The sequence below is a fragment of the Kogia breviceps genome, chromosome 5, assembly GCF_026419965.1.
Source record: "Kogia breviceps isolate mKogBre1 chromosome 5, mKogBre1 haplotype 1, whole genome shotgun sequence".
In the NCBI taxonomy this organism is placed as follows: Eukaryota; Metazoa; Chordata; class Mammalia; order Artiodactyla; family Physeteridae; genus Kogia; species Kogia breviceps.
Genome location: NC_081314.1, coordinates 64,038,327 through 64,182,505, shown reverse-complemented (window position 1 = coordinate 64,182,505; position 144,179 = coordinate 64,038,327). Strand labels below are relative to the sequence as shown.

The 144,179-nt window shown below is 36.4% G+C and overlaps 2 protein-coding genes across 12 annotated transcripts; one reads left to right on the top strand and one right to left on the bottom strand.

Moving 5' to 3' along the window:
• Positions 1 to 42,128: 42,128 nt before the first annotated feature.
• Positions 42,129 to 47,310, top strand: DNAJC19 (DnaJ heat shock protein family (Hsp40) member C19). 2 transcript variants are annotated; one of them, XM_067034090.1, is made up of 6 exons: positions 42,129 to 42,283; positions 43,053 to 43,104; positions 43,180 to 43,253; positions 44,287 to 44,366; positions 45,326 to 45,396; positions 46,667 to 47,310. In XM_067034090.1, the coding sequence occupies exons 1-6, from the start codon at positions 42,281 to 42,283 to the stop codon at positions 46,735 to 46,737; spliced, it is 351 nt and encodes a 116-aa protein (XP_066890191.1). In that variant the 5' UTR covers positions 42,129 to 42,280; the 3' UTR covers positions 46,738 to 47,310. The 2 variants fall into 2 exon arrangements, with proteins under 2 accessions (XP_066890191.1, XP_058919873.1); XM_059063890.2 differs by having other exon boundaries at positions 42,137 to 42,487.
• Positions 47,311 to 54,343: 7,033 nt separating this feature from the next.
• On the bottom strand, positions 54,344 to 112,239 carry FXR1 (FMR1 autosomal homolog 1). Of its 10 annotated transcripts, XM_067034086.1 has the most exons (19): positions 112,169 to 112,235; positions 111,927 to 112,016; positions 94,370 to 94,422; positions 92,828 to 92,921; positions 82,641 to 82,712; positions 81,841 to 81,989; positions 81,518 to 81,611; positions 80,948 to 81,064; positions 79,473 to 79,643; positions 78,037 to 78,115; positions 74,303 to 74,412; positions 69,593 to 69,679; positions 68,346 to 68,403; positions 68,196 to 68,258; positions 62,401 to 62,604; positions 60,752 to 60,952; positions 59,971 to 60,051; positions 56,152 to 56,243; positions 54,344 to 55,409 (listed from the first exon to the last, which is right to left on the bottom strand). In XM_067034086.1, the coding sequence occupies exons 2-19, from the start codon at positions 111,975 to 111,977 to the stop codon at positions 55,239 to 55,241; spliced, it is 1,947 nt and encodes a 648-aa protein (XP_066890187.1). In that variant the 5' UTR covers positions 111,978 to 112,016; positions 112,169 to 112,235; the 3' UTR covers positions 54,344 to 55,238. The 10 variants fall into 10 exon arrangements, with proteins under 10 accessions (XP_066890187.1, XP_058919864.1, XP_066890188.1 ...); XM_059063881.2 differs by having other exon boundaries at positions 68,196 to 68,403; positions 112,169 to 112,234; XM_067034087.1 differs by lacking the exon at positions 59,971 to 60,051 and having other exon boundaries at positions 112,169 to 112,231.
• Positions 112,240 to 144,179: the final 31,940 nt, after the last annotated feature.

Sequence of the window (144,179 nt, the reverse complement as noted above, 5' to 3'; positions counted from 1 at the left end):
CTAGGACTCATTTAGTCTCAATATTAAGGCATGACACTCTTGAGGCCTCTACTCAATGCCATGTGTATTGAGTCCTCTCCACTGAAACTGGTGAGACCATGAACTATTCTTAGCTTTTTGTGAACTCCAGGAACTGTTTGGCCTATTGCTTTCTGATTCTTCTTTCAGCGGCCTCAGTGAGTTTCCCTTGTGTGTATACTGACTATTACTCAGCCAAAGATTTGAGGGGACGTCTCTGTAGATCTCTGGAGCTCTCTCTCAGTGCAGTGGAGTCTCCCTCCTTCTCGCCAATACCCTCCCACAAATCCTAGGTGCCTAGATTTTCTTAAACTGATCTATCACTTCAATGAGGTAAGATCACTAGGCTTAGCTTTGGTTTTCCCTCTCTGTACTGTAATCTGGAAACTGCCTCCAGGAAGAAAATTGATAAAATCACAAGCCTTACCTCATTTGTTTACCTTCTGTGAGGGTTTACAGTCCTGGACTATCTGTTGTCTGATATCTGAAAATAGTTGTTCCACAGATTTTGTTTTATTTTCTAGTTATTTATGATGGGAAGGCAATTCTTGTAGTAGTTCATCTTGTGGGACAAAGTGGAGGTCTTAACACATTTTAATAACAAGCCAGCTTTCACATTTTGTGGTCTGCACTCATTTGTAAAGAAATCTGGTTTTCACAGCCAAAGGTGGTGATATGAAGATACTTGACCCCTTCTTCAGAGCCAAGTCTATGTGTAATGCAAGCATCCAGAAGCTCTGAACTAATTTGGTGCACTTAGTTTTTTCCTCCCACCTGCAAAAACAACCCCTCAACTCAGATTTTCTACCAGCTCAACTCCTTCCTGGCCAATATTCTAAACTTTCCTGACTCTATCTTAATGTCTCCAATTTCTGTCCTGTGCGACATTCCTATTCTCCACTTCTCAGATCAACTCATTCAATCTGATGCACCATTTGACTTATCTTCTAGCTTAAGCTCTTTCCTTACCCCTTGCATCAAGTGGCATGCATTACAAGTGACATAAAATCCAACTTAAATTAGCTTTCTTAAAACAGAGTTTACTGACTCTGTTTATTGACTAGAAGTCTGGTAGTAGGTCAGGATTCTCAGTTACTTGATTTAGTGACTAAAAGATGTCCTCACTCTTTTCCTGCCAGCTTTATTGAGGTATAATTGATAAATAAAAATTGTATATATTTAAGGTGTACAGCGATGGTTTGATATACGTATACATTGTGAAATGACTACCACAGTCAAGTTAATTAACACATCTATCACCTCACATAGTTACTTTTTGGTTTTGTTATTGTTTGTTGGTGTGGTGAGAACACTTAAGATCTACTTTCTTTCTTTGCTTTCTCTTGCATATCAGCTTTATCCTAAGGCCAATTTCACTCATAGTAGCAATACAGCTGCAGCATTCTAGGCTTCTTATTTGAACAAAACATCTTGGAAGTTGAGAAAGATGAAATTTTTTTCTTAGATGTTGCCAGAAATATCTTTTCCACTTTCTTTAATCCAAATCAGCTCATATGTCACCTCTGAACCAAAATCTTGGCCAGGTGATAGGATTATGTTGCTGCATATGCAACCCCTTCCCTAGAGACAGGAGTGATGTCAAGTTCCCACAAACACATGCACTGAGTCAAAGGAGTAGATACTCAAATGAAAATCAAGTGACCAAAAAAAGAAAAGAAAAGAAAAGAAAATCAGGTGACCAAGAGAACGGGGAATGAGGAAGCAACCACAATGGCCACTTTACCCTGAACTTTACTTTTCAGAGCTCCCTTGGCTCCACGTTCTGAAATCCATATTCAAGCCTCTCCCATACAACTTCAGAGTCTGACCTCAGACCCGAGGGGGGCTTTAGAATAAATAATATCTTGGAAATAAATTTATTTCATGACCTTATTTCTCTATAGGGAGCTACATATATCTGTAATGTACTATATATATCATCATTGAGGTGAAATAACTTCAAATACTTAATTCAGTACTCAAATAATTTATCTTCTCTGTGTCTCATTTTCCTCATTTGTAAAATGGGAATAATAATTGTACTCACTTATGGAATTTCAGAAGAAAATAAGCTTAATGTATTAATACACATAAAACACTGAAACATGCCTGAATGTAGAAAACATTCAATAAATGTTCACTACTTATTTGTTATTTTTATATTATTATTTTTTAGTAGCAGTATTACTGTTAGCATTGATATTTGAATATGTGACAATATATAGGTCCATTCATGATGTGACTCAATTAGAGACAATTATTCTTCCTATATTTATCCCTTAGGCATGTCATCCTTTTATTATATCAAAGCATATACATACATAATACTATCCCAAAGCAAATATAGCCATGCCAACTTTGTTTCCCTAGAAATTTATAAATTAAAATAAATTATGTTGACATGGACAATACCTAAAAGGGCCTTTTTGGTTAAACAAAATTGTGAAAACATTTAACAAAGGTTTGATCATACAAATGACCTATAATTGTTACTGAAAGTTAATTTTAATGTTATATAAAATAAATAATAAAATATATAAGTGGCACATTACAAACAAGCCATGATAATGGGAAATCCCCAACTCATTTCTAGTATTTGAAAAGGTAAGGATTCCTAAGAAGGTGGGTTTCAAAAAACCTGAGACGATGTTAAGGAGGCAGCTTGTTAATTAAAGAGGCAATCAGATGAGCCAAATTTGGACAAAGATGGTAAGCCCAGGGTAAAAAAAAATTTAATTTTTTAAAAGGAAGGGAAAAATGTAGAAAGGGAGAGAAGGGAAAAGGGAAGGAAGGCAATAGAAAACATCTAGGGGAAAAAGATCTGGATTTGTTTCCTGAATCTGCCACCTACCAGCTAGGTACTCTTGGGCAAATAACTTAACCTTTCTGATTCAATTTATGCACTCTTAAAATAAAAATAATATTACCTACATAATATTGTGTTGTATCAGTTCTAACATTTTAACATCTCTGAAATGAGAAAAAGCATGTCTTATAATCTATGGAATCTTAGATTCAATGAAATGTGGTAGTACTATGATGAGCATTGACTAAGATACTGTATGTAAAACACTTAGCACAGTGTCAGGGCAATCTTCTTATTTAACTTCTCTGCCTACACTTGTAATTTCTTAAATTAGAAAACCAAAGTTATTTCTCTTAAATTAAGCAGCTTGCCCAGGGTACAAAACAAAATTTGGAAGAAAGAATATCAAAATGTCTACTAATCATTAATGAAATTAAATCAACAAGAATTAGGAAAGCAAGCCCTAAAACTGACTGCAAAGATAAATAAGAATATAACTCCATTTGAAATAAATAATATGACCTCAAAAAAAAAAAAGAAAAGAAAAAGAATGCAAGGAACTGGGACTAAATGTCTTCAGTCTAAAGAAAAATGTATTAAAAAAGAAAAAAAAAATCTAGGTAACTTTATTTTATTATTATTATTTTTTTCGGTACGGGGCCTCACACTGTCGTGGTCTCTCCCGCTGTGGAGCACAGGCTCCAGACGCGCAGGCTCAGCGGCCATGACTCACGGGCCCAGCCGCTCCGCGGCATGTGGGATCTTCCCAGACCGGGGCACGAACCCATGTCCCCTGCATCCGCAAGCGGATTCTCAACCACTGCTCCACCAGGGAAGCCAAGCCCTAGGTAACTTTAGAATCCAAGTACATATGGCTCACTGACCAAATCCAGATCACTGCCTGCTTTTTGCACATAAAGTTTTATTGGAACACATCCAAGGTTTTTTTGTTACATATTGTCTATGGCTGATTTCTGTAATGGCAGAGTTGAGTAGTAGCGGCAGAGGTAATGTGGTCCACAATGCCTAAAATAATTATCTGGCCCTTTAAAGAAAAAGTTTGTTGACCCCTGCTTTAGAACATAATTGTGATAGCTAATTTTTTATGTCAAGTTGACTGACCACAACATTGTCAACTTGAGGTACCCAGACATTATTTCTGAGTGTGTCTGAGAGTGTTTCAGAATGATATTAGCATTTGAATCAATGGACTCAGTAAACTACCCTCCTCTATGTGGTGGGCATCATCCAATCCCTTGAGGGCCTTAATAGAACAAAAGGCAGAGGAAGGAAGAATTAGTAGTCCCTTTTTTCTTGTTTCACTGTTTAGATAGGGTCATCTCATCTTATCTTCCCTGGCCCTTGTAGTGGAACAATTTAAGCAAAAAAAAATAATAATAATGTAGTATTGAATTATAACCCAAAGAATACAATAAATATGAATGAGTCAATACCGATATAAACAAATGACTTAATAAATAAATAAATGGGAACAAATTAAAGGAACAAATATACCTTAGAGAAGATAAAATATTTCAAATAATATATGTAGATATTCCCTCCTTCAAGAAGTGGAGCTTAATTTAAATCCACTTGAGTGGGCTTCCCTGGTGGCGCAGTGGTTGAGAGTCCGCCTGCCGATGCAGGGGACACGGGTTCATGCCCCGGTCCGGGAAGATCCTACATGCCGCGGAGTGGCTGGGCCTGTGAGCCATGGCTGCTGGGCCTGCGCGTCCGGAGCCTGTGCTCCGCAACGGCAGTGGTCACAACAGTGAGAGGCCCGCGTACCGCTAAAAAAAAAAAAAAAAAAAAAAAAAAAAAAAAAAAATCCACTTGAGTGTGGGCTTCTTTCCAAAGAAGAATGTCTAGCTTCCAAAGAATAGAGAAAGGAAAGGGGAAAATAGAAGACTTCAGTAGAGAAATCTAGCAAACACTGCCTTAAGCAAGTGATCAAAGTTAATGGTATCAGTGATGAATCAGGTTAATATCATGCACCACCTAAATATAAGGCAATGAAAAAAGCACCTTACCCCTGTGGTATCCTTCCCCCAAACCAATAACCCCAGTCTAATAATAAGAAAATATCAGACAAATCCAAAGTGAAGGACTATCTGCAAAATACCAGACCAGTAATCTTCAAAACTGTCAAGGTCATGAAAACAAGGAAAGACTGAGAAACCACTATAGATCAGAGGAAACTAAGGAACTATATTGTCTAAATGAATTGTGGTATCCTGTATTGGATCCTAGAAAAACTTGTGAAAAGCAAATAATGTCTCTAATTTAGTTAACAACAATGTTCCAACGTTAGTGTCTTAGTTCTGACAATTATATTAACGTAAAATGCTAACATTAGGGGAAACTGGGTGAGGAGTATACAGGAACTCTCTCTCTACTATCTTTGCAATTTTTCTGTATATCTAAATTATTCCAAAATTAAAAGTTTATTTTAACAAAGACTGACAATAACAAAGAACTATAATACATTTAAGGAAACAGGAATGCAAGAGTACATACTGATAGTAAACATAAATGAATGAATGAGTGAATGAATAAGAAAGAAGGAAAAGCTCATTCTAACTGCAGAATATCAATTGATAAATATAAAAGGAATGATAGAGTTAGAAAATTCCATTTTACAACCATCACAGAAATAATTCAAGCAATAATCAAAAAAAGATGTTATAACTATTGGGTGATACTTTAAGGAGAAAAGGATACACAGTGTCAGAGAATCTTCCCACATATTACTAATTTCCAAGGGAAAATGGTTAATGTCACCAATAATGGGACAATTGACATCACATACCCTCTAATATGATGCACTGAGAGGGACACACATCACTTATATGATTTTCCTATCAAAAATTCCTAGCCTGGATTTACTCATAAGGAAACAGGCAAACCCAACTGAGAGACATTCTGTAAAACAACTGGCAGATATTTTCCAAAAGTATCTATGGCATGAAAGAAAAAAAAGATCAAAGAACTACTACAAGTTAAAGGAGACTACAGAAGCATAACTGCTAAGTGCAATGCATAATCGTGGATTGAATACTGGTTTGGAAAGAAAAAATATTATATTACCATTGGTTCACTCTAATAAAGCATTCAATCTACATCCATTTGTAACTGAATGAGTTCTGCCATACATGATGCAGAAAACAGAGCCAGACAATCATGTTCAAGAATTCTAGGAATTAACACTGAATAAATAATTAAAGATACTCCAAAGAGTTAACAGTGCGAGGATATTCATTGTAACTATTTATAATAGCCAAAATTTCGAAAGTAACCTAAATGCCTATATTTAGGGTTCTTTAGGTTGCAAGTGACCAAGAGCTCAATTTATAAGGGTTTAAACAAAAAGAAAATGTGTTGGTTCTTGTAACTAAAAAAAAAAAAAAAAAAAAAAAAGACAAAAAAACAAAATCAAGAGAGGCAGGCTTTAAGGCTGTATTCAGGTTCCAACAATGTCACCGGAATGAATCTTTTGAGTCTGCTTATTCTGAGGATCAGCTTCATCTTCTAACTGGTCCACTTAATGGTCATCATTTGAACACCACCAAATTCAGAGCATGAAAATCTTCTTTTTCCCAGAAGTTCTGTCAAATATGTTCTTGCATCATGCTAGCTCTAACTTGGTTACATACCCACCCTGATCCTGATCATACAGGTTTGCTAAAGCAATCTCACCCAAAACATATGGCTAAAATTTGGGTAGTAGGAATTTACAAAAGAAGTGTGGGATACAATTACCACTAACAGGGAGAATTGACACTACGCAAAAGACAGGGATTTACTATGATGTCTCGTGATAACCCAATGCTTAAATATATTACAATACATCCATTAAAATTATGTTGAAGAAGAATATTTTTCCATTGAAACATTGCCATAATGTATTAAGACAGACAACAAGCACTAACTAAAAGAATAGAAAACATTTACAACAAAATATTAATCGTGGTTATCTCTGAGTAGTGGGAGTTCATAAATCCTCTGAAATCATAAGCAAAATTTTGTGTGTAAAAGCCATTTAGTATGGATAGGCTTCATAGGATTCATCTGGTTCTCAAAGAGTTATATAGTTCCCCAAAAAAGGATAAGAATAAATGATTAGGGCACCCTTGCAATTTTGAAGTTGAGAAAACTGGGGTTCAGAGAGATTAAATGCCCTCCTCAAGGTCACAACAGTCTGCTAAATGATGGACCAAGGTAAGAGTCCCAGTCTTCAAAACCCTGAACAGATGCTCTTTCCATTTTGCCATGATGCCTTAACTTAGCTCACTCGGCAATATGGTCCAGGTTGCAACTACTTGCAAATTAAAATTCTACTGAAAGTTGTGAACTAGATAAACTATTCTATTTTTAAATGTATTGCAAAAATTAGGTAGTTCATAATGCAAAAGAAAGAAACTAAAGAGAGCAAGCTTTCTCATATTTGGATCCATGGATCTCTTAGAATGTGCCATGGACTTATTCCCAAGTGTCAACAAGTTCCTTATAGGAATATTTTTATTTCTATTTTCATTTTATAATAATCTAAAATTAATATTCTAAATCATCTGATGATTCCTAGTAGAATATAAGCTCTGTAAGGGCAGAGCCTGTTTCATTTTTAATCACTGCTGTATCCACAGTGCCTAGAACAGGACCTGGCACATAGAAGTATCTGGTCTATGAATTACTAATGAACAAATAAATAACTAATTTCTGCCACATAACTTCAGTGCTCATGTCTGTGTTACATTTACACTGGCACTAAATTGTATGCTTTAATTATTAAAAGAAAAGATTAAGTAAGTAAATGATATGGCTGCACTTAGTCGAGGCCAGATAACATCCCAGTTTACTGTGCAAATAAATAAAGGAAACTGCTTAAACGGTTGAGTCATGACATGGCACTATTAATTAAGTGTGCCAAATTCAAAGAAACCCATCGCATAAGACAGGATCAAGTAGTAGATGATTTGGTTTCAGTAAAACAACATCTTCCAGCTTATTAAGTTAAATTAAATTTTTAGGTCTTTTATGTTTAATTTATTGATGTCCTTTTATTTTGTAGAAGCTACAAGCATAAGACGTGTATGTTTAATTTTATGTTCTTAAATATTTACATAATTCACAATAAATAATTTGACCACATCAGGCATCTAAAATATCTTTTCCTCTAAAAGTTGTCTTTGTATTATTCAAGCTTTTTTAAAAAAAACATTTATTTATTTATTTATTTATTTATTTATTTATTTATTTATTTATTTTGACTGCACCGGGTCTTAGTTGTGGCACACGGGATCTTCACTGGGACATGCAGGATCTTAGCTGCAGCATGCAGACACTTAGTTGCAGCATGTATGCGGGATCTAGTTCCCCAGCCAGGGATTGAAGCCAGGCCCCCAGCATTGGGAGCATGGAGTCTTACTCACTGGACCACCAGGGAAGTCCCTGTATTATTCAAGTTTTAAAACTAATAAAGTAGTGTTAGCATGAATCAAGAATTAGGAATTCAAATTAGTTTTGTAACACTTACTGTATAACCCAGAGTTTCAATACCACTGTGATTCCATTTTTATTCATAAAAATGGGATTAACTTGAAAAGTATTTAGCAAAGTACTTTTATTAATCATAAAGTTAAGAATCTGAAATAACCTGGAAAAACATCGAATCCAACCCATCATTTTACAAATGCGGAAGCTCAGAGGCATTAGGTTGAGTTGCCCAAGGTCACCTAATAAGCCATGGTAGGAGTGGGCTGAGAACATAGATCTAATCATTGCATCCACTGAAAAATGCCAAGCATTGTAAAAATACCTCTTAATGATAATGATACTTTAACTCAACAGCCTATTGTTCTTAAATTGATTCCTGGGCACTGTTCTTGTTACATTCTTTAAGTACAAAGAAAAGCAGCGTACTGTTCTGGATTTACACAATCAGATTTGAGAGCTGACATTATTGTAATTGCTTGGTCCTTGAGTCAACTGGCAATGCATCAACGATTAAAATCAAAAGCATGTAAGGAAGCAGGAAGATCTTGGCAATGCATAAATGCACTTAGGAAGAAAAGTCAAATTTGAACCTATCAACCTTGGCAGTTTTCCTTTAAGAGAACACAGAAAAGCCACGGTGGCCAAAGAAATTAAAACCGTGTTCTAAATGAATGAGAGATGCTGCAAAAATGAGGAGCTGAGGAAAGAATAATAAGCAGCTGAAGCCTCTATATACCAATCAGGGTTTTTAAGATACATTTGGGATTCCATGTAATAGATGAAGCATTGGAGTGAATAATAAGACCAAACTATAAGAATAGTTCTCTTCTCCTTATCTTAGACCAATCAGTGTGATAGTGCACAATTTATATTTAAATTTAAATTTCAAAACTAATTATGATTTCCAAATAGCAGATGGTAATTCAGTTAGAAACACAGTCAAAAGAAAAAAATTCATTTAGTTTGCTTAAAATGTTTTAGCAAACAGGTTGAAAAACAAAGTTCATACTGGTCATGGGTTTCAAAAAGTACACTGGAAGCTGTGGAGTTCCTATGGATATTCTAACCAATTCAATTTAATTAAGGTCCCAATTGAACAAGCATCTTCTGGTTTCTTGCTGAAGTTACTCTGAAGACTTATAGAATACCCATGTCAACCCATTCCCATAGGAGTTCCTCTCCAGAAACTGTTCGGCCAGTAGAGGATACAATGGTTTTCTTTGCCAGGCATCTTAGGCCTGTCTTTATAGGTACCGTACACTATATCGTATAACCTAGATGTGCTGGAATGGTCTCAATCTCAGTTTTTCTATCTCATTATCAGAATCATGAGTCCCAATATTTTGACTAGGGAAACATGATCTCTACGACATGGCACAAAAGTGAACCAACAAGGCCCCCTTAGGGGGCTCCCAAATATTTGAAGCAGGCCTAGAATTTGGCATTAAAGATGAGTTCCTGGTTAAAATCATGTAGAAGCCAGTTTCATAGAAAGAGGACCAATGGGCAGTGAGGTAGCATGTTACTACTAATTTAGCAACCAGCAACTGGTGAGTCATGAGTACACTCCCATTCTGAAGACATTGCACTTAGCTAGCTTTACCATAACTATATGTACCTGCTACCAATGTCTGCAATATTTGTGTTCAAAGAACATTCTCTAACTGAGGCACTATGTGCATCCAGCAACACCATCTAAAATGAAACTATGATATTTATAGAACAATTTCATTTCTCCCTGTAAAATAACTCTGGCATTTTGGATTTCTCATTGCTAACAGCACCTATATTTAGGGAGAGAGAAAATATATCTATAAACTTTAACTTTTGTTATCACTTCTTTGCTTTTAAAGGGAACTAACAATTAGTTGGAAATATTCAGCTGATTGCTTACATATGACAAATTTTGTTTTCACTAACAGAAAAGCAAAACCAAAGGACAGCTCTGGTATATAACTGTCACTCAGCCAGCTAGGGACGGCCTTCACACTCATAATTCAGGTATTTTCTTTGGGAAGCTGATTTTGAATTTTTCTTTCTTTTTTATTTTTAAATTTTACATCCTTGACTAGGAGGAATAAGCACAGCTCTCCTAGATCTCAGTTATGTCATGAGACTAAAAAGATGCTGCTCTGGGCTGAATTGTGTCCCCCCAAATTCATATGTTATAGCCCTAACCCCCAAAGTGACTGCATTTGGAGACAGGGCCTTTAAAGAGGTAAGTAAGGATAAATGAGGTCATAAGCGTGGGGTCCTAATCCAATATGACTGGTGTCCTTATAAGAAGAGGAAGAAACACCAGGGGTCTGCTATGCATGAACAGAGAAAAGGCCATGTGAGGATATAGCAAGAAGGTGTCCATTTGCAATCCAAGGAGCAAGGCCTCAGGAGAAGTCAAACATGCCAATATCCTGCTCTTGGACTTCCAGACTTCAGAACTGTGAGAGATAAATTTCTGTTGTTTAAGCCACCCATTCTGTGGTATTTTGTTATGGCAGATCTAGAAGATTTATATAGATGCCAAATACTCAACACCAACTAGATGATGCCTGAAACCTCTCTTTAAGTACTCCTCTTAAATTTTTTTAAAAAGCAAATAACTGAGGCCCAAGTACATGACATTTGGGACATTAAAAACTAGATCGAAGCACACAGTCTTGATGGCTTGATGTGTTAAGTAAAGGCTCCAGGTTAACCACACATCTAGAAAGAAAAGACATCCCAGAAAAAAGAGAACCAGAAGTGAGTGTCCAAAATTCTGTGTATAAACTCTGCCCAAATCTCTGGCCAACTCTTGAACAATGTTTGCACAGGACAAATTCCAATCAGTCTAGATAAGGCTAGAAGAACTGAACTTAAATTTCAGCTATTGCTCTCTACAGAAAAGACTAAATTTTCAGTCTGAGCTGAGCCAAACTGATAAAACAAAAGACATAAATATATTCAAAAAATAAATAACAGGAGTGATATTACCAAAAATGGCAGAGTAGAGAACTCCAAAACGCCACCCCACCATTAAAGCAATGATTAAGCTTTAAAAAATGTCAGAATCAACTTTTTCAAAACTCTGGAATCTAATCAAAACCTCGCAACATCCAAGAGAACACTTATGAGGAAGGAAACTACTGAATTCTGTTAAGAGAGGGTTGTGGCATTTTTTCACCTAAAATCTCCCACCTGCTAGCTCAGGTGGCAACCATGAAGATGGTGGTCCAGACTCTTGACAGTGCCAGAGGGAACAATATGGACATTGTTCTCAAAGGATTGTGGTTGTGTGTTTTGACCTATCCGGTGGCTCCTGGAGAGATCAGCTCAGGGGTTTATCTACTCCCTCTCTACCCCTGTATATTTTGGAGCTTTCTCAGTGCTAAAGAGTGGTGGGAATATAAAATTGTGCATCTCCTTTGGAAAACAGTTTGGGAGTTGCTCGAAAAATTAAATAAAGAATTAACACGTAACAAAACAATTGTACTCCTAGGTATATATCCCCCCCAAACTGAAAACAGTTATTCAAACAAATACTTACATATGAATGTCTCTAGCACCACTATTCATAGTACCCAAAGGTAGAAACAATCCAAACATCCACCAACTAATGAAGGGATAAACAAAATGTGGCATATCGATATAGTGGAATATTATTCAGACACAAAAAGGAATGAAATACTCATACATGCTACAACATGGATTAACCTTAAAAACATAATGCTACATGAAAGAAAGCAGACACAAAAGGCCACATATTGTATTATTCATATATTTATATAAAACATCCATGGAGAAAGAATGCAGATTAGTGATTTCCAGGGGATGAAGGCAGGGAGGAATGGGAAGTGAGTGATCAACTAGTGCTGGTTATCTTTTTGGGCAGTGAAAATGTTCTGGAACAAGATAATGGTGATAGGGACTTCCCTGGCAGTCCAGTGGTTGACACTCCCTGCTTCCACTGTAGGGTGTGTGGGTTCGATCTCTGGTCAGGGGAACTAGGATCCTGCATGTCACGTGGTGGGGCCAAAAAAAAAAAAAATAGTGGTGATATTTACACAATATTGTGAATGTACTAAATGCCAATGAATTGTATACTTTAAAATGCTTAAAATGGTGAATTTTATGTTTTATGAATTTTACCACAATTTGTTTATTAGAACTAATAAATGAATTAAGTAATGTTGCAGGATATAAAATCAATACACAAAAATCTGTTGTGTTTCTATACACTAATAACAAACTATCAGAAAGAGAACTTTTTAAAAATCCCACTTACAATTGCATCAAAAAGAATAAATACCTAGAAATAAATTTAACCAAGGAACTGAAAGATCTATACACTGAAAACTAGTAGACATTAAGGAAAGAAATTGAGGAAGACACAAATAAAATTTAAAATATCCCATGTTCATGGATCAGAAGAATTAATATCGTTAAAATTTCCACACTACTCAAAGCAACCCACAAATTCAATACAACACCTATTAAAATTCAAATGGCATTTTTAACAGGAATAGAACAAACAATCTTAAAATTTGTATGAAATCACAAAAGATCATGAATGGCCCAAAGCAATCTTGAGAAGAACAAAGTTGGAAGCATCACATTCACTGATGTGATTTCAAGCTATATTACAAAGCTATAATAATTAAAATAGTATACTATTGGCATAAAAACAGACATAGATCAATGGAACAGAATAGAGAGCCCAGAAATAAACCTACACATGTGTGGTCAATTAATTTACAACAAAGGAGCCAAGAATATACAATGAGTAAAGAACAGTCTATTCAATAAGTGGTGTTAGGAAACCTGGACAACCACTTGCAAAAGAATGAAATTGTAGCACTATCTTACACCATACACAAAAACTAATTTGAAATGTATTAAGAATTTGAACTTAAGGCCTGAAACCATAAAAATCCCTAGAAGAAAACATAGGCAGTAAACTCCTTTACACAGTTCTTGGCAATGATTTTTTTAATCTGACACTGAAAGTAAAAGGAACAAAAACAAAAACAAACAAGTGGGACGACATAACACTAAAAAGCTTCTGCACAGTAAAGGAAACCATCAACAAAATGAAAAAACAACCCACCAAGTGGAAGAAGATATTATATTTGCAAACGGTATATCCAGTAAATGTTTCATATCCAAAATATACAAAGAACTCATACAACTCAATAGAAAATAATAATAATCTGATTTTAAAATGGGTACTTCTACACATTTTTTAATTATTTAATAATTTCTGAACTGATTATTTTGCCAAAGAAGACATACAGATAGCCAACAGGCTCATGAAAAGATGCTCACCATCGCTAATTATTAGAGAAATGCAAATCAAAACTACAATGAGGTATCACCTCACACCAGTCAGAATGGTCATCATCAAAAAGTCTACAAATAGGGAATTCCCTGGAGGTCCAGTGGTTAGGACTCAGTGCTTTCACTGCCGGGGCCCAGGTTCAATCCCTGGTTGGGGAACTAATATCCCACAATCCGTGCAGTGTGCCAAAAAAAAAAAAAAAAGAAGTCTACAAATAATAAATGTTGGAGTGGGTATGGAGAAAAGGGAACCCTGTTACACTGTTGGTGGGAATGTAAATTGGTACAGTCACTATGGAAAACAGTATGAAGGTTCCTCAAAAAACTAAAAATAGAGTTGCCATACGATCCAGCAGTCCCACTCATGGGCATATATCCAGACAAAACTATAATTTGAAAAGACACATGCACCCCTATGTTCATAGCAGCACTATTTACAATAGGCAAGACATGGAAACAACATAAAGGTCCATCGACAGATGAATGGATGAAGAAGATGTGATGTGTGTGTGTGTGTGTATACATGTGTATATTTATATATATATACATACACACACAATGAAATATTACTCAGCCATAAAAAAGAATGAAATAATGCCACCTGCAGCAACATGGATGGACCTAGAGATTACCATACTAAGCGAAGTAAGTCAGAAAGAGAAAGACAAATACCACATGATATCATTTATATGTGGAATCTAAAATATGACACAAATGAATATATCTATGAAACAGAAACAGACTCACAGATATAGAGAACAGACTGTGGTTGCCAAGGGGGAGGGGATGGGGGAGGGAAAGATTGGGAGTTTGGGATTAGCAGATGCAAACTATTATATAGAGGATTGATAAACAACAAGGTCCTACTGTATAGCACAGGGAACTATATCCAGTATCTTGTGATAAACCATAATGGAAAAGACTATGAAAAAGAATATATGTGTGTATATATATATATATATATATATATATAAATGAATCACTTTGCTGTACACCAGAAACTAACACAACATTATAAATCAACTATACTTCAATTTAAAAAAATTTTTAATAAAATAAAACCCTGGCCTAGAGCAACACATGTTCCTCACACCCACATACCACTAGAGAGATGTAACTCACAGCCAATTTACACACGTGAAGTCAAAAAATATAGTACCAGGCTTCCCTGGTGATGCAGTGGTTAAGAATCCACCTGTCAATGCAGGGGACATGGGTTCAAGCCCTGGTCCAGGAAGATCCCACATGCCACGGAGCAGCTGAGCCCGTGTGCCACAAGTATTGGGCCTGCACTCTAGATCCTGCGTGCCACAACTACTGAGCCTGTGTGCCACAACTACCGAAGCCCGTGTGCCTAGAACCTGTGCTCTGCAACAAAGAAAAGCCACCGCAATGAGAAGCCCGTGCACTGCAAGGAAGAGTAGCCCCCACTCACCACAACTAGAGAAAGCCTGCGCACAGCAACAAAGACCCAACACAGCCAAAAATAAATAAAATAAAATTATATATATATATATATATAGTCCCTGGTGGAACAACTGCCTTCCAACAACTCCACATTATAAAAGGGAAAATACTCCTTTCTGGTAGACTCTGCCATTCCTTCATTCCCCACTTATGCCTAAACTCCCAAGGAAGAATGGAATTTATCATCCATTCCAGGAACTGTATTATATTTTTCTCATACGTTCTCTCACTTAATCTTTCCAAAAGCTCGTGAATTATTATCCTGACTTATCAGAAAAAGAAGTTGAGACTCCAAGGTAAGAAATGAGTAGCCCAATGTGATGTAGTTCATAAATGATAGAACATGAATTTAAATCTAGTAGTCTGACTCCAAAGCACATTCTCTGTCCACTGAACCAAGGGAGGATTCATATTACCAAGGATTTGCCTATTTCTTCAAAAGAATCTTAGTTTCAGCTGCACTGATGCTTTATATTATTGTATTGGACTAATCTTTTAAATATATTGAACAGTTTTTTCCTCTTGATTAGTGGGTGAGAGTGTAGGTAAGATATGTGAATTACTTATGGACAAAATAAGTTAAATGAGTTAATCTTTTGCTGTCTCCCTCCCTTTGTTCCTGTCTCTCTCTTTCTTTTCTATGTGTCAGCTTTAGGCACTTCTACTAAAGAATGGCTTCCTCATATGATTCCATTTCTATAAAATGTCTAGAATGGGCTAAATCATAGAGATAGAAAGAGTGGTATACAGGGGCTGGAGGAAATGGAAGGGACTGCTAATGAGTACAAGATTTCATTTTGGGGTGATAGAAATATTCTACAATTAGTGGTAATGGGTGTATAACTCTGAATATACTAAAAATCACTGAATTGTAGACTTTAAAATTGTGAAATTTATGGTATGTGAATTATATCTCAATAAAGCTGTTATTAGAAAACAAGCAAAAAAAAGAAAGAAATCTTGCAATTTGTGACAACATGGATGGAGCTCAAGTGCATTATGCTAAATGAAATAGACAGAGAAAGGCAAATACTGTATGATCTCTCTTATACATGGAATCCATAAATTAATTAATTAATTCAAGCTCATAGATACTGAGAACAGATTGGTGGTTACCAGAGGCAGGAGTTTGGGGGTGAGAGAAATGAGTGAAGGAGTCAAAAGGTAAAAAATATTTTTAAAACATAATGGAATCCAGAGTCATGACAACATATTTTTCACAATGTCTAGGATATAATCCAAAGTTAGTTAACATATAAAGAAAGAGAAATCTGTTTTCTCAAAAGACAGTAAATGAAGTGTGACTTCAGGATGACCCAGATGTTGGAATTAGTTGACAATGATTTTAAAGGAGTTATAAAACTATACTTAAGGATATAAAGGAAAATATGTTTGTAATAAATGCAAATATATATCACAGTACAGAAATAAAAACTACACAAAAGAAACAAATGGAAAACATTGAGCTGAAAAATAAAATATCTGGATAGATATTACATGTTCACAAATAGGAAAATTCAATATGAATAAGGTGTTAACTCTTCCAAATTTGATCTATAACTCCAATGCTATCACAATCAAACTGCCAGAAAATTATTTTGTGGATATTGACAAACTGATATGAAAGTTCACATGGAAACACAAAAGACCAAGAATACCCTTACACAATACTGAAATAGAAAAGCAAAGTCAGAGAACTGACACTACCTGACTTCAAGACTTACTATGAAGTTACAGTAGTTAAGACTGTGTTGTATTGGTGAGAGAATAGACAAGTAGATTAAAGAAACAGATTAAAGAGCCCATAAATAGATACACCCTTATACAGTCAATTGATATTTAACAAAGGAGCAAAGGCCATTTAATGGAGAAAGGATAGTCTTTTCAACAAATGGTGTTAGAATAATTATACACCATATGCAAATAAAAAATTAGACACAGATCTTACACCTTTCAAAAAATTAATTCAAAATGGATCATAGACAAAAATGTAAAACACAAAGCTATATATAAAATACAATATAGGAGAATATATTATAGGTTAAGTTTAGGTGACCATGGGTTTGACTGAGTTTTTAGATATGAAACCAAAAGGACAATTCATGAAAGAAAAAAATGATGTCATTAAAGTTTAAAACTTCTGCTCTGTGAAAGACACTGTTAAGAGAGTGAAAAGACAAGCCCCAGACTCAGAGAAAATATGAGCAAAACACATATCTAAGTCTTTTATCCAATGTATACAAAGAACTCTTAAAACTCAACAATAAGAAAACAAACATCTGATTAAAAATGGGCAAACTATCTGAACACTTTACCAAAGAAGATATACAGATGTCAACTAAGCATATGAAAAGATGGTTTACATAATAAGTCATCAGGGAAATGCAAATTAAAACAACAATGAGATCCCACTACACACCTATTAGAATGGCCAAAATCCAGAATGCTGACAAGACCAAATACTGGCCAGGATGTGGAGCAACAGGAACTCACTAATTGCTGATGGAAATGTAAGAGACACTTTGGAAGACAATTTGGAAGCCAGTTTGGCAGTTTCTTACAAAACTAAACATACTCTTATCAAATGATCCAACACGCATGCTTCTTGGTATTTACCCAGATGAATAAAAAACTTCTGTCCACACAAAACCCTGCACACAGATGTTTATAGCAACTTTTTTATAGCTGCCAAAACTTGGAAGCAACCAAGATGTCCTTCAGTGAGTGAATGGATTGGTAAACATCCAAACAATGGAATATTATTCAGTCCTTAAAAGAAAGGGACTATCAAGACATGAAAAGAGGGCTTCCCTGGTGGCGCAGTGGTTGAGAGTCTGCCTGCCAATGCAGGGGATACGGGTTCGTGTCCTGGTCCAGGAGGATCCCACATGCCGCAGAGCAGCTGGGCCCGTGAGCCATGGCCGCTGAGCCTGCGCGTCCGGAGCCTGTGCTCCGCAACGGGAGAGGCCACAACAGTGAGAGGCCCGCGTACAGCAAAAAAAAGAAAAAAAAAAAAAAAAAAAAAAAGACATGAAAAGACATTGAGGAACCTTAAATGCATTTTACTAAGTGAAAGAATTCAATATGAAAAGGCTACACACTGTGCCATTCCAATATTTGACATTCTGGAGAAGGAAAACTATGGAGACAGTAAAAAGAGCAGTGGTTGCCAGAGGTCAGTGGGGTTGGCAGAGTGGAATTAATACATGGAGTGCAGAGAATTTTTTAGATCAGTAAAAAATACTCTGCATGATACCATAATGATGGACACATATCACTAAACATTTGACCAAACCCATACAATGTATTAACACCAAGAGTGAGCCATTATATAAATTATGGACTTTGAGTGATTATGATGTGTCATTTGTAGGCTCAGCAATTGTAACAAATGTACCACTCTGGTAGGGGATGTTAATAATAAGGGAGGCTATGCATGTGTGGGGACACAGGGTATATGGAAAATCTCTTGGCTATTGTAAATAATGCTATAATAAACATGGGCATTCAGATACCTATTCAAGATCTTGATTTCATTTCCTTTGGATGTATACCCAGAGTGGAATTACTGGATCACATGATAGTTCAATTTTTAATTTTTTGAGGAACTTCCACACTGTTTTTCATAATGCTTATACCAATTTACATTCCCACCAACATGGTACAGGGGTTCCCTTTTCTCCACATTCTCACCAACATTTGTTGTCTCTTTTCTTTTTAATAATAGATATCCTAACAGGTGTGAAGTGATATCTCATTGTGATTTTGATTTGCTTTTCCCTGATGATTAGTGATGTTAAGCACTTTTCCATATACCTGTTGGACATCTGTATCTCTTCTTCAGAAAAATGTCTTTTCATATTCTTTGCATTTTTTTAAAAAGTTTTATTTAATTAATTAATTTTTTTGGCCACACTGCATGACATGTGGGATATTAGTTCCCCAAATAGGAATCAAACCTGCACCCCCTGCATTGGAAGCACAGAGTCTTAACCACTGGACCACCAGGGAAGTCCCCTTTAAATAGGATTATTTGTTCCTTGTTTTTGTTTTTGCTACTGAGTTGTATGTGTTCTTTATATATTTTAGATATTAATCCCTTATCAGATATACAGATTAAAAATATTTTCTCCCACAGGTTGCCTTTTCATTTCTTGACTCTTTCCTTTGCTGTGCAGAAGCTTTTTATGGTTTCAGGTCTTACATTGAAGTTTTTAATCCATTTCAAGTTAATTTTGTAAGTGGTGTAAGATAGGGGTCCAATTTCATTCCAATTTTCCCAACACCATTTATTGAAGAGACTCTCCTCATTGTGTGTTCTTGGCACCTTTGTCAAAGATTAGTTGGCAGTATACATGCAGCTTTATTTCTGGGCTCTCTATTTTTTTCCAGTGATATATGTGTCTGTTTTTAATGTCGGTGCCATTCTGTTTTGATTACTATAGCCTTGTAATACAACTTGAAATCAGCTTGTCCTTCTTCCTCAAGATTGCCTTAGCTATCTGGGGTCTTTTGTGGTTCCATATGAATTTTAGGATTGTTTTTTCTGTTTCTGTGAAAAATAACATTGGAATTTTGATAAAGATTGTGCTGAATTGGTAGATTGCTTTGGATAATATGGACATTTTAACAATATTATTTCTTCTGATCCATGAACACAAGATATCTTTTCATTTATTTGTGTCTTCTTCAATTTCTTTTATCAATATCTTACAGTTTTCAGTGTACAGATCTTTCATCTCTTTGGTTAAATTTTCTTTTCTTAAAGTGTCCTTGTCTGGCTTTGGTATGTTAACCTCATAATGAGTTTGGGAGTGTTCCCACCTCTTCAATTTTCTATAAGAGTTTCAGAAGAATTGGCATTAATTCTTCTTTAAATGTTTGGAAGAATTTATTAGTGAAGCCATCTGGTACTGGGCATTTCTTTGCTGGGAGATTTGTGATTCTTGATTCAATCTCCTTCCTAGTTATACATCTATTCAGATATTTTGTTTCTTCATGATTCAGTCTTGGTACACTGTATGTTTCTAGGAATTCTCTATTTTTTCTAGGTTATCCAATTGGTTGGCATATAATTGTTTATAGTAATCTCCAATGATCTTTTGAATTTCTGTGCTATCAGTTGTAATATCTCATCTTTCATTTCTGATTTTATTTGTCTTCTCTCTTTTTTTCATTGCCTAGCTAAAGTTTTGTCAATTTTGCTTAGTTTTTAAAAAAATAGTTCTTAATTTTATTGATGTTTCTATTGTTTTTCTAGTCTCTATTTCATTTATCTCTGCTCTGATCTTTATTATTTCCTTCCTTCTACTAACTTTGGACTTAGTTTGTTCTTCTTTTTCTAGTTCCTTGAGGTGTAAAGCAAGGTTTTTTTACTTGAGATCTTTCATTTTTCCTAATGTAAGTGTTTATTACCAAGAATTTCCCCCTTAGAACTGCGTTTGCTGCATCCCATAAGTTTTGGCATATTTCCATTTTCATTTGTCTCAAGATTTTTTTTTTTTTTTGCGGTACGCGGGCCTCACACTGCTGTGGCCTTTCCCGTGGCGGGGCACAGGCTCCAGACGCGCAGGCTCAGTGGCCATGGCTCACGGGCCCAGCCGCTCCGATCCTCCTGGACCGGGGCACGAACCGGCGTCCCCCGCATCAGCAGGCAGACTCTCAACCACTGCGCCACCAGGGAAGCCCAAGATTTTTTTTTTTTTTTTTTTTTTTATGACTGTGTTGGGTCTTCATTGCTGCATGTGGCCTTTCTCTAGTTGCGGCAAGTGGGGCTACTTTTCGTTTCAGTGCATGGGCTTCTCATTGTAGTGGCTTCTTTTGTTGCAGAGCCTGGGCTCTAGGCATGGGCTTCAGTAGTTGTGGCACACGGGATAAGTTGCTCCATGGCACGTGGGATCTTCCTGGACCAGGGCTTGAACCCATGTCCCCTGCATTGGTAGGTGAATTCTTCTTTTGTGTGTGTGTGTGGTACACGGGCCTCTCACTGTTGTGGCCTCTCCCATTGCAGAGCACAGGCTCCAGATGCGCAGGCTCAGCGGCCATGGCTCACGGGCTTAGCAGCTCCGCGGCATGTGTGATCTTCCCAGACCGGGGCATGAACCCATGTCCCCTGCATCAGCAGGCAGACTCTCAACCACTGCACCACCAGGGAAGCTGGGCAGGAGGATTCTTAACCACTGTGCAACCAGGGAAGTCCCTCTCAAGATATTTTTAAATTTCCTTTTTGATTTCTTCTTTGACTCATTAATTGTGCAGGAGGGTGTTGTTTAATTTTCACATATTTGTGAATTTTCCAGCTTTCCTCCTGTTATTGATTTCTAGTTGCATATCCTTATGGTTTGGAATGATACTTGATATGATTTCAATCTTCTTAAATTTCTTGAGACTTGTGACCAAAAATATACCAATCCTGGAGAATGTTATGTGTACATTTGAGAAAAATGTATATTCTCACAAATTTCTACTGTTGGATGGATGTTCTGTATATGTCTGTTATGTCTATTGAGTCTAAAGTATAGTTCAAATCCAATCTTTCCCTATTGATTTTCTATCTGGATGATCTATCCATTGTTGAAAGTGGATTACTGAAGTCCCTTAGTATTATTTCATTGTTACCTATTTCTGCCTTCAGATCTGGTAATATTTGCTTAATATATTTAGGTGCTCTGATATTGGGTGTATATATATTTATAATTGTTTTATCCTCTTGATTAATTGACTCTTATCATTATATAATGACATTTTGTCTCTTGTTACAGATTTTTACTAAATGTCTGTTTTGTCTGTTATGCACATAGCTATCCTTGGTCTCTTTTGGGTTCCATTTTCACAGACTATCTTTTTCCATCCCTTCACTTTCAACCTATGTATATGCCTTTAAAACTGAAGTGAGGCTCTTGCAGGCAGCACATAGACACATCTTGATTTTTGTCCATTCAGCCACTCTATGTCTTTTCAATGGAGAATTTAATCCATGTACACTTAAAGTAATTATTGATAGGTATGGACTTACTATTAGCATTTTTTAATTGTTTTCTGGCTGTTTTGTAGTTCCTTTGTTCCTTTCTTCCTCTTTTGCTGTCTTTTTTTGTGATTTGATGATTTTCCATATTGATAGTCTTTGATTCCTTTCTCTTTATGTTTTCTGTATCTACTATATGCTTTTGCTTTGTGGTTACCATGAGGCTTACAAAAAAAAATACTTATAACAGCCTATTTTAAGCTGATAACAACTTAACTTTAGTCACATACAAAAACTCTACCCTTTTACTCCCCTGTTTATGATTTTGATATCACACTTTACATTTTTTAAAATTATGTATCCATTAAAAATTATTTTAGCTATATTTTTCATTTTTTGACCTTTGTACTAGAGTTAAATGATTTACACACCATCAATATAATATTAAAGTATTGTGAATTTGACAGTATACTTACCTTTACCAATGTGTTTTATACTTTAATATATTTTCACGTTACTAATTAGTGTCCTTTCATTTCAACTTGAAGAACTCCCTAAAGGAATATTTCTTTTAAGTCAAAACAGTCTGCTGATTCAGGAAGTGTGAGGTGGGGCCCGGGAACCTGTATGTTTTCTTCCCAGGTGCTAATGATCAGCCAGTTATAGGAAATACAATGGTGTACAATGGTGAAACTCTCAGAGCCTTCTGAGCAATAAAGAACTGTATTTATTCTACATCTTAGGCTTAGACAGTTTGCACATCTCTGATTATGAGCCATAGTGAATCTATAACCATTTTTAAGAGATCCAGAGTAATTCCAAATTATTCACTAAAGAAGAACCCGTAAGTCACCAGCCTGTGCATACCATCAGAAATGACTTTGTTATTACTCAAGTTATTATTATATGATCTCCACTGGCCTACTACCTGGAAGTTAAAAGTGTTTCTCTTGGTCCTGTCACCCCCAGAATAATTTCTGGGAGTTCCTTAGTGAGTTGCCACAAGCATGCTCCCGAATAATTTCCTCTTTATCTTCTGCTCTGCCCTCTCATCTCATTACTATAGTACACGGTCTCTTCCAGGACTGCTCCTTTGGAGACTGCTGCTCTGCTGAGGATAATTTCACTAGAAAGCCTGTGGATGTCCCCACCCTAGCCTTGGAAAGGAAAAGATGCTTCCCCTAAATTCCACAGTAGAGTAACACTTTTTAAAGACTTTATGGAAGACCTGAAGATAGGAAGTTCAACACAGAACATGGCTTATACTAGAATAGCTCTTAGAGGTCTTAAGGTACCATCTGACTTTGAATCCATGCTTGGCTCCTGCAAGAACAGCTTGTGAAGCAAAAGCCATTCAACTCACATCAGTGGAATCTCCATGTAATCCTGTACCTCTGACTTTGTGTTTAATACCCCTTTACTCCTAATAAAAGGAGAAAAGGAAAATAGGAAAAAAAATTGTCCTTTCTCCCCTTCAAGTGGAAAAAGTCTATTTCCTTCAGGAAAATTCCACTTACTCCACCATATCATTTCCATAGGTCACGTACTTCTTAATTTAGTACCCAGGTCTCCTACTTCCATCCCAATACTCTTTCCACTGCTGTGTTGAATGTGTATCATTCAAACACTAGCCCAGAGAATTGTGATTTTTTTTTCAAACACAGTACACACAAACACACAGATTGGCCTAAGTGACCAATTAGGAAGCTACCCTAATAACCCACCCAAGAGGTGATGAGAGTCTAAATTAAGGCAGGACCAGCAAAGAAGAAAAAAAGGGAAGAGAATTCAAAAGTACAGTTAGCAAAATGTAGTGACCAATTCAATGTGAGAACTGAGGGCAAAAATAACAAAACAGAGAAGACCAGGAGCTGACTAGCACTGAGACCCTGTTTAGACCAGAGAGACTGGGTATCAAAAAATTAACACCATAGGGGCTTCCCTGGTGGTGCAGTTGTTGAGAGTCCACCTGCCGATGCAGGGGACACGGGTTCGTGCCCCGATCCAGGAAGATCCCACGTGCCACGGAGCAGCTAGGCCCGTAAGCCATGGCCGCTGAGCCTGCGCGTCCGGAGCCTGTGCTCTGCAGTGGGAGAGGCCACAACAGTGAGAGGCCCACATACCGGAAAAAAAAAAAAAAAAAAAAAAAAAAAAAAAAAAAAAAAAAAAAAAAAAAAAAAAATTAACACCATAAAGTCAAAATAGGGATGAGGTAAAAGTACCATGTGTTCAAATGAGAATATGAAGTTCAAAACTCATGGTAGGTAGATAGGAGGGGGCACAGTTCTCATTAAACCACCTACTCATAGATGTGTTCTTCTGGCAGAGCTGACAATAGAAGCTCTTAGAAAAAAGAAGACGAACCTAGATAAATCAGGAGACTATGGAATAAAGCAGAGGTGGATGCCAGGATAGCCCCTAAAGAACAGTGTCTTCCAGTGACAGATATATATCTAAATGACATACTAAGGAAAAGAACCCAACTCAAAGTAAGGGCTACATGAAACAATGCCCAATGCTAGACAATGCAACATAAGGGAACTTAGCAAGGAGGTCAAGGTCCCAGCAGAGCTATCCTGAGCAAACTCTGGGCAAGGACATCGTGATGTTTTAATTCTATGGGCCTGTAGCTATTAGGGGTGTTCTGAGGTGAGCAGAGATGGGGGAAAAGAAAGAAACAAGGAGATTTAAATTTCAGTGCCTCAGATGTCCTTAACCCTGTTTGTACCAGAGACTCTTTTGCCTGTCTGTTGAATCATATGGACTCCTTCTCAGAATAAAGTTTTTAAATATGTCAAATAAAATACATAGGATTACAAAGGAAACAAATTACATTGAAATAAAGCTACTGAAATGAGTTTTTAAATTTGTGGTATGTAATAATAAGGATGCTTCTTATTAACACATTAAGAAGAGTTATTTCAAAATACTCTAATTTGAAGTACAGTAAATATAAATGATATCTTAAGATTTATTATAAATTGAATGTGCTATAAAAATATCTGATTTCTATTGATGACAAAGTTACAGGTACTACTAATATCATGATGTTTTGTTGCCTACATTCATAATTGAAGGAAATGATAAATTTCAATTAGAAGTTAGTGAAAATTAAAATGTAAGTTTTAATTCCCTTTTCTCCACATCCTCACCAACACTTGTTATTTCTTGTCCTTTAGATAATACCATTCTGACAGGTGTGAGGTGGTACCTCATTGTAGTTTTGATTTTCATTTCCATAATAATAAGTGATGTTGAACATCTTTTCATGTGCTTACTGGCCATCCATATGTCTTTTTTGGAAGAATGTCAATTCAGCTCCTCTGCTCATTTTTAAATCGCATTGTTTGGTTTCTTGTGGTTGAGTTGTATGAGTTCTTTATATATTTTGGATATTAACCCCTTATCAGATGTATTATTTTCAAATTTCTTCTTCCATTTGTTAGGTTGTCTTTTCGTATTGTTTCGATGGTTTCCTTTACTGTGCAGAAGCTTTTTAATTTGATGTAGTCCCATTTGTTTATCTTTACTTTTGTTTCCCTCGCCTCAGGAGACATATCTATAAAATATTGTTAAGAACAATGTCAAAGAGCATGTTGCCTATGTTTTCTTCTAGGAGTTTTATGGTTTCAGGTTTTACATGCATGTCTTTAATCCATTTAAGTTGATTTTTGGGTTTGGTATCATATAGTGGTGATCCATTTTTTTTCTTTTCTTTTTTTCTTTTTTTGCTTGTGGCTCTCCAGTTTTCCCAATATCATTTATTGAAGAGACTATCCTTTCTCCACTGTATGTTCTTTACTCCTCTGTCATTTATTAACTGTCCATATATGGGTTAGTTAATTTCTGGGCTCTCAATTCTATTTCATTGATCCATGTATCTGTTTTTCTGCCAATACCATGCTGTTTCTATTACTATGGCTCTGCAGAATGCTTTGAAATCAGGAAGTGTTATACCTCCAGCTTTGTATTTTTTTTCTCTTAGATCTTGCTAGGGTATTTTGGGGGGTTTTTTTTTGGGGGGGTGCTATAAAGAAGAGAGAGACTTTGGATTTCAGTCATCATTGATTAAGTAATTCAGATCATCCTACCAACAAAGGATGGATAACACATATAAAACATTGACCTGAATGGGTTGGAGAGCTAACAAGTTTAAAGAATAACTTGTCTAAGATACTGGAGAAGTCAGAAATCCAGAAAGGTTAGCCGAACATTGGTCTCTCTGCCCTAATGGCATTTGTCAATTTTGGGTGAAGTGACTGAGATACTAAAGAACACTTTTTTGACAGGCTTAACAAACCTGAGTCCAGACCTCCTAATGATAAGAGCTCTAGTAAGCCCTCCATTTTTGCATTGGCACTCCCAAAGGGCTGTACCTTATGAGTTGAGAGATCCAGAATGAAATCTCAGCTTCAAGTCATCTGAACGGTCCAGAAAATATCAGTCTCTAAGTTGGATTAATGTGATGCCAAAGGTTAGTGCTTGCAGACACCTGAAGGAAGAGAAAAAAATCCACTCTGGAAGAAGGTAATGACTTGCAAGTTCCCAAATAATTTCTACAAATAGGTTTTCAAATAAAATATTCACAGAAAATCAAGTAGAAGACAAAAGAGAAGGCAAGGCAATAGAAAGCAGAATAAGTATAAACAACAGGAGGAACAGAGCCATAAAAACTCCAGATATTAAACTGATCAGATATGAACTTAAAATAGCTATGCTTCTTTTTTTCATTGAAAAGATTGAAATTTTCATCAGCTAGAAACTATATACAGTGACTGGAAAATTTATAAAGAGCCAAACAGAAATTCTAGAATTGGAAAAGTTAAGAGCCAAAATTAAGAACTCAATCAATGTGTTTAATAACATTAAACTCAGATTAAAAAGACAATCTATAAACTGAAAGGAAGGAAAAAATATTTTAAGAATAAAGTACAAAAATAGAAAAGGATGGACAAAACAGAATTCAAAATGTGGTTGTTTTAAAATATATCCAAAAATTATCTAACACTTGTGCTTTCAAAAGGTAGAACCTAATTACTCTCCCGTTGAGTGAGCTGGACTTACTAACTCACTTCGAGCAAACAGAATATGGCAGAAGTAACAGTGTATGACTAACAAGACTAGGTCACAGAAGGCAATGCAGTCTCTTCCTTGCATTCTCTCTCATTTCACTTAATCTGGGGAAAGCCAGATGTCATATCATGAGACACTCAAGCAGCCTTTTTGAGCAATCCATGTGGTGAGGAAATAAGGCCTCCTTTCAACAGCATGTGAGTGAACCGTCTTGAAAGAGTTCACTTCAGTCCCTTCAAACCTTTAGATGACTACAGCTCTGGCCAACATCTCTAATGCAACCTCATGAGAGAGTTTAAGGCAGAATGATGGTTGCTCCTTAATTCCTGATCTAGAGAAACTGTGAGGTAACTAATGTTTGTTTTATGCCATAAATTTTGGGGTAATTTGTTACTCAGTCACAGTCAACTAATTCACAGAGTAAAATAAAGCAGAAACAGTAAGAAGTTTTCACATGCATCTAATTGAGGTTTCAGAAAGAGAGAAAAGAGAAAATGGGGTAAAAATAATACTGAGAATTTGTCAAAATGAAAAAAATCCATAGGTTTTTGAAGAAAAACAGTCCTCAAGAAGTGTAAATTTTTAAAAATCCACATGTAGGTACCTTATATTAAAATTACTGAAAAATAAAGATAAAGATTAAAAAACTTAAAATCACCCAAAGAAAAATGATAAAGGTTAAAAATTAGACTGAGATCTTACTTCTCACCAGAATACAATGGGAGCCAGAGACAATGAAATGATCTATCTAATGTGGTGAAAGAAATTAGCTATTAATCTACAATTGCATATATAGTGAATATATCCTTTAATAAACAAAATAAAATAAAGATATTTCCAAGCAAACAAAAACTGCAGGTCACTAATAGACCCACAATTAAGGAAATACTAAAAGTATTTCTTCAGGTGGAAGGAATATGATCACAGACAGAGGCATGGAAATGAAGAAAAGAAAAAAGAAGAATAAATAGCAACAGAAAGGTAAATATCTGAGTAAATCTCAACGAATACTGACTGTATAAAATAAAAATAAAGTTTCTGGTATTTAAAATACATGTATAACTGAAATGCATAACAACAAAAATGCAAAAGGCAGAAAAGGGAAGTCTTTTAGGAAATAGCAAAAGTATTAATTTATATTAGATTTAATAAGTCGAAGATTCATGCTGTACTATCAGAGTTGACACTAGAAGAATTGTAAAAGAATGTGTAACCAACAAGTAATTGAGGAGCAGAAATGGAATTTTAAAAACAAAACACTTGATTAATATAAAAGAAGACAAGAAAAGAGGATGATAATATAGAATAGGAGGGTCAAGTAGAAAACAAATGATATACCATTAATTATATTAAATATAAATAGGCTAAATAGAAAAAGACTAAAATTATCAGATTGGAATTTTTTAAATCTTCAATTATATGCTGCTTACAAGACTACATTAAAGAAATAGGGATGACAGAAATAGGCGAGGGAGATTAAGAGGTATAAACTTCCAGTTAATGAGTTGTGGGTATGAAATGTACAGTGTGGGGAATTTAGTCAATAATAATGTAATATCTTTGTATGGTGACATGGTAAGTAGACCTATTGTGGTGATCATTTTGTAACGTACAGACATATAAAATCACTATGTTGTGCACCAGGAACTAACATAGTGTTGCATATCAATTATACTTCAATAACAAACAAACAAACAAATCAATAGAAAAAGAGATCAGATTTGAGATTCCTGAGGTGGAGTTGGGGAGATGGGGAATTGGATGAAGGCAGTCAAAAGGTATAAACTTCCAGTTATAAGATAAATAAGTACTAGGGATATGTTATACAACATGATAAATATAATGAACACTGCTGTACATTATATATGAAAGCTGTTAAGAGAGTAAATCCTAAGACTTCTCATCACAATGAAAAAAAAATTTTGCCTTTCTTTTATTTTTTTATCTATATGAGATGATGGATGCTCACTAAACTTATTGTGGTAATCATTTCATGATGTACGTAAATCAAATCATTACACTGTATACCTTAAACTTATACAGTGCTGTATGTCAATCATATCTCAATAAAACTGGAAGAAAGAAAAAATAGGGTTGCAAGTGAAATTATATGAAAAGATACAGCATGCAAAGGGTAACTAAAAGAAAATTGGTATAGCCACACTAAAATTAGAAAATAAAACTTTAAAGCAAGAAATATTACTAGAGATAAAAAATATATTTCACAAGGGTAAAAGGTCAATCCAACAGGAAGGTATAATAATTCTGAATTTCTATGCATGCTAACATAGCCTCCAAACACATAAAGCAAAAATCAAAAACACTAAAAGCTGAAATGGAAAAATCCCCAACTACAGTAGAATATTTTAATCTACCTCTTTCAGAATGTGCTAGAACAAACAGACAAATAATAAATAAGATATAGAATATTTGAACATTATTAGCTAACAAATTAATGATATATATTGAACAATGGCAGAATACATATCTCTTTCAAATACACATGAAATATTTATTAAAAGTGACCATATTCTGGTCCATAAAGCAAGTCTCAGGAAAATTCAAACAAATCAACAATACAGAATATTTTCTGACCCACTGCAATTAAGCAAGAAGTCAAATTTTTAAGTAACTTAAAGACCCCATAAGTTTGAAAATGAATAAATCCACTCTATACAACCAATGGATCAAAGAAGACAAAATCTCAATAGAAATTAGGAAAATTTGGAATTGAATGATAATAAAAATACTACATATCAAAATTTGTGGGATATAGCTAAAGCACTGCTTAGAGGGGAATTTATAGTCTTAAATGCATGCATTAGAAAAGAGGAAAGGCTGAAAAGTAATAATTTAAGCAAACATCACAAGAAGTTAGAATATGAAGAGAAAAATAAACTCAAATAAAAGAAAGGAAATACCAAAAATATGAGCAGAAATTAATAAAATCAAAACCAAAAATATTTTAATGAAGATAAAGCCAAATTTGGGTTTTCTACAAAACTATTTAAATTGATAAATGTCTAACAAGACTGATCAAGAAATAAGAAAGATGGCATAACTATCCCAAGAAGACATCATTATGGATAATTCAGATACTATAAGAGAATATTTAAAATAATATATGCCATACAATTTGGAAATTTAGATTAAAGGGGAAAATTCCTAAAAAATACATAACTTACCAAGGAGAAACAGAAAATGTCAACATTTCTGTAACTATAAAAGGAATTAAATCTATAATTAAAACCTTCCCCAAAAGAAAACCTCATTTCAGAAGTATTTACTGGTGACTTCTACCAAACATTTTAGGAAGAAATGATATCAATTTTCCACATTCTTATAGAGAATTTTAAAATATAATAAATAAAGAATACTGCATATATTAGTTTCCTATGGCTGCTGTAACAGATTACCACAAACTGGCCTGAAACAACAGAAATTTATTCTCTCACAGTTCTGGAGGTCAGAATTTTAACATCAGTTTCACTGGATCAAGGTGTCAGCAGGGCCACACTCCCTCTGGAGCTTCTAGGAGAGAATTCCTTCTTTGCCTATTCCAGCTTCTGGAGGCTGTTGATATTCCTTGGCTTGTCCAATCTCTGTCTCCATCTTACATTACCTTCTCCTCCTCTGTGTGTAATCACCCTCTGCCTCTGTCCTGTGGGGATAATCTCTTCACAAGATTCTTAACTTTATCATATCTGCAAAGACTCTTTTTCCAAATAAGGTATTAATAGATTCCAGGGACTAGATCATGAATGTCATTTGGGGGGGCATTTTTCTAGCCTACCACCCTCCCCAATTCATTTTATGAGGCCAGCTGAACTTTGACATCAATACGTGAAATGACATTACAAGAAAGGCAAATTATAGGCCAATATCTTGAGTAAATGTATATGCAAACCTTAAAAAAAATTATCAAACGCAATCCAGAAATACATAAAAAGAATAAATATACCATGATCCAGCTGAGGAATGCAAAACTGTCTTAACTTTGAGAAATCAATTTAATTCTCCACATGACACTGACCCAAAAAAAGGAAGAAAAAATAGGGAGTAACACAGCTCTTTACATGCTCATCCAGAAAGAGGAGTTGTTAGATGTCACTTTAATCTACAATTTTTTCCCTGAACAAACTGAATGAAAGGAGCCATAATGCCTTCACCAGTTCCACCAGCACCTCTCTCAAATAGGAGACAATTGGGTCTGTGGATGCTTGCAGGTATCCCCCCTACCAGCTACCTATAATTACCAAGAGAGCCATAACAACGTTCCTGGAAGCCCAGAACTGATTTGATGATTGAAGAATACCTTCTTTAGGTAGGGAGCAGGAGAAAGGCAGATTATATCTAGGTAATGTCTAGCACTTTGTTTTATCATGAAGACGGGGCATGTGAAAATTTTCTCACTGGTCTCTGACTTTGATAACTTTAAATTGCCAGCTCATTGAAATCAAATAAAGTCAATGTATGATCTAGTCCAGAGATGGGTAGCAGACCCAGTTTTAGCAGTCCCTAAAATATTACAGTGTAGTAGTCCTCAACCCAAAGCATATCCCAGCCACCAGGGGACTTTGACAAACTACACAAGCCTTAGCTCCACCCTTGGAGATTTACAGGTATAGGGAGCCACTATTGTGATGGAAAGGTATCACATTCTTCAGGTGTATTGTTTGTGTATTATAATGGGGAAAACAGAGTAGAACCATTGCAATGATGATGTAACAAACACAAAAATAGAAATGTATGAAACATAAATACACTCCTTTCCCTTTCCCCTGATATTTTGGGACTTTATCACACAAACCAAATTAATGTACATGTATTCATTTTCTATTGTTTATAATAAATTACCACAAATGTATTGGCTTACAATAACATTTATTATCTCACTAGGTCAGAACTCTAGGCACACTGTATCTAAATTCTCTGCTCAGGGTCTTACAAGGCTGAAATCAAGGTGTCAGCTAGGGCCACCATCTCATCTGAGGGTTGGGTCTTCCAAGCTCACTGAAATTGTTGGCAGAATTCAGTTCTTGCAGCCATAGCTGTTACTGCTAACAGCTCGTAGAGGTTGATCTCATCTCCTAGAGGCCACCTTCAGGTCCTAGCCATAAGACCTTTTAAAACATAATAGCTTACTTCCTCAAAGCAAGCAGGAGAATCTCACTCCAGTCTGCTACAATGGTCTTACATAAAGTGAAATTACAGAAGTGAACTATCACATCACCTTTGCCACTTTGGTGTAATCAATCAAAGGGGCCATGTTCCCACCATATTCACAGGTCCAGCCCACACCCAAGGGTACAGGATCATACAGGGGGTGTACACCAGTGACTGGGAATCCTGGCGGCTATCTTAGCTTCTGACCTACCACAGTGTGCACTGCAGAAAGGGAAAGAATATAAAAGAATGGGAAAACCTTGGATGGGCAGAGAGTAACTGGAGAAGAGAATCAGATTGATTGAGGAGTGGTGGCAAGAGGAGAAAGAGCTGGGCAAACAGCCTTGGGGGAGAATCGGGAGAGTTAAGAGTTTTGTCTGGCAATGGACTTTACGTGAGGCAGACAGAAAGATACAATAAGAAAGGAGGACTTTAAGGAAATTCTTCTGATTACTAAGAACTTACTCCCTTTTTTGATATTTTCTTTAGAGACTGCCATAAAATATCTTAATTTCTTTCAGCTAATTGTATGTGTAGTTGTTTTTCTTTCTTATTTTTATTTTTTGCTTCACTGTCATTCATTTCAGTGCAAATCTGTACTCAGAATGAAATTCAATGTGATCCAACAATATTTTGATTACATTGTAAAGATGAGGCTTAGGATTCAAACAGATCTTAAATCAAATCTCCACACCTTCATTTACTAAGTCCGTTATTTTTTTAAACCTCCACCAATTATTAAGCACAATATGCCTATTCTAAATGATGTTGCTTAATTTAGCTTGTGATCAAGATATTGCCTCCAGTTGACTGATTTATCCCCTGTTATCTCGTTAAGTGACAGCTGTGATCACCAGTTTATCCAGATTGACAACAAAATTAATAAATGCAGTGAATTACTTCATTAAATTCCTTAAGTGGTGGTACATATTAAAAAGAATATCTATAACTATCTAAGGTGTACAATAAATGTCAGCTTCTACTATTATAGTTTTAAATTTTCCTGCACCCTGGCAAACCAACTGGCAAAATGTATTATTATTATGTAAATGACATGAAAAACTAGGAAAGTGAAATTGAGATATATCAGGAGGGCTGATATTAAGCTTATGCTTCTCAGCCTAGACTGTAAAGCACCACAGCAGCAGAAGTTTCTGTCTAGCCATTGATGTTTTCTCAGAGACTTGCATGCAATAAGTGTTGAATGAATACAACATTTAATAAATGAAAACAATATTCTGTGTCTAATTACCAGTTCCATTTATGGTGCTCATAGCCTTATTAAGGGGTCCAGGATCAGGATAGAGGTGGAAGACCTACCTATCAGAAAATTAAGGGCTTGGAAGAGTTGGGAAATAAATTATGTTCTTGCTGGAAGATATTATAAGTAATTTATGCATTCATTTAAAAATATCCTTTAAGCACTTTCTGTGTTCAGATACCATAATAGATGTTGTAGGGGTTAAATAAAGTATACAAGATTTAATTTCTACTCTCAAGGATCTTCAGTCCAATAGAGAAAATACTTGTATACCAATAATTTATATACAAGGCTAGATGTGATAAGTGGTACATATAACACAAACAAAATTGTATAGGACTTCAGAGAAAGAAGAGATCCCCTTAGACCATGGATTGGCTAACTATGGTCCATGAGCCAAATTCATCGTGGCCTGTTTTTGAATGGGCCATGAGCTAAGGATAGTCTTTACATTTTGATAAAACAAAGAAGAATACAGAGGCTGCATGTGGCAAAGCCTAACATTTAACTGTTACTTTACATAAAAAGTTTTTGGACACCTGTTCCAGACAACTGAACAAAGAAGGCTTTATAGAAGGCACATTTGATCTAGGCCTTCAACTGATGGACAGAGCTGGGGTTGGGGAAGGGCACTTGGAATGAAGGGAATTACTTTTACTCAAGCCCAGGGGCAGTGGACTTCAGGACACATCTGAGAATAATGGTGACAAATCCCATTTGGCATGACTAGGAGTTTTATGAAGGGAGAAGTGGAGGAGTCTGGAAGGGTTGTCTGTGGTAGGTGGGCTAAGGAAATGGGCTATGCAGTAACTGAGGACATCACAGTTGCCAGAAAGAATTTCATGAAGTTTTTGCAATGGCCTCTCTTCAAGGATTCTAATGATGAGAATGAAGATGATTTTTCATAGTGGAGCACTATAGTAATGTAATTTTTATGACAATTAGCCAGAGATGAATCCCATGCTTCACTCCAGCCACCAAAAAACTCATGACAGCAATGCATATTCTCTTAATTTCAGCCTAGGTCAGACTGAAACTCCCAACTAGCTGCTTAAAGACACCTTGCTTTATTATTTCCCATCTCCTCCACTGGCTAGCTCCCTGAAAATATGATTTAAAATGGGATTTCAGACAGACTCTCCAGTGTAGCTTTGTTTCACATGACACTATGTTATTAATGCATGACACTATATTATTAATAATATTCACCAACAAGTCTCAGACCCACTATTTCACCCTCATTTAGTGGCAATCTTCAGCCATCAAATAATTGCACTTGTCTGTCTAGCCCAGGCACAAGACAACACTTACACAAACTGTTCTGTTGGTCAGTTCCATTTGCTGAAAGCTCAGCAGGGAGGGATCGATTTATTCAATGCATAAAGCTGCTTCATACAAGTGGAACTCAGGCTAGGGAAGGGGGGAAAAGACTGAGAAAGGCAATGGAAAAAGACGTGCTATGCGGAATGAAATGGCGGGTTGGTTGGGAAATCTCCATTTGGGAAAAAACACATCTAGTCCACCCCAATTTCCAACTTTCTGCTGAAATCCTGAACGCCTGTTTTCCTCCCTCACAGGCTGAGAAGATAGCAGAGACTGTATCCAGAAATACATGCCTTCTGGGTGCTGTGACTCTGATCATACACATTGCAATTCTCTGACTGGCCCTCCACTCACATGCTCTGGACTTTTATAAGGACAACAGTTCTTGTAATTAGAAAGGAAAGTAGGAAGTCAGACTAAAACAGATGCAGCAAGGAAAAAATTGAAGAAAAAGGAAAGAAAATCACAGGAGAAATAGTTATAAATTATTTTACAATAGCCACAAGGCAGGGTGGGATTACCTGACTTGGATGCAGATAAGGCCGACAGGAGGAAAGGGTGGCTGAACCTCAGCATTCCCTTCTGACTTTCCAGCATGGCCTCCACTTCCCCACTGCCCTAGGCCCTCATATTCCTACCCAGGCCTGTCCTCCATCCCATTTGCTCTAAATATCTCCTTTCTTCCTTCCATTCTGCACCAGAATTAGAGAATTCCTTTTACTAGCTATAATAGCAAAAGGATCTCTTAAAAGACTTCATGAAGGAGTCTGTTGATCATAGCTCAGTATGATAATTTACTAAGAATATTCACTTCCAAACAGGGATCAATAGGATGAATTCCCATTGGTAGATTGTCACATCATGGCAGGATCACTGAAGGTAAGGAGGAAAAGAAGAAGATAAAAAGGGGTGGAATGAAGGAGAAAGGAAAGGAACTAAATATGTAATGAGTGACATTTAGTTTTACATATAGCATTGTGTGAGCAGCTGCCTACAAGAGATTCTATGGGCTAAATGGCTGCTAGTCAGGAACTTAGACTCCATTGACCCAGATGTGAGCAAATTCCTTAAGGGTGGTGAGGAAATATAGAGAAAGGAAATTCTATGACCCTCTCATGACCCAAACATTATATACATCTAGAAAGTGGAAAATAAGGGTGAGCAATTACTGGACTCTGTCAGGGCCTTAGAAAAGTCAGTCAACCACTTTGAGGCTCAGTTTCCTCACTTATAAAACAAAGCTGTTGAGGGGGAAAGGGTTTCTACATTTCCTTCTCATTCTTAAATTATATAATTCAATGAATTTTGTCTAATTTTTCCCTCTCTAAGTTCATTCCTATAGCAGATAAACATGCTTTTATTTCTTCCATCTTAAAAAAAAAAAAAACTCTCCTTATACTGCTTCTCTGTTTCTCTAATTTCTTATTTCTCTAATTCCCTTTTCAGCAAAATTCCTTGAAAGAGATGTCTTATAATCCATATCTCCACTCTTTCTTTTCCCATCCTCTCTTGAATCCACTCCAATCAGACTTTTGTCCCCATTGTGTTGCAGAAACTTTTCTCATAAATATCACCAAAGATCTCTAGTAGCCAATTCTCAGTTGTTCTTTTATTTGACTATTAGCAGTTTTTATACAATTCCTCCATTGAACACTTTCTTCATTTGGCTTCCAGGACACTACATTCACCTGGTTTCTGGTCATGCTTTTTCAGTCTAATTTTCTGGCTTTTCATCATCTCCCCAAATTCCAAATATGAACGATACAAAAACACAGCCCTTATTCCTCTTCTTCTCTCTCCACTCATACAATGGATGATTTCATCTGTTCCATGGCCTTGAAGACTATCTATGGGCTGATGACTCTCAGACCTCTCTCCTGACACCGGACTTGAATATCCAAATGCATATTTGAAACTCCTTAGATATCTAGTTGCTATTTCAAACTTAACACAACAAAAGCTCCCACCACCAGCTTGCTCTTCCTGAAGTCTCTCCAGTCCCATTAAGTGGCAACTCCAGCCTTCCAGCTACTCAAGCCTACTGCTTGGGAGTCACTCTTGAATCCTTTCTCTCTCTCACACATACTACATCTCATCCATCAACAAATTCTCTCAGCTCTTCCTTCCAAAATATAAGCAGGAGTCCAGCCACTTTTTTCCACTTTCACTGCTACCATCATCCTCTACTTGATTGCAGTAGCCTCTTATAACAGTCACCACCCACGTTGGAAACAGATGGCATCCCCCAATAGAGTAACTGAAGAAATTTTAATTAAGGACCCTTTATGAAGGTGTGGACAGGATTAAGGGAAATTAGCAAATGATGGTCAAGTGCCCAGTGTCTAGCATGGCTTTGGAGGCCAATGGAGTCATTACTATCCTTAGACATACATGAAAAAAAAAAAAAAGGAGTGGGAGTAATTACCTGAAGACACACAACAGGAACTGCATTCTTCAGTGGAAAAACTCAGCCAGCCTTTGGCAACCATCAGAAAGGAAAATGGAGAAATGAAGACCATGAACTCACTGTCCTCCTGCCTTCTGATCTTCTGATCACAGACATAACTGAACCCCAAGCCAGAAGACAAGGGAGCCAATTGATGCAGTCCATTAAGGTCAGCCTCCTAGCCTCCTGTGCTCCTCTGGGACACAGAGCAGAATGAAAAACAGTAGAGAAGGGATCTGGAGGGGAAAACAAATGTATTTGGCAAAATATCCTCATCTGCAAAACAGAAATAAATATTACTGTCATGGAGTGAAGTGAAATAATCAACATAAAGCATTTAGCACAATGCCTGGCACACAGTTTTTAGGGGAAAAAAACAACTTTTATATGCCTGGCATCATGTTTCCAAAGGTGAATTTTTATGGAGTGATGTTTTCCAAACTTCAGATCATGACCAATTAGTGGGCTGTGAACTTAATGAGTTTCCCAGCATTTTTTTTAAGAAATAGAAAAGACCAGCATGCATCTCATGAAGCAAGTACAAGTACTGTCTCAAAAACATTAATTTCATTTAAATTCACATTAAATTCAATGTATGTGTGTGTGTATGTACATGCACATACGCATTCAACTGTGTATTTGTTTCCTAGTGTCAGAAGGTAAAATATACTGGTTTGGCCAAGAAGTTCCTTCAGGTTTTAAGTAAAAATAAAAGACACATTATTCATTTTCACCAAGAACTTTATTGAACAACGTATTTACCCTTTTGTTCCACTACCTTCTGCCAAAACTTTTTATCTTTTTGAGCAAAGGACTGTTCCAGGTGCCTTTTAGTCTTCCAGGGAATTGAAATTTTTTCCATTAGGAGAATTTTGTAAAGACCGAAATAAATGGAAATCCGAAGGTGCAATCTCTGATGAATACGGTGGATGAATCAGAACTTCCCAGCCAAGCTGTAACAGTTTTTGCCTGGTCATCAAAGAAACATGTGGTTTTGAGTTATCCTGATGGAAGATTGTGTTTTCTGTTGACTAATTCTGGACGCCTTTCATTGAGTGTTGCTTTCCGTTGGTCTAATTGGAGCAGTACTTGTTGGAATTAATCATTTGGTTTTCCAGAAGGAGCTCATAACAGAGGACTCCCTTCCAACCCCGCCATATATACAACATCACCTTCTTTGGATGAAGATCGGCCTTTGGTGTGGTTGGTGGTGGTTCATTTCGCTTGCCCCACAATCTCTTCTGTTCCACATTATTGTACAGTATCCACTTTTCATCACCCGTCACAATTTGTTTTAAAAACGGAACATTTTCGTTATGTTTAGGTAGAGAATCGCATGCGGAAATACAGCCAAGAAGGTCCCCCCCCCACCCCCGGCTTAACTATGTGGAACCCAAACATCAAAGCAATTAACATAACCAAGCTGGTGTAAATGATTTTCAACGCTTGATTTGGATATTTTGAGTATGTTGGCTATCTCCCCCATGGTATAACATTGATTGCTCTCAATTAATGTTTCGATTTGATCACTATCAACTTAAACTGGTCTACCCTAATGTGGAGCATCGTCCAGCGAGAAATCTCCAGCACAAAACATCGCAAACCACTTTTGACACATTCGATCAGTCACAGCACCTTCTCCATACACTGCACAAACCCTTTTTGGTGTTTCAGTTGTGTTTTTACCTTTATTGAAATAATAAAGCATAATATGACAAAAATGTTGCTTTTCTCTTCCATCTTCAATATTAAAATGGCTACACAAAAATTCACCAATTTTGATAAGTTTTTTTTTTTTACAATGCACGCTGATATGACAGCTGTCACAATACAATCTAAAAAAGTTGTTTCAAATGAAGCTAAAGACTACTAAGCAAGGCCTCCCTGGTGGAGCAGTGGTTATGAATCCATCTGCCAAAGCAGGAGACACGGGTTCGAGCCCTGGTCCAGGAAGATCCCACATGCTGCGGAGCAACTAAGCCTGTGCGCTACAACTCCTGAGCCTGTGCTCTAGAGCCCGCGAGCCACAACTTCTGAGTCTGCATGCCACAACTACTGAAGCCCACGCACCTAGAGCCCATGCTCCACAGCAAGAGAAGCCACCGTAAGGAGAAGCCCACACACCGCATTGAGGAGTAGCCCCCACTTGCCACTACTAGAGAAAGCCCAAGCGCAGCAACAAAGACCCAATGCAGCCAAAAATAAATAATTTTTTTTAAAAAAAAGAAAGACAACTAAGCACTACTAGAGCCATCTTACGGAAAAAAAAAATGAACGAACCTTTTGGCCAACCCAATATTTCTTACTAAGAATTATGGTCAGAAAGTGTTTGAAAGCCACAATTCAAGAGTACTTCTAGCTACTCCCTCTCATCTCTCACTTATTCCTCCCCAAGAAGTGATTTGCCTGATTGACAAATGTGGGAGGAGAAATTGGGCATATGTGCTTGAGTCTTTTCTCATTCTCCTGTCCCTGCTAGTCCCCTCTTCTGTCTTCTCTTATTCTCTATGGTAGACAAAATAATAGCCCCCAAAGATACCAAGTCCTAAAACCTGCAACCCATGAATATTACCTTATATGACAAAGTCTTTGCAGCTATGATTAAGTTAAGGATCTTGAAATGGGGATATTACACTGGATTATAGGAGTGGGCCCTAAATGCAATTATATGTATCCTTTAAGATGGAGGCAGTGGAGATTCTACACACAGAGGAGAAAGGCAACCTGAAAACAGAGTAGAAAGGGATTTCAAGACACTGGCCCTCCTTGAAGACTGAAGTTATGCTGTCACAAGTCAAGGTATGCTAGCAGACACCATAAGCTAGAAGAAACAAGGAGTGATTACTTATCCATTCATCAGTCAGTAGACATTTTTTTTTAAGATTTTAATTTTTTACTTATTTTTGGCTGCATTGGGTCTTCGTTGCTGTGTGCAGGCTTTTCCTAGTTGTGGCGAGCCGGGGCTACTCTTCGTTGAGGTGCACAGGCTTTTTCTTGCAGTGGCTTCCCCTTGCAGTGGCTTCTCTTGTTGTGGAGCACAGGCTCTAGGTGTGCGGGCTTCAGTAGTTGTGACACACAGGCTTAGTTGCTCTGTGGCATGTGGGATCTCCCCGGACCAGGGATCAAACCCATGTCCCCTGTATTGGCAGGTGTATTCTTATCCACTGTGCCACCAGGGAAGTCCCAGTCAATAGATATTTTTAAAAATTGCTTTTAAGGGTTCTTTCCATGCCCTTAGTGGGTAGGGAAGGGATTACCAGGCTTGCAACCATGAGTGAAGTGTCATGAGAATTGGGAAGGCCTTTGCACACCAATTTGCACTCTGACTTCCCTCATAATAATAACAGCTACATCGAGTGATAATTATGTATAGAACACACAATGTACATCTTTTTTTTGGTAAGGATTTACAAAAATTTAGCAAGGTAGCCATCATTACCCTTCTTTAACAAATGAGAAAGCTCAGAGTCAGGAATAGTTATTCCTTTTGGACAAGTTTGTCCAAAGTCACACAACTAGTAAGTGACAGAGACAGGTTGTGCATCTAGTTTGATTTGCTTCCAAAAACAGAGCCATCTCCACTTCAAGTGTCTCCCTGTGTTGTCCACCACTGGTTTCCCGAAGCTAGGTTTGTGTTCCTCAAGCAAGCTGCATATCATAGTTTGTATATATCAAAACTATACATAACAGGAAGTTTTGAACATAGCAGTCTAGTTTTTTCTGGCCATTTTTGTCCCAAGGTCTTATGCCCCACTTGATCATTTCTTTTGTAGTTGTTGGGTTAAAAACTAGATAAAAGGGGGCAAAAGAGGAAGATGTACACTTAACACTAGGGTCTTAGTGTTGGATCATTTGTTGACAATAAATTTCATTACAAAAATCTCATGGCTATCTTGGATATCCAAATGCAGAATCTTTTATAGATGAGGAAAAGAAAGCCAACAAATTCACATATTTGTCTAATAACCAACGACCTCATCAAAGTAGAATTTCATTGCAGTGTAAACAGACTCCCAATACTTTGTGAGTTCGAAGTGGGAATTAACTCCAAATTTATTTTGATCATCCAAACATCACATTGTAAAATTTCCATTACTGTCTCCATGATTTTTCTCTTCTCCTTATGAAACTGATACTCTGCAAGGGCAAAATCAAACCCTACTTTTTACTTTGAGAAGGGGAGAAATTTTAAATAGCATTTTTCAGTTGTGGTGATTTTGAGATCCCATGATCAGAATATTAACTGTCCTTGAAGTAGTAATTCCATTCCACAAAACCAAACCCCAAACATTCACACAAGTTCCTGTCAAGTCACATATTTAAACAAATTATTCTAAATAAATGAATGCTACAGAACCCCCGAAACAATGTGGTTTGCTCCTTTGATTTTCTGGAACATCTTTTTGCTATACTGTTCCGCTACATACTTATTTGGCTTCATGGTGGACTTGTTAGGGCATGTTTAAGAATATTCATTACTCTTGGCAGTTATAAACAAAATAAATGCCAAATAGAGATTCTAAGATGCAGGCAAAAAAAACCCGTTCAGAGTGTAGCTACACAGTATTTGCTCATGCCCTTCTATATCAATATCCTTCTCCGAAGGAATTTCCAAATACTCTAGGCCCAGGCGCAAAGGACAAAACAAGGAGAAGTCCCACCTTTGAGCCCAATACGGAGGTGATCCGCCCACCCACTAACCAATCCGAAGTCATGTTCTCCACCTGCTCACGGCATGAGCGACCTTTTCCTTCCCGTCCGCTGTCCCCTTTTACGACAGTTTTCCGGCCTAGTTTACGGCCGCCACTGCCGTATTTCCTGGGGCGCCCTTGTCTGGGCGGTTTGTACGTGCTGGTGGTGGCCGCGTCGCTTTGTGGTAGAGGCGTAGAGTTGGTGGGGTGGGATGAACCGCGCTCCCGGTGGACGCAGAGGAGCCGAGCGGGAACCATGGTGAGTTCCGCCTTCCGGCCTCTTGGGCGATCTCAGGCCCAGGACTTAACCTCTGCTCAAGGTCTGGGAGGAGAGGAGCCGCAGATGTCTCCCTAATGCGACTCAGAGCTGGGGTGTAGCGCCCCGGAGAGTCACCCTCTAGGACACAGAGCTGTTGCCTCACCCCTCTCGGGCCTTTGTGCCTACCGTCCATGGGGCTCGGAGGTCAGTGGAAACGCATTTGATTATACCTGCTGTCCCCCTAACACATCGTCGCAGTCCTTTCTCTACATTGCTCTGTCTTTCCCCTTTTCTCTTGCTGACACACTTCTCGATTCCTGAACATATTTGGCCGAAGGTGCTATGAGAAGCTAGTCTCTTAGTTAAGCCTACGTTTAACGGTGAATCAGAATTTACAGGAACCCTCTGTAAACAGTTCTCCCTTCTCTGGCAGAAACTTTATTTCCGTTGCTATTGATTGAATTTTAATGTAACTTCACTTGCCCGGAGGTGAAAGAGAAGTTTTCAGGGGGAGGAGAATTATCTTTTTCACTGTTGTATAAGCAAATAAGCAAATCGACTTGCCTTTTTTTTTCCTCAGTGAAAAATCCCATACCTTTTAAATGCATTGGATATAAAATTTTTAGGGTCATTGGGCAGAATATTTTCATCCTAAAAGTTATTTCTCCCGTTGAAATAAAACTTGTAATAAGTTGGAATGGGAGAATGGGCATGATAGGGAAAGGTGAAAATGAGAGAAATGAATATTTACTCTGCTTCCTTTTACCAGGCCAGTACATTGGTAGCAGTTGGACTGACCATTGCTGCTGCAGGATTTGCAGGTTTGTTTATGGTTTGGGGGTGGAACTGAAGTAGAGGAGGTTGCGGACTTTTTATTTTATTGCTTTTGTTTTTAGGCCGTTACGCTTTGCAAGCCATGAAGCAAATGGAGCCTCAAGTAAAACAAGTTTTTCAAAGTCTACCAAAACCTGTAAGACTTCTTATTCACCATTTTTGCTAATTCTTTGCTGTCTGTGTATGAAGCCTAGACCCAGACATCCATGAATTTCTAAGTGATTGCTTTGGAGCCCTTCTCTTGCTTCGGAGCCCTTCTCTTGCTTCCTACAAAGGTTTAGAAGTTCTGAGCTTTGTAATGGTGCTACCCTAAAGAATCAAATGTTACATGTGACAGATTTAGGGAAGAGGTGTTAACAGTTTTAGTATCATGAAAGTTAATATCACTTTATTGTTCATACACCATTACCTTCAGCATCATTTGCTCTGCATCACAAACACAGAGGGATCTAGGGGTCTGAAGTGATCCATTTTTACTGTGTGGCTCTGGCACTCCCTAACAGAGATTACTTGGGTAGCACTTCAGTTAATTGGGCTCTAGAGTATGACTGAATGTGATGATCATACCTCCTGTGGTCAAAATTCAGAATGAATATGATTTTGACAACCTGTAGAATATTGCTTTTTATTGTTATGATTGAATGTGACAGAGTAGGGTAATGGTAGGTTTTACCAATATAATTTCTGACATACCAAGATCAGTGGATCTGATAGCCTGATTTTCTCAATATATATCTTAAAGTCTTGTTTTAGTAGTTGTTTTGAACCTCAAAATGTCCTTGAACCACTTGTCTCAGAAGATCTCTGAATCCTCTAAAGCACTTGTTGTAAAACATGTAGTCATATTCTGAGATCAAATTTTTATCTAGAACATGGCTAGCTTGGAATAATCTTCCCTTTGCTCCCAGAAGAACTGGCTTTAAGGCACTGTTATTTTGTCTTGTATCTTCAAGACAGTTTAGATTGTCCGGGGGGGGGGGGGGAATGGATGTTTAATGATCATTAAAATATTTATTGCTATTTATAAAGTTAAAATACCATAGGAATTGCACTTAGTTTTCTGAAGTGTCTTAGTTTTTCTGCTGGTTCTATGAACATTTATAGACATTTTTTAGCAGCTTTCATTTTATTTTGATAATCTTTTCTTACAAATGTATTTCCACTTTCAGGCCTTCAGTGGTGGCTATTACAGAGGTGGGTTTGAACCCAAAATGACAAAACGGGAAGCAGCATTAATACTAGGTGTAAGGTAAAATAATTTCTCACATTTTTAATATTTTTCTTCCAAATTTAGAGCTATAAGCAAATGTAAGAAAGACCTCTCTTTTATTAGGAGAAAGTTATTCTATTGTGTACATTTTTTTAAATTTTTATTATTTTTTTGGCTGCACTGTGCGGCATGCGGGATATTAGGTCCGTGCGGCATGCGGGATATTAGGTCCCTGACCAGGGATCTAATCCACGCCCCCTGCAGTAGAAGCATGGAGCACTGGACTGCCAGGGAAGTTCCATCTATTACATTTTTAAGATCTAAACATTCCCTACAAAAGTCCAATGAGGTCTAATGACGCATGAGTACTTTTTAACTCATTGAAGGTAGATTTTTCAACAGATAATCACAGTGCTCAATATTGTTCTCTATAACGGAGTAACAGATTTTTTAGTGATGAAATTTTGCCTTCATTTCCAAATACTTAAACATACTTTTCAATAAAAGGATTGTTGTAATGAATAGTTAAAAAGTTCAACTAGGGCTTCCCTGGTGGTACAGTGGTTGAGAGTTCGCCTGCCGATGCAGGGGACGTGGGTTCGTGCCCCGGTCCGGGAAGATCCCACATGGCGTGGAGAAACTAAGCCCATGAGCCATGGCCGCTGAGCCTGCGCGTCTGGAGCCTGTGCTCCGCAACGAGAGAGACCACAACAGTGAGAGGCCCGCGTACCGCAAAAAAAAAAAAAAAAAATTCAACTAAATTTTTAAGAATGCCTTATTTTTCTAAGGAGCTCTGTTTAGTTCTGTGATTCAGAATATTAATCTTCCTAATGTGTTAGAGAAGAGGTTCCCAAATAGCTTTTCATACTGTTGTGTTGACTTACTCCAGTTTCACAATTTTTTTTCAGTTTCACAGTTTTTAATTGACCTTTATATAGTTTTTTAATGTGACCCACATCTACTCTGAAGTATACAATACCTTTTCCTTTTTAAATTAGCCCTACTGCCAATAAGGGAAAAATAAGAGATGCTCATCGACGAATTATGCTTTTAAATCACCCAGACAAGGGTAAGTATCATTAAACTATTGTTAACACATTTTGTTGGAGTAACTGTTATTAGTGGGATAATTTTGTGTCTAATTCTTGGTTATTATAAGGGAAATGCCTAGATATGTTTGTTAGCACTGTCTCCCAGGCTGGATCCATTTGTTGTTTAGGTATCTTAAAAGAGTAAGTTCTGAGTGAAAAATTTTTAGACTAGTGAGCAGATCTAGTAACTACTATAATTTGGAAGTAGTGATAAGCATTAACCGTGTTTTGAGATCTGCAGTTGTGATGTGACTTACAATAGTGAGTCAAATACTGCTACTACTACTGTTTGGGGTGCGGGGTGTCTACATTCTTACCTAAGGAAAATGTTGAACTTCAGTTAATGAAACTAATAAAACTTTTAATTTGTTTCCTATCCATTTAGGACCTTTTAACTAGTGGTTACCTAGTTAGAAACCTATAGGATGTATTTATTAGTTTCTGATACACTTCTAAGCAGCCTAGGCTGAGTTGAAAGATAAAATGGAATACCAAAATGTAGACCACAAAATCCATGTTCCAGTGTTTAAGTCTTTACTTTACAGGAGAAGCCCCTCTTTAAGAAAGAGGGTTTTGAGCTTAAACATGGTTGTAATTGTTTGGTATCTTGACTGCATAACCTTTTACAAAACTTAGCTTATACTAACTGGAAGGCTCTTGATTCTGTAGATCTAGGGTGGAGCCCATAAATTTGCATCCTAACTAAGCTTTTTACTGATTGCTGGTCTGAGGGCCACACTTTTTTGAGAATCACTCAAATCACTGCTGCAGTTTAGTAGGAAAGCAGATGTAGGTGACATCGTGAAGCAACTGTTAATAACAGGAAAAGGATATAAAGCAAAAGCAAAGTGGGGTCTTCCCAACGAAGCTCAGCACCTCTGAAAATTTCATGGTTTTAAAATAACACAGTACAGTAAATTGGTGTTTATGAGTTGTGATCCTCATGAAAAGGTAATTTACACTATTTCAGAGTCACGTTAAGTATGAGAATTTTTTAAAATCTTATTTCTATCAGTTTAAGCTTTTTCAAAAGGTGCCATTTTTTGTGGAAATCTCCCATTGGTCAATATTAACCATGTTTTTGGTCATCCAGTTCCAGTGTCACAGTTATTTTAAAGTCAGAATTTCATTTCTGCTCATTTCACCTCTTAGATAAGCATAGGAATTCTTGAAGCAAGAGAATAGCTTTTCACCAAGCAGAAATTGGAGAGTCCATATTATAACTATTCCTTTTTTTTCTTCCTGTAGGAGGATCTCCTTATATAGCAGCCAAAATCAATGAAGCTAAAGATTTACTAGAAGGTCAAGCTAAAAAATGAAGTAAATGTATGATGAATTTTAAGTTCCTACTCATTTATGTATATGAGTACCAGCTTTTTATAATAAAATGCCTCAAAGCTACACATTTTAAAAATTAGCATAAGCTAAATGAAAGCCTTGGTATAAATTTGAGGATTTAAAATCGGATTATAGAATAATACTCAATAATTATGGATAAATTCATGCCATTTGAAGTGTTCGTTACTCATTTGTCAAATAATTTGGTACCTGTGTCAAGACAAAGTGAACAAGTAGTCTCTCCCTGAAGGAATCCCCAATCTGATGGGAGACTGATAAACTGATAATTAAAATACAATGTGAAAATAATTACAACGTGATAAATATGATGGAATTAGCACAGGTTGTTATAGTAGGGGCTCATCTCATTAAGACAAGTGGCTGTTCAAGGTACAGAGGACTCCCCCAGCCACTTAGAACCTTGAACTTAAAAGTGAATTTAGCCACAGCTTAACCTAAGAAGTTGATCTAGGTATGTATTTATCACTTTGTCAGTGATAAATCTGAATTGCTTCAGATTTCATACATTAAAAACTGTAACAGTATGATAAAGATTTGAGAATACAAGTCTTGTTTTTAATCAAGAAAGTATGTATATTTTATTTAGCTAACCCCTTAAAGAGACTGACCATTTATAAACTAATTGGTTATTTTTTTACATAATCAAGTTTCACATTTGTTAAAACACAATTAGTGAAACTGAAAAGCTCTCAGTTATCAAAATATAACTAAGGACTCGAGAATTCATACACTGATATATTTAAATGACATTTCAGGGTAAATGGCTATTGGTCTAACAAAAAATATGTAAGGATCATAACCAGAGGACCTACCTAAAACATCTGAGGTTAAGATAGCTATTTTGTGGTCAGCCAGAATACTTAATTTTCAGTTCTAAGATGATAAATACTACTACCTACAATCTAAACTTTCTTAAATCATCCTAAAGTTCTTAATTATTAATGGGGAACACGAAGATTTTCAAGGTCAAAATAATGGAGGTGGTCATATTTAGCACTGGAATGTGTTTAGGGACATTTCAAAATGGAGGTATATCTGCTTTTATTTTCCATCCCATTTCCTCATTCAAAGTCTGATTAAGTTCATTTGTCATGATTTAAAGTATGACAAAGCATTTGGCTATTTCCAGGGACAAAGGGGTATGGAGGTACAGTTGATTCTTGTTATTTAAAGTAGTTGTGTTCTATAAAGTCACTGAGAATACTAAATTAGTGAATCCTGAACCACCCTAGGGGTTTCCTGTGAGCCTCTGGTCACAACATTCATTTTTGTCAACCAGTGAATATATAACCTTGTTTACAAGTGTTTCTGTTTAAAGACATCTTATTTAATATATAGTTGATTCATTAACATTAAATTCACAGCCAGTAACATTATAGCTCATGCCAATCCATCACAGCCTCCTGCATTTAGGAACCCTAGGCAGCAGCACTTCACTACGCTTGAGGGCCATCTTAAACAGTGAAATCACCAATAAAAAGGACAAAAATGCAAAAAACTTGGCATTAAATGGACCATGAAAAGGATGCTTGTTTACAGTAGGAAAACTGAAACAAGGCAGAGCATTACTTTGTAGGTACCGGATGACTCATTTTCACGCTTTGCATGTCCACAACTGACCAGAAAATCACCGTGATTGTTGACTTTGGAGGTCTGAACTTGAAAATAAGGAATCCGCTAATAATGAGGATCAACTGTATTTTGGCTTACTAGCCTTTTATTTCAGTCCTTTGGAGTAGTCAAAAAAAATGTTTATAAACAAGAGCTTTAATTAAGGAAAAGAGATATTATCAACTAAAAAGCAAATTTTTCAAACAAAATATGCCCAAAGGCAATCAAGCATTAACTTTAAAAAGGAAAACTTAATGTTGAAGGTACACTTTTGAGTGTTTAATGCAAAAACAGCATACCTGTTTCTAAGAAGTATTGAGACAATGGAAACCACTTTAAAATAATACTAAGGAGCACAGCAGACCACATTTTTCTTTCATAGTAATGTTTTATTTTCTGTAGGCTTACCTTTTTCAAGTAGAAGAATCCATATTTCATTGAAAGCTGTTAGGCAAACCTACCATTTTTCTTGGATAAAAAAGTCACCTTTTTTACGATGGCTCTAGATCATGGTAATTGATTCAAGTATGGTGATCTAGAAGAGAGCCTTCACCTTTTAATGGTATTTTCTTACAAAATGCTTGTGTATTATTAACATTGACTGTTCACAATGTGCTAGCGTTGTGCTAAGCATTTCCCCCTTACCCAGTAGTAGTTACTATTAAAGTACATTTTACAAGTAATGAAATTGAAGTTCAGTGAGGTTAAGATACTTGCCCAAAGCAACATGCTGGCTGAGAAAACTGATCTTTCTCAAACCCGAAGTTCCACGCTGTTAACCTCTACACGGTGGTACCTTTCATAAATCTGATAACCCAGGGATGTTTTCCTTGGTGGTACTGAGATGTGTGTCTGGTACTTGTCATTACACTTCTACCTTGGGCCCTTTTAATCCACTGGTCCTTTCAGATATAGACTTCTTTAAAAGGGAGGAAGATAATGGTTGAATATAGGACTAGGGAATAGGAGGTACAGGTTTCAAGTGAAACTTCTGCTATAATAGCCAGGCAACTCTGAGCAAGTTATCTATGCACTTAGGGCTCTGCTTCCTCATCTGTTAAGAGGGGGGAAAAAATAACAGCCAATTTAAATTGTGAAGATTTCTCCACACTTTATGGATAGGAAATTGAAAAATTAGAGCAAATGCTTTCTGAAGCTGCACAGCTACTGAAACTATAAGCCCTGAATATCTTCTCCAATATACTAGGTTAATTTATAATTTGGTTCTCTATATATTAGTCCTTAATACATGCCTATTCAGTCTTAATGTTTAGAACTGGCATACCAGAGCTTTAGTTTCCTTACTTAGCCTCTTCCCTTTTGCCTTCACTGGGCCTCTAGGTTGACAACAGATGAGTCCTATGCTACTTAATAAACTTTATAAACCTGCTTTGCTGGTGATGAAAGTAGGCTGTAATGGATGGTCCTGAAGTCGAATCTTTTCCCACCCTTATTTTTAAGCAAATTCTCTTGCCTTCAGCTGTTTTACAAATGATGGGAATATCTATAGAAGCATTTAACAAGTCATGCAGACCCAAACCATTCAAGAAATAATTGAGAACATGTACGAAAATAGATGGAACACAAGCCCATTTTCTGATTCTAGAAGTTTGGTTATATAGTTTTCTCTGCTATCCTTAATTTCCTGTGCTCTAAGTCACAACAAACAGAAGAAGGGTAAAAGGCAGCTAGATGTAAAGTGAGAAGTGGAAGAAACTGGATAACTAGTATCTTAACACAGGGTAAAAACCTAAACATGTTGGACTATGCCACACTAAAAAGCTATGTAATATTCGGCACACTGAAAATTTATGTTCTACCTTAAAGAAAACCTTGTATCAGAAGTAATTTAAATTAATCCAGGCAGAATGCTTCATTTAAGAGTTAACCAAGCTTAAGTTTAAATACTTCAGGCTAAAATACTGAGTTCTACTGTTTCAATGAGAATTTATAAGGCATCTTTCTGTTAACAACCTATAAAAGTTGTTTTGCATTTCAGAAGTGTGTGATGGGGTCATATTTTGTTCAGCATAAATGATCCCCCAAACACGTTAATTACAATGAAAATTTAGAAATTGGCTCCAAAACTTAGGACAGAATATGGTAGAAAGAAATCTATAAATCTGAGGTAAAGTAAAAAAGCACTTACTTAGAATGCTAGAATAGGTTTTCGGTTAAAGAACTCTGGACTGAGAGTAACCCTGAGTACCAGGAAACGTAAATGACTTAAGCTCTGCTTTTTGTTGCTGGCACTATTGTTCAGTGTTGTGTGTCTGCTCAGAGCCAACTGTTGCTTTAGCAACAGGATATAGAAAGAGTTTCTATCCAGTGTTAACCTGTTATTCCTGACCCAATGACAAGGTCGTAGTCCAGTGTTAGGGTATAATCTGGAACAAGTTAATACTTGCTGTAACCTTAGTGCTATTTCAGTTAATGGAATTTCAAGTGAAGTATTTACGTGACATTTTTCTTTACAACCTGAAAACAGCAAGGTGAAAAATGAAGTTCAAAGAGGTTGAGGTATGAGCTCCAGGAAACAATTAAGCATAGATTAGTTCATCTAGAAAAACTATGGGAAAATTCCTGTAATGAAAAGTCCCTAACCTAGAAAATGAGTAGCTACATTTGACAATCCATCAAGTAAAAAGGGTCTGAAACATTCAGAAAATATCCCTGTGGTTTCACCCTAATTTGAGAAACTGCTAACTAGTATACTTAATAGTGGGGCTTTGAAATTGAGAATGTTAGTGAAAAATAATTCTGCCCTTCTTTTATCTTTTAGATTGCATACAGTATAGCTGAAAACGTCTGGGACAGATATAAATAGAAAACAAACACCACTTTAATTCAGCATACTCCTTGAGAGTACATAGGACTATGGTTACATATCACACAGGGTCTAACATGATTACACTGAAGTTATATTATATTGGAAAGGCCTTTACGGGATCACCTAGTCTAGGCCTCTCTAGTTGGATGAAACGGAATATAGAAAAAGTTTGTACAACTGAGATAGATAGTAACTCCCAATTCTGTGCTTCAGTACCCTGAAATTGTAATATAGAAGATACAGTTGAATCTGAATCTAAAGTGACCCACTGATAAACCATTTTAAAAAACAAAATTAATATTTTCCTTATAGAGTATGCACCTCCCTCATCCAATAATTAGAGCTTTTCTGGATGATTAGACCCTTGCTTGGATTTCTGGAGTGATTATACCTTAAAACGTATTATTAGGTTGAACCATAAGAAACTGTCTCTTCTGTGGGTCAAAACTGGTCAGCTCCCAGCAATTTCCTATGGTTCAACATAACTGACATTTTCAACCAGCAGTTGAGTGAAGTTTCTAATTACCACCACTTGCCAAAAGTTTTACTATAGCAGATTGCAATTATTGCTTTATTCCAACAGTTCCCTGAAATAAAACCCAAATGCTGTCATAGGTTAATTATGGGTTATAAATGAATATTATCCATTCAAGCATCCTGGTAAAAAACTAAAATTTGAAAATAAGGGATCAGCAAATTCACTGTATCAGATATCCTTATAAAGGGTACAGGGGATCCAAATTGTAAATAGCAAAGATAGGGAGACTGAGACTTTACAATGAACACCCTACTTGTTGCCTTTTGGAATTTTGCTAAACCCATAGATCCAGTTCAAATTCAGGTTCCTTGAAGCTTTAGAAAATCTAAGTATAAAAGTAATTTTCCTTTATTCATTTCCAATAACCGCCAATCATCTGCTTACGGCATAAGCGTATTGTAGGCACAGCCTATGAGAATATTAACTAGTTGGTTTCAATCTGAAAAAAGTCAGTTTGTTTGCAGAGGACACAAATGGTAGGTACGTACTATTTCCCAATCTACCAGCAATATTCAGTTAACATACCAACTTTGCAGAGACCCTTCTGAGGTTAAACACTAGACTCATAGCAAACAGTAGCTACAAAAATACTTCCAAAGGTGATGGATCCCAGCCACAAAAGAACGGCTGACATGAATGGAGATCCAGAACAAATAGTAAAACACCAGCTTAGTGTTTTCCTGTTCTTTGGTTATTTTGCTTGTCTGTATATACTTGGACTTGCTTTTTAAAGAATATTTACTTAAGCTACTACCTCCCTCAGCCTTGTCCTAAGCAACGTCTCAGTTTTCAAGAACTCACTGGTTTGATATGCTGTTACCTCCACATTAACATAGTTACTTAAAATTAAGACTTTTATGTATCCCTATTATGATTTTAACAGTGGTGACTGACCTGTCAACAGAAACCCATACCATTTTTCTAAGCAGTTTTAGGCCCGTGGAAGGCTTAATAGAGTGATGCCAAACCCAAGAATCCTAGGCTTCCCAAGTCTTCAGGAAAAGACCATTTTTACCCCCATGTAATCTCAGCTCTTAATTCATGATTTAGTTCAGATATCATACACGATTTCATGTATGTATGCTGAAACAATATTTAAGCTGCACAAAACCTTTGGGGGGGGGCAGGGCTGGGGGGCTGCCAAGTTTTCTCAGCAACATTCCACGTAACTAGTAGCCAAAAAAGATGCACCCGTCTCAAACTAAGTTCGGAAGGCTACCTCTATCAAGAATAGTTACCTTTGGGGAGTGGGCTTTTCACTTCTGAATCTGAACATGTGCTATTAAAAAAAAAAAAAAGATAAAAGGCCTATCGTGATTCTGCAGTACATATTTCTAAAGGACACTGGGATTAGTCATTTGTAAATAATGAAATCTTAATACTTATTTCCTAGAATCTGGTTATTAGTTCTAAAAAAACTCCCTGGGCTAAACCCACTTAAGATGATTTTGTGTTTCTTCCGTTCCCATTGAAACAGTCTTTACAGGAGGATTTTAGTGAAAGTCTGCCTGGAAGAAAATGAAAAATCGTATATTCTTTATACCATATTTACTGATTTGGGGATTAATGAAAATTCCTCTCATACCTTATAGTTATTTGTAACTCTACTATTGAAGAGAAGAATAAAAAGGCCAACAATTTTACATGTTCCTGACTTTGGTGGATTAAGAAAACATTTGTGGGTAATTTTATTAGGATATGAAATTACTTGATATTATTATTCAATGTTCAAGGACTGCACTATTCACACTACACCTTAAAATTTTCAGTTATCAGGGTTTTAGGAAAAAGCATATAATATCATCACATCTTTAACCTCAACAGTAATAAATTTCAGGGCTAGGGTTTTATATACACTGACCTGGCAAATATATTTAACTATAACCAGAATTGTCCTTCAGCCATAAATTAAAATCACTTAGCTTTTTTATGCACATAACAAATTAACATAAATTATACACATAAAAATACTTTTCAGATGCCAAGTGAAAGAGCTGTCTTCTTGCTCAGTAGTCTTTATATAATATTGTAGAGCAACTCCCATAAACCCACAATTACTTGATATCACCTTGCAACACACTTCGTGTAAGTTTCTATCTTCCTAAAATAAAGACATCTGGCTAAAATATTTACAAAAAATCCATTCATTAGTATGAGAACCTTTAAAATTATTTCCTTGAGAACCAAAAATCAAATTAGTGACATTCCTTATTTAAAAACTGCTCATTATACTTCTTTATAAAAATAACTTTAATAAAGAATCAAAGGCAAAAGTAAAATTCTGGATTTTACCCCAATGCCTTCCAAAAGTTGCCTATGATTAGGATTTTGTTACAAAGACTTTCCTAATATCAAATCTCTGATCAATTCCCTAAACCATTCTATTCTAACACACTAAATTTTTTTAAGTACTATTTCAGAGGATTCATTACAAAATGATAAATTGACCAGCTAATATTTTACTACTACTTATGAGCAAGTATAAATGCATCTTAAAAAGCAATCAGAATACTACTCTAGGCCTTTAAGTAGGTCCAACTACTTTTCAACAGTTGGTATAAAAAGTAGAAAGTTAAAAATCAGCAAATGGAAGATAAAAGTTTATTTACTACCTGCATACAAAAACATATTGCACATCAAACAACCAAAATCAAAAAAAAAAGGAAAAAGGGAAAAAAAGAAAAAAGGGAAAAAAGAAAAGGAAAAGATACTCTACTGAAGACTAACACGTAGTTTATACAGAATAAACCTTCTGGAAATTGATCTTTTCAGTAGTTCAGGTTATGTCTGAATGGACATGACTAATTCAGCTTAGTGTTTTAACTAAAGCTATGTTTGATTTTTTAAATACTGTACACTTTAATAAATAAACCAAACAAAGCCTCAATGTAGAACAGTCACTGCCAATATCACCCAGTGTCCCTGCAGATGAGAATTTAACAAATGTATTCCAGTGGCCTGCAGATTTTCTTCTACATACAGCATTTTAAAAACACATTAAAACAGACCAGTTTCCAGACTAAACTAATGAAGAAATTACAATTCAGTGCAAAATATCTTAGACTGCATTTCACTCTAGTTTTCCTCAGGTGAAGAAGTGGTTGCATATTATTAAAAATGTAACAAAAGCAGCTAATGCTTTCATAAAGAATATTCCCTTAGGGATCCCACCCCCCACCCCCCTCCCCCCATCTCTGCCATATTTTGAAAACAAAATAACATTTCCTATAGCCAGCAACTTTTTTTAATGTTACATATACTATTCTCAAGGCACATCTGATGATATATTTTATAACACAGTAGGTGTCAAAGTATGTTTAACATATGATTTCTTCAGGATCCCTCCCCTTTCTGAATTCCAAATGGAGGAACTGAAAGTGCGATGTAAAGACTGGCGATCCATATTCTATCTTTGGCAAGCTTGTACAAGCACTATTGTAAAATGTAATGTAAAAGAACTGTAAACTAGGAACTTCTTCAGTTTATGAAACACCATTCAGGACTGCTGCTTCTTGATTATTTTCTTCTTTTAAGGTATTAATCTTTTCTTCTCCTGGAGTACGCTGTAGCTTAGAAATTTCATCGCCAGAAGCACTAGTTGGGCCATTTATTGCCTTTTCTGAAGGACCATGCTCTTCAATCACATCTTTTGCCTGCCAAAGGGAGACAACTTTTTCAACTTCTTTATAAATGAAATCTATAGCTGAGGAGGACAACAGCTACAAAAACATTAATTAGCTAATAAATAATTTTAGTTTCACATACCACAATGGATCAAAGAATTAAAACATTCTTAAAATTCAAAACAAATACCAATGTACTCCACCTCTCGGGGCTTTTCAACTCTTTATCTCTAGTATCTAGCGGTGCATAAACCACAGGAAGAATCTGTACCTGTTTATTGAAAACTTGCACCTAATTTCATTTTAACCACTGGAAAGCTCACCATATAAAATATATAAACATTAATACCCTAAGTAACACAAATAACCACTTACTCACCTTTTTTGGGGGACTCACATTTACATATCAAATCCCTTAAAATATTTAAAAGAATTGAAACTTAAAGGTCTTTATCCACCACTGAGAAGAGGTATATTCAGCCTATTGCTCCCCAAATTAAGGCAACAGTCTCTATGCCCAGTATCTTTGGGCAGACTGAATTTTACGAATGCTATTTAGAGTTCTAAATGAAAAGTATTTCAGGCTCAAGCATGCATATCTTCAGTTACCTGGGGCCAAAAACAAAATCAAGAGTAGTCTTTAACTAAAATACTACTGGTCTAATTGGGGAAACAAGTGATCATACAAGTAAGTTAAGAAGTGAAAATAAAACTAAACCATACCAAAAACAAAAACAAAAACACCAAAACCTACAGGTTAAATTCTCCTTACCATTTCTTTCTTGTTTTTAGCCAAAGTTTCCCTTGGGAGGTTTCTTTGTCTGCTCTGAGACTCAGCTCTAGAAATATAATCTGCAACTGTGACTGTTGAAGATGAGAAAAAAATTACAGGTGTTGAAAAAGTACTTCTAAAGTTTATTTATGGATAAAGAATAATTTTACTTTTAAAATAAATTAATGGTGGGTTACCCAATTTCAAAATTTTCTTAAGCTGGGTACCACCTCCAACCAAAAACTAACCCTGAAAAATGTGCCTGTGGTTTAGTTTCAAGCTGGAGAGCGAGGAAGCCTAGATTAAAGTCCTCTTCAACAAGAGTCCAGCCATTTGCTTCTGGTTAGTCTACAGTTGTGGGTTAAGTCTGACATAGAAATCCACAACCAAGAATAAGGAATGCAGCATTCTAAGCCTAGACAGTGTTTGCACTTATCAGTGGGGGAAAAAATGGGGCAAACTGGGTCAAATCGTGGTGTAGCATGCTTCAATTTGAAGTTTTCATCAAAGATGTAAAAGATTTACTCAGAAAATTAGTTGTTCTGGTTTTTTATTTTTTAACATTTTTTTTTTAAGCACAGTAAGATATCCAAGTGTATTTTATGGTTCCTTTTTCACATTTCACACTAGAAACCATTCTGAGTAATCTAAAAAAACTGCAAGCAAACTAAAGATGACAGAACACCAACCTAAAAATGTGGCCATTGATCATAGTGGCAAAAGGTCCACCATTAATTCAGTACCACTCCCTTTCTCCACCTTGCCAGTCTTTCAAGGGACTGACTGAAAAGGTGTTTGTGTTTGCAATGGCAGTAGGGATACAGGGAAAAGACTAACCCAAAGGGGAAAAGACTAACCCAAACTAACACCCTACTGCCAACCCAACTGCAACAAACTACCTCTGGTCTGCTAGTACACTGGACTGGCCTCACTTTATACTGCAGAACTTTCGCTTCAAGGACTTGCAACTTAGAATTCACTGATTTGAAGAAATATCAAAATAATCACCCTCTTCCTTTCAAAGTATTTACTTTCCCTCAGAAACTGGTGAAGAAAAATCCCTGATTATGTGGAATACGGTGTACTTTAAATTATGGGAGCAAGTAAATTACGGAAGAATTAAAACTCAGGTAAATTTAAAATTTAAAGTCACCACGTATGGGAAGAACTACTCCATCAGGTTCAAATTATATGAAAATAAATCATTTTAATATAATAAAAGCTGGATTGTATTTACAATTCATTTTTCTTAATCATGAATTAACATGCTAACACCTTTCTTTGTAAGATCCAAGAACTTTCTAGAACTATTAAAATGAATCTTTTTAAATCTCAAGGAAACAACAATTCAGAACTAATACACATCTTTAGAAACACAACTAAATAAAGATGTTTCATGTCTAAAACTGTCTCTTTTCCTCCAAATTATAAGAAACTCAATGTGCTCATTCTGGAGCTTTATAAATGGTCATTTAAATTCACCGTAAATGAATTTATAAATACATTTAATAATAGTTTCCAGAATTGGGGAGAGGGATACTATCAAATCCACTTCATCATTATATCTACATACACAGAAGCAAAAGCATCCTAGGAAGTATTCTAGTTTGGAGAGCACCTTAATGAATTCATTCTGTTTCCATGGTTGAGCCCTCAGTGACACCTGGAAGAACTCAGCTACCTGGAAACCCTGATGCATAGACACACATACTGCTAAATTTGAACACGTGACCATTCTTAGAACCCTTCATCCACTATGTACAGAGAATAGTATACTTTGATACAGTTTATCAATTAATTAATAGGCACTTAGCTGGAAAGGTAAAAATTTATCAGTGCCCTTCCCCTACCAAAGGGAGGTAAAACTAAAAATAACCTCAGTTAATTCAAAGAAAAACCTGTTTATAGCCAGTCTTTATAATACAAGCCACTTAAAAGTTCAAAATTAATAATGTTAGATTAATAAGTATTTACAATATCTAGAAAAAATTGAGGCAATTTGTGCAGCATAATTTGGACTCTAGAATTTAAGGGCTCCAAAGTTAATCCACTGGACACCAGTATACTATCATTCTTTTCTAAGTATAGTAAAGAATACTCACTGCTTAATTTATACTAAGGGCAACAAGAAATTCTGAGCAAATAAGAACAAATTAAATAATTGTTTATTTCAGAGAATGTTGACATTAACTTTGGATAGAAGCTGCCTTCACAGAACTCCTTCCAGGGGCAAAGGAGAAAATGATGTGCTTTTTCCACCTATCCTATCCTATCCTATCCTATCCTACCCTATCCTATCCTATCCTATCGTGTGTGTGTGTGTGTGTGTGTGTGTGTGTGTGTGTGTGTGTGTGTGTGTGTGTGTGTGTGTGTGTGTGTGTGTGTGTGTGTGTATGTGTATGTGTGTTGGTTTAGGGGGTAGAGGGCACGCTGAGAAAGGTAATGAGTTCTAAAGAGGAAATCAGTACTTCCAAAGAACAGAGTAAAATAGGAATAAATGCAATAAAGAACACAAATCATTGCTTAATTATTTAAAACTAAATTACTCAAGTTGCGATTAATACCATGCAGAAATCTCTTCCTCTTCTTTATCAAAGTCTTTTACCTTATTCCCTTTATGTCCTTTGACTTAGTAATGAACCACCATCCACCTAGTTAATAAATTATATTGTAATTTATTCTATCTCAAGCCCATACTACTAATAGCTTAAATTTCCTTATTTATAAAGTATAGCCAAAAACTGTATGCACTGCTATGCCAGCTTCAAAAAAACAAAATAAATACAATCTCTTCCTCTAAAAGGTATTTCTAACACTAAAGAGAGAGAAAACAGTAACATTTCCTGGAACCTATTTTGACAGTATTTAATTCCTTTTAAATTTACAACTATCTTTAAAACATGAACTTTTTTTCCCCAAGAATGGAAACTAATACCCTTAACCAGTTTTCTCAAATGTCTCTACAACCACTAAACTTAAAATTCTAAATAAAGATACTGGAATTTACATTCTTTATTTGGGGAAAACACAAGAATTTGCTTTGGAAAGAATGCAAAATTGATTAGTTTAAAAGGGGTTTATTTCTGGTGCACACAGTTTCTTCATTGTAAATATACATGTGATTCTCCATACAAAGGAAATGGAATTATGTTCAAGATAGTATAGACACAGCAAACAAGTTTCTTTGAAGTTACTAAAAATTATATCTACTTAAATTAACATTCTAAAACTAAGTAAGTACTATTAATTTGAATAGTTAGTAGGTGTAAGGGAAAAGGCATCACACTACAATAAACAAAAACATAACATGCATTCCTCTTACTAGGAAAAAGACACTTTCAAGTATTTTTTTCATTTATACTTTTTTTTTTTTAAACTGTGGGTATGAGAAACCCCACAAAAATGAGGTGCTGAACCCAGATATAGTAAGCAGGCACCATGCAAAAGCTGCCCAGTTTTGCCAATCAACCTCAATCACAATCTACAACATAGATCCTGGGATGGCAGGCCCCGACTCAAGAATGCAGAATCTGCCAAGTGGACAAAATAACGGTCTTCTCAACAGTATTTCCATGTAAAAAAATTGAGACACAACATTAGTTCAATTAGACAGGTTTACTACACATTTACGGTGTGAAGGAAGAATGCATTTTCTTAAGAGTAGTAGTTGTATTAGTTGAGTAAACAATTTATGCAATGCACATCTTGAATGTATATGCACAGGTGTACATGTAAGTATAATATATTTAGAAAGCAGACACATGACATTTTTTTTTCATGCTTGTAACCTGGTGTTGGCAACAGGTCCACGCAAGTTACCTGGCTGTCTATCTTCTGCCTGACCCCTGAAACGACGCCTGCGGCTACGATTGCGTCGCTGGGGTTTTTTTTCACTATCATCTGTAATTGCAAAGTTCACCATGAACTATTCTGACAAAAACAAAGCAAAAAAAAATAAAAAACCAAAAAACTTCTTTCCTTCAAAGATTTAAAGAAGGGAAAAGAACCTTTTAATTAAACAGGAAAGATAAAACAATATACATTACTCACAGGAAAAATACTTTCGTAGTTTAAAACATTCCTACTACATTAAAAATGGAATCATCATCCAGAAATTGAGGGTTTTAACTCTTGATTAAACAAACTCTAAGACTTAATTTAAATTATCAGCATTCAGGAATAAAGTTTTCCTTTTTTTACCAAAGTTAATGACATTTTAGCCCTCTGGAAATCAATGCCTACGCAGTATACACACCTTCATTAGTGTCAATTATAATAACATTTAAAGAGGCAAACTGAAAGCCCAATTTTGGTTTAGAACAGTAAGAGTATTAAGTGCCTTGCAGTTTGAATATTTGTATTGTTTTAATGGCATCAAAGGGCACTTTAATAACCCTCCCAGTTTCAAATTATTTGGCTATACAAATCTGAGAACTAGACATTTAAGACAGACACAAAGCCATCTACCTCGTCTGAAGTAAACACTAGGAAAAATTCAACTTGTGAATTGCATATGTTTGGGGTTTTTTTTTTTTAAAAAGCTTCATACATTAACAATATTATACAATAATATATATCTTTTCCCTAAGTGCTTACATACCTAGCCCATTTTCATTAACTGAAGCTGTATCAGATTCAGTCATCCCATCCATCAGAACAGCATCTTCATCAGTCCTTCGTCTACGAGACCGCCTACGACGGTTAGTACTGTGATGAGATTCGCTGGCATCAGTGTCTGCAGTCTGATCTGATTCTGTATTATCAAGTAAGCTGTATGGATTGCTGTCTGGATCTTTGAGCACTATATGCATGTCAGAGGCAAGAAATATTTGTTTAAGAGAGCTGCAGTTATTAGGAATATTCTGACCTATATTGAACTATATCAACTGATAAGAAACTTCAATTTTCCCCAGATAAAAAATATACCCTGTCTTCAGATAAAATGTTTTCTGTATCACTATTTTACCTGAAAAACAACAAATATAAAAACCTTTAAATGGCAATGAAAAATTAAAACAGAAAATGGGCAGACAACTTGGCATTCTACCATTTCTCTTTGACTTGTTTTGAAAACGTATTAGGAACTAGTATATTATTACACGCTACTTTTTACATTCACATTCCTAGCTAATCCTGCCCAGAGGCTAGAGAAATAAAAATGAAAACAAATATTCAGCTAATATGAATCAATCCCACGAAACAGCTTTTTGTCTCCATAACTGAGTTCAATGTGGTTGCTGCTTCTTTGTGCCAATGTTAATGAACTATTTCCAAATAATACTCAACACCTGCACTCCATGACATAATAGAAATCTCTTACTATGAACTGAAGCAAGCAAAACAAGTCTACACAAAAAAGCATACTAAAAAATTTGAAATTCTAACTGGTTATAGGAAAATGTGGAAATGAATGTTAACTAGCACTCCCATCTCCAGAAAGAAAGAGTGAAGGTGGAGTAAGGTGGGGTGAGGGTGGGAAAGGAAAGGTTTTAAGATATAATTTATAAGAAAAAAAAAAATACCCATCTTACCTATGTGCATTTATTGCTTCCACCAATCAAATTATAGAAGAAATTCACCTAATCACGATTTTTCCTAAGTTTCCTTTGGTAACAGCTAGCAAGCTAGCATCTTTGCAAAAGACACTAAGTTTATCCATTAATCATAAACGCTAGGTAAAGTACATTTACTTTGTAATTCAGCATACTATAATTTTATAAACCTTGGTAATAGTGAACAATATACTAAAATATAAAAAACTATTTCCCTGGAAGTCTGTAAACTGAACTTAGGACTTGAAGAATATCACTAGAACTAGAGAGTACTTTAAAGTCCCGTAAAAAGTGTGATTTGATCCAGCCTTTTTTTTAAAATTTATTAACAGTGGTTTTATTAAAAGTTGCCATACAATAATGTTATGGTTGTATCCCTGATATAATCTAGTCCATGGATCCCTGACGATTCTCAATTCTCCCCCCAGCCCATTATACTAAGCAAGAACATTCTGAATATTCTAGCTAAACTTTCACTGAGAAACAATCTATAGTGCGCTTTTCCTTATGTTGCTATGTGTATGTGTGTGTGTGTATATATATATATATATATATATATATATATATATATTCTACTATTTTCCTCAGTTAAAAAAGAGAAACTTCCAAAAATGAGTGGCCCTGGTAAATGAAATAATATATATGAAATTATACTGTTTACCAAGAAAGGATTCTGACATAGTATATAAAAGACTACCAGAACTGATGGAAGATTTGCCACCACGTGGTCCACCACGACCTCGACCCCCTGAAACACTTCTGCCTCTTCCTCCTGGGCGTCTCCTGCTGTCACGTTGATGCCTGCTCTCTCGATCATCTTCTCCCGCCAATGACCAATCACTCAGCTCGTCTTTACGCTCAGATTCAGTTTCAGATGGGTTAGACAGCTCAGAGTTTGTACCTTGGGAAAGAAGAAAGCCAACTATATTTCTATTAAAGAAAAAAGTAAAATTTTTCAACATTGTTTCCTGCTAATCATTGTTTAAATAACCCTACTGATTGGCTGCTCCAAAGAAAGAGAAATAAAAATGTTAATGAATTTGAAATTTATTAACTAATAATTAAATGTTAATATTGTATACTAGTAATAAAGTATTTACCTAGTCAGATTAAAAATTGAACTGTTTGGATGCACAGAAACATAGCCAATAGAATTTTGCAGAAAACATACAAAACATTACACATATACAATATGAAAATGCACTTAATATAGGGAAATAATTTTAAAATTTTGCCCATTTTTAGGTTTTTAACAAATTGTTAGTATTGGGTTGGCCAAACAGTTCATTTGGTTTTAAGTAAAAATAAAAGACACATTTTTCATTTTCACCAAGAATTTTATTGCACAATGTATTCACTAACCAAACGAACTGTTTAGCCAACCCAATATAATAAGAAAAGACCCCTATCCAATATTTAAAAGCAAATTTAATCATATTTAGAAGAATGAGTACTTTAACTGCATACTGTATTCTACCATTATTTCACTGATTCTAGGCAGCACCTTTTTTTCACATTTAACATCTCTGAAATAAGAATATTTCTTATAATTGATGGTCTCATGAACTGGGAGTGTATTTTTAGCAGCTCTACATAAAATTATGTTTTTCGCACAATAATGTCTTAAGTTAGAAGAATAATACAGCGTTTGAAATCACTGAACAAATTTTAGGTTACTCTGAGAAAAGACAGCTTCAACCTGACAATCAATGGAGTTGAAGCCATTATCAGTGAGACAAAACTTCAGCATGACTTTAAAAGTTTATGGACTTTTTCTAACATCTAAATGACCGAATTCAATAGTGACCTTTAAAAAATGTAAACACTGCAAAGATTCTATGAAAGCCTACAATATCATTATTATTATAACACAATTAATGTGTCAGATTTATATGACTCAATCACTATTATACTCATTCTCACTTCTATTCTTTTTTGGTTCTGGGATGGCATTTTTTCATCCTTTCCTCTTAGCATAGAGGTATCCTATGCTTTTCAAAACTTCATTTTACACCTTTTTTTTTCCCTGGTTGCATTGGGTCTTTGTTGCTGTGCGCGGGCTTTCTCTGGTTGCAGCGAGCAGGGGCTACTCTTCATTGCAGTGTGCGGACTTCTCATTACAGTGGCTTCTCTTGTTGCGGAGCACGGGCTCTAGGCACACTGGCTTCTGTAGTTGTGGCACGCGAGCTCTAGAGCGCAGGCTCAGTAGTTGTGGTGCACGGGCTTCTTTGCTCCGCGGCATGTGGGATGTCTCCAGACCAGGGCTCAAACCCATGTCCCCTACATTGGCAGGCGGATTCTTAACCACTGCGCCACCAGGGAAGCCCATTTTACACCATTATGCTTTTACAAAAGACCTACACAAATACCTGTTTTCGCTAACCAAAAGAAATCAAAGAGGATTTCTGCTTTAGGAAGAAAAGGCACGAAGAGAAAATAGCCTTCAGCATTTGCTTTGCAGCAAGCCATTATAGAGGCAGCAAGCACCCCAAACAGTGACAGCAGCACCCCCCAGCTCCTTCCTCAGAAACTAAACTCCGCATCAAGCCAACATAGTTTTGAACTCTGTCGGTGAGCATCTGTGCTTTATCTCACGTTATTTTGTGCATCTATTAGCAAGATGTGTCCTAAGGTAATTCGTTCTTCATTTTATGCCATTTCAGCTTACAAAAGGTTTCACAGGAAAACTCTTTCTGATAGTGTGGGAAACCTATACATGCAAATCTATCTCCTTAAGAGCCCAGTTCAATGTCTGTAGCTTCCAACCAATTTAACTAAAAACAGACCTCTCCCCTTATTTCCTTAAAATTAACGTGTATCTATCATGAAGTATTGTCATGTGTTGTTTTCTATTTTCTCCAGTGTGGATTTACTTCCCACTTGGTCTATAATATAATAAAGGGGAGAGCTCTGTCTTATACCTCTAAATACCCCCAGAAGCCTAGCAACATGCATATCAATTTTCTCTTGAGATGTGAATTTGCTGCATGATTTTGAAGTTCCTATGCTGAACTCCCAAATAAGAAAGATAAAAATACCCTATATTAACTCCATAGTCATTTAATGATAAAAGCAAAGCACAAGAGCTCTTCAGATACACAAAATGCTAAGTACTAAAGTACAGGGATTAAAACGTAAAGTTTAAAAACAAGCCTACCAACTTCCTTCCTCCTTTAAAGATAAGTCTTCTATCCATCTTTTTTTCTCCATATGCCATTAAATATAGATGTAGCTAGTAATTATATAAGAATGGATAAGTTAGACATACATTTTAAGAAAAATATAGCAAGCTTCTAGTAGTGACATTCGAGTCTTTGTTAGGAATAAGGGTAGTTTATCATTTCATGAGTAGCTAAAAAACAAAATAAAACAATCACAAAAAACCTTGGAATGTATCAGAACTTTGGGACTTATTTACAAAGCTATATACCCTGCCTGAAAACATTAACAAAATTTGAAGTTAGATGAGTATCTCATTTTTTAACAGAAGTTCCTTTTGAATTATCTTTAGAAATACAGTGTAGTATTTAACTCAGTATCATAAGCAAAAAAAATTTCTCAAGTTTAACCTAAATCTAATACTCAGGATACTCAAAGAGGGTGTCTAAATCATAAATAGATTTCAGTAGATAAAGACAGCTATTAAGGTCAAAAACAAAAAAAGCTAATGAACTGGCTAGTGTTCCACTTCCTTCATATTAAACATTTCTGAGATGGCATAAGGAACTCTGCAGATGTAATTAAGGTTAAGGTTATTGAGGTGGGAGGATTATCCTAGATTAGCCAGGTAAGGCCAAATTAATCACATGGATCTTTAAAAAGTAGAGAACCATTCTCAACTACAGAGAACCAGAGATGGCGGCATAAGGACTCTGTAATTACTGGCTTTATAAGACGGGAGAGGAAGCGGGCAATAAGCCAAGGAACAGAGATTGTCTCTAGAAGCTGGAAGTGTCAAAGGAACAAATTTTTCCCTAGAGCCTCCAAAAGGAAATACAGACATGCCAACACTTAGATTTTAGCCCAGTGACACTCATGTCAGATTTCTGATCTACAGAACTGTAAGATAATAGTATTGTAAAAGCCTCTGAAATTATGATTTGTTGCATAACCAACAGAAAAATACTCCGTTAAAATCATTGCAATCATTCCAATCTCAATTTTGTAAAATATAAGTTCATGAATCCAAGAAGTCAGGGTGGAGGGAGGCTTTATAAATGATTCATGAAACCGATTCAATTTGTAATGGCTCCAACAAATAAAAAGACCTGTTTTTAACAGAATTTTAACTCAGATTTTCCCCTAAAACTTCTAAAATCACCTTATGAAGATGGTTCACATCCTTTTAAATGAACATGTATGCTGAACTTAATATTAACAGCTAAAACCCCACATTTTATCAAATCCAACATTAAGTCACATTTTGTGTGCCATTTAAAGAAAATGCTGCCAATTAAAGTTGTAAGACATCATCCATTGTAACACATATAACTTCAGAAATGTTAAATTCTTATACAGCTGATATTTATATATATATATATATTCACCACCTAAAAAACTTTCTGCTATTAAGTGGACAAGAACATCCACAACCAAATTCAAATAATTTTTATTTCTCTGGAGCCCACTTTAAGTTCAACAGCTATTTCAAGAAATACAATGTTACTAGTTTGCAAAGATTCAGAGGTAAGAGTGCCATCTACTGAACAATTTGCATAGCTTTCTTCAATCCAAATGATATTCCTCTACCATTCTCATTTAAATTTATTTCTACTGTCAACAAAAGCATTTTGCCGAAGAATGACCTCTCATCAATAAGTGGACTTCCCAGAGGCTTATAAAATTGTTCAATGACTTCATCAACCAAAACACCAAATCTGATTATTTGTACTAGTAATTTGTACCTCTAAAATCATTCAGTATGTACTTCATTTCTATTTAACTACTGATTGTCTTTTGTATTAAATGTGCTTTCAGGATTTTAATAGTTCTCAATTCTCATTCCTTCACATACTGAACACAGTAACTGTAATTTTTCTTTTCAGGCTTCAATACAGGGTTAACTTTAAAATAATGAAAAAAGGGGAAGGGAAACTTGACCATCCAACTCTACAACAAATGAAAGACAGTACAAATCTAATATAACTCTGGCATCATTAGATGATCCTTTGGTCAAACATGAAATGTGGAAGTGGAATCTGCACATTGTAAAGCTTTTATGTATTTGTTTTCTCTAAATGCCTTCTATTCTGGAAAAGGCTTATGAAACTTTTTTCCCAAAGCAGTTGGGATGAGCATAGGGGAGTAGAGAAGAGAGAAGAGAAAGAGAAAAGCGAAGAATAAAATCAGGTCACTGCTAAGATCCAAGTCCAATTGCAGAAAAATGGAACAACTCCAAAGGTGAAGACAAACTGAGAAACTTAGGATTAGAGAATTGTTGACAATCACCATCCACTGGTCCCTTCCTACATAGGTTAAGCCCTACCCTCTCAGTGAAACACATTTTAGAAAAATGTTCATTTATAAAATGTTAACTGCGTTCTAACTTTTAAAGCTCTCATATTACTGAAATGCTGTATTTCACAAAATAATTCCAGATGTGAGATATTAATATTCAAAACTGCCAAATGAACCAATATAGTATATTTTTTAAACTAGTACAGATTTGCTATATGTAATCGTGGCACAGTGATTAGTGTATTTTTTCATTTTTACTTTTCCTAGAGGGTAGGCAAAAAATAAATCCTAGTAATATCACCACCATCACCAGGTTTTTATTGGAAAATGTATATAATTATACAAGGAAAATACCTGAGAAAACAAGTTGCATACATATTTATTCTAAATATTTAGAACAAACATGATCATGAGCTATAAACTTAACAAAAACATGTTTCATTTCATTACACACAAACCTTTTACTTGAACACTACAAACCTTTTACTGTCATTAATATAAAGCATGCTGTCACGATTAAAACATGTACCTCAGAACTATCTCCTGCCCTCAAAGCCAAGATAAAGTGATGAACTAAACAATAATAAGCAGGACTTCCCTGGTGGCACAGTAGTTAAGAATCCGCCTGCCATTGCAGGGACACGGGTACGAGCCCCGGTCCAGGAAGATCCCACATGACATGGAGCAACTAACCCCACACACCAAAACTACTGAGCCTGCACTCTAGAGCCCACGAGCCACAAGTACCGAGCCCATGCGCCACAACTACTGAAGTCCACACGACTAGAGCCCATGCTCCGCAACAAGACGCCACCGCAATGAGAAGCCCACGCACCGCAACAAAGAGCAGCCCCTGCTCGCTGCAACTAGAAAAAAGCCCACACACAGCAATGAAGACCCAATGCAGCCATAAATAAATAAATAAATAAAATAAAATGAAATAAAAAATAAATCCTAAAAAAACCCAAAAACAATAATAAGCAAAATGTATTGGAGCACCAAAACCACTACCAAAAAAAAAAATTTTTTTTTTACCATAACCGGAGGTGTAATTAGGGCCCCGACGACCTCTGCCTCTTCCACTATAAGACCTAGAACCTTGTACAGAAGAGACGGTACTTTCATCAGTGGCATATCCTTTCTCTTTTTCAGGCCCTCTGGTGGAAGAAGGTCTGAAACCCATACCAATCTGTCGTAGCTGTTCATCAATCTGCAGGCGTTCCATTCTTAGCTGTTCTACTTCCTATAACCAAAACAAAAAAGGATAAATCTTACATGTATTTTTTTGTCTTCTTAAAGCCCAGAGCTTGAGCTATACTCCAGTCCTACGAATGAAAGAAGCTGTGATCTTGGGCAGTTATTCAGCAAACTATAACTGTATTCCTAGTGAACACAATTTACAAGGTCATTTGCTAATTCAATTCACCAAGCATTTACTAAATGCCTTAGCATCATGTGCCAACCATGCTAAGTGCTACAGGTATGCAAAATAAAAAGACAATGACTCTTCTCCTTCAAGGGAATGTTTACACACAAGCATTAGAATAACCTAGGGGATGTTCAACAGACAAGTGCTGAAATAACCTACTTAAACAGCTAATAATTACACAAAATTACCAGATCTAGCCTTCAAGGAGTAAAAACTCAGCTAAATGAGGTAAGGTACCATTTATGACAGGTACTATTAATAACCTACTTTCCTATCAAAATGATGACACTTGAGTTGTGACCTAGATGAACTGGCAGACTTGGTCATTCAGAGAATGAGGTCATTACAGGATGTGCAGGTAAAGTGTCTAGAGAAAGCTCTTGGCTAAAAGGCAGCAGAGTATTGGAAAGATGAGTTTTTAAAAAAGGAATGACATTATTGGGGTGCTTTCAAAATATTAACACAGCAGCCAATGATATGAGTGACTAAAAGGAAAACATAACTAGAGACAGAGCAGTTGAGATACTATAAACAAGAAAAAAACAGCAGGAATAAGAAGAGTAGAAAATGACAACTCCAACGTATAGGGAATTTCTTTTCTAAAACCTTTTCTCTTTATTCATCAACCCAGACAGACTATATTAAAAACAATGGTTAAGAATTATCAACTGATATCTATGGGGGTAGTACATGTGATTCAGAGAATATCAGTTACCAAGAAAGCCCACCTTCATTCCTGGTTCTGTGTCCTATCTGCATCAAACATAAGAGCGACCATGTCTTAAACAGTAGGGAAAGAAATGTAAAAGTACAGAGGGAAAGAGAAAAAATGTACGTGAGGCCAATCATTTTACTACAGCAAAGGACTTTTAATATTCTCATGCAGAAAGAAAGGCCAAATATGAAGGTGAATTAACAAAAATATTTAAAGACTTAAAATTTACTACAAATGTAAAATTAAAGTTTAACGTGTGGAGCAACATGATATGAACACTATACAAACCTTTAGATAAGCAATATGATACTCTAAAAGAACTTGCACATTTCCAATGCTTTCTTTAGTGCCAACAAATACAAATGGAACCATCCCCTGTAAGAAAACACAACATCCTCAGTATTTAATATTTGTTTTCTAATTTCTAATTCAATCTAATCCTTTTAAGTATATAAACCAACTTTTAAAGAAATTTTCCATCAAACTGGCATGAATTTTCAGACTAGATATATCACTTTAGTAGTGCTTTCCTTAAAAACATAATAAAACCCATTAGCCAGGTTATCCCTACAGTATGTGCTCAGATAGCAAAACTTTCAACATGTGTGTAATGGAAGGAGTACTTCATGACCATTAATAGAAGCATCATCTACAGACTCTCAATATTTATGCAATGTAAAGAAATTACTGATATGGGCAATTAGTCACCAGTTATTAAAGCAAATGAAAGGATTAACCCAGACCTGGTTTATTTAGCTGAATTTCAAAAGAGGAAGGTTTAAAAAAGTGAGGAGGAGGAGAATATGATGATGATTTTTTTTTTTTCCTTTAAAGAAGTAAACTTCCAGCTTCCTACCGGCTAAGGGCAAGTAACAGATCCTAAGTAAACTCACCCAATCACAGTGTCTTCCTTCATTTTCTTGATTTTTACAGAATAGTTCCTAACAGTTATCTAAACAAACTGGCTTAACTTTGGATTCTAAATATGGAATTAAGTGTGGCTTAACTTTTTATTCTATGTAAGAACCTAGTATGTGACTTATTTTCAAAATAATTTTTTAAAAATTTAATTGAATTTTAGTATGGGAGATCAAAAAGAAGAAATGCACCAGGGCAGGTGCTAAGGCTACAGTAAAGAGCACAGCTATCATGGAGCTTAGAGCGATTGACTATAAGGAAGTAATTACAACTAGGAAGGCATGAAACAAGGGACTCTTAACTTAAGCTCATTAGGAAGTGAGAAAGTCTTGACAGTGTCCTCAAAAATTCACATGCAGAAAACAGAGGATACAAAGTGAATAAAAGACAGGGGAAGGGAAAAAAAGAGATCTAAAAAGTTCTTATCACATACTGTATTTCTGGGACTATATTATTTACGTTGATTATTTAATGTTCATTAAAAATTCACTTTAAGAAATATTCCAATTCTACAGCTGAGAAAACAATTTGCTCACCAGCCAATTTCATATCCAGTTACTTAATTCCAAATAACATCCACCTGTTAACTGCCAGAATCTATGCTAAGGAATAGGATAAAGTCCCTGTTCTAAAGGTAATCACAATCTCAGAAAAGATAATAAACCTTCCTGTAATAATCTCGTACAGCATTAGTGATATGAATTTTAAAAGCACAGGAAGATTAGGTAGAATGTGAATTATGCCATCCCAGATGTGGAAATTTAGGGGAATTCATAAGAATATTACTGTCATTTAAAGTCAATATTAAAAGTAAATAGAATTTCACCAAGTAGATAAAAAAGGTAGTCTTTCCAAACAGCTGATCTGCTATGATTAAGAGAAATAGAATGCTTTGACCCCCAACTGGAGATAGTAACCAATAGTTACCTCCAAAGAAAAGGAGCAGTAAAGAGGCATCCTTAACTGCACGTATTTTACAGACTATTTTAATAGGTATTATAAACGATTAAAAAAAAAACTGGAGTAAAGAATAAATGATTATTACTGAATATATGAGTTTACATCTAAGTTATTTCAGTGAAATTTCTAGATTTAAAAAATTTTTTAAACTGATTATATATAGTTAACAGGTGACACTGAGACAAACTAGCACTCAAAAAAATAAAGCTGATCCTGCTCCTGATAACATTAAACCAAAAAAAAAAAAAAAAAAAGGAGGGAAAAAACTAGAAATGCACTTCTGAACAATCAATGACCTGCCAAACATGACACAAAATTGCATAAGTCAGAAGGCAAAAATATTTGCCACATACCTAAAAAGACTAACTTACTCAAAATGCAAAAGCTTACACTCTTCAGTAATAAAAAATGACGAAAAATATGCGAAGTACAATCTGTTTATAGAAAATGTCTTTCAAGCAAATGGAAAGATAATATGTACATCTTCTGAATGGCACTAATTAAACTGTGATTAAACTCAGTATTGGCAAATATGTGGAATACAGACATTTTCTATACTGGTGGAGGAATCTGTGGAAAAACTAACAAGATCTAAAAATTTAAATGCCATATACCCTTTGATCTAACAAATGCACTTCCAGGAATTTACTCTTCAGTCACAAGGGATCTTTGCCGCAACATTATTTTTAAGAGCAGAAGACACAAAAAGTCAACCTGACAAGTCTAAAATCTATTAGACATGATAGAAAGAGAAAGACATGGACAGGACATAAATATAATTTATTTTTTACATCATACCTTTCTGTGCTATTCTAACCTTTACATAAACTGTGTTTCTTTTACAATTAAAAACTCAAATCTAATCTTAAAACCTTAATTAAGTGACTTTAAATATTCACCAGGTGCCTACTCTATACAGTTCATTATGCTAGGGAATGAGAATTCAGATTTGATTTCTTGACTTCAAGGAGCTCCATAACCTGGCTTGGAGACATAAGATAAACCAGAAAACAAAATATAAGACTTAAAGAAAATCATTAAATACACAATTATACAGACAATAAAAGCTACGGTATACAGGTGGAAAGGTCGTATCAGGCTAGAGGTGAGTCACCAAAGACTTCAGAGTAAACAAGTTATAAACTGAGTCTCCAGGGGATTTAGACAGCTTTTTTTTCTTTCTTTCTTTTTGGCCACGACACACAGCTTGCGAGATCTTAGTTCCCCAACCAGGGATCAAATCCAGGCCCACAGCAGTGAAAGTGTAGAGTCCTAAACACTGGACCGCCAGGGAATGCCCCCTAGACAGCTTAAATTGTGAAATGGTTGCCCCAAATAAGCCAATATCAACCTTCAGATTTGTTTTCACATGCAATGTTTTGAAAAATTTTGTGTACTGTTTAGGTTTCCAGCTTTTCTTTAAAATATTGGAAGAAACAGCAACACATAATACATGCATTCCTACACAGCATCCAGATTAAACGTGAGCAGCATGTTTCTTTTATAGGAAGGCACAATGTGCGCCCTCCCTTTCCTATCTTGTACATCCCAACTTGCTTTGTAATTTACATAATGTGCTTGGTATCTTTTAGCATTTAAATTTCTTAACTCTGGTACAGAAATGGAGGTAACAATGACCAAAACTACAAAGTACAATAACTTCTTAATTTATGAAGGAGGGACTAGAGGAATTAGCTTGCAACAAGATAGTAAATACTGGAAAGCAACTGGGAATAAGTCAAGCTAAGGGAAGACTAGATATTAGTATCAAGCTAAGAAATTTATAATTGAGTCATTAATGACCCTGCCCAGTAAACACCTTGACCTTCAGATCAATTTTAGGCAGTGGTTGTTGGATGCCAAATGGATCACCATTATTTTATATATTAAGTATAAACGGGGACAGTGCCAAAGTTAAAATTACTTGAGGTTCACAGCAGTTTTTGAAGCAGTGTAGGATGAAATCAATCCACAAGTACTCATTTGTATAATAGTAAGACATTTCTTTTTAAGTGTGTATTTACCTCCACATTCTAACTAATTAATTAATTAAAAGGAATAAAGGAAATGGTATCTTTCATAGGCATCTTTACAACATCAAATACCAGCTGTGAGGCTATTTATCTGAGCCAAAATCTACAATTTTCTCTGTGTGTCTTTTTTTTTTTTGCGGTATGCGGGCCTCTCACTGTTGTGGCCTCTCCTGTTGCAGAGCACAGGCTCCAGACGCGCAGGCCTAGCGGCCATGGCTCACGGGCTTAGTTGCTCCGCGGCATGTGGGATCTTCCTGGACCAGGGCACGAACCCGTGTCTCCTGCATCGGCAGGCGGATTCTCAACCACTGCGCCACCAGGGAAGCCTTTTTTAAAAAAAGAAAAACTTACTCTGTCCGATAGGCAAACGAACTCTCTAGTTATCATGCAAAACTGAGGAAGGTGTGAATGTACTGCTTTCTGGGAGATAATTTGGGGGAAAATCCTTGCCTTATGTTCAGACATGCAACTTATACAGAGTTGACCACTGGAGCCACAAAGGTGAGAGATGCTTACAGTGGTGGATGAGAAGGAAAAATACAGCACTGTGGAAAAGACATCAACATGTAAGAAAAAGACTGAAAAAGAAATTTCACAAAGTTGGCATCAGAATTACTAGCAACATAAAGCTTAAAGATTTCAATTAAGAAATAATTAGGGCTTACAAATTCTAAAAAAAAAAAGGTCAAGGAAGTGTTACTTATCAAGAATTCCTTCACAGCCGACTGTTTTGTTTAGAATATCAAATTCTTTACACTCTAAGTACAAAAAAAAGAACTGTTAGGATTATCAGTCTTTTTTTTTTTTCCAAAAATTGGCTGTTTTACCGACATACTGAGAAACCAACCAAGAGCCCAAGGCCAACAACTGAAAGATGACTTGTTTTCTAAGTGTGTTAAGCAACACTGTAAGGAACAGAACTTTTTAAAAAAGAAAAATCTGCTGCGAAGCAGTTCACTGGATATAACTTTCCTAAAACAATTTTCAAAATATAAAAAATAGTATTGTTAAGTCAACCAGAAAAAGAATGGGGGGGCGGGGGGAAGGGAGACATATGACACAGGCAAACTATGTTTTAAATACTTACATCTTCTCTAGGTAGTTTATTTTCATTGTCTCCTTCAATTCTCACCCGAACCACACCAGATTTGTCTACTATTTCTTGAATAACTTTGCCATTCTTCCCAATTACTTTTCCTTTAATAAGAGAAAACATATATAATGGTAAGTTAAAAACCAACACTGCTTATCATTTCAACACCAGCCCAAATAATCTGACTTACTATCAAATTATAAAAACCAAGCAAAACTTCATCTTCTTACTCTCAATTAACTCACCCTAAAGACCACTGAGGAACTTGATCCTTGGTATGAAAACTTCACTTCGGTATGCGTAAGGCAACTACTATTAACTGAGATTGACAGTGCCACTCACATGTAAGCCATTTTCAACGTCTAAATACTTTTTAATGTTTTATATCATTTTTCTTTTTAAAATATCAAGTCCAACCCATTTATTTCAAAAACTTGGATATATAAATGAAGGCAAAAAGAAAACTTTTATTTTGGCATTAAACACATCAATTTGTTTACATTTATGACATATTACATATATTATTATTCAAACTAACAAAGTCATCAATCTGGCTTTTAAGTTCATATTTGTTCAAAAGACACCTGTGACTTCAAGATTCTTTTAAAAGGAATATTCTCTTCACCAAAATAAAATGTTGACATTTAACAAGTATTACATTTTACACCTGTAAGTTTTTTTTAAGTACTGCAGAACATACAACATGTATATGGTTTGCTGTCTTCCTAGATATGAAATACTGTAAAATGACATAAAATTCAAATTATTTACCTTCTCCACACTTAACCTGTAAGTCTGCCACATAGCAGGTTTTGAGTATCCAATAATTAGAGGAGAAACTAAAAGGAGGACACGAAGATGCTCTTCCCCTTAGGAACTCACTTGTTATAAAGCTAACATACACCCATAAAGTAACAAAGCAATACTGGGTAGTGTTACCTGGTAACAGAAGTAAATGTTCAAGTGACTATCAGTATATGGAATAGATATATCCTAAGTTAACAGCAACACCTTATTTGCTAAGTCCAAATCCTCAATTAATTAAAATTTTATACTATATCAGCAATCTATTTCCACAATAAATTAATTTTGGTTGAAAGAGATTAAAATGTAAGTTTCTCCTATTGCATGTTTGAGAGAACAGTTCCCAATAAAGAATAAATAAGGGGGGAAGGAGATAAATAAGGAAACAATGGCAACAATAAGCCAGTCAATACAGAAGACACTATTATAGGATTTTCAAACCTCCTTGCCCAATAACTCTAAATTTAAAAGCACCAGTAATTGAACAGGTAAAAAGAAAAAACAAAGGAGTAGGACAGGGAAGTCACATGATGAATGTCTTCTCTGAGCAGCCCTAGCAGCAGCATATAAAAGCAACCTTCATGTTAACACAGTGAAGCTCAAGCAGCAACTCCATCCTTGACCCTGCTAAAAATAAGCAAATATCTTTTCGAAAAAACAAAAATCAGATTGATATATCATACCCCCTCCCCCAAATCTTTACCTCCTCCTTCTTGTGAACTATACCAGTGGTGAGTGAATATCCATCACCCTTCTGGGGTCTGTGGCAAGGACCTACCTGCAAGTTTTATTTAGTCCCACCAGAGACCGTCAGTATTTTAACTGATCATTTCCACAGTTTAAATTCCAAAGCATATTGACAAACTGAAGCAGACCTGTAGTATAATTTGAGCACTGAGCATAAATGCTGAAGGGACAGAGTAGAGAAGTGATTAAGGAAGGCTTCCAGGAGGTGAAAAGTTTCAATAAATTTTCAAATCAATGTTCATGTAATACTTTTGATTTGGGAAGGGTGGGAATGGTCAACAAGTCTATAACCCTTGGAGCCTGAATATGTGCGGGAATCCTCTCTGAAACTTACCTACCAAGTAGTCCTCGTTCCCATTTACATCTCAGTCCTCTTTTTTTTCCTCTTTCACTTGGACTAAGAATGTACTATTTTTCAAAACACTGCTTCACCCAGAAAACATTTTGGAGGAAGATGTAATACTACTATTATACACACCAACCAACTGAAGTCCTTACTTCTGAGTATTTCACCAACGCATGATAGTTGATAATATTTATTTTCTAAACAGTAAACAAATAACCCAAATCACCAAAGCCAACCAAGCCAGGGTGGAGGAAAAAAAGAGACATGACAGGTACTCACATCACTGCACAGATAAACGAATACAGAGAAAAATCTGAGAGCTACAAATACATCCAATTTCCTTATTTCTGAAATATCAGGAATTTTTACTTAAAATTAACACTACCACAAATTCTGCAAGACCAAAGCTATCTTCTATAGAATTGTTGGGCTGGAAAGAACCCTGACTCCCTTGGACACACTCACCTCCAAATCATTTTTACAAGTGAAGAAATCTTAAGTTAAATTATGTTCTGTAAAAGCAGCAACCAAAATGTTAGTACTGATAGCTGTCAATAATAGAGTATTATATAAACAACAAAGGGAATCATTTTCAAAAGCAGTTTTCTTGTCAAAGGCAATTTCATTAGGCAACAATAAACACTTGGTAACTTTTTGTATCTTAACATTTATTAAAATTATGTACAATTCCTGAGACATTTAATTTTAACCTCTCAATCTCCAGCAATTCAGTGTACAGTGAACAGTGGTTTCTAAGAACAGATTAAGTGGAGCTTACTTAACTGGTAGTATATCACACCCATCCAAATGTTTGGGCAGAAGTGAAAAGATTTTTATATAGTTGAACACCATGAAACTGTCCAAATTCTTGTGTTGTACACTATTATCCCAAGTGCACTAATTGCTACTGGCCAAAACAAACATCTTTTTTAATAGTGCAAGTGTAGTTTTTTTTATTAATTTTCACCTACTAATGTTTTACTGAATTTGACAAGTAAAATATGTATAGAATCTTCCTATAGGCATAACCATATATAAATGGAGCCCAAGGGGCTCTAACTATTTCATTAAGGTCAAAAAACTAATGAGATTCAATAGATGACAAAAAAAAAAATCATAAAAAACCATTCCCCTAGTAAATTTTGCTACATCATGTTGATGCTTTATGTCAAACTTTTAGGATAATCACTAAGTATTTGACATGTGACCAAAGCTTCTCCCATATGTCTCAAACAGCATTTTAAAGTACAGACAGCACAGATGTAGAGAATATTAATAACAAAGCTGTTAAACAACTAATCCCAAGCTATAATGCTCATTTAACTGCACCTTCAAATTCAAAAAATTGTCACATAACTTAATAACCCATGGGCGCAGCAGTTTTCACTGAGTGTCAAAAACTTAATAGTGCAACCTCCCCTCATATCATCACCACCATCCTTCTCTCCTGCCTATGACTTCTTAAACTTTATTCTATGCCTTTGCAACAACTCTTACTTACTCGAGTCCTACTGTGTAGAAGTTTATTACCCTATTGTTAGTCCACTCTTACTTTTTCTTCTACATTAAACAAGAGAAAAAAATTACCACAAATACCTTCTCAAAAAGTACTACAACAATTTTGATGGATATGAATGATAAAGACATCAAGCAAATGAAAATATTAAGAGGCCAAAGGATGAAAAGGCTTAAGAAAAACTATAATGACAAACTGTTATAAAAAAAATACTCTACACAGCTTTAAGATATCCGAAAATGCTAATTTTCAATTAAGTCACTGTATGTAATTAAATAACATTTAATTTATTTAACATTTAGTAGAAGTACTTACCAACAAGATTCCTAGGAACCTGAATAAAATCCTCCACAAATTCCAAAAAACCTCTAGCCTTTTTTACAGCATCAGCACTCTGGTGGGGCAAGAGGGGAAATAAACATGAAACTCAACCTTGAAGAAACCCACAATCCACAACAAAAATAAAATAAGAAAAACTGAATTATTATGCTCTAGTACAAGATTCTGCTCAGACCACCAGAGTGACATTTAAAGTAAAGTAATTCATGAAGTACTTTTCCAAAAAAAGTCACAGTAATCATTAAACAGCTAGGAAAGAGTCTTTTACAACGAAAATATGTTAGACATCTCTAAGGTCCCTTTTAAGCTCCTGAGAAAATTAACAAGAGTTTAGCCAAGTTTTAACCTAATCCTAAATACATCTGGCCCACACTCCTATGCTGAATTCTCCAGGTGAGTGTTAAAAACAAATTATTCATGCTGTCTGTACTAACTGCATTGTTTTTTCATTCTCAACATAAATGATTTAAAAGGCTGTTTCTGCAGATGCATTAAAAAAAAAATTACCTACTGATAACATCATTAAAATTCCTAATCACTAATGGTTACGCTTTTAAAAGACTAGAAGATGGAGGGGGGGGGTCCTTCTCCAAAAGAAATTTATAGTTCTAGTAACAGTTAACTTCCACTTCTAATGTTCGTCCTTTAATAACCATAGGTCAAGTATATTGTGTGCTCACTGTATTATACACAGCAAAAATTTTTAAACTGTATTTAATCCTCATAAACTGTAAGGTAAGCACTATTATTATTCTCATTTTACAATTTGGAAAATTATGCAGGGAAGCTGAGTAACCTTCTCCAAGCCCTCCCAAAGTGGTAGAGACAAAATTCCAATTCAGGCAGTATGGCTCCAAAGCTTTTCATCTCAATTACTTTGTTATACTGCCCACTTCTAACAGTTTCGGAAGTAAAAATCAGGCCTCTAGTAAGATTTACTATGTGACTCAAATGAAAAGTCAAGACTTGAAATTATCACCCCCAAAAAACTCATTTACTCTAATGTGAAGGATGGTCTCAATGAAGAAAAGTCTGATTTATTTTTCAGATTATTTTCCTGTTCACACAGACGTCACAATTAACCAGTGACAAAATATTATTCAAATTCAAGTTCTACAAAAGGTATTATTCTATTATATGCTATTTATAACTGCCAGTGCCCAACAGTAAGCACTCAAAAAATATTTGAATAAATTATCTGTAATGCACGTAAAACAGTAAAATTCAGAAGCAGTTGATTAAGGAACTTTTGAGAAGAGTACACATTAAACACAACCTTTAATCCACCTACATACATGTAACGATTGCCAGGCTGATTAATTTAAAGTGTTTCACCCTTCGGAAACTGAAATTCCATACAATAGTTAATATGTTATAGGAAAGTTACCCAAGGTGGAGGGCAAACAGCTTACCTCGCCGTAGATTCTAAATGTTCCAGTATCTTCATCTAGCTCAATAGCTGTAACTCCAGGAACCTTTCTAGCTTGCTGTATGTTACTACCATGTGTTCCTATTGCCAGGCCCATCAAATCTTCTCTCACAACAAATTCCTCATGAAAAGCTGCTGCAAGTTGTTTTGTGCACTAGTAAAAGAGGCAAATTAGAAATTATTATAAAAGATCAAAAAAAATTTTTGTACACTCATGTTCATAGTATTATTCACAACAGTCAAGAGGTGAAAGCAACCCACATGTCCACTGAACGATGAATGGATAAACAAAATGTGATATGTGAGTACAACCAGAATTATTCAGCCTTAAAATGGAAATTCTGATACATGCTATGACATGGACAAACATTGAGGACATTATGCTTAGTGAAATAAGCCAGTCACAAAAAGACAAATACTACATGATTCCACTTACAAAGGCATCTAGAGTACTCAAATTTATAGAAACAAAGTAGAATGGTGGTGACCTGGGGCTGGGAGGAAGGGGAAATGGGAAGTTGTTTAATGGACACAGAGTTTCACTTTTGCAAGATGAAAAGGTTCTGAAGATTGGTGGATCAACAATGTGAATACACTTCTCAACACTATCAACTAACTGCACACTTAAAAATGGTTAGGATGGTAAACCTTATGTTTATTTCACTATAATTTTTTTTTTAAAAAGAAAAAGAACTAAGAAAAAAAGGAATAAAGGAAATTCATTTGGGGTCATATAATGGAAGGGGAAAAAAGGTCGACCCGTCTATTTAATCATGGTCACAGAAAACAGTAATTCTAAAACAATTTTCCAGAATTACTGATACAGGAAGCTCTCCAATTCAGATGATTCATGTTTCAAAACTCATTCACATATCCCTTGTTTGGAACTTTTAAATTAATAAGGGCATTCGTGTACTTATCCTAAAGATAAACGTACCCCAATTTCTCTAAGACAGCATGTGTATGCACAAGTGCGTGTGGGAGGGGGTGGGGGGAACACATCTCCTAATAGTGTGGCAGCAAAGAGGAGAAAACAGGAATACCTTAGGATGGAGAGAAGCAATGATAGGCTCTTTTTTGAAACTACAAGCCATGTATCCTCCTCTCTTCTTACCCAGGAGTTGTTATAGTGAACCAGTTACTAAGGAAATGTATTGTGACTCATACAGGACAGTAAAAACCAGCAATAAAGTTCTACTGGAAATTCCTAGTGATTTTTTAAGCTCTTTGGCACCTGTCATCCAAGTCCTAACAACTCAACAGGCATTTAGCAGACAAAAGGCTATGTTTGATAAAAGTAATTCTTCTAAGGACACAATGACTCCAGTTATTAGCCATAAAACAGGTCCCAAGTTGCCTTACCTAACAGTCAAGTAGTTTCAGCCAGGTAACTTGAATAATATACTCATGAAACTAAATGGGACACGCAAAAAACCTTTTACAAGTAAACCCACTTACTTCTAAATGCTTAGTGGCCTCTTCATTTCTGGACATAAGCATCAACTTCGTACGAATACTTCGCAAATGCATGTCACTCAAAATATTTACTCTCTTCACAGTTGCTTCACTGGCAGACTATAAACACACAAGTTAATCACTCAAAAACTTAAATCCTTTTTCACGGTAATACAAACACAACCTTCCACATGAGGCCTTCCTTGATTTTCGTCTACTATACTTCTCTCCTCACCTAACAAGCACCGCCCCCCGCCACAAGTTAATCTTACTTTGCTTTCTTAATTTCCATATTACTTAGATCTGCTCTTCAAATTATGATTGGGGGGCGTGGGTAGAATCCAGGATGCCATACATTAAGGATTTTATGATGTAAAGAAAATTATATTGATTTTTCCTCCTTACTCCAGGAGAAATTTACAAATTAACAATTTTATAACTGCAAAAAAATTTCTCCCACACTGTATTTTAATAAAGTCACTATAAAACAACTTAGCTTTTATCTTTTAAAATATTTAATTATAAAATCTGTACAATATTCATCATCTACCTTAAAATGTGGAGTTACCTTACCAGTATCATTAGCTGTGTGGTTTCTGGATGGTAAAAAATTCTGCATGCTCCTACTGCTTTCTTAAAATCTTTATGTGCATTTTCATTAGCACACCTAGGGAAAAAGTAATTCATGGGTAAGACCTAAATAATAGGTTAAATTTAGAGGGCAGTTATAATGAAAACTCAGTATTTCATTTTGATACCACCCATTAAAACTTTTGTTTGTTAAAAAGATTCTCTATCAAAGTTTTTGACTGGGCATCTGCGGAAAAAAGTTTTTTGTAGCACTGAAAAATCCTCTTGATTCACAAAACAATTCAACAGTAAACAAAATTACTCACGCCTCTCTCAAATCCTCAGGAACATCCACTGTGCATTTAAAGAAGGTATTTTTTTTGACAGTTTTATTTTGATTGACAGGCCGAAGTCGTTCAAATGTGACTATTTCATTGTAAGTGGCATCACAAGCAGCATATTCAATGACATAAAACTAAAAGACATCAAAATATTTTAAAAATCCCATCTGAACAAAAATAATGAGCTTTAAATGAAGTTCTAATTACCTTGCTCAGTTTAACCAGCAGACCCTCCCCCTTGTGGCACAAATACTAAGCACAGCTTAGATACATCAATCTGATTTGCCTAAACTAGATTATACATTCTTTTTTTTTTTTTTTTTTTTTTTTTTTTTGCGGTACGCGGGCCTCTCACCGCTGTGGCCTCTCCCGCTGCGGAGCACAGGCTCCGGACGCGCAGGCTCAGCGGCCACGGCTCACGGGCCCAGCCGCTCCGCGGCATGTGGGATCTTCCCGGACCAGGGCATGAACCCGCGTCCCCTGCATCGGCAGGCGGACTCTCAACAACTGCGCCACCAGGGAAGCCCTAGATTATACATTCTTACAAGCATGAACTATGGTGGTCCTCACACACCTGCGTTATTTATACCTCTGGAGAGCAGCTTTAGAGTTTGCAAATCCAGAACACAAATATATATTACTGGTCTCATGACTTTTTGAAAGGCATGATTAACTATTTCTGAAGTAGGCTTTTAACAACTAAGAGTTGGGGTAACATTTACAGAACCAAGAATGGAGGTATTTCCTTGGAAATCAGTCACAAAGCAAGTTTCAACATCACTTACTTCTCCTTTCATCATTCGAACTTTAGCCAACCACCATCCACATGGCTCTTGATCATTTGCTCTTGAATACACCTGACAAGAAAAAAAAATGCCCTTATTCCTTCATTCAAAAAGACTTCAACACTATAGACAATGACTTATTATAAGCGCAAACTTCCATTAAATTCAAGAATCAAAAATTTTATTGTGAAGAGCAATACAAAGAATAGCCCTGCTCACCCCAACTAGAGAAAGCCCTCACACAGCAACAAAGATCTAACACAGCCAAAAATAAATTAATTTTAAAAATTATTGTGAACAAAATGAAATTGGTATACTAAACATGATTTAATAAAAGTTATATACGTTTAAATTTTACTACTGAAAAATAAAACTGAACCCTCTTTGGGCAAATTTGGCTCCTTGGAAATCGAATTCCAAATTCAAGAGGGTTTACTAAATATAAATATTATTTTATTTTAAAGAGTTGGTTTTTTTTTAATTTTTTTTTTTTTTTGGCTGCATTGGGTCTTCGTTGCTGCACAGGCTTTCTGTAGTTGTGGCAAGCAGGAGCTACTCTTCATTGCAGTACACAGGCTTCTCCTTGCAGTGGCTTCTCTTGCTGTGGAGCATGGGCTCTAGGCGCGCAGGCTTGGTAGTTGTGGCTCACGGGCTCTAGAGCACAGGCTCAGTAGTTGTGGCGCACGGGTTTAGTTGCTCCGTAGCATGTGGGATCTTCCTGGACCAGGGATGGAACCCGTGTCCCCTGCATTGGCAAGCGGATTCTTAACCACTGTGCCACCAGGGAAGTCCCAATAAGTATTATTTTGAAGAAATGCTTCTGGGCTTCCCTGGTGGCACGGTTGTTGAGAGTCCGCCTGCAGATGCAGGGGACACGGGATCGTGCCCGGGTCCGGGAAGATCCCACGCGCCGCGGAGCAGCTAGGCCCGTGAGCCATGGCCGCGGAGCCTGTGCTCCGCAACAGGAGAGGCCACAACAGTGAGAGGCCCGCGTACGGCAAAAAAAATTTAAAAAATAAAGAAATGCTTCTTACAAGACAGTTTTACATAGTGTAAAACATAGGTCTTTCAGTTTCTGTCAACACTGTTCATCTTCGAGCATGGCATTCTGATGATTCAAGTATCAGAAGTAAGGATAAGCTAGAACCTTAATAAGATGGATTTTAAATCTGTTATCAGTATTTATAAAATGTTGAAATTAAGAACTGTTTTTAGAAAGTTTTTTAAAATTTCTTCCTATTTTAAAATTCCTTCAAGGTATGACATTTAAATCCCTTGCTGAGGAACTTAAATGTACTAAAAGTCTAACAAAAAAAATTATACACACATTTAGTCCATCTAGCAGAGTACATACCTTACAAAACCTCCTATGCAAAAAAAAAAAAAAACCCTGTATCTTAGGTATTCTATAATTATCAAGTATTTTAAAATATAATACATTAGAAAAGTTTCCATTGAGAATTAAGAGTTATTTTTTATGATACAGCAGTTTGATATCTTTTCAATACATAAGAAGGGGGGGCTGGGAAGAGATGACTAAGAAACACTCACAAAAATCTTGATGGGGGGGTGGGCAGGGAGGGGTCAGAGGGTAGGGGTCAAGGATCTTTGTTTTTGTTTTCATTTTTCCAAAAGAAAAAGAAAAAAAAACCTTGATTAAGCTAAGGTTGCCCCTACACAGGTGGGCAGAGAAATCTACCAATCAATACATGTTAACAGCCATTTTGAAATAATGCAAACAACTACTGATAGGCAAACAGTTTTGTAAAGCCTGAAGCTTCTATCAAGATGATAATGAGAGTAAATCTTTGAAGTGGTGGAATACTGGAATTAAAAATAAATAAGCCAAAACTTCATGATCAACTTTACTGAATACCATGATTAGAGAAAAGCTGAGGGGAAAAAAAGCCAATATACCAATGAAGCTCCAGTGAACTCAATTTTAGCTTCTGCATTTCTTATATGAGTAAATCTATTTCTTGACTCTATCCTTTCTTACAGATCTTCCAAAAAATAAGAAATTTTTACCTTTTTTTTAGAATAGAATAAAACTCATTCTGTCTTGCAATTGTTATTAAGCATCCAATGAACCCTTACATAAATCTAAGACAGAATCCAAGAACCTTATTTTTCCTACATCCTAAAATACTCTGCCATCTTCTTTGACTAGAAATAAACAGAAGACGAAGAAATGCACATTAGTCAATCCAACTGGTTAAATATCAGAGTGGTGTAATTACAGGGCAAAGATGCTAATATTCTATTCGATAAAATTAGAAGCCATCAGAAGTTCCAAAATACAATCGACCCTTGAACAACAAAGGGGTTAGGGGCGTCAACCCTCCATGCAGTTGAAAGCTGAGTGTAACACAGACGGCCTTCTGTATACGCAGTTCCACATCTGCGAACTCAACCAACCACTGATCATGCAGTACTGTAGCATTTTCTATTGAAAATAATCTGAGTGGGAATGGTCCAGTGTTCAAGACTCTACACTTTCACTGCCGAGGGCCCAGGTTCAATCTCTGGTCAGGGAACTAAGACTTCCACAAGCCACACGGGGGGAATCCGGGTATACATGGACCCATGCAGTTCAAACCCATGTTGTTCAAGGGTCAACCGTATTCTTAAACCATTGCATTCTGATAATTCAAGTGTGTGAGATGAAATGGAAGAAATGATAAACTAGAACTTATCAGAGATGGACTTTAAATCTGATATCAGCATTTACAAGATGGGTATGTTCTGGGTTTATGTATGATAGCTGATGAGCAATAAGTTAATATTCAGAAAACTTTGCTCATTTTAGGTACATGTATTGTCAATAAAAACTTGGATTTCTTTGTTTAAATGTTTATTAAAATATCTAATAATGTTTATCTTCACCATCCTTTTTATTCTTACTTCTGTAAATTTATATGTAAAATGACTTAAAAATATAAAAAACAATAAAAATGGCCCATTAGACTCAAATGGTAAATGCTATTTTCCCTAGTATACTGAGAATTAAAAAAACAAAAAGAAAACCCTGAGAACAAGAAGGAAAGTGCCCTTTCCAAGCACTATCTTAGAAAGGCAGTTCAGCTAAACAGACTGGTATATCTCTTGCTGATCTACAGTGGATGGGTGCCTCAAGCTTAAATGCTGAAAAATGGGTCTTAAAATAAACTACCTGTTCTATTTCACCAAAGAATAACCGTCTAGGAATCTGGCTTTCTATGTAAGTTTACCTACAAAGAAGAATAAAACATTGTAGACTGTCTTGCAGCTTTAGTTCTCACTGAACATTAAAATGCTGGATTCCATTTTATACTTACATCCATCTCTGTAAACTTCATTAATAACTGATCCCTGAAAGACAAAGCCTCTCTCATAAAGCCAAATTAATCTAAGTTCCTGGCTCAAATCAAAATGCTATGAATTTGCCTCCACTTTTGTGTTGTGGGTCAAATAACATCCTTTACAAAATGAACAGTGTACTCAACACAATAAAAAGTTGTTTTAATAACCCAGTGTTGAAACTGCGCCCTAGCATACTATGTCCGAGATGTAGATTACTGAATTTATTTATGGCTACGTCATTGGAGTAAAAGCACCTCACAGAAACTCCCTTACTTCAGATTTCAATTCACTTAAATCCCCAAACTATTCCAAGAAAGCAATTCACACTCTAAGGCAATGGTCCTCATTTCTCTAACATTCTAAGTTTCTTCAAATCCAAGAAAGAGCTTAAAAAAAGACTAAGGAGTGCCCATGAGAGACCTAAAAACACAACAGTATCCAGATTGAAGGCTACAGTTTCATGGAAGAATCAAATTCCAAAAGCCTATTTCAGTATTCTTTCTACCAAATGAATCCAAGTCAAACCTTACTGGCCTCCAAATTCTAGCATACAACCAAATTATGACTTAAATGGAATTCCAGTCTGGATCCTAATGTTATCAGCTTTTCATTCAAGTTAATAATGTTCAACGATGCCTTTCATAGCTATAACCAAATAGAAATAACACCAGCAGTAGACAATTTCTACCAGTTTTTACCTAATTCTAAATAATGTTAAGCATTAAACTGAATGCTTAACCATAATGACATGTTTTACAACTACATGAAAGAAATTTATTGAGTACTATTCACAGCTATTTCATCTCATTACAATCTATGAATAGAAAATGTTCATTAGGAAAGCAAGCTTAACATCTAGAAAACACTAATGTGATTTATCTACTTACACAACAGTATTATCTCATTAGTATTCGTGGCTGATACTTTTAACAAATGGGTTTCTTAAGTCTTGGAAACTGCCCACTCCCCAAAAGAAAAAGATATAAGTAATAAAGAATATGTTCACCTATTCTTTAACGTATGAGCATTCCCAAGCACTAAGACTAACAATGCTGACTTCGTATTATGAGAAAGACTGACTACAGAGAGCTAAAATTTTCAGACTGGTTGCAAGAATCAAACTGAAACATCTTTAAAGGTAAGATAAAAATTATACATGTATATTGTATTTGTCTTATAAGTAAAATACTAAATTAAAAAAACTGTACGGTAAGGGGGCTTCCCTGGCAGTCCAGTGGTTTAAGACCCTGCACTTCCACTGCAGGGGGGCTCGGGTTTGATCCCTGGTCAGGGAACTAAGATCCCACACACCATGCGGCATGGCCAAATTAAAAAAAAAAAATTGTAAGGTTAAAGGAGTGTTCTACATCAAATTATTCTTAATCCCTTTATCAAATTTCTCTCAAGGGACCTATCCCAAGATTATAACTAAATTATAAAGATGTGGAACCATAATGTCTGACTATCTGCCATAAAAGATGAAAGAAAAGGCATATGTCACAAGAACAAAAACTTGCCTATCCGTATTTCAACCAGAAAACTTCACAATTCAAAAAAAAAAGTTTTTATATATCAAATATGTTAAACCCAAGAGGAAAAACTTAAGAAGTCTTATAAAATTATCTATTAGCTTGAGATGTCAGGCTTCCTATGTAACACGTTTGTGTGTGTTATTAACTTGCTCAATAAGGTAGGCATCTTATAATAAAAAATAAGACACCTCACATGTGAAATCACTGGGGAAAAACTCTTTTCTACTGCCCTTCCAATATCCCAGAGCATTATACTATATATATGTCCAGCTTAAGAGAATCTAAAGAACTCTTCATTTTCCCATCATCTCCAACTTTACAAGCTGAGCATTATTTTCTTAGCAATCTTTTTTGTTTGGCCACGCCACGCGGCTTGTGGGATCTTATTTCCCTGACCAGAGATCAAACACAGGCCCTCAGCAGTGAAAGCACAGTCTTAACCACTGGACCACCAGGGAATTACCAATTTTCTTAGCAATCTTCAGTTAACAAAATCAACTATTAAGCAGACACTTATCAAAAAAAATTAATTATATTAAATACTTCAAAGATTTAAAAATATATGCCACTTTTTAAGATATCAAACACAAAGCCACAAATTAGGTTTAAAAATAAACCTAATCTTAGACTTTTCAAAACCAACTTTCTATTATAAGCCATATAGTGTCTTCTTGAGGTCACTACCAGACACTAATTTATGTTTTATAATTTCATCTAAGTCTCATAAATTGGCTGGAAAGGGCAAGCCTGAAGTAGCCAAACATGTTTGTAAAGTAGTAAAATTTTAGAGTAAGCCATGTGAAATCACCAATATTTAACCATACCTGACCTACAAAAATGGAAAGTTCATATGGCTGAATTTTTTAAATATTATTTTTTAATAGAAGCATAGTTGATTTACAATATTGTGTTAGTTTCAGGTATACAGGAAAGTGATTCAGTTTTGTAGATATATGTATATATCTGTATGTGTATATATATGTTCTTTTTCAGATTCTTTTCCATTATAGGCTATTACAAAATATTGAATATAGTTCTCTGTGCTATACAGTAAGTCCTTGTTGTTTATTTTATATGTAGCAGTGTGTATCTGTTAATCCCAAATTCCTAATTTATCCCCCGTCCCTTCCCCTTTGGTAACCCAACTTTGTTTTGTATGTCTGTGAGTCTGTTTAGTAAATAAGTTCACTTATGTCATATTTTAGATTCCATATATAAGTGAGATAATATGGGGACTTCCTGGCGGTCCAGTGGTTAAGACTCCACACTTCCAATTCAGAGGGCATGGGTTCAATCCCTGGTCGGGGAACTAAGATCCTACATGCCGCGTGGCGCAGCCAAAATATTAAAAAAAATAAGTCATATCATAAAATATTTGTCTTTGGCTTACTTCACTCAGTATGATAATCTCTAGCTCCATCCATGTTGCTGCAAATAGCATTCTTTCATTCTTTCTTATGGCTGAGTAATATCCCATTTTGTGTATATATACGTGTGTGTGTGTGTGTGTGTGTGTGTGTGTGTATGTGTGTGCGTACACACCATATCTTCTTTATCCACTCACCTGCCAATGGACATTTAGGTTGCTTACACGTCTTGGCTATTGTAAATAGTGCTGCTGTGAACACTGGGGTGCCTGTATCTTTTCAAATCAGTTTTCTCCAGATATTTGCCTGGGAGTGGGATTGTTGGATCATATGGTAATTCTATTTTTAATTTTTAAAGGAGCCTCTATACTGTTTTCATAGTGGCTGCACCAATTTACATTCCCACCAACAGTGTAGGAGGGTTCCTTTTCTCCACATCCTCTCTAGCATTTATTATTTGTAGACTTTCTGATGATGGCCATTCTGACTGGTGTGAGGTGATATCTCATTGTAGTTTTGATTTGCATTTCTCTAATAATTAGCCATGTTGAACATCTGTATGTTGGCCATCTGTCTTCTGGAAAAATGTCTAGTTAGGTCTTCTGTTGTATGGCTGAACTTTAGATAAATGCCTGGACAGCTTAATGAAAAGCTCCCTTCTGGATCATTTCTGTTCTAAATCAATTACTAATGGCCAAATCATAGTCACCTTTCCATTCTTCAAAGAGGAAGGGTTCCTAGAGCTGCAAAAGAACAGGAGTTGGGGATGTGGCACAAAATTGACAACACCCTGTAATACAGCATGACATATTAGAAAGAATAACATTCAAGACAAAAACTTACACTGGTTATTCAACTTCCTAACCTTCAGGCTACATGAACCTTGGAAAGGTTAACTAAAGTATTCATAGAGTTTAGAAGAGACTATTATGTCAAACTGATAGAATGTGTTTAAAAAGCCAGTTAGTTATATATATATTACATGGGTTAGTGTCAGCTGTTATCACTGCTATTACAGTATTTATGACTAGCACAAAAAGAACAACAGCCAATGACTTAATTTAAAAAAATCAATATACTATGCAGTAAATCCAACCCTAAAAAGAATCAAGTTATATTAAAAACCTAAATACTCTTTAAAAAAGGGGGGGGGGCATCTCTGTAGAAGTACTAAAATGGGTTATCTTGGAGGCCACACTGGTTAAACTGGCAGATCTGAATCTGGGAAAATTGGCAGATCTGAATTAGTAAAAATATAAATTCTTAATGGCAAAAGCCACTAAAGCACAGCTTTTTAAAGAATGCCTGGGAGAAAACACAATATATAACAGAAACTTACCCATAAAATGTACACATTTCCAACATCGAAAACTACATGGGCAAAAAACAAAATAGATAATAAACAGAACAAGGGGCTAACAGCCAATAAACTAATTTAAAAGACACTCCATATCACTAGTAATCAAGGTTCAGAAGATAGAGAAGACAACAGCTTCCTTCTATCATGTTTACGAAAACTTACAGATGAGATTAATAATCCAGCCAGTCAATCTATGAGGAAACAAACACCTTAATGTATTAGCAAAATTATGAAGTGGTCATTCAAAAAGCATTTTTGGAGGACAAAATGGTATATTTTGGTATTATCAAAATTTTCACTATACATGCCTTTGATTCAGCAATTGAACCACCAAGATTTATACTAACAGAAAATGATTAACATAAGGACATTAACTTTTACTGTTTTTTGGTGGGAGGTAAAAGCAAAAAACAACTGTCAATAATTTCAACAACTTCTAATTATGAAACACCTATACTAAGGAGTATCATGGGGTGGTGAGAAAAAATGAGATTAAATCTGTATGTGCAGACTTGAAAATGTCTACAGTATCTTAATTAACTGACTACAAAAATCACAAATAAAATGTATCCCCAATTTTTGTAACTTAAAAAAGCAACATATTCTTTATAAATTCAAAGAAAAAAAATCTAAAGAGACATCTCTTAAATGAGATTTAAGCTGGGGTGGGCAGATAAGCACACCTACATACCTATGCTAAGAGGAAAGGTTCACTTTCTACTTTATTTAACTCTGTATCTTTCACTTTTATATTAAGCTTTGTTACTTTGAATTTAGCGGGGGAGCTTACATAAAGTTATTTGGCTCAAAATATAAAGTACTAACAACCATAATTCCTAAGCATTCATTCCATGGCATAAGAACAAATTCCTAACGCTGGCAAAAAAGCAAAACAAAAAAAGAACAATAAATCCACAGGTGGCAAGATTAATTTTAAACTTCTTCCCTATATGAATTTTCAAAAATTTCAAAAGCACAAAAAAATTACAAAGTAACAGTAATATCTTAATTCCAGACAATGATTCTCATTAATTTTAAGGAACAAATTTCACCAAGACTGAACCATAAAACAGAAAGTGAAATAAAACACTCTGTAATCATCAATTTCCAAATCATTCAATAAAGTCTTGTATACAACTGGGGAGGCAAGCCATAAAGATGGTCCAGGAACTGGACAGGATCTTCCCAGATTGAGACTGAGGAAAGCACACTGTAACAACACACTCACGACTCCACCAAGTTTTTCCTTTAAACTGAGCCTTTACATTAACAATAACTGTCTGAACAACAATTTTTAAAGTATGAAAAGCACTACTCACAGAAATGACCACCACACATGTGGCACCCTGACACAATAAAGTTATAACATGCTTTGATGTACCAAAAGCAGAAGGATGCTTGCTCTAATTACCTAGAGCAAGAATTAAAATCTAGGCAAAATTTTAGAATTTGAGTTCAAGTTGTTAGGGGTTAACGTCCTACAATTTGACTTTCTAGCCTAACATCTACAATTAACTCAAAAGAAAATTTACCATTAAAAAAATTATGAAGAATAAAAGTGGCAAGTAACTAAATGAGTTCATCTGCAAAGCACTCAGAACAGTGTATGGTACAAAGTACAAACTGTTAAAAGTGTTTTTATATAGCTGTTTTCATCATTAAAGATTGACCCATGTTCCCAGTTCTCCTACCCCAGCCTACGTAAATTAGGTACAAATGAGATTTGAAAATCTCTTTCAACACTATTAAGACAACTCCTTGTGAGAAATACATTTAGCATATTTGAGCTCCTTGGAGGTATCAATTTCTTAAAAATCGAAAATCAAATTTTCTGTCTCCAACAAACTCATTATGCTTCTATTTGACAATTATTTCCATGTTTCTTTTTACATAACAGCAGGCATGTTAATCAAAAATAAATATAAAAGACAGACATTCAAGATCTACTAAGTGTGAAAAAAGCAAGATACAAAGAAGCAGTACAATTTTTATTTTTTAAAAGAGAAAAAAGGAAGAGCCTGGGAATATGTAAACCATGAAATGTGATTTTATCTCTGGGCAGTGATTTTGTTTTTTTCCTTTTAAATTTTTCTGAATATTTCTAGAATATTCAAAAAGGCAGTATGCTAATAATAATATTTCATATTGTTACACAGGAACTTTATTAATGATCACTACAATAAAGGATAGCTACTAATACTGTACAAAGATACTGAGGAAAAAGCACTGGCAAAATACCAAAAAAAAGGAAAATAATGACCAACGTCATATAGTTCTCTCCGCCAGATTCTGTGCAAAACAACTCAAATGTACTATCATCTTTACTTCTTAAATTATTTTCACTTTAGTCATTAAAAACAAAAAAACTTGACCAAGGCTACAAACCTAAAAATGGTAGCTGAGACATTAATCCCAGTTCTGGCTCCAAAACTCAAGCATTGCAACATTACACAGCCATTACCAACAGAAAGAATGGAGAAAAGGAATTAGATTTATTCTCTATCAGCTAAACAGATTTTTCCAACAAGAATATTTATTTGAAACAAAAAAATATGCACACAAGAAAATAAACTTATAAATACATACCTCTACTTCATCTCCTTCACTAATTTCTTTTTTTATATCAGGTGGTGGTGGTAATCTAACTTCATTAAATGGAACCTGGCGTTCCGGTTGCCAACTGAAGGATTAGAAAAGGAATTAACAACTTTAAAATATATTATTCTAATAGCACCTAATACAGAAGCTATGTAGTCTATGCTTAGTGCTGTATATTTTTCAAATCAATCATTTAGGTTTCTCCAAAGAAAAACAACCTCTGTATTAAATCTTTTTCCAAGTAGTTTGTTGAGGTAGAACAGATTTTGCATGGCTCTTGTTGAAGTTTATAAATAGTTATCATCGACAATTATATATTGCTTCCAAATTACTCATCCTAAGGTAAGTACATACATTATTCTGCAAATGAAACAAGGTAAGCTCAGAGTAACAAACTGCTAATAGTGGGATCAACTTATTACAAACACTTTTAGCACTAAATGACTTATTAAGGAACACAATTTCAGAGATTATAAAATATAGGCTGCATAATTTCTTAGTGTACATGTTCACAGAAATACAGAAAACTACTCAATTATTCTGAATAGCTAAATTATGAAAGGATTTAATTTTCTTACACAGATAGAATTTCTTTTCTACAATGAACACATACACTGTAATTAAAACCTAGAAAAAACTTACTTTTAATCTTTGTAGCAAATACGAATGTGTTAAAACTACTACTTGAGCTGTTGTGTAATTTTTAGCTCAATTTTTTGTGGGTTGTATTTTATAACTAAGTTGATAAAGCTAAAACGCTTTCCTATTTTAAGTTCTAATAGGTCATTCACATGCCTGGGAGGTACAGCAGCACGTAAAACACTCCTATGGCTCCCCAGTGCCAACGCTGGGCAAAAAATGAGACAAGTAAAAGACATTTGGGTGCTTTCTTTCATCTTTCCTGACTAAATGGCAGCTGCTCAAAGACAGAAATCATCTCAACACTTGTTTCTACAAGAAACAGCTGTTGGGCCAATATCTATTCAGGCAGTTACAGAAGCAGCTTAAAAGTGAAAGTTGACCAGTTTCTTTTCTGACCTTCAATTACACAGTGCTCCTTTATAACCCTTCCTAACCAAGCCCAGAACACCGTCTTTAACGTTTTTAGCACAACTTACCTAACCTTTACAATATCTATACAACTTTTTATTATTCCTTATGAATAATCAAGCAATTAAAGACAGCCTAATACTTATCTACAACATCATTTCAAAATTCTGCATTTTTAAGAAGCATATTATAATCCCATTCGTGCCGTCTGGTTTTGCAAAAACTACTTACTGATTCACGTCCACATGTGATTTGACAAAGAAAGGGGGTCATGGAAAAAGTGCCAAGTGAATTGTGAGCAGAAAACCAGATGAAGTCATCAAAAACTAAAATTATTTGAACTCAAAAAGATAATCAAACCAAAGACCCTGACCCAAAAGCACACTCATTTTCCACTGGCAATAGAAACAGCCAAAAGCAAAGAGTTTGGCACTACCAATCTTCAAAATTAGGATCTCTATCAATAAAAAAATAACTTACTTGTTCTCAAAAACAACTGTGAGGGAGTCTTCATGAACATCTTTGATAAATCCCTATAAAAAATTAAAAGGAAGTAAATGTTCAATTAAATGTTACATTAACTCTAAACCACTATTTTAGAGCTACAAAAACGACATGGAGTACTAATAATAACCCAGAGACTGGAATAGGCTAATCTGGCTTTGATTTCCATCTCCATCATTCATGAGCTGTTTGACCTTGGCAGTTACTTAGCCTCTCTCTTTCATGACTACAAATGACATTAAATGACACTGTACTACTGTCAATCAGAAGAGCAATGTTCTCAACCTTTGCCAAATGCTTACACACTCTGAACCACTTGGTACTCAGCAAAAACTTTTCTGAAACATCTTTATCATACTACACTCCATAATGTACATTATAAACTAATTAAATACACACACTTGCAGTACTTGGTTAAAACATGGCAAAAATGAAAACATCTGTTTACCTCATCTACCTCCCCAAATATTTAAACACTTACTATGTGTCAGATATTATTTTAAGCAAATTAGCAAACCAAAGACTAAGAAGCAAACTGACAGTGGAAAAACCAAAAAGCAAACAGATCAGCACTACCACGCCAGAAAATCTTTGGAAATGAATACAGAAAGTGTTATAGAGGAGAAAGTAACCGATGAGGCTGAAAATAATATTTTATTTTCAATCACCAGTCACAGAATGTATATAAGTCATGTATCTAGTCTCTCAGCACCCTCCTCCCACATTTGCTACTAAATTTTATGATTATGTAATTTGGCCTTGATCTCTCTCCAGCTAGAAATGCCTGTGATCGACTTGTCTGTTATGGGAAATTTCAATGCATATATCTTCATGAGAGGTCTAAAACTCAAGATACTTTCCTTTCAAGAGTGCTTCCCTGGTGGCACAGCGGTTAAGAATCCACCTGCCAATGCAGGAGACATGGGTTCAATCCCTGGTCTGGCAAGATCCCACATGCCAGAACAGCTAAGCCTGTGCACCACAACTACTGAGCCCGTGTGCCTAGAGTCTGTGCTCCACAACAAGAGAAGTCACCGCAATGAGAAGCCCGTGCACCGCAAGGAAGAGCAGCCCCGGCTCACCGCAACTAGAGGAAAGCCCGTGTGCAGCAATGAAGAACCAACGCAGCCAAAAATAAATAAACTTATAAAAGAAATATAGTGGCTGCCAGAAAATTTTAAAGAGTGCTATAGTAGCTCTTGCCTTGCAATTCTGAAGACATTTTTTGTTCTTCTTTCTCCTCCCAAAGCTAAAAACTAAGAGCTGCCATCTAGTTCAAGCTGTGATTATCTGATCACGCTACAACAATGACTTCCTGGCCAGTTTCTCTGTTTCTACTAGTTCATCCGCAAATCTACTTTCAGCAATCATTTTGGTCATCAGCACTTTCATAGTTATGTTACCAGCAAATCCATCTCTATTATATCCTTGCCATTTGTAAGGACTATTTTCATAAACTGAGAATTACCAAATTCATGAAAATTAGAGTAAAACATCTTTCCATCAGAGATTAGTCATATTTATACTTTCACTAACATTTTCTAGTCCTTCACAAATAATTTTCAGAGTTTGAAATGTTTCATTAATCTTTTATCATTTCTGTATAATTTATACAGAGGTAAGAGCTCCAAATCACTGGGAAATTCTACTCCTCGTTATAATAAGAAGGTTTTTTTCTATCTAAAAATCAATGCTTACACTGCTCCCCACCCCCACTTTACATCCACCACAAACATCAGCATCAGCTTTGTCTGGGTGCACACACTGTTCACACACTTTAAGAAAAAATACAGCTCTGGAACCTACTCTTATTGCTAATATCTTTCAGGCATCAGATTAAATAAGCTAAAAACTTGACACCCAAATAAAGTATATTTGGACTGTAGTGAACAATCAGAAAACATGTTCTAATCCCCAAACCCTAGATTCTAGGGATAAGGGGTTTCTAATGGCCAGATCTCTATAAAATTGATGCATTTGATACAGGACACAGTCAACACTTTTCAATTCACCAGAATAATGGTAGGTCCCTATATACTCAAGAGATGGAAACTGGCAGGGTTGGGTCTTTGCCATAATGTTTGAGAGTCAGGAGACACCAAATAACAGTGGCAACATCTTCCTTCACATGGTGTGGGTGTAGGGCGGGAGGGGGGGCGGCTTTATGACTAAGTCTCCATAACTTCTGTCTTTCTTGTTAGTCCAACCTTTAGGGATTTGGTCTCTTTTCCTATTCATACTCATCTGGTCCAGAACCCGTATTTCTTAGAATACTCTGACATTTCTTTTTCTTCTCCCCATATATCTACAAACATGGAAGCCCAAGCCATCATAAAATGGTCCCTTAATGTGTTCATTCACAAAGCCCAGTATATATTTACAGTTGAAACTCTTAACTATAATTTAAAATAATCATCGATAAGTAACAAGGCACTTTAACATATTTAAAGTGTAATCAAAATATCTTAGAATGCTATCCCTGACAAAATAACAAACAGAGCATCATACAATAAAAACCCAGGAATGCCAAAAATTATGTGTAAATTAGGAGTAAGGGAAGAACAGAGGGAATAGCAGGAATCTCTGAGCCCTGGAAGCACTAATTGAAGAATTTTTTTTTTTTTCAAAACCAATCTAGCCTAAAACAAAAATTTAAAAAGAAAACTCAAAGATTCAGTAAGGTCGCAAGTTAACCAAATTAGCTTTTCTACCTAAAAATAAGCACTGGAAAATAAAACGGACAAAAAAATATTCTACTAACAGCAAGGTCCTAGAAATGCCCTCAAAAACAAAAAAATGTACACGACCTATGTGCAGACATCTGTGAAACTTGACTAATGAATAGAAATAGACTATTTAGGAAAACGTAAAGCACTCTTGATATTTTAAAATTTTCAACATGCCCCTAAATAGGATCCTACTAAAACACAAATGAATGTATAATTCTGTTGAGAGAATGAGGAGTTAACCTTAATAAAATTACATCAAAGCCTATCTTAAAAACAAACAAGAAGGCATTCAATAAGGTAACTTATAAATGGGGGTAGAGAATAATGAGAAAACACTATCCAGTACCAAATACTGAAAGTTATTTTAAAGCTACAATAATCAAGACAAAAGAGACAAGGTGCTTGGCAATTTTAAGGTGGGAGCTTCAATGGCCAGTGGGAAGAACAAGGTGCATTCCAGATATCTGCTTAACTTTAACACACATTTTTGAAGTTACAGAACACTACAGCTGAAAAAAAGTTTTTCAACTCGATGAGGGCAGTCATAGGGAGAAAAAATCCTATTGATAAGCAATAATACACATGGTATGAATGAATTTCAAGAATTGAAAGAATGAGATCATAAATACAGTCAAAAGTCAGAACAGATTGGCTGTGGGAAAGCCACTCCAAAGAGAAACACAATTTCTTCTACAGACCTTCCAGATCCCTCATTTTAGAGAAAGAGAAGCTGAAACTATATATATATATATATATATATATATATATATATATATAAAAAACTCCAAAATTTTACTCCCTAGGAGGTTGTAAATGCTGAATTTAAAACCTCATCTTCTGGGACTTTCCTGGTAGTCTAGGGGTTAAGAATCAGTCTTGAAATGCAGGGGACAATGGTTCAATCCCTGGTCTGTGAACTAAAATCCCACATGCCTTGGGGCAACTAAGCCCGCAACAGGCAACTAATGGGCACCACAACTAGAGAGAAGCCCAGGGACCACAACGAAGACCCGACACAGCCAAAAACTAAATGAATGTATGTTTTAAAAAAATAAATAAAATCTCATCTTCTGTCTGGAATTCTTTTCAATTAAATCATTATCATTAAATGACAGAATGCTTTTGCTAATTCACAGTTTTAAACTCTAAAAGGTTACATCTGGCAGCTACACTATTATGAAGAAATAAGGCACCATTCCTAAAAAGCCTATTTAAGGCAAAGTCCCAGAACAAAATATCAAAATCTAATTTACAACTGGAAAGGCAGCTACCTTGTTTAATATACTAATCAATTTATCAGAGGCTTTGCTTAAATAATGGCTTAGCAATCTACAGAGATCTGTGAATCCCTTTGAGAACATTCCCACTAAACTCATTAGGAATGTATCATCCCTAGTCTAAAAAAGTTCCTTTGAAAAGTATCATTTCAAATTCATCTACTTCAGATTTTTCAAAAATCCACTAATGACCTCCCATTATTGCAATTCATTACAACACTAAATTCACATATCTTACAAAGGGGGAAGTAGAAACTTAAAAAAACTTAATACTGGGACTTCCCTGGTGGCGCAGTGGTTAAGAATCCACCTGCCAATGCAGGGGATACTGGTTCAAGTCCTGGTCCGGGAAGATCCCACATGCCGCGGGGCAACTAAGCCTGTGAGCCGCAACTATTGAGCCCGCACGCTGCAACTAATGAAGTCCACGTGCCTAGCGCCTGTGCTCCACAAGAGAAGCCACCGTAATGAGAGGCCCGCACACCTCAACGAAGAGTAGCCCTGCTCGCCCCAACTAGAGAAAGCCCGTGCACAGCAATAAAGACCAAACTCAGCCAAAAATAAACAAATTTATATTAAAAAAACCTTAATACTCAGCAAACTACTACCAGAAGTCAGACAGCCTGAATCCTCAAAATGAGGTTTAAAGTGGAAGCCCATACTCAAAAACCCAACACTTACACCCTAACGCTGTAACTCTTAAACCTCAAAATTCTTGTTAGAAGAGTTTACTGATTGCCAATAGACTGAGCAAAAAAGGCCAGCGAGACACAAAACAAGCTTCCTAAATAGAGGCCGTTTTCGATGACTCTTATCTCTAGTGGTAAAAGCAAGGATTCATCAGGAATCAAACCTCTAGTTCACATTTATTCTAAGCAAGCAAAAAGTTCTCACAGTCACATTACTGCCTCCTTCAAACCTGATCAAGTATTCTTATATAATTTAAGATCTACTCCAGTTTTTCTCTTAGAGTCTTTCTCAGGATCACTGGTATGACATTTAAAAATTTTATATTTATTTGGCACAGCAGTCAAATAACTATATTTTAGTTGCCTTTTCCAATGTATTAAGACATTACAACTGATGGCTCAATTATTGAAGCAAATTTGTGATAAAATGCTATATTTCTAAAAATAAACTGATTGACACAGAGAACAGACTTGAGGTTGCAAAGGGGGAGGGGGGTGGGGGAGGGATGGATTGGGAGTTTGACATTAGCAGATGCAAACTATTTTATACAAAATGGATAAACAACAAGGTCCTACTGTATAGCACAGGGAACTATATCCAATATCCTGTGATAAACCATAATGGAAAAGAATATGAAAAATATATATACGCATAACCGAATCACTTTGCTGTACAGCAGAAACGCATTGTAAATCAACTATACTTCAATAAAATAAAATTTTAAAAAATAAATTAAAATAAACTGTTTAAAATAAATTCTCAGTACATTAAGAGGCACTGGAATCAGTTTGTTAGATCCCGTAGGGCCTTTCCTCTGACTGGGTAAACTCTCCATTTTCCCAAACTCCACAGTTAAAATTTGCTGCTGTGGATATATGTTAACTACAAAAATATAACACATGAGAAAAGAAAAGTTAATAGCATAATTTATGCAAAATTCGCCTCAGGTTTTGTTTTTCAAGAACTGACAAAATGGATGATGACTTGTTATTCTTTGATCAATTATCAGTTTGTTTTGTGATTCATTCTCTGGCCCCAGTCTACTTTCCCAGCCCATCAATTCTAACAATTTTGCATCCCTGCAATCAGGATGCTTCCTACAATTGATGGCATCTTAGAATAGCCAATAGCTGAATGGCTGCCAGGATATAAATGTCACTGTTAAGCATGCTCAAACTTGGTTTGCTTGCAATTTTCTGTGGTACTTGATTGCAACCCCTCAATAGTTCATTCAGCAAACCAATGAAGTACCATTTTAGGAAGGATTTAGGTTTCTTACCAGAAGGTTGTTCTGTTGACACCTTCTGATAAAATCAAGAAAGCACCAGCATCAAAACTTGCAGAGTGGGTGAAAATTCTTGGAAGAAAATCCTGGAGATAATAGAGGAGAGCTCTTTTAAAGTACGCTTGCAACATCAATGCTCTCCATGGCACTGAGGAAGATATTGTGAGCAGAAACACAATCATCTGAACCTGAAAATGTTTCAGTTTTCAAAAAACTGAAAACAAAGTGTCTATTAACTGGGGAATGGCTGGATTTCACAGTAATTCTTAATGGTGAAATATGTAACCATTAAAATTTATTTTGCTTCTACTTTCCTTATGTATGCAAATGTTTAAAGATAATCTTTCAGGTGATATACAAAAGAATTTTAAAAGATAAAACAACCACTCATAGATCAACTGGCAACATTTCTTTTTTAGTGCCTCTTACAACTGATGCCATTTTAAATACAATGAAATTGTATGGCTCTTCCACTGATTTCCCAAATCTACATATGGAAAAATAACCTGTTCCCAGGACTCTAAAACCCAACTTCCAATTATATACACATCTCCACCCATGGCTTACTTTTATACCTAAAATCAATCAGCATGTCAACAGTCAGAATCATCTGCTGTCCTGCTTTTGCACTCTATAAATGTATGATCCATTTTACAGGATTAAAAAAAAAAGAGAGAAAAGTGAATACAGCAAACTATTGCTTAATCAGGGTTCTACGAAAATACAGCCCAATCACTAAGTCATTCATTGTGTGTAATGAACTTCTCTCCCATGCATCAAGAATAGTACTAGCCATGCACAATCCTTGGAAGAATTGAGAAAACGGTGTTCCTCTGCTTTATAATTCAGATGAGAAACTATTAGGTTGAGAAAACTGACTTAAGGACTCCCAGACCTAATAAGCAATTTTACACGAGTCTCAGTCTGCAAACTGAAGGAGTTGAAGCTTCTTTTACTAAGGTAATTCCTACGCACTCAAAGGTGTGCCAAGAGTACTTAAAGCTACTCCTTCTCCCCCCAAAAATATTGCAGTTAATCTTCCTGGAACTTTTATGTCAAGTAATTTAAAGAATTTAATAAACACTTTATGTTTCTGGACTGTGTACACAGTTAACAGATACAGAAAGAACTCCTTATTAGGGAAAGGGAAAAAAACACTTACTGAGCAATACAATATACTGGTTTTACTGTTAAGACTGGTCTGAGATCCACTACTTACTATGCAGTAGGTAAAAGCGAGGGCCCAGAGCAGTAAAGTAAGGAAAATAAGACTCTTTTAACTGGCTTTACTTGCCCAAAAGCAAGTCACAATATCCTCGTTTAGGAACTCTTTATGGTCTTTCCAGAGCACCCTAGAGACTTTTTGGAGCAATTCTCAGAAGGTTCTATCAACCCTGAATGGGACCCAGCTCTCCTAGATGGTGGACTTCCTCCCATCCCAATCCTACAAGTGAGGAAGAGCTGGCTGATGAGAACAGTACCTAATTTCCCCATGTGCAAACAAAAACGAAACAAACAAACAAAAAACCTTTAAAACAGATTATTTAATAATACATGGTGCTAGCACAACTGCCTATGATATTCAAAATAAGACTTGATGTAGTAAATATGAAATAAACAAATAAAACACTTTAAGAAAACCTAAGGAACTGTATGTATAATCTGAACACAGGATGTCTTAACCGAGCTGGAAATGCTGAACCCTTAATAGGGAAAAAATACTTCAGTATGTAAAAATCAGAACTTCTCTATGACCAGGGATACCAGAGAGTTAACAAATTATAGATGGGGAGGGGGTATTCATATACTGAGTCCTAAGAAATCTCAATAAGCAAAAAAGGACATCCCAGAAGGAAAATGGGGAAAAACAAGTGATTTATGGAAAGGCAAATCCAAATGGCCAACAAACATTAAAATTCACATGTGGGGATTTGCAAATCAAAGTTGCAATCTTTACATCCAAGAGATTCACAAAAAATCAAAGATTATAATGCCTATTTCTGGCAAGGATGTAAGACAAAAAAAGCTGACATTCATCAATTGAGAAAATACAAAGTGTTAAGCCTTTCGGAATGTAATCTGTTAACATTTATTAGAGTTAACAGGTAAAAGTTCCCTTCCACCAAGCTATCTCCCTCTTTGAAACCTATCCAATGGAAACACACATGGAGCAGCAAAAAACTGAAAACAAAGTGTCTATTAACTGGGGAATGGCTGGATTTCACAGTAATTTTTATGGTGAAATATGTAACCATTAAAAAATAAATTACACTCCAACAGAAAATGGCCAAGATGTAGATTACCTTACTTTTACAGAGCAATACTGAAAAACACCTACGTTTGTATCTGAATGTTTATCTATGTACATTCTATGAGTATGAAGAAAAATCTGGCACTATGTATACTTGGCTATAAACAGGCTACCTAAATGGATTGTGAATGAGAGATCACGTGGAGAAGGGAAACCAAGGGAAAAAGAAAAAAAAGAAATGTACAATAAAGCATGTCTGTATATGCTTATACATATGTATAAAATTATACACTTGCATATGCATGTATAAATATTTTTAAAGAGTTGAGATTATCTTTAATACTCTGTCAATCAGCACTATTTCCACACAGCACATATATATACACATTACCACTCCCCACATCTTTTTAATTTTTCCATCTCTAGTGATCTCAAATCCACATTCTAAGTAATAAACTCATTTGTTTGATGTCTACATACAACACCTAAAAGATCTGGGTCGTTATTTGATTCCAGTAACAAGCACATTCAAGACTGCTACAATCAAAAATTTTCTTAACTTCAAACAATACACTTTTTTTTTAAAGGACCTACATCTATGTCTGGAAATTATTTCAAATCAATGGACACATGTTCTATAAATAAAATCCACAAATTTACTAATTACATTATGTATTACAGAACTTACTGCATCATTATGAAATATGTTCTTTTAAGGAAAAAAGTTACTCAAGGCAAGCCTTCAGCATCCCTTAGTACTGAACATTTAACTGTTCTGAATAAAAAATGACAATGAAAATGTGAGGATTTCATAAGAATATATAAATATATACTAATGCTTACATACTAGTAATGTTCTTGGCTTATTAATTTCACAAGTTTATAATATCCAACAGTTCCTGAAATAGAAAGACTCAGAGGTTTCAAATGCCCAAACAAAACTATAATGACTTTCCTGTTGCCAAGAGTTGAGTTGAAGTTCTCTATAATTCTATATATGCATAAAGTTCTGGGACTTATCTGAGCTTGACCAGGATCAATATATAACCCCTCAAAAAAAAAAATTAAGTTCAGTTTGAATCAAAATCAGAAATAATTTAGTTTTGTACATATGCATTTATACAAATATTAACAAGTCAAAAGAGTGTCCAGAAACCAAGAATGACTGATCCATTTGTTCATTCAACAAATATGTACTGAAGATCTACTAATGAACTAACTACATATATCAAGTCACTGGAAAACTTAAGACTTGAAAATAACCTGGAAAACTATTTAAGCAAAAATCTATGAAACAAGAAAAGTTCTACTTTTTTTTTTTTTTTTTTTCCTGGCCACGCTGTGCAACATCAGAATCTTAGTTCCCCGAGCATGGACTGAATCCCTGCCCACTGCATTGGGAGTGCAGTCTTAACCACTGGACCACCAAGGAAGTCCCAAGAAGTTTTACTTTATTAATTAGCCAGAATAAGAAAGCCGCGGAGATAGGAACCCGAAAGATGAGATTCCTGATGCTAAAGAAATACTGACAGAGAAATGCCATGTTACTTTGCCAACAACAACTATAAATTTCATACTTATTACTGCGGAGACCTCTACTCATGCTCCCAAAAAAGCTAAGCAAAAAATGCTGAAGCTAGAGTATGGAAGACAAGTTATAACAACTAACATTTAACTTAGATTTAACTTTGGTTCAATTTTGCCATGGCTATCAGCCTCTTTAATGTAAGGAAAAATAAACTGAAGAGACTGTTGTACATGTAAATAGATATTACATATACAGATTAACAAAAGTAACGCTTTGCATTGCTTAATTTTGTTTTGCTCAAGCTATTCTTTATTTGGTCCTAGAAAATTTTACACCAGCATCACAATAGAATTTACTACTATTAGCTAAACATCTGCCAAAGAATTTTCTCAAGACTTTTGATAACTACTGTGCCACACCTTAAAATTTGAACAGGACATTTCAAACATATACATATATAAAAAAGAATTTCAAACATTTTCCAAAATACCTTACACATAACGAACACTATAAAGCTAACAATTAAGGGTGGTATAAATCACAACTATCCAGCACAAATTACAAATGGAGCCATATATCTAGTTTTAAAATTTCTAAGTATATTAAAAATAAGTAAAAAGAAACAGGTGAAGTTAATTTTAATAATTTTAACCCTATATATCCAAAATATTATTTCAACATGTAATCATAATTTTAAAACTGCAGTCTTACATTCCTTTTTTCATACTAAGTCTTTGAAATCTAGTATAACTTTTACAATTAAAGCACATCTCAATTCAGGCTAGTATATTTCAGCCCCATGATGAGTGGCCACCATCAGAGAGGGCAGATTCTGTAATGTGAAGCAAAGCTCAAATCATTTCTCCAGGGCTTCCCTGGTGGCGCAGTGATTGAGAATCTGCCTGCCGATGCAGGGGACACGGGTTCGTGCCCCGGTCCGGGAAGATCCCACATGCCGCAGAGCGGCTGGGCCCGTGAGCCATGGCTGCTGAGCCTGCGCTTCCGGAGCCTGTGCTCCGCAATGGGAGGGGCCACAACAGTGAGAGGCCCGCATACCACACACACAAAAAAATCATTTCTCCAGGAATCCTCCCAATTCAGTCCTCTTGACTCCCAATGTATTCATCAGAATAATTTATAATTAATAATTTGATAAGCCATATATTCATACTTGGAAAAAAAATCACACAATGCTTAGAGATCAGGCTGTCTGGAAGTCCAAAATATCATTATGAATCTTGAATCAGCCTATTAATTTTATGGATAGATTCGCTTAGCCTCAGTTTCCTCAACTGGGGTAACATTATCTCTTTCACTGTGACTGAGAGGACTAAGTAAGATAAATTCTTGTAAAGTACCTACACAGTCTGAGAGTCTGAGTGCTCAACAGATAACAGCTGTTATTGTTGTTAGAGCCAGATAGGACCTTAGTCAACTAACAACCTAGCAGATTCCACCACTTGATAAATTGTCAAAAGAAATCCAAGTGCCTCATACTGCGGATGAAAAACCTAAGCCCTCACATACTAGCTAGCACGAGAATTAGGGGTCAATCATAGAATGCATACTGCTCTTCAACTACAAAAAAGCAAGTTTGCTACATCCTTAACACTGTGGTAGAGAATTCAGTTCCTGAGTTATTATCCAGTCAAGTGTCTGCCTTGTCTTCCTAGCTAAAAAACATAAGCTTACTGCCATGAGATTTCCTTTGGGGAACCTCTCATGCTATGCTGAACTAGGCAACTGGAAGTGAGAAGCCCTGGCATTAAATCTCATTTCAGCTACAGTGTAATTGGGACTTTTTTTTTTTTTTTTTTTCCTGCGGTACGCGGGCCTCTCACCATTGTGGCCTCTCCCATTGCGGAGCACAGGCTCCGGACGCACAGGCTCAGCGGCCATGGCTCACGGGCTTAGCAGCTCCGTGGCATGTGGGATCTTCCCAGACCGGGGCACGAACCCGTGTCCCCTGCATCGGCAGGCAGACTCTCAACCACTGCGCCACCAGGGAAGCCCTGGGACGTTATTTAATCATTATTGTCAGTTTCCTAATATGTAAAATGAGGATAAAAATACATACCTCACGCAGTCCCTGAGAGAACAAAATCAGGAAATACATGTACAAGCCTCAAAGAATACACAGTAAACAACAGATAATAATAGTAAACAGATAATAGTAAACTATTATTTTACTCACAGAATACAAATATCTGATGATAAAAAATATATAAAGGTGCATAGAAAGAAAAATATGGAAAAAAGTATGTTTTCTGTAAGTAAAGCCAAGGCCTTGACAATAAATTCTCTAGATAGGTAAGAGTACAGTTTGTTTGGTTTTTTAAAATAAATTTATTTATTTATTTTTGGTTGTGTTGGGTCTTCATTGCTGCACACGGGCTTTCTCTAGTTGCAGCACACAGGCTTCTCACTGCAGTGGCTTCTCTTATTGCGGAGCACAGGCTCTAGGTGCTTGGGCTTCAGTAGTTGTGGCACATGGGCTCAGTAGTTATGGCTCACGGGCTCTAGAGTGTAGGCTCAGTAGTTTTGGTGCGGCATGTGGGATCTTCCTGGACCAGGGCTCAAACTCGAGTCCCCTGCATTGGCAGGTGGATTGTTAACCACTGCGCCACCAGGGAAGTGCCGAGATTACAGTTTTCTTTCTTTGCTTTTGTGTTTTCAAATTTTTCATTAATTGCATATTGTTCTTGTAATACAAAAACAAAACTTCACAGGAAAAGTATTTTTTTTTTTTTTTTTTTTTTTTTTTTTTGGTATGCGGGCCTCTCACTGTTGTGGCCTCTCCCGTTGTGGAGCACAGGCTCCGGACGCACAGGCTCAGCGGCCATGGCTCACGGGCTTAGTTGCTCCGCGGCATGTGGGATCTTCCCGGACCAGGGCACGAACCCGTGTCTCCTGCATCGGCAGGCGGATTCTCAACCACTGCGCCACCAGGGAAGCCCCAGGAAAAGTATTTAAATTTAATTTTTAAAAATTAAGTGGGTCTTCCCTGGTGGCGCAGTGGTTGAGAGTCCACCTGCCGATGCAGGGGACACGGGTTCATGCCCTGGTCCGGGAAGATCCCACTTGCCGCGGAGCGGCTAGACCCGTGAGCCATGGCCAATGAGCCTGTGCATCCGGAGCCTGTGCTCCGCAACAGGAGAGGCCACAACAGTGAGAGGCCCGCATACCGCAAAAAAAAAAAAAAAATTAAGTGGCTTTTTCACTTAGTTAAATCCTAGTTCTTTTACATATTTAAAATACTGCATTTTAAAACATGTACAACTAACAATAGCTTCAAAACATCTGGAACTGCATGTTCTTAACTTAATAGTGTCCCCAGTAAGAGAGCAACCATCTTTTCCTCAATTACTAATCTCCACAAAGAAATCAACAATATTCTACACTAACTTGAAGTCAGTACATTTTCAAAACACAACTCCTTTACTGTAACTCTACAGACCATCATTAGCGATAATAAAACTATTGCATGATTTAATTACTCTCAAATTTCATTTAAATATTAAACTAAAGCAAAAAGGAAATTCTGCAAATATTATAGCACTTTAAAATGTTCTGTAGTTGATCAATTACACAGTCAAAACCAGAAATCGGGCTTCCCTGGTGGCGCAGTGGTCGAGAATCCACCCCCGATGCAGGGGACACGGGTCTGTGCCCCGGTCCGGGAAGATCCCACATGCTGCGGAGCGGCTGGGCCCGCGAGCCATGGCCACTGAGCCTGTGTGTCCGGAGCCTGTGTTCCACAACGGGAGAGGCCACAACAGTGAGAGGCCCGCGTACCACCAAAAAATTTAAAAAAAAACAGATTATCACGGAGCTCTATAAGTAATTCTATCTTCTACAGAGAAGGCCTGAAAATTCATTCAGCCATCTTAGAGATCACACATTTCCTTGGAACACCATGGAAACTTTCCTCTCCAAGAGCCAGAAACTGAGTGACTTACTTTCAACTTCTATTTAAAATTATATTCTGCTCACGGCTATGCAAGTTGCAATGCTTTTACAAAGCTTAAGATCATATACATCAGTTTAAAAGCACTTTAATGACCCCAAATGGGCACAAGGCTTTTTTGGGGTTAACGAAAATGTTCTAAAATAAGATTGTGGTAATGGTTACACAACTCTGTAAATACACTATCAGAGAATGTAAATTCCATCTGAAAGCTTTAAAAAGGAAACAAAAAGAAATAAGGCATCTTAAATGACCAGTAGTATAAACCCTATGATGCCGCACTCCAGATAAAAAAGCTATAAAAGCGAATTTTTATATAAAATTACATCCCGCATCAAGTGCTTAATTACCGTATTTCCCATTCTTCCCAACCCCTACAGAGTTATATGGCTTCAAACAAGAATATATCGTTTTTATGTCTTTAACTACCACAGATCCACTGTTAAGTAAAAAGCGCAGAACGCAGAACAAAGTATTTAGTATGCAATCATTTGTGTAAATATTTGGGGGAAAAAAAGAAACTATACTATTTTGGGGTTGAATCTTCTTCACCAGTTCCAATTATTTTGTGCAATGAAGTTTCAGTTCCACTAAAAATCTTTAATTAATGTCTACGGCGCACTGCCTCAAGCATGATGATACTGGCTACTAATCCCATGACTTTGAAATTCTTCAATGGCAATTCGCATTTACAGCCAAATGTGTTGGGGGAGGGGAGGGCAGGGCAGAGAAAAGGGGAGAAAATGAGGAGGAAAATCACAATCACCTGTAATATTGAAAACCACCACTGAAAGAAAATAATACACCAAAATGTTACCTGCTGTTATCTCAAGGCAACTTGTTTTTTTTCTGATAGTTTCTAAAATCCCACACTGACCATGTATTATTTTTTAAATTTAAAAAAATTACTTAAAATAAAATTACTTCCACACTAAACAAAAGCCAAACTGAAAACTCTACACAGTATTCTGTATGATTCTATGTTTAGGACATTCTGGAAAAGGCAAAACTATGGGGACAGAAACCACCCCAGGTTCTGGGGGTGTGGAGAGAGGATGACTGCAAAGGGGCAGGATAGAAATTAAGGGGATGGTGGAACTATTCTATCCCTCCATGCTAGTGTAGTGATTACACAACTGTTAGCATTTATCAAAGCTCACATAATCGTATGTCAAAAAAGATGCACTTTACCATATGCAAATTAATCTCAAAAATTCATGTAATTAAAATTAATAAAACTGCTTCTGCGGTGAGCCAATTTTTTTCCAAGCGCACAGTTTCATGGGATAAAAAAAAACTGCAGACTACTGAACTACTTCAAAAGCCTCATTTTATACAAAAGCCTATAGCCCAGGGATATTTGGTCAAGGGTGCAATGCTAGACAATGTTAAGTAAGCTGAAGTATGTACAGACCTAGAATTCCCATGTGTTTAACTTCAAATGCAGGGCTCCTTCCACTTCATCATGCTCACTCTTCCAGAGCTGGAAGACCGTAGTTTCCACAAAGTGCATGTACAAATGGATTATGGCAGGACACAAAATTCCAAAGCGTTCAAGTGCTATCTCAGTAGAGACAACGTCACTAGGGTCCTTCTCAACCTCTGCCAAAAAACCACCTTACTTTATACTTTGTTAGGCAAAAATGGGTAATGGAATCCAAGTCTAAGAATTAAGAAGATTTTGTAGAGTATGGATAGGTATCAACAACAAATACTTTGGAGTTCCAAAATGGGAGCATTTGATTCGTGAATTGACAAAAGCAAAATAAAACAACAAAAATACTTTGGGAAGCGAAAGTAAGATAGTAAACAATCTTTACTAAAACATTCAAACTGACAATCTTATTATTCAACCTTATAAATTTTTTAAAAAGTAAATGTATAGCAGGTAAACAACATAAATAAAATATACTTGGATAAAAAGAAATGGTGTTGTATCTACCATCAATATGCTGAAAATAATTTGTTAAGGCAAAATAATCTTTTCTGTATTTCGATATGCCAGGAAAAAATGCACACCTCCATTACACAAGAATTGAATAGCCAAATAGTAAAAGTGATACAAACATGATGAACATTATCTACCCCTGACAGGAAAAAGTATAAGCCCATTCTTTGTGCATTGTGCCACAACTGTATCTGCAGTCGTTCAGAGAAGGCAAGCATTAGGTTTAAGAACAGAAGGTGACTTCCAGGGAAGTGTAGTGGTTAAGACTTCGCCTTCCATGCGAGGGGTATGGGATGGATCTCTGGTAGGGGAACTAAGATCCCACATGCCTCTCAGCCAAAAAAACCAAAACATAAAACAGAAGCAAGAGTTTTAACAAATTCAATAAAGACTTTTTAAAAATGGTCCACATCAAAGAAAAAAAGAAATAACAGAAGTTAATTATCTACTCAAATTTTACTCAAGTCTTTCCTCTGACACCTAGTTGTAAACCTAGACTGATAATGTAACCATTCACACGTTACAGGACTCCTTTCCACCAGACGCCAACTGTGATTCCCCACCATGCTATTACCACGTGATAGCTAAACCAATTCCATATAGCTAATTAGTAAACTAGGAAAGGAAAAGCAACGCTGAAAATAGCAATTACGACCACCTAGTAAAATAAAATTCTGTGCGGGATAAAAGGCACGCTGAAACGAAACCCAGTGAGAATACATTCTGCGTACTCACAATACTACTGCTGTATTAGGAGAAGGCCCTTCATAAAAATAGCCAGGACTGTCAAACATTTGAGATGCTGGCTTAGTGAGATTGACTGACAGACAACAGCTGGGGAGATTTTGTATTGATCTTGTACCCTCGTGGCATACTTTGGGAGAAAGGGAGAATCGGGAAAAGGACCGTTATAATGGGAAAACTAAACTGTAAGGATTTCATTTTCATCTATGTCACCCATACACTGGAAGCCCCTACTAAATTCTTCTACTCCCGAATTCCTCTTCCGTTTTCCAGACCCGATCCCACAGCAATGCACCTCCTTCCACCCGATGGAAACAAAAAACCTCGTGGGGGGGGGGGTCAACACCTTCCCAAAACACTGGGTAACTGATAAAGAAACTTGTCACCTCCCCACCTGTGTCTCCTTAATCCATTTCACATTTTAAACCTTAAAACCTAGAACTCTCGCCTTTTCTTCCGTAATAGAGGAGCTAAGGCGCCGCCCAATTTCCCAGGCCGCAAAAAATATTTCTACCCGCCACATTTCAAGATTTTCTAGTTTTCTCTTCGATCCTAACCCTCAATCCGGCACCCACTCCCCCTTCAGACACTGAAGTTTATTAGCCCGAAACCCTAGTACAAAGGTGAATTCCTAAGATTCCGCGAGGCGCCCCCCCCCCCCAAGGAGGTGGGGAGGGGTCGGAGCAGCGGGCCGAGGCGCTCCCGCTCGGCCCAGTCCGAGGGGCGGGGGAGCGGCTGTGACCACACAATCCCACCACCTCCTTTCACGACTGCCCCCAACCTCCCGGAGCTCGGGCCTGCTCCCAGGCAGCTCCCTGCCGCCATTCGGCTTCTCCTCACCGGCCCGCCAAGGGCCACACGAGCATCCAAGAAGAAGATTCATAAATAAGAATAGAAAAGATATCCGACGTGTTGTTTCAAAACATAACGGAGCCCGGGCCCCCGAGACCGTTAAACCGCGGGTGGAGGGGGGAGAAGCGATGAACCTAGAGGCCTGGGGTTTTGGCCTAGCCGCCCTCTTCAACCCCAAACCTCACTCTCCAGGACCACCAACCCTCCTTCAAACCTGCCCGAGCCCCCAGAAGACCCGACAAGGCGGCAAAAGGGTCGGTACCTTGTAGAAAGCCCCGTTGGAGCCGCGAACCTCCACCGTCAGCTCCGCCATGTTGGAACCGCAAAGGCCGCTGGGAAGAGATTCTAGAAACTTTCCAACCAGAGAGGAGGAGGGGGAGGGGCGTGAAGGAGGCAGGGGGAGGGACGAGGAAAACGGGGTGGGGACTGGGATCCCCCGCCCCACACCCCTGGGGTCTCACTGCTCAGTTGTGATTCTCCCAGTGGGATCCCCCCGCTCCTTACATCACTAGACCCCGGCTCCGCCCGCCGCCGCAACGTCCTGTTCGCCGCCCGACACAATCGCCCGACCTTGTTGACCCGCCCCTACGTCCCCGCCCCCCAGTGCCCGCAGCTTACCAGCCCCAGGATGTCCGGGCCTCCAGCCAGACAGGACTGAACTGGCCGGGCAGGCGCTGCCTGCCCCTAGCCTCTGCGTTCTGCCGGTTTCGGGCATCCTGCCCTGAAACTTTCTTGAGGTGCTGGTAGCCCTGCCGTAGCTTCCCCACCCAGAGAAGCCCCCATTGTGGGGGCTTCAGACGCCCACTGCCACAAACTTTGGGGAAAAGAGGGAGCCTAAAAATGGACATACAATGGGCTCTAAATTCTCTCGCTTCGGTCTTAGAAAAAAATCGGTGGCCTCCTCCTGATTCCACACAGTTCGGCCCAGCTCTCTCCCCACCTGTTACCACTTTAGCTGTTTAAAAAGTCAAACTAAGTACGTCCAGTTCAACTTAGCTGTGTTCACAAGCCGCAGCAAAATGTAGGGGGTAATATCATTGTTAGAAGGTAATCAGGGAAACCAGAGAGAGGGAGAGCAAGTTTTCCCCTGCTGCAGTGCACGCGAACTTCCAGAAACAGGATCAGAGCAGAACCAACTTGGCTTTTCTGCCAGAACCTACAGCAATACCGTAAGCATTATGAGGCAGATACTTTGAATATTTGTTTTAACAATAAAAGTTTTTCCCAAAGCAAGGCCTTTGGAAACAATAGTGGAAGTATTATTTTCTGTGTGTTGTCTTACCGTTTTGACAGAAAAACTCTGGAAAAGGATGCTTTGCTGGCACTCTACTGCCTCAAGGAAATGCGCACTGGCCTAGCCCCTAGTCTTTCTGGGGAAAGGGGAGGGGGGGGCGGGGGGAGGGAGGTCCTTTAAAAATGTACATAACGTTCCATCAGCACTTCTACATCTCCAAAGGTTAAGAAAGGAAATGGAGGCTTCAAAAGTGCACCATATTGCTATGTACAGAATGTTCTTTATAAAATGTTCATCATTGTGTGGAAAACACAAACACACTAACCCATCAATGAGTAATAGCCACCATTTACTAAGGGCTTCACGTGTCCAACACTTTATATACCATCTTATTATGATCCTTCAGAACTATAATGCCCTAGTTTGCTTTTTTCCAACAGCTTTATTGAGATATAATTCATGTACCATACAATTCATCCATTTAAGGAGTACAGTTCAATGGTTCTTAGTATATTCACAGAGTTGTGCAATCATCTCCACAGTTTGAGAACATTTTCACCACTCTCCCAAGAAACCCTTTTACCTGTTGATAGTCACTCCCCATTTTACCCCAACTCCCAAAGCCCTAGGCAACCGCTAGTCTGCTTTTTGTCTCTATAGATTTGCCTAGTCTAGACATTTCATACAAATGGAATCATATAATATGTGGTCTTTTATGACTGGCTTCTTTCAGTTGACATAGTGTTTTCAAGAGTCAGCCATGTTGTAGCATATACCACTATTCATTACTTTTTATTATCAAAAATACCGTTGTATGATATACCACATCATTTTACTTATTCATTCATCTGTTGATGGACAGTTGGTTTGTTTCCACTTTTTTAGCTGTTAGGAATAATGCCGATACGAAGATTCCAGCACAAGTTATTGTATAGACAGATCTTTTAACTGCTCTTGGGTATACACTTGGAATTGGAATTGCTGACTCATGGCAACTCCATGTTTAAGCTTTTGAGGAATTACCAGACTCTTTTCCAAAGCAGCCACACCATTTGCATTCCCACCAGCAATGTATGAGTGTCCTACTTTGCTTTACAGATCTTCCTTCCTTCCTCCCTCCCCTTCCTTCCTTTCTTCTTCCTTCCTTGGGCTTCACATTTGTTTCTCAATGTGAGTGACTTTGGGAAGGGCTGTGAAAGTTCCGTTTGGACCAAGGCCAAATTATCTGAACTTTGAAGAATAAAGATTGGTCCTCTTCAGGCCTTGCGTGCTAAAAACATTTTGAGTTTGGACAACCCCCTCTCCCCCCACCAAACCCCTTCCCACCAACACTTTACTACTACTGCTAGGTAGACCTTATGATTTCCATTAAGCAATTGAGATTTGCAGCAACTGTTACCAACCAGGGTTCTTGGCCTCCTTAATCAACAGAAATTGATAAGAGGCCAGAAAAGAAACCCAGGCAAAGCTTTATTGGGGCCCCTGCTGCAGCAAGGGGGATCGAGAACAAACAACATGTTCCCTTGTTTGCTCATTCCCTGAGGGGAGGGGGAGGCAAGCTTGTTCTTTATATGGGGTGAGGGTAGGGGTGTGCCCAGGGCTCAGGCCAGAGGGGTGCCTTAGGTGGTTTACCCACCCCTTAGGTGGTACAGGGGGCATGTTCAGTACCCTGATTTTGCTCCAAGCTCTTCAAAAGCGTTAGTTGGGATTTTGGCCTCTGTATCTTTTCTCCAGGATTTGCCCTAACTGTGCATGCATGCAGTTATTTTTAGTCCCATAGACTTTCTTTGTATTTTGTTGCTCGAGGAGCCATGTGTCCAGGTGCAAGCACTGCAGCAAAGGGGCCCAGGTCTCAGCAAAGGGTCTCAGGTCCCAGCCTGTCTCACAACCAGTCATTTACCTAAGACCTCATAAGTTTTAAGTTAGCAGAACTAGATTTAAGTCCCCCCATTTCCATTTTCAAAGCCTACCTCATGACCCTGTTTGCTGCCCCCATGTTATATTCGTAATGGAATATTACACAAATTTTAAAATTTTGTTATAGATCTATATTCATCATCTTGAAAAGACATTCATTATTAAAAGGAAAAGAATGTCAATTATATCTCAATAAAACTGGGAAATAAGTAAAATTTTAAAAATTTTTAAAGAAAGGAAAAGTCACAAAACAGCAAACATAATCACATTTAAAATAATGTGTGCAGGACTTCTCTGGTGGTCCAGAGGTTAGACCTCTGCGCTTCCACTGTGGGAGGGCACGGGTTCAATACATATATATATGGCTTGGAAATTCATATTAATAGTTGTATATTTCTAGAAGGTGGACTTATGGTTGACATAAATTTTATAATTTTTATATTTTTTTGCACTGTGAATTTTTTGCAATGAGCATATCACTTGATTCTCAGGAAAAAAAAATATTTTCATTTTTAAAAAACATACCATAGGGCTTCCCTGGTGGCGCAGTGGTTGAGAGTCCGCCTGCCGATGCAGCAGACATGGGTTCGTGCCCCGGTCCGGGAAGATCCCACATGCCGCAGAGCGGCTGGGCCCGTGAGCCATGGCCACTGAGCCTGCGCGTCCGGAGCCTGTGCTCCGCAACGGGAGAGGCCACAACAGTGAGAGACCTGCGTACCACAAAAAAAAAAAAAAAAAAGAAAAACTATACCATGGTATTCCACAGCTGTTAGAGATAAAGTTTTAGAGGAATATTATTTATATGAGTAAATGTCTATAATGTAACTGTAAAAGGAAGACTGTCATATATTGTATATGGAATCAATTCTGTACAGAAAATATATACATATATTGCATGAAAATATAAAGATGTTCACCAAAATGTTAATAGTGGATATCTTCAGGCAGTTGTATTATGAATGATTATTTTTCTTCATGTTTTCTATTTTTTACAAATTTTCTACATTGAAAAGTATTTCTAATTTTTAAAAATTATAAATTAAATAGGAAAATGTTCCTTAAAAATATAATTAAATACACACATAATGAAACTTTGTACACACAGCTACTGGAACACTAAGAACTTAAGATTTTGATCAGTTTTGTGGCACTATATTTAGTTTGAGTTGTCTTCATGAAATGTGATATGGAAACATGCTATCACCATTTTACATCTTCTCGAAGTAGTTCACTTGAAAATAATTTTAACTTGACTAAATAGAGACAATAGGAGTTTTTCTTCCTCAAGAAACAGAGATCTAGAAAGTCTAAAATAACTTTTAATATTTTAACCAACAGTTTCCAAAACAAATTGTGCCCTGTTTTATAAATAGCTGATAAAAGACTCTGGAGTCATAATTTAAAATATTTCAACTTTTGTTCTATAGGTATCTTTGATTTTTTTAAATCACAATATATTATCAGACTTTGAGTATAAGAATTAATATAAAAGAAAATTACATTAAACCAAACTGTTGAGTTTAGTTGTCTTGATATTGTAAAGAGTCCCTATGAGATAGGCAACCGAGGATGAAGGAAGAAAGAAACCATACCAGGGACTTACTTCTCTGGTGATGCAGTGGTGAAGACTCTGTGCTCCCAATGCAGGGGGCCCGGGTTCAATCCCTGGTCAGAGAACTAGATCCCACATGCATGCTGCAACTAAAAGTTTCCATGCCACAACTAAAGAGCCAGTGAGCCACATCTAAGGAGCCCGCCTGCCACAACAAAGACCCGGCACAACCAAATAAATAAATAAGTTAATATTTTTAAAAAGAAAGAAAAGAAAGAGAGAAAGAGAGAAAAAGAAAGAAAGGAAGGGACCATTCTGGTTTTATTTTGCTCAGAAACTGAACCCGTTCCACCCTAGGCACTAATCTAATGTGAAGTTGAACTTAAAGCAAAAAAGACTAGATTTCATACCCACTTGAAGAATAATTAATAAGAGATAAGAGCATGGATTGCCCATTTGAAGTTCAAATGAAGTCTGTCATTTTCTGGTTTGGACTCTGTGTGAGCAAGAAAGAAATTTTTATTAATGTTATGCCACAAAGATTTTAGGGTTGTTTAATATAACAGTTAGCATTAATTAATCTGACAAATGCATTTCCCTACTTTACTACTTACTTCAAAATAAATTCCAGTTGAAACAAAGATTTAAGTGCAAAATAGTCATGAAAATAGTACAAGTAAATATAGATAAATTTTAAACTATTCTTTAATTGTTTCTGCCATTATAAAATGCCCAGAAACCAATGGGGAAAAACTGTAAATTTGAGTACATAAACACTTAAAACTTCTCAAAGGAAAAAAAAGTTACCGTAAACAGAGTCAAAGTTAGCCAGGAGTAAAAATGACTAAGTTCTTTATTAAAGATTTTTTTCTTCTTTTTTGGCCACGCCGTTTGCAGGATCTTAGTTCCCCTACCAGGGATTGAACCCAGGCCCTCGATGGTGAATGCGTGGAGTCCTGACCACTGGACCATCAGGGAATTCCCAAGATCTCTTATAAGTCATAAGGAAACAAAAATAATCCAACAGAAAAATGGACAAAGAACGTGAACAGTTGACATAAAACTAAATATAAATAAAAACATAGTAAAAATGCTCACAACTAAAACTCCCAACCGAGAAATACATATTGAAACATCATTTGGGAATTCCCTGGCTGTCCAGTGGTTAGAACTCCGTGCTTTCACTGCTGAGGGCCCAGGTTCAATCCCTGGTTGGGGAACTAAGATCCCACAAGACTGCAGCGTGGCCAAGGGGAAAAAAAGTCATTTAGATACCACTTTTTCCCTCTTTGAATGATAAAGGTTTAAAAGTTTCATGAAACAAGTGTTAGAAAAAATTTAGAAAATGCCATGTTGAAACACAAATATGTAAATTGGTTAAACCTCTTCAGAGACAAATTTTTAATGGTATTAATATTTAATCATAACATTTAAGCCAGCAATTCAATTTATAGGAATTTATTTTACAGATATACTCAATAAGGTTACAGGATTGTTCATAAAGGAATTTTCATAGATGGAAGGAACTCACAAAAACAATTAAGAAAAAAATAAATGAAAGAGGAAACAAGTAAAAGCCAGCAAAACCTTAGTTAACCCTTAATGGAGCAGTAATTAAAACAACTTAATCCATAAAATTGATTAATATGCACCCATTAAAAGGAATGGGATAGAGCCAGAGTTTCCAAATTGAGCAACAAAAGGCACCAGGACATGGCAGTGAATTCACAGGAGTGCCTGAAGATAATTTACATTTTTTAGGTAAACACAGTGATGCTTGACACCTGTTGGACATTGTGCACACTGCTATTTCAAGGTAGTTCAGTTTCAACATTAAGTCATGCTACATTCCATTTGGTGATTTCCCATCTTTGCAAGCATGGGCTTTTAGCAATTAATGTAACAATAAAGCAAAAATCAATATGGAACAGGAAATGAGGGTGGTAATGTTCTCTGTGATTCAAAGAGAGGTGCGTAGTGACCAATGGATAGGCACATCCCATTAGCTAGAAATTGGATTATTTAAGAATGAGATTAAAGTATTCTTTCTATTAGTTTATACTTATTTATTTTTCACATATATGTTGAATTGTTATGACATAAATGCTTCTTAAGTTTTTAGATCTAACTACTTAATAAACAGAATCATTAGGTATTTATTTGGACAGTGTAGTGACTACTGAGATACTGAGAATGCTATGAACCAAGAATGGGAACCTTTGAAGTAAGTAGTACATCTATATGTGCCAAGATGGAAAGCTCTTCCATATATATCATTAAGAGAAATAAGCTGCAGAACTGTTTATTTGTGAGGGCGGGGAGAATTGGTTTCTTTTATATATATTTTTTCAAGTGCCTGTATTACCTTTTATAATTTTTTTTTAAATGTAATTTTTGAAATGAAATGATATGCCCCTCCAAAAAAAAACCAATAATCAAAATATCAATCACCAGGATCCTTACTTGGGCATGGTAAATTATTTAAAATTTGTATTATTTTTCTCTTGCTTCATAAAAAACAAATTACCACAGATTTAGAGGCTTAAAACAGCATAATTTCTCCTTTCAGAATACGTATTATACCACAACCTCCCTCCTGTGGGTGGATCTCCTCCAATCAGTTGAGGCCTTAAAAGACTAAGGTTTCCCCAAAAGGAAGGCATTCTGTCTCCAGGCTGCCCTCAGACTCAAGACTGCCACATCAACTACTTCCAGGACTTCCAGCCTGAGTGGTTTGAAAGTCTGGTTATTTATTAAGGAGACTTAACACCAGAGTATATGCTAATGAGTTGACTTAGGGTGGGGCTCCTAGATAGCCTCAGGATGGGTTGGTTGCCAGAAAGACGGGAGGGATCTCAACCGAGGGTTGGAATTTTCAGCCCCACCCCTGACCTCTGGGAAGGAGAAAGGAGGAACAGGGAGGCTGGAAATTAAAACTGTAAAAATTCTTGAACAGAGACGTTTGATGGTTATCCTGGTTGGTGAACACATCCACCTGCTGGTGAGGCAGGAGATAGATGGGCTCCAGGTTAGGCATTTACACCTGGCCTCCTGTTTACATTTCATAGGGCAGGAAAAAGGGGGCTTCAGGCCAGACACTTAAAAACTAGTCTCCAGTTTACATTTCCTGAGACAGGAGTTAGATGGGCTCTAGGTTAAGACATTTAAAATCAGCCTTCTGTTTACTCTGCGAAATGGAAGCTACGACAGGGACAGGGTAAATAGCCAAACTTCATCTATTGTGGATGCCTTAAGGTAACAGTCATGGCAAGAACAAAGAGGGGAAAAACCTTGTTTGAGTAAAGGATCAAGGGATCTCTGCTTCTCCCCTCCTTGGGGCAAGGGAAACACTACATATGCACAGAAAGGCTCCTTGGGACTCAAAAGTCAGGGGACAACACCAGGCCATGACTCTTGATTCCCCCAGACTCCTTTGCATTGAGATCCATCTTGGCTGAGAGGTGTGTGTGCACCTAAGGGGAGGGTCCTGAGACAAATTAGCCAGGGGGCACAAAGCAAGATGATTGGCCAGAAGGAAGACAAAGACCTGGAAAACTGCCCCCTTATAAAGGATTGAAACTTTCCAAAGGCGAGACTCTCTCTTTGAGTTCGCCTGTACCTCTTTCTGCATGTACTCTGCTTTTCCAATAAACTTTTTAGTTTTCTCTTTAGCTTCTGCCTCCTCGCCTGAATTCTTTCCCGACAAGGTAGGCAAGAACTGGGGCTTTAGGCCCCAGTCGCTGACCTCTGTGGTCTAGCAGTTAGGACTCCCATACTGGGAACTAAGATCTTGCTTTCAGCTACTGCTCACGGCTGCTTGCTGCAAGCTGCCACTTACTGTTACGTGTGTCTGAAATCACTGGGATTGTGGAGCATCCTAGTTCCCTAAGGACAGAAGCTCCTGCAATTGGGACCTTTCCAGACCTTACGCTTTGTACCTCTTCACGTGACTATTCATCTGTACCCTTTTTAATATCCTTTATAATAAACTAGTAAACATAAGTAAATGTTTCTTGTGAGCTGCTCTAGTGAATTAATCAAACTTGAGGAGGGGGTTGTGGGACTCTCCAATTTATAGGTTGGTCAGAAGCACCGGTGACAACCTGGACTTCAAGACTGGCATTTGAAGTGAGGGCAGACTTGTGGGACTGAGCCTTTAACCTATGGGATCTGATGCTATCTCCAGGTAGTGTCAAAACTGAGTTAAAGTCGTAGGACACCCAGTCACTGTCCACTGAGAATTGGAGAATTGTTCGTGTTGGAAAAAACACATCTGAGAGAGCAATCTGCTTTACTCAAAATCTACTAACATTTAAATGTTAATCACATCTTTAAAATACATTCACAGCCACATCTAGACTGGTGTTTGACTAAACAACTGGGCACCATAGCTTAGCCAAGTTGACACATAAAATTAACCCTCATAGTCTCAGACTCTTTTAAAGGGCTCACCTGATTAGGTTAGGCCCACCCAGGATAATATATCTTGATTAATTTGAAGTCAATTTATTCAAAACCTTAATTCCATCTGCAAAACCATACCTTTGCCATATTCTATTGGTTAGCAGCAAGTTACAGGTTCAAGCTACACAAAAACATGGATAACCAGGGAGTAAGAATCATGAAGGCCATCTTGGAATTCTGCCTACTACAATGCAGAGAGCAGAACCTAGCGGTGACTCTGAGAATCTGTGAAGCACGGCTTTAACCAGTCAGCCTCTCTCCAGATTATTTCTCTCATTTATTCATTCATTCATCTATCCACTTGTCCATGTTAAAAGAAAACCAAGCACGTAGTAAACAGTATTGACTGCTGTCATTTTTTTAATGATTTAAACAATTATTGATAGTATATACCCAGTGCTAGATGTAATAAAAAGGAATACAAAGAAAAATAAGACTGATCTCTCTTTAGAGTCCGGGGTTGAGGTGGGGGACAGCCCCATAAATAAGCAATGAGAGTTCAACAGACTATCTAGTATTACTCTGTACCATGTAAGATGGACGAAGGAGGAATGCCAATTCTGTGCTGAGAATCCGGTATGTTCCCATAGGGCAGAGACAATTTAGTGGCATCTTTTTTTTTTGGTCACACCTCACGGCATGCGGAACTTCCCCCACCAGGGATTGAACCCATGCCCCCTGCATTGGAAGCATGGAGTCCCAACCACTCGACCACCAGGGAAGTAAAATTTAGTGGCATCTTGAAGAAACTATAGTTTGTCATATAGTCAAGGAAGGACTCATTCCAAACCCCCAAACCAAGAATAATGACCAAAGTATGAAGAAGGAAAATTCAGCCCAGTTGAAGCTTTTCACTCTGTTTGCATAGATTTAAGAATATTTCTATTTCATTGAGTTATACTACTTAATTGAAAAGTTTTCACTTTAATATTTTTCTCATATATTTTCCACCAACCCATAAGCTCTTTGAAGGAAGTTTTTTTTAATATCCAATTACATTTGGTACTTAATAAATATTAATGAATGGATGGATTGGTTTTGGATCCAACTGGGAAGAATAATATAAGCCACATTAAGAGGTTTAGAATTATTGTATTTCTGAAAGGCAGCTGTAATGTTATATTAAGAGCAATGACTCCAGATTCAAACTGCTGTCTTTGCCACTTACTAGCTATAAACTTGGGAACATTATTTAAATTCTCTGTGCCCTGGTTTTCTCATTCATGAAACTGGGATGAAAATAGCGACCACTCCAAAAAGGTTGATGTGAGGATTAAATGAAATAATATATATAAAGTACTTAGAAGAAGGCCTAGGATATACCAGGTACTCAACAAATGATGGTGATGGTGTCAGATAATGAACAAACCATTGCAAGTTTAGAAGTAGGGAGATCACTTGACCACATTTGGGGTTTAGAAAGAGAATTTTTATCAGTAAAGAGGAAGAAAGATTTAAAAACCACAACAGAGAAGGCAGAAACCATTTAAAAGTTTATTGTAAGCATAGAGGAGAGATAAGTAGAACATGAACTAAAGTGATGAGAGTGGAGAAAAAGAGATAAAATTGAGATGTTTAAATTGTTGAAGAAATGGGAACTAGTAGCTAGATATATGATGAGAAATGAGGAGAGACTCAAGGATAAATTTAAGTTTTTACTTGGACAATTGGGTACATCACGATGCCATTAATTTAGAACATAATGGAAGATTTGTGGAGGGAGATAAGGAGTTCTGTTGGAGAAATAATTGCATTTGAGGTGTCTTCAGTGAAGATTTTAGTAGAAGTATAGAGTAGAGATTAAGTTTGGGGAGACTCCGGTGAATATTTAGCATTTAAGGTCAGGAAAGCAGATGAGATTTCCTAGGGAAAGTTTATGAGGAGAAATTAGAGTCACAGTCAGTGCAATTTATCAATGGGACTATTTGGGAAAAGAGGCTACTTAGCCTAATTCACAGAGCACAGGAGAATATATTATCTTATTAATATAGACTAATAATAATAATATTAATAAAAGATAGAAAGAAAAATGTCTGACTAATGTAAACTAGACATAAACTCCCCTAGAGCAAAGATTTACTTCTGCTTCTGCACATTAGCATGCCTAGTACTCAAAATATTGTGGGCTCTAATGATGAATGAATGCAGGAGATAAGAGTAATAAAAATAAATACCTAATCTATGAAACATCATGGAAAATGCTTAAAATATGTGAATAAAAGCTAAAGCAGAATATAAAAGTTGTTCTGCACAATTATGACAACTATGTAAAATATACATGCACAAATAGATAAGAATAAGATGAGCTTAAACAAATGAAAAAAGTTTAATTTGTTAGGGTTATTGGAATGTTGCTTTTTTTTCCTGCATTTATTTGGCGTTAAATTCATAATGTAATTTAATATGAAAGAAAACATATTGGACCAGAAGGCAAGAGAACTCTTTATGGCAGGCCCAATTCTATTGTGGTTACCCTATATAGTCAATTCACCTCTCTGAGGTAGCACCACTGTGCTGAAACCTGAAAAAGTTTATTCCAGATTTAACTAGGTAGAAGGGGGACAGTAGTAAAGGGGACAGTATACTAGTCAGAGAAAAAAAGATTGTGTGAAGGCTTCTAAAGGGGAGAATGACTGGAGCACAGAGTACAGGGGAGATGTGGCAAAAGATGAACTTGGCTAGAGATCCCTGGCAAACAACCAAAGGATTTAAATTTTATACTAAGGACAATAGGAACCCATTAAAGGTAGAATAAATAAAGATGTGGCTCTTGTAAGATCAGAAGCTCAGGCTGGAGAGCACATAGTTTTATCAAAATATATTACTATAAGATGTTTCATACTCATTTTATATTTTCTGTATCCCAGCCTAAGAATAACATTTTTCCAATATTTTTTTGATTCATAATTTGTCCCAGATTTAGCCAATGGGAACCTCTTCAAACTGGCTAGTGAGTTCTTTTAATGTGGCTCATCAATATTTGAGCATTCTGTATTTTCTTGCACAAATTTTTCTAGGTTCATCTTATACTTGCCATTCCCCCAGATGGTTGTGGAACCAGCTGTTTCTCCAAGGAAACCTGGTTCCTTTCACTAGGGAATTGTATGTAAAAACCAAGGTCTGGGTGGTAAAAATATATCTGATTCTTTCATTTATTATTTTTTTAAGTTTTAATTTTTAGCCAAACTGCACGGCTTGTGGGATCTTAGTTCCCTGACCAGGGATCAAACCCAGGTCCCAGGCAGTGGAAGCATGGAGTCCTAACCACTGGACCGCCAGGGAATTCCCTGATCCTTTTAAAATATAAAACTTTTGCCAAAGACATTTTTATAAACTAAACCTGTTTTTAATACTTCAGAATTTTATTCTCAGGTATAAAAGATGAGCTAGGATGCAATGGACTCCAAAAAGTTCCTTTTTGGACTTCGGTAGTCCTGAAAAGTAGGAGTTAACCTATTGTAAACATGGACTTGACCTTAAACTTTCGTTATAATTTATTATTGTAGCAAAGAGTTTGAGAAACATATACAATTATTTATATCATCTTTAATCTATTTTTCCATAACTGTTCTTTTACTTAAAAGGAGAGAAACACTAGAAACTTCAAATAGTATGCTTCCCTCCCACCAACATTTAGGCCAATGTTTCTCAAACATTTAAATAAATCCTTCTTAGTACAAAGTACCTTGGTCTATTCCTTATTACTCTGTTTTATAGTTTTTAAAATGTTAATAATGATCCACTGAATTGATTCCATGATCCAACAATGAATCATGATGAGTAGTTTAAAAAAGCACAAAATGCCCATAATGATTTCAAATAATTGTCTCATGCTAAAATTAAAATATTGATTCTAACAGTAATACTCTTCTAGAGTTTATTGATAATAACTGAGCACTCATTACATGCCAGTGTACTCAGCATCTTTACATATTTTGCTTCATTTAATCCTCTCATTAGCCCTTAGAGGTGGCCATTATTATTCTTCATTTCACAAAAGAGAAAACTAGAGCTCAGAGATGTTAGCTAACTCACCAAAGACCATATAATAAATAAAGGATCAAGTTAGAATTTAAAGTCAGTCTTTCTGATTCTAAAGTTTATGCCCTTAACTGCTATATTACATCTTAATACCATTAGCAACATAATTAAGGTGGAATGGCCATAAAAGTTAGATGATAAGAGTTGCCTAAAGAAGATGGTGAAGGAAGTCAGCTTAAGAGTGAAAAAATGATTTGAATACTTGAGGTAAAATAGGAATCTAAACTTGAGAATGATATATTGTATATTGACCTTCTGAACATCCTTCCACTTCTCTCAGTCACCACTGGTGCTACCAGACCTCAGACTTTCAGTCCTGGATTCTCTGTAGAGCACACAGAATATACTCTCTTTCTTTTTAAAAATTATGTATTTCCTCTTGAGCTTTTCTTTTGCCAAAATTATACTTAAAGAATCAATTAGTTCTCAAGGAATTTTAGAAACTGTTGTGCCCCACTCCCATCTATAATTATTTCCCCTTTCCCAGAGACAACCACTTTTAATTTTTTAGCTTATTATTTTGCTCTCTTTTATACTTCTAAATCATATGTGGGCATTATCTATTGACTTCTTGCTATGGAAGAGGAGACCTTAGGTCTCTTCTTTCTCCCGCCTCCCCTACAACATGTACACTTTCTATTGTTTTCCTCCAATTTAGTCTTATAGAAATTTAGGTTATATCAATTATATATATATATATATATATTCATATATTCAGAGCTGAGCCATAAGATAAATGAGGATTACTTTTCAGGGATGACTTTATATTTTCCTAGAATTTAAATTTTTTTTTAACTTAATGTTCTAACTACTTATCAACAATTCAATTCCAAAGTCTCTCCCAGAGATGTTTTTACCTTCTCTAAATTGGACTTGTTATACTCTTCACCAGATACACAGATATCATCTTGAGATCTCACTTCACCAACATCCTGGGGATTCATTTCACCTCTCTTCTGTATTAGTGGCCCTTGTTTACTTCAGTTGCTTCCTCAGAAGGAATGTGGGGAAGAAAATTTTTGCATTTTTCTGTGTCTTAAAGTATTTTTATTCTACTTCATAGCCGATGATAGTTTGGCTGGCTATGAAATTCTAAATTGGAAATCATATGCCTTCAGACATTTGAAGTGCATTGCTCAAGTGTCTTTTTGTTTCCAATGTTGCTACTGAAAAGTCTGAAGAAACCCTAATCCCCTATCTTTTTGTATGATCATTCTTTTATTTATGGAAGTTTATAATATCTTATTTTTGTCTCAGGTATTCTGGAATTTCATGATAATGTGCCTTGGCGTGAGTGTATTTATATATATATATATATATGTGTGTGTGTGTGTGTGTGTGTGTGTGTGTGTTGGACACAAGATACCTCCTGTCTTTCTTTTTGGGTCATGTTCCTGAATTATTTCATTTACACTTTCTCTTTCTCCTTTTTCTCTGTTTTTGCTTTTTAGAATGCCTACTATTTGGATGCAGTATCTCCTAAACTGATATTCTAATTTTTTAATCTTTTCTCTCCTAGGGTTCATTTCATAATATTTTTGCTCTATTTTCCGGAAGATTTCCCTAACTCCTCCATCGAGTTTTTCATTTTTGCTATCATATTTTTAAATTCCAGAGGTTCTTTCTAATTTTCTAAAACAAATAAATATATATTTGTCTTAGTCCATTTGAGCTGCTATAACAAAATACCATAGGCTGTGTGGCTTATAAGAAACAGAAATTTATTTCTCACTGTTCTGGAGGCTAGGATGTCCAAAATCATGGTGCTGGTGAATTCGGTGTCCGGTGAGAGCCCACCTCCTCATAGATAACTGTTTTTCACTATAACATTATGTGGTGGGAGGGGCATGGACTCTCTCTGGGGCCTCTGTTATAAGGGCACTAGTCCCATTCATAAGGGCTTAATTCTCAGGACCTAATCACTTCCCATTGCATGTATGCAATGACGCAATATAGTTTATATATATTTTTATATAATTCAGAGAAATATATATATATTTAAACATATAAATATTCCTGTTATGTTTTGGCTATATTGATGATATTATTAAGTAATGATCTTTTGTAAGTTTGTCTGCCTTGCATTGTCTGTATCTTCCAAGTTGACCTACATTACTGTCCTGACAGATGTTTTGCCTATTCACTTATGGCCTTGGTCACTGACTTCTTAAAAAAGGGCTCATTTACACTCTCAGGGAAGCTGAAGCAAGATTATAACATACAAACGCAGTTCAGTTTCTATTCTCCTTGGAAGGTATATGTAACAGTTGCAATATAGCCCTTTTTGTATACATCTAGGTTCAGGCTTGTTACTCAGGTTTTCAAAACTAAACAAGAAGCATGAAATTGCTCAGGGATGGGTGATACAAACTATAAAGAAAAGTCAGAGAATATTTAGCTGAGAGGTCGGGATAGCAGTTACTTCTTCGAATGGGTGAAAGAAAGATTTTCAATCTGGGAGGGACATGAAAAGACCTTCTAAAATACTAGCAATGTTTTATATTTTAGGCTAATGGCTTTATCAACATTCATTCTACTGTTATTTTTATTCTCTGGACTGATTTTTACATGCTTTTATGAATGTATGATACAACTAAAATTTTTTTTAATGTATTTATTTAATTTATTTTTGGCTGCACTGGGTCTTCGTTGCTGCACGCGGGCCCTCTCTAGTTGTGGCAAGTGGGGGCCACTCCTCATTGTGGTGCGTGGATCTCTCACCACGGCGGCCTCTCTCGTTGTGGAGCACGGGCTCCAGGCGCGCGGGCTTCAGTAGTTGTGGCACTCGGGCTCAGTAGTTGTGGCTCACGGGCTTAGTTGCTCTGCGGCATGTGGGATCCTCCCGGACCAGGGCCCGAACCCGTGTCCCCTGCATCGGCAGGCAGACTCCCAACCACTGCGCCACCAGGGAAGACCTACATCTAAAATTTTTAAAGATGATTTGCAAACTTAAAACATGATAGGCATTTTCAGTTTTGCCATAAAATTCCTTGTATTTTGAACTTAACCACGTTTTCTAATTTTGACTATAACTTTTCTAATGAAGCATTTTGAAAGATAACTGAAGATTATATGTATGCTTTGCATTACTTTAAAAAGATTTTGGATAAGTAAAACTACTTTCAAACACATGTGAAATTTAATAATATTTTCTCCAATTTCCAATATGAAGGAAATTTCAAAGCCCAAAAGATGGAAATACATATCTTTTAAAAATTTTACTGTCCAGTCTCTCAAGAGTTAATAAGACAGGAGAGGGAATTGGTTTTATAAAACATATTTTTAAATAGGCCATATTATTTCATAATGATATGAAATGTGCATCGGAGAAAATTATTCTAAAATTCTATAAAGCACGGCAGTACCACAGTTCTGGTCAATTATGATAAGAGGGATTGGCTGGACCCCATATAATCTGCACGTGAATTTGATTAAAATTGTTTTGCTTTAAATCTATCCTTGGTGATGTTAAGAGGAAGATACTGCTAAATAAACATTAAATCAGGTAGATGCAGTGGGCAAAAATGGGAAAGAAGATATCTGCTTTAGTTGAGGATAGGTAGAAAAATTTTTGATTTTCTTAGGTTTGATGAATCTTTTAACCTGGTTTAACTGTTTCGTTTTTTTTTTTTTCTTCTGTGAGTTTTTCATGTGTTTCCTGTGAATAAGTTAATGATTTTTAAAAAGGAGTTGCAGTAATACTAATGACACACCACTATTAAGAAGTCTTAAGAACAGGGGATGGGGCTTCTCTGGTGGCGCAGTGGTTAAGAATCCACCAACCAATGCAGAGGACACAGGTTCGAGCCCTGGTCCGGGAAGATCCCACATGCCGCGGAGCAACTAGGCCCATGTGCCACAACTGCTGAGAGTGTGCTCTAGAGCCCGCAAGCCACAACTACTGAAGCCTGCGTGCCTAGAGCCCATGCTCTGCAACAGGAGAGGCCACCACAATGAGAAACCCGTGCACCAAAAGGAATAGTGGCCCCTGCTCGTCACAACTAGAGAAAGCCCATGCGCAGCAATGAAGACCCAAAGCAGCCAAAAATAAAATAAATTAATTAAAAATTAAAAAAAGAACAACGGATGTAGAGGGTGAATTGGATTCAGTCCACTGAATAAATCTAGTTTTTATCCATAAGTAAGGTCTTTTTTTTCCTTTGCCAGGCATTATTAGATATATTGGTTAACATAATCAATGTAACCAAATATACATTTGTATGGAGTCTAAGATAGGATTTTTGAAAATTCTAGTGCAATATTAATATTAACTGATTCTTATAAAAACAATTTTTCATTCATTTATCAATTAAACATTTCTGGAATATATACAACATGACAAGCATTTACTAAGTGCTAAGTATGTAAAGAGCAAGAAAAGACATGGTCAGTTTCCTTGAATCTCATATTCTTTTTTTTAAAAAATATCTTTAGTGGAGTATAATTGCTTTACAATGGTGTGTTAGTTTCTGCTTTACAACAAAGTGAATCAGTTATACATATACATATGTTCCCATATCTCTTCCCTCTTGCGTCTTCCTCCCTCCCACCCTCCCTATCCCACCCCTTTAGGTGGTCACAAACTACCTAGCTGATCTCCCTGTGCTATGCATCTGCTTCCCACTAGCTATCCACCCTACGTTTGGTAGTGTATATATGTCCATGCCACTCTCTCTCTTCGTCACAGCTTACCCTTCCCTCTCCCCATATCCTCAAGTCCATGCTCTAGTAGGTCTGTGTTTTATTCCCATCCTACCCCTAGGCTCTTCATGACATTTTTTTTTCTTAGATTCCATATATATGTGTTAGCATATGGTATTTGTTTTTCTCCTTCTGACTTACATCATTCTGTATGACAGACTCCAGGCCCATCCACCTCACTACAAATAACTCAGTTTCATTTCTTTTTTATGGCTGAGTAATATTCCATTGTATATATGTGCCACATCTTCTTTATCCATTCATCTGTTGATGGACACTTAGGTTGCTTCCATGTCCTGGCTATTGTAAATAGAGCTGCAATGAACATTTTGGTACATGGCTCTTTTTGAATTATGGTTTTCTCAGGGTATATGCCCAGTAGTGGGATTGCTTGGTCGTATTTTAGTTCTACTTTTAGCTCTTTTTTTTTTTTTTTTTTTTTCGGTATGCGGGCCTCTCACTGTTGTGGCCTCTCCCGTTGCGGAGCACAGGCTCCGGACACACAGGCTCAGCAGCCATGGATCACGGGCCCAGCCTCTCCGCGGCATGTAGGATCTTCCCCAACTGGGGCACGAACCCATGTTCCCTGCATCGGCAGGCAGACTCTCAACCACTGCGTCCCTAAAAGTAGGGAAGCCCCTACTTTTAGCTTTTTAAGGATCCTCCATATTGTTCTCCATAGTGGCTGTATCAATTTACATGCCCACCAGCAGTTCAGGAGGGTTCCTTCTTCTCCACATCCTCTCCAGAATTTATTGTTTCTAGATTTTTTGATGATGGCCATTCTGACTGGTGTGAAGTGATATCTCATTGTAGTTTTGATTTGCATTTCTCTAATGATTAATGATGTTGAGCATTCTTTCATGTGTTTGTTGGCAATCTGTATATCTTCTTTGGAGAAGTGTCTATTTAGGTCTTCTGCCCATTTTTGGATTGGGTTGTTTGGTTTTTTTGTTATTGAGCTGCATGAGTTGCTTGTAAATTTTGGAGATTAATCCTTTATCAGTTGCTTCATTTGCAACTATTTTCTCCCATTCTGAGGGTTGTCTTTTGGTCTTATTTATAGTATCCTTTGCTGTGCAAAAGCTTTAAAGTTTCATTAGGTCCCATTTGTTTATTTTTATTTTTATTTCCATTTATCTAGGAGGTGGGTCATAAAGGATCTTGCTGTGATTTATGTCATAGAGTGTTCTGCCTGTGTTTTCCTCTAAGAGTTTTATAGTGTCTGGCCTTACATTTAGGTCTTTAACCCATTTTGAGTTTATTTTTGTGTATGGTGTTAGGGAGTGTTCTATTTCATACTTTTACAGGTAGCTGTCCAGTTTTCCCAGCACCACTTATTGAAGAGGCTGTCTTTTCTCCACTGTATATTCTTGCCTCCTTTATCAAAGGTAAGGTGACCATATGTGTGTGGGTTTATGTCTGGGCTTTCTATCCTGTTCCATTGATCTATATTTCTGTTTTTGTGCCAGTACCATACTGTCTTGATTACTGTAGACTTGTAGTATAGTCTGAAGTCAGGGAGACTGATTCCTCCAGCTCCATTTTTCATTCTCAAGATTGCTTTGGCTATTTGGAGTCTTTTGTGTTTCCATACAAATTGTGAAATTTTTTGTTCTAGTTCTGTAAAAAATGCCAGTGATAGTTTGATAGGGATTGCATTGAATCTGTAGATTGCCTTGGGTAGTAGAGTCATTTTCACAATGTTGATTCTTCCAATCCAAGAACATGGTATATCTCTCCATCTATTTGTATCATCTTTAATTTCTTTCATCAGTGTCTTATAATTTTCCATACAGGTCTTTTGTCTCCTTAGGTAGGTTTATTCCTAGATATTTTATTCTTTTTGTTGCAACGGTAAATGGGAGTGTTTTCTTAATTTCATTCTCAGATTTTTCATCATTAGTGTATAAGAATGCCAGAGATTTCTGTGCATTAATTTTGTATCCTGCTACTTTACCAAATTCATGGATTAGCTCTAGTAGTTTTCTGGTAGCATCTTTAGGATTCTCTATTTATAGTATCATGTCATCTGCAAACAGTGACAGCTTTACTTCTTCTTTTCCCATTTGAATTCCTTTTATTTCTCTCATATTCTTTTGATGGGTATATGTTGAGTAAAATTTAAAAAATTATGTGGATTCCCCATCCCATCCCCAAGGAGTAAAGAGTGGGAGAAAAGTGAAGAAAAAGGATATAATTCTTGGATTTCAATTTCCTTCGAATTCTCCAATTTCCTAATCACATTGTGTATAAGTTTTAATATGAAGGTAGTAACCATAATACTCTTATTCGTAGGTCATATTGTTGCTAAGAGTGGCTTAGCATCTATTTTGAGAAAGACCAAATAATATATAACTTCACTTAGGAAATGGCTTGAGAACTTAACAAAATTATTAATGCACCCAGTCTTGATATTTTATTACAATTTTGTTTTCTGAAAGTCACTTATAGATTTATTATATTTCTTTTTCTGATCTTGCTTTGCAAATTCTTTTTCTACCATGACATGAAAATAGAAACATATTTTTCTTCTCTACTAAGAATTATCTTCTTGGGGAAAAAGATGTCCTTGGTAAGATGACATTTTGGAGAATGATATGTAATTTATTCACAGCAACTCAACACGTTTGATAACTCTGAATTTCATCTTCTTGATGATCCCTCATTCAAAGACATCAGTTTTCCAGGCAAGTATACTGTGAAGGTATTTTAATGATACTGTTTTGTTATTATTAATATTATTATTATTGCATTTTCCATTCAAAAATTTATTAATGGGTTCGAGGAAGAGTAAAGTGACCATAACCTTAGGGGATTGCATTACTAATGAAATTATTTTTTAAGTAATAATTTTCAATACTGAAAATAAAATTTTATGAAATGGAGAAAAAGCTCCAACTTTGACTTTTTATTCACTCTACAAGTATTTACTAGAGTTTTGCTATGTTATATACACACATGTGATATCATTGTGCAAAAGATGGATAGTGTCCTTGTTCCCTAAGAGCTTTCAGTTTATCAGGAAAGAAAGGTGACTGAACAAGCAATTACAATAAAATGAGACAAGTTCCATACGGGAAAAATGTTCTGTTAGAGCCCAGAGTAGAGTATCATAACATGATCATGGGGGGAGGCAATGCACTATTTCCTGGAGGAAGTGAGGTTTAAGCTGAGGTTTTCAGAAATTATACTTACGCATCTATAGTAGGAATGTAAGAAATTATAATGATAATACCTAAAGACACATTCATAAACCTTCATAAGCTTGACATTTAACAAGTAATTTTATAAAATAGTTTACAAACAGATGCTCATTAGGTGGGCAACTTTATCTCCATCTTTTTTTTTTTTTTTTTTTTTTTTTTTTTTTTTTTTTTTTTGCGGTACGCGGGCCTCTCACTGTTGTGGCCTCTCCCGCTGCGGAGCACAGGCTCCGGATGCACAGGCTCAGCGGCCATGGCTCACGGGCCCAGCCGCTCCGCGGCACGTGGGATCTTCCCGGACCGGGGCACGAACCCGCGTCCCCTGCATCGGCAGGCGGACTCTCGACCACTGCGCCACCAGGGAAGCCCCTCCATCTTATAGAAGAGGAAACATGTTCAAGATGTTAAGGTATAATTGGGATTCTAAACCCTTGAATCAATGTATATGAAGCTTAAGCATATTTCATAAAATGTGTAAGCATATAAAAGTTGACAGGAAAAGTTTAAGTTTTCCTTGCATGTCAATTAAAATAAAGAAAACCAAGAATGTAAAATGTTCAGTTACTCAGGAAATCTCAAAGCATACTGAATAAGACAGTGAAAAAGTATAGATGCATTTCACCATCACTAATCAAATATATTATTATTCTGAGACAAAAGGCAAGGGATTTTTGACATTGTCAAGGAATCATATATTTCAAAATATTTTGACTTCAACATTATTTTAAGAATATTTATAAACCCACTTGTAAATCAATTAAAGAAATAATAGGTTGGGAGCTTCCCTGTTGGTGCAGTGGTTGGGAGTCTGCCTGCCAATGCAGGACACGGGTTTGAGCCCGGTTCTGGGAAGATTCCACATGCTGCAGAGCAACTGGGCCCGTGAGCCACAGCTACTGAGCCTGCACGTCTGGAGCCTGTGCTCCGCAACAAGAGAGGCCGCGACAGTGAGAGGCCCGTGCACCGCAATGAAGAGTGGCCCCCGCACACAACTAGAGAAAGCCCTCGCACAGAAATAAAGACACAAACAGCCAAATAAATAAATAAATAAATAAATTTATTTTAAAATAATAATAATAATAGGTTGGAGCTACACAATCTTGGCCAAGTTGTCTAAAATGTCTGCTGGAACCTACCACACAGGATGATTGTGAGAAAATGAAATGTAACAATATGCCTTGTAAACTCCTTCAGGCTGTCTAAGTTTACTTTCATCCAACTTTCTCTTGCTCCCTGAGGGCTGGGACCAGTGCCCAGTAAATAATGACTTAATCAAGGGATAGCTGTTATATGACTTGTTTCTAATCATACAACAATTGGACACCGTTGGCTAGGGAAGGGGCTTGCTCTGCATTACCACTCTTCTCTCCATAATCAGCTCTACTTTTATCTTGTCTGCATTTTAGATTTCACTGTAAGCCTGCCACAGGGGAAACTGTTAGTTTTATAAAATTATGGAAAACTATTGCAGTAAACCATAATTACTTGATGCTAATGTACTCAGCCATTTTGGCCCAGATTTACATATTTAAAGTCAATGAGGGGTCTTCCCTGGTGGCACAGTGGTTAAGACTCTGTGCTCCCAATGCAGGGGACCTGGGTTCAATCCCTGGTCAGGGAACTAGATCCCACATTCATACTGCAACTAAGGAGCCCACCTGTCGCAACATAGACCCAGAGCAATCAAATAAATAAATAAATATATTTTAAAAATAAAAATAAAGTCAATGAGGGCTGGGGGTGCTGGTGAGGCATACAAGCAGTGTTTCTTGGGGCTATTCAAATTTTGTGTTATGATATAAGAGCTATGATTTATTTGAAAAGTTTTTTGTAACCAGACCTAACTTGAACTGATATTCTATTTGACGTCCACAGTGGTTTTCATAAACTCCATTCCTCTGGCAATTGCTTTTGTCCAAACTTACGGGCTTCCTTGAATTCAGTGGTTAATTTCTGTCCTAAATTTGTATATGTTGATCTTCCTTCTAGAACATGGACATCTAGTAGGTGCTCAAAAGATAATTATTGATTAGTTGGTAAATGTGAATGTTACAGTCCTATGTCTCTCCATGTTCTGGGATTTGGCAAAGTTAGCCACATAAAAATCTTAGGCCTAATATAGTAGATATAGAAGAAAGATCATGAGCTTTGAATTCAGAGGGATTAAAATCCCAGTAAAACCTTACATCTCTAAACATGTTTCCTCTTCTTTAAAGTAGGAATAGTGATGCCCACTTCAGTAGAATGTCGTGAGACAAAAACACTTAATACTTATAATTCAATCCTGTCTCATCAAAACACATATCCTTTGTACATCATGAACTCTTGGAGCAGACACTGTATATTAATCACATGTCTAATTTAAACACCTAGCAAAATGCCTGGTCTGGCATATAGTATATAGCCAATTCTTTCATTTAATTGAATGGTGCTAACAAATGGTAATTGATCTCACAAATAGCAAGACAAATTGGAGACCTATTGTAATTGAATATTTCATTTACACACTTATTTTCAGCTATCATTGCCTTCATTTTTCTTTAGTTGCATAGATGTCAAGATGGTCAATATATATTGGATACTTAGTGAATAGTATGTTTTGAGGCTTTCAATAATGTTGGTTCAATTGAATTGTGGAGCTGTTATATAAAAGGTAAAGAAGAATGAGTACCTTCCCTCAAGAAATTACAATCTAATTGAAAATGTATAAATGTCTTTATAAAAAGGACTAAGAGCATTTTAAAAACAACAAACGAATAAATGCAATATATCAGAAGGCATCCAAACTTTTTATATCTTGATCCAGAATAAGAAATACATTTTACATGGTGACCAAGCATATATACATATAAATAACTAAAACAAATCTTCATAAAACAATGAATACTTTTACTGCTGTGTTCTGATTTTTTTATTTTACATATTTCCTTGTACTTTGTTTAATTTAAAAAATTCTAGAATCTGCTGACTAAACTTAAACTTAGTTTATGACCCATAATAGGTCATGGCTTACAATTTGCAAAACACTGAGCTTGTTAGATTACTACTAAATAATTTTTCATTTATCTATGACACATGCCTTCTATGCTTTCAGTTTTTTGAACCAAAAAATTTATGGATAATATATAAAATGACTACAACAAAGGCAATCATTTTGTGTGAGGCAGAAATTGTTTGACAGGAATAAAGTTGATAAAGCTACAGGTTTCTAGAGAGAATAATCCAGGGCCCTAAGTGCAAACTAGGCAAAGTTAATTAGAGAACTGTGGGAATAAAAATGGTGAAAGAAACATTGGAACAGGGAAAATAAAATGGCATTTAATGAAATAAGAGCAGAGCTGGAGACAGAGAGAGAGAAAGTGACTGATTCAAGACATTTGAGACATGGGATCAGCTAAGAGAAGCCAGGGGGAATACAACTTGACCTAAGCTTGTGGTCACTTGCAATGACCCCAAAATACTTGGTAAAATATTTTACAATGAGGGAAATATAATAGTCAACCTAAACATTAAGCATATTAGATGTGAGACCCCACACTACAAAGCTGGTTTCTGGGATTATGTTGTTTGCCTGCAAATTAATCATTTAGATGTATTTTCTGCCCTGATGTTTCTTTATGTGGTCTCAAAGGTCATTTTGAGTTTCTTTCTTTTTAAAAAAAATTTACTTATTTATTTATTTATTTTTGGGTGCTTTGGGTCTTAGCTGCAGCACGCGGGATCTTTTTGTTGGGATGCAAGGGCTCTTTGTTGAGGCGCATGTGCTCAGTCATTGCGGCACACGGGCTCAGTCAATGCTGCACATGAGCTTAGTTGCTCCACGGCATGTGGGATCTTAACTCCCTGACCAGGAATTGAACCCACGTCCCCTGAATTGGAAGGCAGATTATTTTTTGGCGGTATGTGGGCCTCTCACTGCCATGGCCCCTCCTGTTGCAGAGCACAGGCCCCGCCCCAGACGCACAGGCTCTGTGGCCATGGCTCACGGGCCTAGCCACTCCTCGGCATGTGGGATCTTCCCGGACTGGGGCACGAACCCGTGTCCCCTGCATCGGCAGGCGGACTCTCAACCACTGTGCCACCAGGCAAGCCCAGAAGGCAGATTCTTAACCACTGAATGACCGGGGAAGTCCCTGAGTTGCTTTCTTAATTGTAATTTATATTAATCCAACTTTACTTTTACCGTCTTCCTGTAATCAGCCAATTTGTGTCACAACAAAAACATTAATTTTTGAGATTATAAAAGTTAACATTTGTTCAGTGCTTACTATATGTCAGACATTGCTGTAATCACTTTGCACATGTTCATTCTTCTAAACCTTGGAAAGACCTTTTGAGACAGATGGTATCATTACTCCCTATATTACAAATAGGTAACACAAGCAGAAATAATTTGCCCAATCTCATACAGCTAGCCAGTAGCAGAGTCTGGCTTCAGTGCCCTTATTCTTAAGCTTTGTGTGGATACAGGCTGCCTGAGGCTAGTGTGGTCTGGGGGCCATAGCTACTCTCAACATTGTGTTTTGTAGTACCAGGGCCTAGCCATCTGACCTAAGAGGCTCCAGGCTGCCTATTTCTGATTCAGTAGTAGCATACATACATATACACACTGCAAAAACTTAGATATAATGATACGCATGAAAGAAATGATAAATTAATCAGGAACACATTAAAATATTTAATGTAATTGCAATTTGTACAAAGAAATTACATGAATACTGATGGGATTAATCAGAGAAAGCTAGTTCTGATATTAGCAAAAATGAAAGCTTTTGGAAAACAAGGAAATACCCCTTAGCTCGAGTAGCTGCACTGCTTCTTCTCATCACAATTTGGATCTTGTGCTGGATGCCTTCTGTCTGCCTCTCTAGGCTCTCTCTCCACTCTTCTTCAGCCAGTTCTATGCCTTAGGAGGCTGACCTGCACTGACTGCATCACAGGCTTTTTTCCCTTTCAGCTTTGGGAGGAGGCTGCCAAGAGAGCCCTAGCAGGAAATGGTAAGAAGGTAGAGAGCTATGGGAACTGGTTCCACCATCCTGCATCTATTTGCCTCCATTGACTGAAGATCAGAGATCTGTCAGACAGCCCTCTTCACAGAGCTTTCTGAGTCCCTAGATTCAGGAAGCCACAAACCCAGCCTCGCCCCCACAGCCTTCCACCCTTTGCAGGCCTAGCACTGGCAAGGGAACCCAACTCTTACTGCACTATCTCATGTAGTTTCCCTATATCCTGACGATACTTCTAAAATAGTCTCTTTTGAAAAAAATCTCCTCAAATTATGTAATTTGAGTATGCCATCTATTTCCTGCAAGTACCTAAATGATAAAACCTTTTAAGTTTGCTGTTTTAGGATTCCTCCCTTACTGTAAGGAATTTGAAAATAAATAAGGCGAAATATCTAGGATATCCTTGATGTATTTTTCCCAATGCAGTGAAGGAATATTTGTTGTTTACTTGCCTTTCTCCATTCGTATTGGAAAAGGAAAGAAAGAAGGGAAATGGGGGAAAAGAAAAAGAAGCATAAAAATAGGAAATTAACAGTAATCAAAGAGACAAAAGGAAATTAAGACCAATCAGATGGGCAGCAGAGTACAGTCATTAAGACCTGAGTTCTGAAGTCACTAATCCTGACTGAACCACACAGCCACTTACTAATTGTGTGACATTGAGAAAGTTACTTTCCCTCATCTCTAAATGGTTAAATAACATTTCCTTTGTCATAATACTGCTGTAAGAATTAAGGAAAAACATTTGTATCAAGAATGACTATATGATATAGAATTTACCTTCATAAGTACAGTATCTCTTTATAGCATAATTTATTGTATTCAATAGGAATGTAGCTATAATTGTTTTGGGTGAGTACTTGGAAACTAGTGTTCTCTTCAGTATGACTGAAAAAGTACAATGTATACATAGCATTTTGAAAACTTTGTTGCAGCATTCAAAATCAAATTCAGAAAAAATGTATCATGTTGCAAAGAAAATCTTCAAGTGTAAACTTACAAACATCTAAAAATTAAACCTGATTGAAACCACACCATGAATAGTGTAGTGTTCATGTATATGCCTGGAAACATTTGAAACATTTACATGTTTACATGTAAACATGTTTACATGTAAACATTTACATGTTTACAATTAATAAAAATGTCAGAAATATGAGTCAGCCTTGTAAGAAGCAAATCAATTTTTAATTAAAGGGAGATTTTGAAGCAATCACTTGGCCACCTGGTTTATTCAGTTGCAGTGCAGTAAATGCCCCTGCTCTGGAATATTTACAATACTTTGTTCAACATTAGGTGAACCATTTGGCCTAAGATTCAAAGCCCCGATTCAGATTGTATTTTGTTATACTCTCATTTCCTTCATAGGTTTCTTCCTCCTTCTGTCATCTGACACTCAAGTTATAAAAATAAGAAGTCTCTCAAATGTGCTACAGAAACCATGTTCTAGTACAAATAAAAACACTAACTCCTATTCTTGCTTTACTTTAAGTTTTGTGATTCATGCTTCAGATATTTTCTTGAAATCATAAAACATGGCTGATATTGGAGATAAATATAGTTAACATATTGCAATATTATCTATTTCCAATGTCTGTTTTAATTTTTTTGTTTTGTTCCTTTTTCCACCTTCACATGGGTCTTTTGTTCTCATAGTCATTAAAAACAAACAAACAAATTCAGCTCAATGTAACTTATGCTGCTTGAGAAAGCAATTCCCTATGTTTTTTTCTGCTGCAGTTATTTGAATTAAATTTAAATGAAAGATGCCTCAGCTGTTTTTTGAACTACAGTGTAACAGAAGCTGAATATAAGCTTCATGGAGACTGGAATTTTTATTTTGTTCACTGATATATTCCAAATACAGTGCTATAGAAGTTCAATAAATATTTGTTGACTATCATATATTTTGGTTGTAACAAATATAAACAATACAAAAATGTTTAAATTAAAAAATAAAAGTCTTTCCTTCCACAATCCTGATTCCCAAAGGTAACTACTATTAAGTGGTGTGTGTTCTGGCAGACTTTTTTCCATGTATATCTTCTTGATTTTAGTTCTTAGTAATGGTACCTATTTTTATATGTTAATTGGCTATTTATATTTCTTATTCTGTTTATATACATTGTTCTTTTTTTTCCCCCTCTTAGGAAAAATGATAAAAATAACAAGCTTCTACACTACTGCTCTATGGCATCAGCTACAATGCATTCCTATTTTCAGTCACTACATTGGTATTTTAAGATCATTTGGTAGGTTAAGTCACATATTGAAATTTCCAGTAAGCTAATTCTGATTTGTTACTAAAATGCTATGTGAGCTTGGGAAAGTTATTCAACATTATCTATGCCTTTTGCTTTTTGTCTATAAAATGGCAGTGGCCAAGGGGTTCGTGGTGAAATTTGGCAAACCTTGGTCATGGAAAATGAATAATGAATGGAACTTCCACTTCTCACAGTCCAATCCCATGCCACCACTGACCAGGAATCAAATAAATTGGATATGCTGCAAAATTAAGAGCCAATGGTAGTCACTTATTTTTTTCCTATGTGATTAATAAAACCATGTTATAGTCACACTTCAAAAATTTGGATAATATTGGAACACTGTCATCATACAATCAAAATTTGAGAAAGCATTTATGATTTATAAATCACAAATGATATGAAATACTTGTGACAATTACCTAAGATTATTGAGAGTAGAATCAGAATTAGAATGAAAATCTCTTCTGGTTTTTTTCAAATCAACTTTGCAGATACAAATGCAAACTTGATTCTAACTCAGTACATTTCAAAACAATCTTTGGTCAGAGTTCGAAGAGACTGCTCTGGATGTTAGCACAAAAATGCTGAGAGAGTATAATTAAGATTTTTAAAAAGACTCAACTAAGAGACTTAAGCCAGACTTATAGCCTTCTAAGAAAGCTATTTACAAAGTCTCTGAACATTTTCTTTCTCTAGTATGGTTAAATTTAATTCAACCTGACTGGAAGTTTTGTTTAACAAAAGTTCCTTACATGTACAAGGAATGTTACCTACATCTGCACTAGACTGATATCTAACCTGGCCTTTGTGCTAATTGGAATAACTTGTTCATTCCATAATGGGCTTTTGTACTGTCAAATCACAGAAGCCTTTTACAACCTGCTGCCTGGAAAAACCTAGGACACAACAGTAAACAAGTTGAAGAACTGCTGAAAACAATATTGGGATTAAAATGAAAATGCATCCTTTGTTACTGTTTAGGACCCCAAGGAATTTTTCATTATGCATTTTGCCTTAAGGGCTTTATGAAGTTGGGAAAACTAGTTATTGAATTTTAATACATGAAATCCACACCTAAAAAGAGCAGATCATGACCCCACAGAAGTCTAAAAATACCCTCTGATGCTTTCAGACCTTGATTCTGTTACAATATTCTTCTTAGGTTTCCAAACTAAGAATTACTGCTAATGCAGACTGTAATATGTGAGGTGTCATCGTTTGGTTTGTTGACCCATGAACCACAGGAATATCTGATACCTTAGATAGAACTTATCAAATTTCTGCTTCCTTTCTGCTGAATGAGAAAGTCTATTTATAGACTACATGATAACATGAAAAGCATGGCCCAGGTTTGTTTCAGGCAATAAAAATATAATGCAAGTCTTCCTTTATAATGAAAAACAAACAGCTTGACAAGTGTTAACTCTGTAACTGCTTAAAAGAGGACCACTTTTCAAAAGCTGATCTTTTAGTCTTCTGATTGTGAAAAGTAGAAACACTTCTTAGTAGCTGTCCATATGTCATAATTATTACACAAATGAACCTCACTGGGTAATGGAAGTACCAAGACTTGAAAGGTGTATTCGAACATATTTAATAAATTGTTGGTGATATCTACAAGTGTGAGAAGAAGGAAGGGAGGGAAGAAAAGAAGGAAGAGAAGGAAATTTGGTTTAATAGGCCATGCCTAAAATTAGCATGCATTCCAAATTAGATTAGTCAGCTCATGAACTTATCTGTTGCAGTTCCATTTTGAGACATGAGACATTTCTTAGGTATACTATTCTACATAATGTCCATGCAGGCAGTAATCTATTTGTTCCAATAATATATTATTATAACCTGTTTTAGATAATTCTCTACATATAGTTGAAGCAAGAACTTTAAGCAAGCATCTGGGAGTGATTTAAAGAATATTTTATGGTTCCAGGTATATATTGTCTCAATTTTTTAAAATGCTACAGAAAAATATGAATAAAGAAATGTCTGTGGTTCACTGCAACATTGTAATAACTGAAAATTGGAAGGAACCTAAATATCAGTTACTAGATATGGTTAAATAAATTATATGCACTCCATTATTGAATATTATGCTGTTGTTAAAATGAGCTCTGTATACTGACTTGGAAAAGTTTTCAAAATAAATTATTAAGTAAAAATGCAAACCACAGAACAGTATATTTATGATGACTACATTTATATAAAATATTTAAAGTTATATGCGTGTATGTATGCAAATACTTATAAAAAGGAAAGGAACTTGGAGATTGAATCTTTCATAATAGAATATATTCATGTGTTACTTATGAAATTAAACAAACATCTGAAAATAGCAGTTATATTTGTGTTCAAATTGGTTCATTGTGTGTTTAGCATGCAGCTGGGTACAAAATTAGTGCTCTTTGTTCTAGTTCTTTTGGTTTCTTGTCAGTTTTTAAGGCAAATATACTACAGTTACTGCTTAAAACACATGGGCATTGCATCTAATTTTCAAAACACAGTGAAAATAAAATCTGTCAATCTCAGAAAAAACTCACTTAGGGAGGTTTAAGAAGAAAAATCTGGGAACCCTGCCCTTAGTTTATTTGGGGATAAGATTCTAAAGACTTTTAAAAATAATTTGTTATTATAATTTTTATTCATAATCATAATCAATTTATTAGTTTTCTCAATATTCTCTGAGGCTTTGAAGCCATAAGTTTTGGGCTTCCAAAACAGGACCACTGAAATTTCCTAAAGAAAAATCAAACACACAATTAGCAACTCCCTTCCCATAAAATAAATAATACGAGGAAGAGAAAAATAAAAGTTAATGTAACACTATTATCAGTAAAAATGTCTTTGGTTGCAGATAACCTAAAACTATGACTCAATTAACTTAAACAATAAAGAAAATTTATAATTTCACAAAGCAAGAAATTTATCTAAGAAGATTGCCTGGGAAGGTGATTGGTCTTCAACAGAGAATCTGATAAATGGGCTGTTGTTTCTAGTAGCACCTAAGGGTGGATCAGTAGCTGTAAGTACAGAAAGAAAGACCCATGTCATGGGCATTGCAGTTGGAAGGGTCTATCAGTTTAGTCTCCAAAGGATCCATAAAGCCATCTTGAAGAATAACTCAGCTCTAGGGAGTTCCTTGGTGGCCTAGTGGTTGGGATTCAGTGCTGTCACTGCAGTGGTCTGGATTCGATCCCTGGTCAGGGAACAGAGATCCTGCAAGCCTCACATTAAAAAAAGAGAGAGAGAGAGAAAGGACTCGGCTTTAAATATCTGCTGAACCAGAGAATGCAGATTTTTTTTTTTTTGACTGGGGACCTTAGTTCCCTGACCAGGGACTGAACCTGCACCCTCAGTAGTGAAAGTGGGGAGTCAGAACCACTGGACCACCAGGGAAGTCCCGACATCTTAAAATAGTACCGATCCTGGAAGAAATTTTCTGCCTCCCTTTCCTCTCCTTCCCCCTAGTACTCCCACTTAGAGGGGTCAGCAATAGCAGCCGAGAATGTGGGAGGAGGTGAAAAAACAAGAGAAAGAAGCCTACCACGTTCCCTTTTGCCAAGGCCACCTGCGGCCTGCCTGCAATTTTGCCCTTTCTGGGTAAAAGGATGAGGGGAGAGAATCCTATTATTAATGAAGATTGAAGTGCTGATTAATATAATCCTGGGTACTGGAATTTTAGGTTCCAATGACTCTATAGACTGTACAATGTGATTTAAAGTGGTGATTCAACATTGTATTATTTTAGCAAGAAGAAGAAAGTTAATTTCCCCAGATCAAAATACGTTCGAAATGTTCATATACATATGTATGTAAATGTGGTAAAGGCACGCACAATATTTGTATAAAGAATCTCTCTGTAATACCTGTAAAATATAGAATAAATCTATGAGAAAAAAAAAAAGTTAAGGAAGAGCCTGGGTCATCTTCCAAGGATTAAGGAAGAAATTTCTTGACGGAATATACTTTCTAAGGGAGAGTTGGGAATAATTACTCTCTAGATTCATTGATTAGCTTCCATTTCTTTTGTATCTTTAAATGCTCACTATTTGTTACTATGCACAAGCATTTAAATGTACTTGTCACTTCTATTCTAATAAGCTTCCTCATCTCCACATTCCACTTTAGCT

Bases quoted from the DNA above. Each gene is read 5' to 3' on its own strand.
- DNAJC19 (XM_067034090.1), top strand. The intron at 43,254-44,286 runs GTAAGACTTCTT...TTCCACTTTCAG, and splicing joins TTCAAAGTCTACCAAAACCT to GCCTTCAGTGGTGGCTATTA. The intron at 44,367-45,325 runs GTAAAATAATTT...TTTTTAAATTAG, and splicing joins GCATTAATACTAGGTGTAAG to CCCTACTGCCAATAAGGGAA.
- FXR1 (XM_059063881.2), bottom strand. From the start codon at position 111,977: ATGGCGGAGCTGACGGTGGAGGTTCGCGGCTCCAACGGGGCTTTCTAC. The intron at 81,990-82,640 runs GTAAGTGATGTT...GATGTCTTTTAG, and splicing joins TTCGAATGATGAAAGGAGAA to TTTTATGTCATTGAATATGC. The intron at 81,612-81,840 runs GTGAGTAATTTT...CTTTTTCCCTAG, and splicing joins CCTGAGGATTTGAGAGAGGC to GTGTGCTAATGAAAATGCAC.